This window comes from Nyctereutes procyonoides, unplaced genomic scaffold (assembly GCF_905146905.1).
Source record: "Nyctereutes procyonoides isolate TBG_1078 unplaced genomic scaffold, NYPRO_anot_genome, whole genome shotgun sequence".
In the NCBI taxonomy this organism is placed as follows: domain Eukaryota; kingdom Metazoa; phylum Chordata; class Mammalia; order Carnivora; family Canidae; genus Nyctereutes; species Nyctereutes procyonoides.
In genome coordinates, this window is record NW_026575024.1 from 24,130,683 (window position 1) to 24,247,763 (window position 117,081).

The 117,081-nt window shown below is 42.2% G+C and overlaps 2 protein-coding genes across 2 annotated transcripts; one reads left to right on the forward strand and one right to left on the reverse strand.

Moving 5' to 3' along the window:
- Positions 1-18,827: 18,827 nt before the first annotated feature.
- PIGU (phosphatidylinositol glycan anchor biosynthesis class U) lies at positions 18,828-114,779 on the forward strand. The gene is made up of 12 exons (XM_055305292.1): positions 18,828-19,505; positions 34,204-34,268; positions 48,005-48,064; positions 48,925-48,987; positions 54,658-54,767; positions 57,243-57,343; positions 75,035-75,132; positions 88,906-89,060; positions 90,849-90,992; positions 93,349-93,473; positions 102,058-102,200; positions 114,345-114,779. Exons 1-12 carry the CDS (start codon positions 19,376-19,378, stop codon positions 114,456-114,458), a joined length of 1,308 nt encoding a protein of 435 aa, XP_055161267.1. The 5' UTR covers positions 18,828-19,375; the 3' UTR covers positions 114,459-114,779.
- A 197-nt stretch (positions 114,780-114,976) lies between these two features.
- MAP1LC3A (microtubule associated protein 1 light chain 3 alpha) lies at positions 114,977-116,556 on the reverse strand. Its single transcript, XM_055302464.1, has 5 exons — positions 116,372-116,556; positions 116,035-116,090; positions 115,852-115,958; positions 115,407-115,576; positions 114,977-115,135 (listed from the first exon to the last, which is right to left on the reverse strand). Exons 1-4 carry the CDS (start codon positions 116,409-116,411, stop codon positions 115,414-115,416), a joined length of 366 nt encoding a protein of 121 aa, XP_055158439.1. The 5' UTR covers positions 116,412-116,556; the 3' UTR covers positions 114,977-115,135; positions 115,407-115,413.
- Positions 116,557-117,081: the final 525 nt, after the last annotated feature.

Sequence of the window (117,081 nt, forward strand, 5' to 3'; positions counted from 1 at the left end):
CTCCCCCACCCCTACCTAATCTTCCTGTGTCTAGACTCTCTCTAATCTCCAGGATTAATGTAGTTAGCAGCTTATATTTATTGACCTTTACTGTGTGCCTATAACTTTCCAAGATGGACATTGTTGTTATCCTCATTTTCCAGATGAGGAACTTGAGACTCAGACTCCTGAGACCCAAGATAGTGTTTCTGTGTATTCAGTTCTGTCTAGAAATATTGCATGTGCCTCTGTGTACACACAATAGTAAATAGCATAAAAAATTATAAAGCCTCTGTGGGGAAAATGTACAGCATTTTTCTTACCTAACATGAAAACATTTTCTTGAGTAACAAACACTACCATCAACATGGGAGCAAACCGCCATGTTGTGGAGATGGTCACATGACAAGGACCCAGGAGGGGCCTCTAGAAGCTGAGAATGGCTCCCAGATAACAGATAGCAAGAAAATAAGGATCTCATTAATATGGGCTGCAAGAAGAAGAATTGTTCCACCAAATTGAGGGAGTCAAGAAGCCAAGGTTTGCCTGTTTCAGTCTTCAGATGAGGACACAGCAGGTCAACACCTTGATTTTCCCTTGTAGGTCCCTGAGCAGAGAACCCAGATGAGTTGTGCCTGGACTTATGACATATAGAACTGTAGCTAATAAATGGGTGTTGTCTCGGGCTCCTACATTTATGGAAGTTTGTAACACAACTAATAGAAGACTTCTACACATGCGCTGTAAAGTTTTTTGCATGAAAATTAAGAGGCAGCTTGAGTTACTAATCTTACTCTAGTACATTTTATCTTAGTTTAAGCATTTTTGTGAAGCTTGTAATAGTGTTATAAATGGGAAGAAATCATTTTTCTCAATATTTTTTGTTTTGCCAAAGTCGTAGAGTTGAAGAGTTGAAATTGAGTAACTTGATTATATAGGATGCAACTCCAGGGTATATATCAATTCAGGATATATATATATATCAATAGCACTTCTTCCATGAAGCTTTCCAAGATCTCTTTGGGAAGAAGTAACCTCTCCTAGCTCAGAGCTCTCAAAACACATTGTCTGTCTCTTAGAGCATTACACAGTTTCAACTAATTCACCACACTCAGGAATACCTAGCTACTCTCTGGGAGACAGACACCTTTTCTATACTTGAGAATCTTCTTCAGTGTAAACAGAAACATAATTAGAAACATTATAATACAGGGAGAGGGCAGCCCCAGTGGTGCAGCGGTTTAGCACCGTCTGCAGCCTGGGGTGTGATCCTGGAGGCCTGGGATCGAGTCCTGCGTCGGGCTCCCTGCATGGAGCCTGCTTCTCCCTCTGCCTGTGTCTCTGCCTCTCTCTCTCTCTGTGTCTCTCATGAATGAATAGATGGAGTCTTAAAAAAAATTATAATACATGGAGATAAGGGCTATGGCAGTGGGTATGACAAGATACTAGGGGAATAAAAGAGAGAGAGAAAGAGAGAGAGAGATTCAAGGAAGGCTGCCAGGAAGAGAGGACATCTGAGGTAGGCTTTGAAGGATGAGTAGAAGCTTGCCTTGGGGCAAATGGGTTGAATGGCCCAGAATACGGTTTCAAATTAGGAGCCCTGCACCCTTGTCTTGACTCTGCTTCTGACTTTGGGTAACTCTGTCCCTCTGTGGACCTCTGTTTGTACAGTGAGGGTATTAATGGGGAATTCCTTTGCCTGCTCACCTGTTTTCTGCCCATGGCTTTTTAAGGAGAGTTTTATCTTGTCTGACTGCTCTCTTTTGAGATACAAAACTGGGAATAACAAGGATGACAGAGACTGGATGGAAAGGCGGGAAGGAAAAAAGAAAAGCAAGGGTGTGGGTAAGGGCCTATGGGGGACAGTTTTGGATGGAAGTGACAAGTTTGGTGAGAGAGTGAGAGGCAGCAGTGTGGCATGAGAGGATTAGTAAGAACACAGGAAATTCTAAAGATGTTCACATAGAGACCCCTTGATGTCTTTCAAGAATTCTAAGTAAATAAATAAATAAATAAATAAATAAATAAATAAATAATTTTTTAAAAAAAGAATAAGTAAATGTTAGAGTCATTTTTAAATTACTTTTGGGAGTTAGATGATTGTCCTGGGACTTAATACATTTTAATTAATTTCTGAATCGGTTAGAATGCATACAATTCAAAATCCCAGAGAATAAAAAGATAAAGGTTTCCTTCCCATTTCTGCCCCCAGCACCCTTCGATCAACTTCTGCTCCCCCAGGGGTAACTGCTATCATGAGCTTCTTGTGTGACTGTCAGTAATATTCTTTGCACACACATATGTATATGTATGCACATATGTATATGTATATATGACCTCCCCATTTTGAGCACAAATGATAGCGTACTGTGAATACTGTTCTGAAATGTGTTTTAAAAACTTGTTGATAGGGCAGCCCCAGTGGTGCAGCGGTTTAATGCCACCTGTGGCCTGGGGTGTGATCCTGGAGACCCTGGATCGAGTCCCACATCAGGCTCCCTGCATGGAGCCTGCTTCTTCCTCTGCCTGTGACTCTGCCTCTCTCTCCTCTGTGTCTTTAATGAATAAATAAATAAAATATTTAAAAAAAACTTGTTGATATAACATGGAGATGAGTCCCTAATAGTACTTACAGAGATGCTTCTTGTTAATATTAAACTACGTAGTATTACATTATATCAAAGTAAGGGTAGATTGAAGTTGTCCATTCAGTACTCTATAGCTGAACATTTACTTTGTTTTCAACCGTTTGTCCTTTATACTGCAGTTCTTGAATGTGACATTGGAGGCTAAGCCTAAACCATGTAAGGCCCTGGGATTTACTTGGGTTATGTAGATATTTGAGCTAAATGGTATCTTTGAAAGATACTTATTCATTCTCTGGATCAAGCTCTTCCCACCACCCTTTCCCTTGGTTCTATCCACCCTACCTTATGGGCCCAGAGTAGAAGCCTCAGCCCTTCACCATAACCTGCTCTCTGAAGTCCTCAAAACCCCTTCTACTCCATAAAATCTTCTTGGCCTGATTCCCTTGTTTCCAGCCAAGCGTCTGCCACAAGGAGCTTTGGGCAGAAAAGCCAGGAATAGAGACTCTGATTAGACTGGAAATATTTATTAATCAATTCCTGGACTTGCCTGGGGTCTCCCTGCTTATTTTCCATCTGCTTGTCTGGTTTTCTATGGATTTTGTTCTCTGTTTCTGCCAAAGGTTGTCTGGGTCTCTGTCAGAGGGCAGGACCTTACTTGTGAGCCTTAAAAAAAATGTGCCATCTAGGGATCCCTGGGTGGCACAGCGGTTGAGTGCCTGCCTTCGGGCCCAGGGCATGATCCAGTTTGGGGATCAAGTCCCATGTCAGGCTCCCTGCATGGAGCCTGCTTCTCCCTCTGCCTGTGTCTCTGCCTTTCTCTGTCTCTCATGAATGAATTAATAAATAAAATCTTTTAAAAAAAAAGTGCCATCTTGTAGAAGAAACTGTTCCACCTTTAATGTAATTGCATGGAATAGTTATTTAGAGATCATCTAGTGCAGTAAGTTACAGATGAGGAAACAAGCAGGGATGAGGGAGAAGTGCTAGCCCAGGACAATCAAATGAGCAAGTAAAAGGGACAGAACAGAAGTTTGAGGTTTCTACTTCCAGTTATTACCTCTTCACCCTCTTCTTCAAGAGTTCAAACTCCGTCAACTTTTATTCTTTCAAAACCTAGTATATAAAGGTAACAGAGTTGCAGTATATTCGAACAATGGACTACTACTTGGCAATAAAAAGGAAAAGCCATAAAACCTGCAAAAAATATGGATGAGCTTCAAAATATGATACTGAACAGAAGAAACCACATGCCAAAGAGTACACATCATATAAGTCCATTAGTGTGAACTTCTAGAACAGGCAAAAGTAGTATATATACTGACAGAAGCAGATCAGTAGCTGCCTATGGATGGGTGGAAGAACTGATACAAAGGGGAGCAAAGGAACTTTCTGGAGTGGCAGAAGAGCTCTATATTTTGACTGTGGGAGTGGTTCCATGGTGTCAAAATTCAGTACACCTCAACAAAGTTGTTTTTTTTTTAATCTTTTTTTTAAGATTTTATTTATTCATGATAGACACACGAGAGAGAGGCAGAGGCAGAGACACAGGCAGAGGGAGAAGCAGACTCCATGCAGGGAGCCTGACGTGGTACTCGATCCCGGGTCTCCAGGATCACGCCCTGGGCTGAAGGCGGCGCTAAACCGCTGAGCCACCCGGGCTGCCCAACAAAGTTGTTTTAAAAAGAAAAAAAGGGGGGATCCCTGGGTGGCGCAGTGGTTTGGCGCCTGTCTTTGGCCCTGGGCGCGATCCTGGAGTCCCGGGATCGAGTCCCACGTCAGGCTCCCTGCATGGAGTCTGCTTCTCCCTCTGCCTGTGTCTCTGCCTCTGCCTCTCTGTCATGAATAAATAAATAAAAATCTTAAAAAAAAAAAAAGAAACATTAAAAAAAAAAAGGAAGAGGGGGGTCCCTGGGTGGCGCAGCGGTTTGGCGCCTGCCTTCGGCCCGGGGCAGCGATCCTGGAGTCCCGGGATCGAGTCCCACATCAGGCTCCCTGCATGGAGCCTGCTCCCTCTGCCTGTGTCTCTGCCTCTCTCTCTCATGAATAGATAAATAAAATCTTTAAAAAAAAAAAAAAGGAAGAAAGAAACATTAAAATAGACTTACTCAATTTAAGAAAATACAAATGTGGGGCACCTGGGTGGCTCAGTGGTTGAGTGTGTCTGCCTTTGGCTCAAGGTGTGATCCCAGGATCCGGGGATCAATCCCACATTGGGGTCCCCTCAAAGAGCCTGTTTCTCCCTCTGCCTACGTCTCTACCTCTCTTTCTGTATCTCTCATGAATAAATAAATAAAATCCTAAAAAAAAAAATACAAATGTGACCACTGACACAAAATGCACAAAATCAACATTGACCAATTCATTCGAGAAGGACAAGTTTAGCAGTTCATAACCCTCAAGCCAGATGTTTTCCATCTCTGAAATGATGTTGTCACACATTTTGGTCAGAACACCATTTACTTTAGACTTGTGTTCAAGAACTTCCTCTGTTTCACGACAATCATTCCTGATTTGGATTGGACTTTAAAAAGCTAGTGACTAGGGGCTGCCTTCAGCTTGGGTCATGATCTCAGAGTCCTGGGATCGAGTCCCTTGTTGGACTCTCTGCTCAGTCAGGAGTCTGCTTCTCCCTCTTCTGCTGCCCCTCTCTCCCATTCATGCTTGCTCACTCACTCTCTCCCTCTCAAATAAATAAATAAAGTCTTTTTTTTTTTAAAGGAAAGACTAGTGACTAATACCTCTTTCCTCTATATCTGGGTGATTTATTGGCTCAACAGATTAATTTTTCTTCTGCAAGGGCCTTCACAGCTTTTCCATTCTGTGTTCAAGAAAGAAAAATTATTTGTATAAATAGTAACAATCATGGCTAATGTTTATTGATTGCTTTTTATGTTCTAGGAGGTATTTGAAAGGTTTTTCATGTAATATTTCTTTTTTTAAAGGAAGGTCTGTATTTTTTTTTAAGATTTTATTTATTTGAGACAGAGAGAGAGCATAAGCAAGGAGGAGGGTCAGAGGGGGAAGGAGAAGCAGATTCTCTGCTGAGCAGGGAGCCCCATGCAGGGCTCAATCCCAGGACTCTGAGATCACGACCTGAACTGAAATCAAAAGTTGGATGCTTAACCAACTGAGCCACCCAGGTGCCCCTATTTTTATTTATTTTATGTTTTTTAGAGAGAGAGGTTGGGAGAGAGGTGGAGAGAAAGGGAGACAGAGAATCTCAAGCAGACTCTCCACCAGTGCTGAGCTGGATGCAAGCCTGACATGGGCCCAGTCCCAGGACTCTGAGATCGTGACCTGAGCAGAAATCAAGAGCCCACCAACCAACTGACTGAGCCACTCAGGTACCCCACGCTCATCTGGTTCTGAAGTATGATATGGCATTGACAATCAACATGACTCAAGAGTGATAGTGAAGCCCTTTTGCCTCAGGATCCCTTCCTCACTGGTACCAGAAATTCTACCATTATTGCTTCTTCCCTCACAACATTGCCATCTTTAGATGCCTCATACAATACAACTAGTTGGGGCACCTGGGTGGCTCAGTCAGTTAGGTGTCCAACTCGATCTCACCTCAGGTCTTGAACTCAGGGTCATGAGTTCAAGCCCCACATTGGGCTCCACACTGGACATGGAGCCTACTTAAAAAAAAAAAAGAAAACTAAAATAAAACTAAAATACAACTAGTTGAGAGAGCAGGACACTAAATCCCTACACATCTGGTTGAATGGATTTTTCTTTTTTTTTAAAGATTTTTCTTAAAATCTTATTTATTCACGAGAAACAGAGAGGTAGAGACATAGGCAGAGGGAGAAGCAGACTTCCTGTGGGGAGCCTGATGTGGGACTCAATCCTAGGACCCGGGGATCATGACCTGAGTCAAAGGCAGATGCTCAACCATTGAGCCACCCAGGTACCCCAGAATAGGTTTTTCACTGCACTCTCCACTGAGTGGACTAAAAGAGAAATACAGATTGGGAGGTAGGAAATGGCAGGGCAGGGCGTTGAAGGAGATGAACAGAGAAGAAAAAAGGTTGGAGCCAGATGTCCCGGTTTTCCTGGGATGGCCCTGCTCAACCTCAAATTGATGGGGCCCTCTGGAAATACAACCCTATCGCCAACTGGCTCTGGTTCTTAGCCCAGAACTCTGGGGACAGAGAGCCAAGTGGGTGAGAGGTGACAGGAGGGGCTCTTTTGAATAATGCTGGGAGTAGCTCAGGTACCTCCTTCTGAGCCAAGGTATCCTTAGGGAAAGGCAAGTTGGGACAAAGTATGAAATGCATCCTTCTCTGAGAAGGAGAGCAGCCTTACTCTTTTGCCTTGGGGTGGTTGTATTCTATCCAACTGAAGTCTATTTTTAAAAATTAAAATGTATTGGGATCCCTAGGTGGCGCAGTGGTTTAGCGCCTGCCTTTGGCCCGGGGCGCGATCCTGGAGACCCGGGATCGAATCCCACGTCGGGCTCCTGGTGCATGGAGCCTGCTTCTCCCTCTGCCTGTGTCTCTGCCCCCCCCCTCTCTCTGTGACTATCATAAATTAAAATTAAATAAGTAAATAAATTAAAATGTATTTTAAGGGATCCCTGGGTGGCGCAGCGGTTTAGCGCCTGCCTTTGGCCCAGGGCACGATCCTGGAGACCCGGGATCGAATCCCACGTCGGGCTCCCAGTGCATGGAGCCTGCTTCTCCCTCTGCCTGTGTGTCTCTGCCTCTCTCTCTCTCTGTGTGTGACTATCATAAATAAATAAAAATTAAAAAAATAAAATAAAATGTATTTTAAATGATGCAACAATTTATATAAATATTGTATAAAATCCAAACAAATGTTATAATTTAAAAAATTATAAAATTCAAACAAGATAAAGTTAAGGTCCTTTGACCATCCCTCCAATTCAAAAGACCTTCCATCACTGCCCTAATTTGGAGTATATCCTTTCCTTTTTCTACACAACACGCATATATATATATTTACATATAGGAAGCATTCTGTTTCATTGGGTTTATTTTACTTCTAGTTTTAGAATTATGCTTTATATTTTTTACTTACTTAATTACAGGGCCATAGTTCAAAATTCCAAAGGTTCAATAGGGAATACAGTAAAAAGCAGATGTCCTTCCTTCCCCTTTTTACAACCATCAAGTCTCTTCCCTAGAAGCAACCACCAATTCTAGTTTCCTGTTATTCCTTCCAGAGGTATTCTATGCAGTTAAAATCTAACATATATATACGTATACACACACATATGTATATATACTACATTGAATATATATTATACATTGAATATATTGAGTATATATTCAATACATATATATGTATATTTCACACAAATAGGGACACTGTTCTGCACCTTGTTTTTTTCACTTTACAATATATCTTGTAGACCTTTCCTTATCAGTATGGAGAGCAGCCTTATTCTTTCTTATACATGCATAGTATTCCATTGTATGATTTCTCTTTTCCCCTATGGAAAGAAAGGTCATTCTCAATATTTTATTTTTACAAACAATGCTGCAAGTAATATTTTTATCCATTACTTTGCATATTTATTTGTAAGATGGATACCTTTTTTTTTGCGTGCGTGCATGGACACACACGAGAGAGAGAGGGAGAGAAAGAGAGAGAGAGAGAGAGAGAGAAAGAAAAGAGCATGTGCTCATGCATACACAGTGAAGAAGGAGTGGAGGGAGAGAGGAAAAGGGAGGGACTCCCAAGCTGACTCCCCGCCAAGCACAGAGCCTGACTTGGGGCTATATCTCATGACTCTGAGATCATGACCACAGCCAAAATGAAGAGTCAGACACCCAACTATCTGAGCCACCCAGGCACCCCAAGATGAATATCTGCTACTGGGGATTAGTAAGGTGAGATTATTTTAAAAGTTTCAATAGTATTTTAAGTGTTTATTGATATTACCAAATAGCTTCCAGGATGTATTGATTTTTTTTTTTAAGATTTTATTTATTTATTCATGAGAGACACACAGAGAGAGAGGCAGAGACACAGGCAGAGGGATAAGCAGGCTCCATTCCATGCAGGGAGCCTGATGTGGGACTCGATCCCAGGTCTCCAAGACCACACCCTGGGCTGAAGGCAGCACTAAACTGCTGAGCCACCCGGGCTGCCAGGATGTATCAATTTTTACTGCTTATAAATTGTTTGCTCATTTCTAAATAAATATGTCATATTATATACTCTGTCCTGAACACTCATTTTTCACTCAGCAATATGGAGTTCTACCTATGTCAATACACATAGACACATAGATCTACCTCACTAAAAAAATACTGTTTTACAGTTTCCTGTGGTATGGCTATAGGTAGCTTATTTAACTGTAGATAGCTTTTTTTTTTAAAGATTTTATGTATTTATTCATGAGACACACAGAGAGACAGGCAGAGACATAGACAGAGGGAGAGGCAGGCTCCCCCCAGGGAGCCTGATGTGGGACTCAGCTGGGACCAGGATCACGCCCTGAACCAGAGGCAGATGCTCAACCACTGAGCCACCCAGGCATCACTGTCGATAGCTTACTGATGGACATTTTGGTGATTTTCAATTTTTTGCTGCCACAAACAATGCTACAATGACTATTCTTGTATGAATAGAACAGATTCAGAGAAATGATTTATAAGACTGATAGGTATACATATTTCAAATATCAACAAATGCTGTCAAATTGTTCTCCCCAAATGTGCCAGTTTAGATTTCCACCAATGGTGTATGAGAATTTTAGATTTACAAATGGAAGTGGCCTATGAGCTTCCTTCTGATCACAGCTTAAAGTTTCAGTTATCTCTGGGATCATCCAGGCCCTGAGCTCCCTTCCACAGAATGTGAGTGGACAAGCTGAGTGTTGGGAAGAATGAACACAGACTAGGGACACTCTGTCTCTCATTAGCCAGGTGGTCACCTAGGTAATACAACTTCTCCAAAGAAAAGGCTTTGGGAGAGAGTGAGCTCCTCGTCACTGGAAGTGTCTGAGTGAAGGTTTGGTATCAACAAACACTCTGAGCATTTATTCTGTGCCAGATTTTGGGCTGGGTGACTTGACTCAGAGATGTGTCAGACCCATTTCCTGCCCTCCATGATAATCACTGAGAAAATAGACAAGTAAATGGTGATAATTCTGTCTACTAAGTATTGAGTTGGACTTCCTTTTCTGACAATATCTGGTACTTCCTGTTATAGAACACATGGAAATACCAGAAACAAAAACAACAAACATCCTTTTAAATTCACAACTGAACCTGCAATAGTTCAGGTTTTATTTTATTTTATTTTTTAAACAATTAGTTTTTAATTCATTTTATTTTATTTATTTATGATAGTCACACACACACAGAGAGAGAGAGGCAGAGACACAGGCAGAGGGAGAAGCAGGCTCCATGCACCGGGAGCCCGACGTGGGATTTGATCCCGGGTCTCCAGGACCGCGCCCTGGGCCAAAGGCAGGCGCTAAACTGCTGCGCCACCCAGGGATCCCAGTAGTTCAGGTTTTAACAGTCTTTTAGGGAGATGAAAACTTGGGCTTACAAAAAGTTTGGGGTTGGAACTGAGACCCTAGAAGGGCTACCCCCACAGTGAAAGATTAGAGTAGAAGAAGACAAACTTCTGGCTACTAGCAAAGGAGACAAAAAGAATATGTGTCCATCTTGACCTTGTCTTTAAAGGTTGGAGGAAAGAAAATATCTCCCAAGAATTTAAAACCACATGCCTGCCCTTGAGGAGTCTGGGGTTCATATTCATATCACCTGCATGTCTGGGAATCCCCAATGCTGAGAAATTAACATAAAAGGAGACCTACTCTAAAACCATCTCTCAGATGCCTAGCAGAAACAAATGCAAATCCTCTTTGAATCTCCCCCACACCCAAGTGCAAGGTACACAGAATTCCTGTATATAAAGTTGTTCCATAATTAGCTAATAATCCACAAGCAAACAATCCACCATAAGTAAGATTCAGTAGACACAACAAATCAGACTGCCAAAAACTTCAGACACCAGAATTATCAGACAGTAATTATTAAGTGCAGCTTAGAGGCAGCTGTTAAGTGCTTTGAGAGTATAGAGAAATAACTGACTCCTAGATGGAACCAAAGTCTTCAGAGAGATGGAAACTTGAAGAATGGGTCTTGAAAGATAAGTAGGACTTTGCCAAATGAGGACAGGTGCTATTTGGGGTAGCCAGTGGGATGTACAAAGTAGAATGTACAAAGGAAATGACTATTGATCCTTTAGTTTCTCAAGTGTAAATAGGGCAGAAAAATGGGATGAGACAAGGGAGGTAGGTAGAGGAAGAGATCATACTGGCTGTCCTAAGGAAAGCCAGTGAAGGTGTTTTTTGTTTTGTTTTGTTTTTTTAGTTTTTTAATGTATTTATTCATGAGAGACACACAGAGAGAGGCAGAGGAAGAAGCAGGATCCACACAGGGAGCTTGATGCAGGACTCAATCCCAGGACCCTGAGATCATGACCTGAGCCAAAGGCAGACACTCAACCACTGAGCCACCCAGGTGGTGTGCCAGTGAAGGGTTTTAAGTGAAGAGTTAGTGATATTCATTTGTTCATTCATTCATTCATTCAACAGTGGCCATCAGACATAAAGAGTGGGTTGTAAAATGGAGAGTAAATGCAGCAAGAGATCAATTAGGAGAGTATATTAGACCTCTAGGTGAGATATGCTGGTGGCTTAGATCAGGGTGGTGGCAGTGAAGATGGAGAAGAGTAGGTTGATTTGACCAATGTTTAGGTCAAGGCTTGAAGGTAGATTGTGTATAAGGGATGGAGAAGTAGGAGGTGTCAAGGCTGATTCCCAGGTTTTTGGCTGAGCAACTGAAAGATGGGTGGTGCCATTCACAGAGATAAGGAATTAAGGAGGAAGAATGAGTTGTTAAAGGAAGATCATGAGCTCAGTTTTAGATATTTGGAGTTTAGAGTGGCAATATCTAGTTTGATACAAATGTCTGAGTATCAATAAGTGAAACCTAGGCTAGAAATAAAGATCTGAGAGTCACCAAAATATAAATGGTGATTAAAGCCAGGGATGTATAAAGCCTGTTGTAATGAAGAGGAACTTTTGATTGCAAGGTAACTACGGATCCAACTCAAACTGGATTAAACTAGAAAGGAAATTGGGTTGAAATGTTTAGCAATAATTGCCTTCAGGCAAGGCTTCATCCAGTGTCTCAAATAATGAAACTAAGATTCAGTCTTCTTAATTTTTCTAAAACACTTCCTAGGAGTTGGTTTAATTCTCGACAGGCTCTCTCTTTGTGATCACATGCTAGTGTAGGGAAACGGCTTTGTCTTGGCACCCTGGAGGCCTTGCATATTCACGTAGGCCATACAGGCAAAGGTTTGAAAAGCTTATCTAGACAGACTGCCTCATGACCCTCCCAGAACAGGAGAGGATGTGAGGCTTATAAGACTGAGGCCATCTTCTACTTGTTTCCCTCTCTCCCCTGGGAGGCTGTCATGAGACAGTTTTCTTACTGTTTCCCAGGTTCGAGAGGCTTATGGAACTTTCTGCTGCACCTTATTCAGAATGGACCTGCAGAATATACAACCTGTTAAGCGAAGTCTAGAGCTGGCTCCTCAACCACAGGGCACCCACAACTTTTGCTGCAATTGCTCAGCCCCTTTTGATTCAGTATCATCCTTTTTGGTATGTGGAACAAAGATCCTGGGGAGCTGGCTTATCCTTCTTGCTGTGTTTGTAAATAATAAACTATTTAAATTGAAAAGTGGCTCATTGTATCTTTACCTGTAGAATAAGTTAGGCCTTGGCCTTGGCTTTGCCGTATCTTGTCTTTTTTTTTTTTTTAAGATTTTATTTACTTGAGAGCACAGAGGCAGAGGGAAAGGGTGAAGCCGACTCAGCATTGTGCAGGCAGCCTGATGTGGGGCTCAATCCCAGAATCCAGAGATCATAACTTGAGCCAAAGACAGACGCTCAACCAACCGAGCCACCCAGGTGCCCCTTGTCTTGCACATATAAACTGCCAGCTGCTTCTGGGTCTGGGTGTTTCCACACTCAAACTTGGCAGAAAAGTAAAGACTTATTTCCCCAAATGGCTGAATTCAAACTTCCAGAATTGAAGTTTGTTTGTTTTTTTAGCTCTTATTGACCTGATTTGGGTCATATGCTCATCCCTGAACCAATCACTGGGGCTAGGAATTTGGAATGTATTGGTTAGTTTGAGCCATTTAAAGTTCATTCCTGGAATGGGGTTGAAGTCAATCCCACTCAAACCACATGGCTGAGGATTCAGTGTCCTATTAGGAAAGAGGGGAAAGGAAAGGTGGGATGGAGGCCAGGAAATGGCAAGCAAAGACCATTATCCCTATTTTCTTTGCCAGAGCAAGGAGGTCTGTGCATATTTGGGGGGAAGGCCAGGGGGGGTCTGAATGCATGGTTGTGGAGGGTATGGCTCCTGAGGCAGGAGAGGGATTCAGAGACAGGAGGCTGAACAAGAGGAAGCCAATCTTTAGCCTTTGGGTTGTAGTTCTAGTTTATACCTTGGTCTTGTTTTCCTAACAGGATGGCCTTTGCAAGGGTGTACATTTATGGGTAGGGGACAGGAAGGAAATTGAGAGAGCTGGAGGCACAGTCCCGGAAATCTGTTTTCAGGGCATTATAAAGGCCAGATTTCTGGTTCCTTTTGGGCCCTTACAACACTGGGGTGCAAGGGGTGGGGGTCTCCAGGAACAAGTGACAGCTAGTACAGGAGACAGATGGTGAGAACTCTGGTTTCTGGACCCAGTGCCACCCTGATTTGCTCTGTGATCCTGGGGCAGGAGCTGCTCTTCTCTGAGACTTGGCTTCCCAATCTGTACAATGATCTAGATCAGGCCTTTACTATTTTTTCAATCTTAAGGACGCCTTCAATTATTTTTCCTACATGCCACTGCCTTCCACTTACCCTATTTACTGAGTTCTTATTGCTCATTTTTAAGTTTTTATGTAGTTTGTTTTATGGTGAAAATTTTATACAAATATAGATCGAGCCAATGCTGTATCTTTACTTTTTCCTTTTGTTTTTATAGCAACCTTTCTTTTTTTCTTTTTTTTCTTTTTTTTACTCTGTTCTTATGTGTCTTATGCTGATTTTCTTGAGTTCTTTACTTCTCATCCAGGCCATATCTTGCAAATTTATGTTTGGGTTCATTTCTCTTTGCATGATCCAAGAAATTATAAATTTTATCTGTTTTGCTATCACCAAGGTGGGTTCAAGTCTGAGGACAAAGATAATTGTCTGGTGTGTTTCTGTACATTTTGGTTAGTTTTTCTCAAATTTCTGGCTTAGGTACTATTGCCTTCCCAGGGTAAAGGACCTCTGTGACCATTTGTTTCTGCAGGAAGACTAGGTGTGTCATAAATGTCCATGCTTGGTTGGTTACTTGTGTCATATATAATATGGCTGCTCGTCAGGCCACCAGGAAGGAAAAAAAATCCTCAATCATGTTTAAATATTTTATATACTAGTCAATCTGTGATTTTTGCTGTGTGTTTCTGTCTCTCAAATTTGTGTTAATGAAAGTCTCACAGAACTGTCCTTCAGACTTTTGCAGGAGCCAAGAACAAGCTATGGAAGGATTTGGGAAAGAATTGATCATGCTTCGTCCAAAATACGTCTTGAATCCAACTACTTCTCTCTCCCACTCTAGTCCAAGCCACCATCTTCTTTCCCCTGTTTGACTGCAGCATCTTCTCACTGGTCTTCCTGCTATCAGCCTCGCTTCCTCCAATCCATTCTCTACTCAGTGGTCAGAAGAATATTTTTGAAATCTTAATTATGGTCATGTTCCAGCTCTTCTTGAAACCCCATGGTGGACTTCCTATTGCTTTTAGAATAAAAATCCAACCTAGCATCAATGGTTCACAAAGGCCATTTGTCCTTTGCCTACTTTTCCAGTCTCACCTTTTATTCATTTCACTCCACATTGGCCTCCCACATTGCAAACTCAATCCCCTCCTCGCCATATACACCATTTACTATTGCCAGTTCTTTATATCAGTGGTTCCTTCTCATTTTTTAGGTCTCAGCTTAAATACTACTTCCTCAAACAGGCTTTCCTTGACTACCCAATCTAGTCAATAGTAGGTCCTCTGTCGTTCACTGTCATTGCTCTTTGTTGCCCTCATAGGTCTAACATAATCTCTAATTATTTTGCCTGACTACTTCTATTTTGTATGACTCCTTGCTAGACTATAAACCCCAATATGGGAGCAACTGTGTCTATCTTTCTTACCACCATTATTAGTGGACGTTTGCCTTTTTCTTCCCATCCAGCATCCAATCACCTTTGCCTTCACTCATATGATTTCACCTAGCTACCTTCAGGGTGCTGTCCTAAGACATACTTAGTAAATTCATTATCTGACTTCTCACAGATCTTTTTCTCCTGCTGTCCCCTACACACAGCCAAGAGGCAGGCATGGGGCCTAATCTCAATCAATCAATCACATGCTCTTTCCAAGAACATTAAATCTGGGCAGCTCCGCTGGCTCAGCGGTTTAGCGCCGCCTTCAGCCCAGGGCATGATCCTGGAGACCTGGGATCAAGTCCCACATCAGGCTCCCTGCATGGAGCCTGCTTCTTCCTCTGCCTGTGTCTCTGCCTCTCTCTCTGTGTCTATCATGAATAAATAAATAAAATCTTTAAAAAAATAAAATTAAAAAAGAACATTAAATCTTAAATGACACAATGCAAGGCCATTAAAAACTTAATGTTCACTCATTCCATTGGTGGTACCTAGTTGACCTGACAGGTGGCTCCTGCTTCCCAGACCCTGTGTTGTTTACCTGGGTCCTAACCATTCCAAGTCTGGTTCCCCAGTCTTGTCTTTGGCTCTGTGACCTCCCTCAAAGCCTCCTAGTTAACTTCTTAAAGATGGCCAGAATCAGGGGCACCTGGGTGGCTCAGTGGTTGAGTGTAGGCCTTTGGCTCAGCTCATGATCCCAGGGTTCTGTGAATGAGTCCTGCATCAGGCTCCTCATGGGAAGCCTGTTTCTCCCTCTGCCTATGTCTCTCTCTCTCTCTCTCTCTCTCTCTCTCTCTCTCTCCATGTCTCTCATGAATAAATAAATAAAATCTTGAAAAAAAAAAAAAAGATGGCCAGAATCAGTTTGCTGTTTGGAATAAAAGAAATATACTTAATAGACTGTATCTTCACAGACTAGCATAGGACCTGGCAAAGGCAGGTGTTCAATAAATGTACCCAGTTTGTGTGACTTAAAGCTGGTTGCTTAATATCACAGAGTCTCAATTTCTTCCTCCTGGGTAACCCACATATCACCTGGCACCTCTGGCTTCTCAAGACAGAAATCATCTTGCTTGTTCCTTTATTATCTCCCTTTCAATTCTCTACCCCTCCCTCTCAGCTACAACAACCAAACAACTCAACACAACTCAACCCAAATTCCTCTCCTGCTTAATCACAATGTCTAGACCTAACATTCAGATTCTGGTTATGCTGTTTACTAGCTAAGTTTCTTTGGCTTCAGTTTCCTCATGTGCATGTGGTAATGGGGAAGTTATAGTAGCTGTAATAGTATCTGTAGATAATGAGATAAAACATGTAAAGTACTTAAAATGATGCTTGGCACATAGTAAGCATGCAAATACTTGCTAGCTATTATTACTATTTTAATCTTTTTGTTGCATAAACTACTAGATACTTATGCCTTCAGGATAACGTTCTTTGTTCTTCAAAGTACAGTTTCTAACCACCAGCATCAGAATAGATGAAGAGTAGGGGTTCCTGGGCTCCTTCCCAGACCTAGCAAATCACAGTTTCAGGGGCAGAGCTAGGAAATTTACATTTGAAAAATATATCTCCCAAATGATTACTCATTTTTTAAAAGATATTGAGACATAACAGACATACAATAAAATTCACCCATTTAAAGTATATAGCTCAGTGGTTGTGGTATGTTTACAGAATTGTATAATCTGATTTTAGAACATTTTCATCATCCTGAAAAGAAATCCTGTACTCCTTAGCAGTCATTTCCTATTCCCACCCCCTCAACCACCCCAGCGTTAGACAACCACTAAGTTGGCTTTTTGTCACTATAGATTTGCCTATTATAAATGGAATTATATAATATGTGGCCTTTTGTGTTTGGCTTATTTTATTTAGCATAAAGTTCATCTATGTTGTAGCATGTATCAATACTTTTTTTTTTTTACCCAATTATAGTCCATTAATAGACCACATTTTATTTATCCATTCATAACAAACAAAATGGGTATTTGTTTTGTTTCCACTTTTTAGGTATCATAACTAATAACTATGAACAAGCTATGGGCAGTCAAGTATAAGTTTTTGTGTGGATATATGTTTCTCTCTTGGATTCTCTTTTTTTCTCTTGTATTTCTCTTGGATTTTAGCTAGGAGTTGAATTGTTGGGTCATATGGCAACTCTATGTTTAACATTTTGAGTAACTACCAAACTGTTTTCCAAAGTGGCTATAGCATTTTACAGGCCCACCATGAGGGTTCCAATTTCCCCACTTCCTTACCAATATTTGTTATTATTTAATTTTGATGAGACCCAATTTATTTATTTCTTCTTTTGTTGTCTGTGCTTTTGGTATTGTACCTAAAAAAAACCTTCTAATTCAAGGTCATGGAGATTACTCCCAGGTTTCTTGTAGGTGTCTTATAGTTTTAGCTCTAATATTTAGGTCTATGATCCATTGAACCTCATGTTTAAGAACCAACAGATTGGGTCTATCTATAATGGTTCTTCCCAAAGACAATTTTCACCCTATGAAGAATGTTTACGTCATCTATTAGGATAATGTAAACAATAATGAAACAGCTAAATAATGCATATCAAGCACTTGGTATGTACTAACCATTTTACATTACATAATCTTATTCAATCTTCATTATGGGGTGTTATAATAACCTCCACTTTTCATGATATAATACACTTTACTCTATGATGATGTAATACATATATCTCCTCCTTTAATGTGAAAGAGGATAGCAACACTTATACGGTTAGAAAGGAAGGTTATCAGACTAAATATGCTCATGTGTGTTAAAAGTATGGCACAGTGCTTGGCAGAACAGGGCTCAAAGGATGAGGGTGCCTTTTCTATTGCTTCATGATTACCTCTTCCACTGAAAACCCACCCCTCCCATTGGTCAAGAAATCAATCAGCTCCAAGGCTGATTTTTGTATTCTCCTAGCATCTTGCTCCCCCTTTTCCTTCTTTCATTATGATTTGTGACTTTACTTTTATTTGTGTTATTCTTAAGACTATCACATCTCCAAGTTCCATAAAGGCACTGGGTGCAATTTTGTCACTGCAAGATTCCCCAACACTCAGTATAGGGCTGGAGGATATAGTGATCTTTTATTTTTATTTATTTTTTTATTTTTTTAGTGATCTTTTAAAAGTGCACACTTAACTACATCACGTTTTGGTTTCAAATCCTCCAGTGGCATATGGATTACACTATGAATAAAGTCCAAATTCTCAACCATGGCAAACAGGTCCCTGATTGGTCACTACCACTCTCCACTTGGAACACACTTGTTTTCTTTCCCAAACACATTTTGCTGTTTCCTGAATCAGAGTCTGTTTCCTTCACATGTCAGCTCTGATTAGTTTCTCATCTTTTGGGTCTCAGCTCAAATGTCATGTCTTCCCAGAGCCTTCCCTAACCACCCTGTCCAGTGTTACCAACACACTTCCACTAAGTTATTCTTGATCATACAACCTGTTTCATATTACTCACAGACCTGAACTTTCCTTATATATTAATTTAATATTATTATAGCTAACAGTTAAGCACTCACCATAAGTACTTTTCATACATTAATTAATGATGTGCCACTTAATGCTTTTCAACGAGCTCTCCGAAGTCCAAAATTGATTTGTAGTGCTTGTAGTGTAAACACTCTCATCCAGAGAGATTTCAAGCTACCAACGTGACATCACTGAACGCCAATTTGGGAGCTGATGGGCAGCAGCAACCATTATACAGTATTTGCCATAGTAATACAGCAGTAGTAAATAACCTCAAGAGCACAGATAAAACAAAAATGTAGTAAAATAATTAGGAAATAATGAGTTTTGAGTATTTATTACCTTGTTTTAATATAATTTATTTAACTGTAAGTTTATATAATTTAATTTTTGATAATGGCTTATAAGGGACCTGCAAAATTTCTTAGGCATTCCTCAATCGTTTCTAGCGAGCCCATACGGATGGGCAGCTAACAACTAGCATATTTTCCAGATGAGGGACCTGAGGCACAGCAAGGTTAACTTGTTTAAGGCTGCAGAGCAAATAAATCTATACTCCAAAATGTATCTTCAGAACCCAATAAAATGCTTGGCATAGCGGCGTTGTTCAACAAACAGTTGTAGAATACATAAATGAATACATATTTAATTTTCTTTAAAAGCATAAAAGGAAACATCCTAACTTTGAAAACATACACACAAGAATGAAATTAACAACTCTTCAATACTTGCTCACTAACCTAGGAAGATATACCTTCCCGTGTCTACTTTCGGCAGCACAGAGGGCTTTTACGATACACCTGCTGTCTTAGGAGACGTCGCGCAATCCTTTGCTACGAGCTTGAGACGCCCGGCTCTACGTCGCCCCGCCCCGTCTCGCCGCAAGGCATCCTGGGAGCGGTAGTCCTCAGTCTGGGCGCTCCGGCGGCAGCAGCGAGGCGCGCTTGACCGCGGAACTACAGAGGGTGGCGCGCAGGTCGCTCGCTTGGCTTTTCCGCCTCGCGTTTCCCTCCCGCCTGCGCGCCCGCCCCAGCTATCATGGCGGCTCCCTTGGCTCTGGTGGTGGTTGTGGCCGTGACCGTGCGGGCGGCCTTGTTCCGCTCCAGTCTGGCCGAGTTCATTTCTGAACGGGTGGAGGTGGTGTCCCCACTGAGCTCTTGGAAGAGAGGTGAGGCCACTGGCTGGAGTAGGTGGCCAGGCCCCGCCTGTGCTCTCCTGGCCTCAGTGAATGGGAGGCGGGGGCAGTGGCCTCAAGCTCAAGATTCTGAAGGAACTGACCGGCTCTGGCGTCCTCAGAGGGCGAGAGGGCGGGGCTGCCAAAGGGAGGGGGCGTGGGACTGTGGGGCTAGGTTTGGGCCCTAGGGGCCGGCTCACCTGAGCTGTCGGGAGTTGAGGGGGTGTGTCCCACTCGTGTCCAGAGCAGAGGGGCGTGGTCTGAGGAAGAAGAGGTGTAAGAAAAGGGAGTGCTGGGTGGAGTGGGATTTGCAGAAGGGATTGGGATATGATGAAGGATCGCACATGGTTCTCCCGGGGTATGGTCCAGTGTGTGAGGGGACTCACCAAAGAGGGGACCAATTTTGCCTAAGCGAGTAGAGTGTGTGAGTGTGCTTAGACGCCTGTTCTCAGTCTGGGGCTTGCCGTGCAGCATTTCCTACTGGTTGTTCTTAAGTTCTTCATCAGGCACTGTTTTCTACCAGCGCCTACAATGAGAGTTTGTGCTGAAGGATCCACAGGCTAGTGGGAGAGGCAGGTAGTTATAATCCTTTTTGAAAAATGTTCAGTGTACATCCCGTTCCTTCCTTGGAGTTTCGAGAAAGTGTTCTCTCCTTTTCCAGTTGTTTTTTTTTTTAAGATTTTATTTATTTATTCATGAGAAACAGAGAGAGAGACAGAGACACAGAGAGAGAAGCAGGCTCCGTGCAGGGAGCCCGATGTGGGACTCGGTCTTGGGCCTCCGGGATCACACCCTGAGTCAAAGGCAGACGCTGATTGGGCAGCCCGGGTGGCTCAGCGGTTTAGCACCGCCTTCATCCCAGGGCGTGACCCTGGAGACCTGGGATCGAGACCCACGTCCAGCTCCCTGCATGGAGCCTGCTTCTCCCTCTGCCTGTGTCTATCTCCTCTCTCTCTTTCTGTCTCTAATAAATAAATAAAATCTTAAAAAAAAAAAAAAGGCAGACGTTCAACCGCTGAGCCACCCAGGCGTCCCTCCTTTTCCAGTTTCCTAAGGATGTGGGCTCTATTGAAGGATGTAGAATTTGGAAAGGGGTAGAGAAAGGAGATTTCCAGGTGGCAGAAGATAAAATGTTGAAGGATGCAAAATGTACAAAGTGGGGGCATAATGGAAAAGGGGTTAGGTTAGGGCTAGAATTTAAAGATCTTTTAAAAAAACTTTTTTTTTCTGAAGTACAATATACACACAATGCACATATAGAAAGTGTAGAGCGCAGTGAATTTTTACAAATTGTATATTCATGTGGTGCACCCAGATCAAAAAGTAGAACATTACAGAAGTAGCAACACCCCAGAAGTCCTTTTTGTGTCCTAGAACTTTATTTTTTTTTAAAGATTTTATTTATTTATTCATGATAGATACACAGAGAGAGAGAGAGAAAGGCAGAGACACAGGCAGAGGGAGAAGCAGGCTCCATGCAGGGAGCCCGACGTGGGACTCGATCCCGGGACTCCAGGATCATGGCCTCTGCCCAAGGCAGGCGCTTAAATCGCTGAGCCACCCAGGCTGCCCTGTCCTAGAACTTTAAATGCTAGAGTTTTGATGTTACTCTATAGATGTTTTGGAATGGGGAATGATGTAATGAATGGTTGTTTTATGAATAATTTGAGCTTTGGTTTCTAAAAATGCTTATTACATATTAAAGACTATGGTAAGCTTTTATCCTCTAGTTATTCTATGTGTTAGATGGTGTTATTTCCATTTTATAGATGAGGAAACTAAAATTTAGAGAAGTTAAGTAATGTGTCCAGGTTTTCCAGTTGACAAATGGTTAACAAAGGTAGTAGTAATTCTTCTGTGTGATGGGGAGAATTTATTTTTTTTAATTTTTATTTATTTATGATAGAGAGAGAGAGAGAGGCAGAGACACAGGCAGAGGGAGAAGCGGGCTCCATGCACTGGGAGCCCGATGTGGGACTTGATCCCCGGTCTCCAGGATCGCGCCCTGGGCCAAAGGCAGGCGCCAAACCGCTGCGCCACCCAGGGATCCCGATGGGGAGAATTTAGACTTGATAATCCTTGAATATAATATTTGCATATAATTATTTGTTGAACAAACTGACATGTTTGGGTTGAAGCCACTTGATTCCTGCTGCTTCTGGATACCACAAGCCTCAGGGCAATATTAGGCCCTCCTTTCTTTGTTCTCTTAGAGCTTTATACATACCTCTATTGAGAGCATTTCTCACTTCTTATCATAATTATTTGTTTATCTCTGGTTTCTCCACTGTACTATGAGTTCCTTATCCATTCCTAAATCCTTTGTGACTGGCATAGAGTAGTTGCATCATTACCATTGAATAAATACTGAAGAAAAGAAAACATAAGGTCTGGCTACATATAGGATGGACAAGGTGAAGGATCCAAAGATGAAGCAATGTAGTATGGTGATTAAGAGTACAGGGTCTGGGACCTTTTTTTTTTTTTAAGTTAAATCCCAACACAGCATTTGAACTCACCACCCTGAGATCAAGACCTGAGCTAAGATCAAGAGTTGGACACTCAACTAACTGAGCTACCCAGGTGCCCCAGGTCTGAGATCTTTAAAAGGTTTTGAGTCTTTTTTTCCTCGGCCACTTATATTTGTGTGATCTCCAACATCAGTTTTCTCATGTGTAAAATAGGGGGTTATAATATGTACCCCATTAAATGAGATAATCCATGTTGAAGCTCTTAGCACAATAATGAAAGCCAAAATAGCTCATTTTAAGATTTTGAATTTAAAATAACAGGGAGAACAGTGGTGATACTGAAATATGTGAGTCAGAAAGGATAGCAGTAAGTGTTAATGTGTGTATAAGGTAATAGTATGATATTCAAAGGTTTAGATCTGGAGCTTGGGGTCAGTGTCAGAGCTAGAGAGAGAGATTTGGTGTCACCCATCTAAATCTGATTGGGTCAGGATAATTATTTGTCCTGTTTCAAGCAGGGATACTGGGTGGAGGGAGGGTACAACATCTGTATCACTTGTCTTCAGAGTATACTTTGAGATGGGATATTTTAAAAAGCAAATGATTGTGTTTAACCCTAAAAGGCAGGCATTTTAAAAGTATTTAAGTAGGAGCCCTTCTGGTTTCACATGACATTCATTATTCATCCATTTCACATGAGTTTTTTGAGTGGCCAGTTGTTTGGGTGAAGGGCTGTGGATCCAAATAGATTTTGATGAATGGACTGATTTTATTTTTTTATTTTTTTTTAATTTTTTTTTTTTTATTTATGGTAGTCACACAGAGAGAGAGAGAGAGAGAGAGAGAGGCAGAGACACAGGCAGAGGGAGAAGCAGGCTCCATGCACCGGGAGCCCGACGTGGGATTCGATCCTGGGTCTCCAGGATCACGCCCTGGGCCAAAGGCAGGCGCTAAACCGCTGCGCGACCCAGGGATCCCGATTTTTTTTTTTTTTAAAGAGAGAGAGTGTGTGTGCATGTGCACGTGCTAGCACAGTGGTGGGGAGGGGCAGAGGCGGAGAGAGAATCTTAAATAGGCTCCGTGTCCAGTGCAGAGCCCAACTTGAGGCTTGCTCTCAGGATCCTGAAATAATGACCTGAGCCAAAAACAAGAGTTGGACACTTAACCAACTGAGCCACCCAGGTGCCCCTCACTCACTGATTTTTAATAGGAATAAATGAGAGGCTGTATACTTAGGAGATGATTCTTGTCTTCAAATGTCTAAAGGGTTTTAAATTAGCGTGTTGTCAATTCTTTCATGTGCAGATGACAGAATCCCGACTCAGACTGCCCAAATTATTATTATTTTTTAATAATAAATTTATTTTTTATTGGTGTTCAATTTACCAACATACAGAATAACACCCAGTGCTTATCCCATCAAGTGCCCCCCTCAGTGCCCGTCACCCATTCACCCCCACCCCCCGCCCTCCTCCCCTTCCATCACTCCTAGTTCGTTTCCCAGAGTTAGGAGTCTTTATGTTCTGTCTCCCTTTCTGATATCTCCCACACATTTCTTCTCCCTTCCCTTATATTCCCTTTCACTATTATTTATATTCCCCAAATGAATGAGAACATACAATGTTTGTCCTTCTCCGATTGACTTACTTCACTCAGCATAATACCCTCCAGGTCCATCCACGTTGAAGCAAATGGTGGGTATTTGTCATTTCTAATGGCTGAGTAATATTCCATTGTATACATAAACCACATCTTCTTTATCCATTCATCTTTCGTTGGACACCGAGGCTCCTTCCGCAGTTTGGCTATTGTGGACATGGCTGCTAGAAACATCGGGGTGCAGTTGTCCCGGCGTTTCATTGCATCTTTATCTTTGGGGTAAATCCCCAACAGTGCAATTGCTGGGTCGTAGGGCAGATCTATTTTTAACTCTTTGAGGAACCTCCACACAGGTTTCCAGAGTGGCTGCACCAGTTCACATTCCCACCAACAGTGTAAGAGGGTTCCCTTTTCTCCGCATCCTCTCCAACATTTGTTGTCTCCTGCCTTGTTAATTTTCCCCATTCTCACTGGTGTGAGGTGGTATCTCATTGTGGTTTTGATTTGTATTTCCCTGATGGCAAGTGATGCAGAGCATTTTCTCATGTGCATGTTGGCCATGTCTATGTCTTTCTCTGTGAGATTTCTCTTCATGTCTTTTGCCCATTTCATGATTGGATTGTTTCTTTGGTGTTGAGTTTAATAAGTTCTTTTTTTTTTTTTAAGATTTATTTATTTATTCATTCAGAGACAGAGAGAGAGAAGCAGGCTCCATGCCGGGAGCCCGACTTGGGACTCGATCCCGGGTCTCCAGGATCACACCCCGGGCCGCAGGAGGCGCTAAACTGCTGTGCCACCGGGGCTGCCTGAGTTTAATAAGTTCTTTATAGATCTTGGAAACTAGCCCTTTATCTGATAGGTGTTTTGCAAATATCTTCTCCCATTCTGTAGGTTGTCTTTTAGTTTTGTTGACTGTATCCTTTGCTGTGCAAAAGCTTCTTATCTTGATGAAGTCCCAATAGTTCATTTTTGCTTTTGTTTCTTTTGCCTTCGTGGATGTATCTTGCAAGAAGTTACTGTGGCTGAGTTCAAAAAGGGTGTTGCCTGTGTTCTCCTCTAGGATTTTGATGGACTCTTGTCTCACATTTAGATCTTTCATCCATTTTGAGTTTATCTTTGTGTATGGTGAAAGAGAGTGGTCTAGTTTCATTCTTCTACATGTGGATGTCCAATTTTCCCAGCACCATTTATTGAAGAGACTGTCTTTCTTCCAGTGGACAGTCTTTCCTCCTTTATCGAATATTAGTTGACCATAAAGTTCAGGGTCCACTTCTGGGTTCTCTATTCTGTTCCATTGATCTATGTGTCTGTTTTTGTGCCAGTACCACACTGTCTTGATGACCACAGCTTTGTAGTACAACCTGAAATCTGGCATTGTGATGTCCCCAGATATGGTTTTCTTTTTTAAAATTCCCCTGGCTATTCGGGGTCTTTTCTGATTCCACACAAATCTTAAAATAATTTGTTCTAACTCTCTGAAGAAAGTCCATGGTATTTTGATAGGGATTGCATTAAACGTGTAAATTGCCCTGGGTAACATTGACATTTTCACAATATTAATTCTGCCAATCCATGAGCATGGAATATTTTTCCATCTCTTTGTGTCTTTCTCAATTTCTTTCAGAAGTGTTCTATAGTTTTTAGGGTATAGATCCTTTACCTCTTTGGTTAGGTTTATTCCTAGGTATCTTATGCTTTTGGGTGCAATTGTAAATGGGATTGACTCCTTAATTTCTCTTTCTTCAGTCTCATTGTTAGTGTATAGAAATGCCATTCATTTCTGGGCATTGATTTTGTATCCTGCCACGCTGCCAAATTGCTGTATGAGTTCTAGCAATCTTGGTTTGGAGGCTTTTGGGTTTTCTATGTAGAGTATCATGTCATCGGCGAAGAGGGAGAGTTTGACTTCTTCTTTGCAGACTGCCCAAATTATAATAAAAAGTGAACCTCCTGGCCTTTGTAACAGAACAATCCAAAGTAGATCCTGACTTCAGGCCTAACTGGATCCAGAGACTCTGTGATCTCATCAGGACTAATTCTTTCTCCATCTTGGCATGGACTGCGTTCAGGAGGGCTCTTCTTGAATATTAGGGGCAAGATTGGCCCCTAATAGCCTCTGATTTTTATACCCTCAAAGTATCAGGTCCCTTGGAGAGGGTGACTGTTCTTCAATAAGCATAACAAAAACCTTGGAACCAAGTCACATTGAACTTATTTGGATAATATGCCAATTTGTAAGCCAATTACTGTGGTCAGCCTAAGTCATGTATCTGTTTCTACTTCTGGAGCTCCTGATTGGCTCAGTGGTGGAGCGTGTGACTCTGTATCTTGATGTTGTGGGTTCATGCCCCATGTTGGATGTAGATATCACTTAAAATAAAATCTTTAAAAATATATAGGTTGGGTGGCTCAGTGGTTGGGTGTCTGCCTTTGGCTCAGGGCGTGGCCCCAGGGTCCCAGGATCAGGTCCCACATCGGGCTCCCTGCATGGAGCTTGCTTCTCCCTCTGCCTGTCTCTGACTTTCTTTCTCAGTCTGTGTCTCTTATGAATAAATAAATCTTTAAAAAAAAAAAAAAGGGAAAACCACAGTGCTGCTAGTGGGAAAGGGGGAAATTGATGCTGGGTGGCAAAAATAACAGATAGCCATAATAGGAAAGACCTCTTTCCTATGTCACTCATTTCTACAGACTATTGGTTTATTTGATAGTCCAACTAAAATTTATAGAGATTTCTTGCTTGACAAAATGCAAGCATGTGTTTCTTAGTTCAGTGAAAATAATAACTAACACTGATGTAATTAATGCTTTCTATGTAACAGGCCCTGTTCGAAGCATTTTAGATATGTATAAGAACTAATTTAATCACCAACATGGCTCTAAGATGTAAATGGCCCTACATGTTAATTTTTTTTTTAAGATTTTATTTATTCATAAGACACACACAGAGAGGCAGAGACACAGGCAGAGGGAGAAGCAGGCTCCATGTAGGGAGCCCGATGTGGGACTCGATCCTGGGACTCCAGGACCATGCCCTGGGCCAAAGGCAGGCACCAAACTGCTGAGGCACCCAGGCGTCCCAAGCCCTATATGTTAATACCCCATTTTATTTTATTTATTTATTTATTTTTAAATTTTTATTTATTTATGATAGTCAGAGAGAGAGGGAGAGAGAGAGAGAGAGGCAGAGGCAGAGACATAGGCAGAGGGAGAAGCAGGCTCCATGCACCGGGAGCCCGATGTGGGATTCGATCCCGGGTCTCCAGGATCGCGCCTTGGGCCAAAGGCAGGCGCCAAACCTCTGCGCTGCCCAGGGATCCCAATACCCCATTTAATAGATGAGAAAATGGAAGCACAGAGAGATTAAGGCACATAGGTAGTGTTTTATGTGAATAGCTGGCAGTCTTTAGGCATTTCTGTTCCGCCAGAGTTCACTCTATATCATCTTGTATAGAAACTTGTTGGATGGGCAGCCCCGGTGGCTCAGCGGTTTAGCATTGCCTTCAGCCCAGGACAGGATCTTGGAGACCTGGGATCGAGTCCCACGTTGGGCTCCCTGCATGGAGCCTGCTTCTCCCTCTCCCTGTGTCTCTGCCTCTCTCTCTCTCTCTCTCTCTCTCATGAATAAAAAAATAAAATAAAAAACTTGTTGGAGATACTTTTGGAACATTCTTTTTTTTAAAAGATTTTATTTATTCTTGAGAGACACAGAGAGAAAGAGAGGCAGAGACACAGGCAGAGGGAGAAGCAGGCTCCATGCAGGGAGCCCAACGTGGGACTGGATCCCAGGAGATCACACCCTGGGCTTAAGGCAGGCGCTAAACCGCTGAGCCACCCAGGGATCCCCACTTTTGTAACTTTATAAAATCATATTTGGTCTTTTCCTCAGCCTTGACCTAGTGATTAGGAATCAGTATAGGCTTAGCTTCTTGGGTTCAGGGTAGAGCCCAGGCTATTAGCGCTTATTTAGAAACCTACCTCCAATGCAGCCATGAGGGTCAGGGTTAGGAAGAACACTTCTGACAGCATTACTTTAAAAAAAATCAGGGCAGCCCAGGTAGCTCAGTGGTTTAGCGCTGCCGTCAGCCCAGGGCCTGATCCTGGAGACCCGGGATCGAGTCCCACATCGGACTTCCTGTGTGGAGCCTGCTTCTCCCTCTGCCTGTGTCTCTGCCTCTCTCTCTCTCTCTCTCTCTCTCTCTCTCTCTCTGTGTGTCTCTCATGAATAAATAAATAAAATCTTAAAAAAAATCAAAACCTTTATTGTTAAAAGGGAGAATTAGTAAGCCACACACAACAGTGTATTGTTCAGTGAATTATGATAAGGTGAACACTTTTGTAGTCGTCATCCAAATCAAGAATCAGAACTTTGCCACTTAATCCAAAAGCCTTTCTGTATCCCCATCTCAGCCACAGCCCCCTAACCCCCTTCATTAAGTAACTATTATCCAGACTTTTATATTATAGTCATGACATCTTTGCATTCTTTTTGTTTTATTGCTCAAGTGAGTGTCCCTAGTCACTACAGCTTAGTCTTGCCCCTAAACAAAAGTTGTTGTTTTTTTTTGTTTGTTTTTAAGATTTTATTCATTTATTCATGAGAGACACACAGAGAGGCAGAGACAGGCAGAGAGAGAAGCATGCTCCATGCAGGGAGCCTGATGTGGGACTCGATCCTGGGACTCCAGGATCATGCACTGGGTCAAAGGCAGATGCTCAACCGCTGAGCCACCCAGGCGTCCCTAAACAAAAGTTTTTATATGTGTTTTAGGTCTCCCTTAATCTTTAAGGTCTCCGTCCATCCCATCTTTTTCTTATTGTTGAAGAACCCAGACTGACCTGCAGAGTTTCCTATAGTTTGGATTTTACTGATTGTAGATTCATGGTACAGTTAACATGTTGTTGCATCCTCTATATTTCCTGCAAGTTGGCACTGGATCCAGACGCTGGATAATACTACCTTTTTTTTTTTTAGCTTTTTACTTGAAATAATTTTAGAATTACAAAACATTTGCAAAGAGAGTACAGAGAGATTCATATACTGTTCACCTGGCTTCCTTTAATGTTTACATCTTACATAATCAAGGTACAGTCTTGGAGATTAAGAGAATAACATTGTTATAATACTGTTGAACAAACTGTAGTTGTTCAGAGTTTACCTTTTATCCCATTGTTCCTTTTTGTTCTAGCATCTGATTCAGGATGCCATATTGCATTTAGTTGTATGTTTCATCGTTCTTCTCCCATGGTTGAGAGTTTTTCAGCTCTTCATTGTCTTTTATGACCTTGACACTTTTGAAACATACTGGTCAGGTATTTTGTATAATGTTCCCCAGTTTGAGTTTGTCTAATGTTTTCTCATAGTTAGATTGAGCTTATGGATTTTGGAGAAGAATCCCACTGAAGTGAAGTGATCCTCAATGTATTGGATTGGGTATATATCTTATTGAAAGATCTTATTACTGGTAATGTTATGCTTAATCCTTTGGTTATGATAGTACCTGTCTTGTTTCTCTATTGTAAAGTTGCTATCCCTTTTTAATTCATAAATATTTGGGGGATATATGTAGGGACTCTGTAAATATCTTGTTTCTCATTAAGTTTTTGCCCACTACTTTTTGCACTTATGGGTTGATTTGCCTGCATCAATTATTACAATGGTGTTCTAATGGTGACTCTTCTATTTCCCTCATTCCCTCTTCATTTAGAATTGGGATTCTTCTGTAAGGAAGAGTCTTCTTCCTTATTTATTCCGTCATTTATTTTATATCTGTATGGATTCATAGGTATTTATTTTATTCTCTGGATTATTATCTATGTTATCTTTATTTTGGTAACAAATAAATTTGCTCAAATTGTTCCATCTTTGGCCATTGGGACACTTTCCAGAACCACAAGATGCTTTCTTTAGGCTTATCCAGTCCTGAAATCAACCACTCCTCCAAGAAGCCCTGCTTTCTTTTATTGGATGTTATTTAGAAAGCAAGATCTGGATGCTAGGTGTGTTCATTGCTATGGGAATGACACTATCTTGGGCCTTCTGGACTAGAAATATAAGGATACTACTTCTTTTGAACAATCTGAATGCATATCCTTCTTGATATGAGAAGCTTAAAGACACTGTTTGTCTTATGCTAAATGATATGTTTTTATGATCAACCATCGGAAAAATATATCAAGATAACTAAATAAGAATTTTTGCTTCATTCAATTTATCAGTTAAGAGTTTAGACACTTTATTAGGGTGCCTGGCTGGCTCAGTCAGTAGAGCATGTGACTCTTGATCTTGGGGTTGTAAGTTCAAGCCCCATGTTGGGTATAGAGATTACTTAAAAATAAAATCGTAAGAAGTTGAGACACTTAGGACGTGTTGGTGGCTCAGTGGTTGAGCGTCTGCCTTCGGCTCAGGGTGTGATCCCAGGGTCCTAGGATCGAGTCCCACATCGGGCTCCCCATAGGGAGCCTGCTTCTCCCTCTGCCTATGTCTCTGCCTCTCTCTGGGTGTCTCTCATGAATAAATTACTTAAATCTTAAAAAAAAAAAAGTTGAGATACTTTAGCTGAAAAAAAACTTATATTTTAGAATAATTGGCAATAATTAATTAGTTTTTATAGTTAACTATTCTGAAAATTTAGTTGTTGGATAAGAATTCCATGAATCAGAAATTTTATTTAATTTCTCTGGTGTACTTTTCACAGATGTTATTTTGGGGTGTACTCTAGGAAGAAGAATGGCTTAAAGTTATGGGTTCTTTGTGTTGTTGGGTTTTTTTTTTTTTAAATGAGTATTTTGTTTTTTCCCCCATACAGGCATTTTATGAAACGTATTTTAAAATGTTCCCAGCAAAACATTATTGGGACCTTGTTATATATGTTAGAATTTGGGGCCCCTGATTATTCTTTTATACATGGAGTAGATTCACTTTTATATTCTAGAGGGTTTTGTTACTCTATAACTTAGATGTTCCCAAATGTACTGTAGACCATTCCAAAGTTTTCAATCTTGTGCACCAAAATATGGACATTATAAAAAGTTTACCATAAAGATCAATTTATTCCAGTGAAAATATTTTGAGTTTATGCTCTTCCTATACTTTTTAATGCTATAGATGGTGGTAGTAAATGGTAGTTTTTTTTTTTTTTTTAATGTTTTTTACATGAGGTTGACTCTTCCCTCAGGTCAATTATCTATTAAGTAATATGAGATCATATTTAATCATGAAGATAGCAGAGCCGTATTCCAGGTACTTGCCAGAGAACACATTAACAAATTCATAGGTGTACAATATCTAGCAAAGGCATATCTGAGAGAAATTACGTTTTGGACAACTGCCTGAAAGTATACAATTTGTTCTTCTGGCTACATACTGAAGAATCTCCCTCTGAATTAAACCAGTGAAGAATGATGACCCTGGACAGCATCTTTTTGGTCCTTTGTTGAGTTGCTTTTACTGCTCTGTGGTCAGATGCTATTGGCTAAGTGGGGAGTTACCCTGTGAAGTGGCCTGATGAATCATGTCCTTGGGTCTACAGTAAAGCTATTAGTGAAGGGTTTAATAATTGTGTTACACAGCAACCTCTTTATGTGGCTCCTTGGGGGAAGTTTCTTTTTGGTCCTTCTATAAGGATGGGTTATAGCTGTCTTGAGCAATAGCATTTGTTTTATTTTACAGCCAGTATGTGTAACTGTGTAACTGATTGCGTTTCTTTCTAGGGTGGGTCCATGAAGTTTAAAGCCATATTTAAGACCCACTCATTATAAATATATAGTTTTTTTTTTTCTTCAAATAGGCTTTGTAGCTTTGGTTTTGTTTTGTGTATCTTTGAATTGGTAATTCAGTCACAGGTTTCAAAAATCAAAGGTACAGAAGACTATATGATTAAAAGGCACCTTTCCACACTTTCCCTTAACCACCCATTTGTGTTCCCTGGAGGGACCAGTTTCTTACATGTACTTCTGAGACATTGTAGGCATATATAAGCTCATACATTTTGTAGTTTCTGTGTGTCCCTTTCATATTTCTTCTTACCCTTCACTCAGTGTCTTAAATTTTTCCTGTTTCTTTCTAGTAATTTTGAGTTAATGCTCATTGCTAATGATTCAGAAAATGAAGAAAAGGTAAAAGAAACCAAATATTTTCTATAATCTTATCAGCAGAGATGGTTGCTATATTTTAAATTTTTTTTAAAGACTTTATTTATTTATTCATGAGAGACACAGAGAGAGGCAGAGACACAAGCAGAGGAAGAAGCAGGCTCCACGCCGGGAGCCCAATGTGGGACTCGATCCCGGGTCTCTAGGATTACACCCTGGGCTAAAGGCAGCACTAAACCGCTGGGCCACAGGGGCTGCCCTATTTTTAAAAAAAAAATTTTTTTTAAGATTTTATTTATTTATTCATGAGAGACAAACAGAGAGAGGCAAAGACAGAGGCAGAGGGAGAAGGAGACTCCATGCAGGGAGCCCAACGTGGGACTCGATCCCGGGTCTCCAGGATCATACCCTGGGCTGAAGGCAGTGCTAAACCGCTGAGCCACCCGGGCTGCCCTATATTAAAAATTTTAATATCTAAGTTTTATGCTTATTTTGAGATATTCTCATTGAATACATATATTCATTTTCTCTCAGTTAAATGGATTAAGGCTTATAAATATTTAAATAAAATTCGATCATATTGACATGCTGTGTTATGTCCTGCTTTTCATTGAAGAATATTTCACGGACATCTTTCATTCAGTAAATGATTATCTGTAATATAACTTTTAATTTTAACTCTTAACTTTGAAATAATTTTAGATTTTCAAAAGTTTGCAAAAATAGTACAAAGAATTCCTGTTTACCCTTCACTCAGCGTCTTCTAATGTTAACATCCCACATACTACACTGACCTAAACCAGAAGATTAACATTCATACAATATTAACATCTATTATTAGAATTTTATCAGTTGTACCACTAATGTGATCCAAGATTTTTGTGGCCCAAGATTCAGTCCAAGATCCCACATTACATTCAGTTATTATGTATCCTTAGTATCTTCCAATCTGGGAAGCTTCCTCAGACTTAATATTTTCTTTCTTTTCTCTTCCTTTCTTTTAGAGAGCATAAGTAAATTGAGGGGAGGGAAAGAGGATCTCAAGCAGATTCCCTGCTGAGCACAGAGCCGGACCTGGGGCTCCATCCCACGACCCTGAGATCATGACCTGAGCCAAAATCAAGAGTCAGACTCAACCAGTTGAGCCACTCAGGCGCCCCTTAATACTTTTAAAGAGCACTATCCGGTTATTTTGTCTCTTGATTTGGGTTTGCCTAGTGTTTTCTCATGATTAGATTGAAGTTATGCTTTTTTGTCAAGGATACACATTTTTGGCATAAGAACCACAGAAGTGTTTTTTTCCCTACTCAGTGAATCATTTCAGGAAGTACTTGATGTTGATAGTGTGAACTGTTCAACGTATTGCTGGTGATGTTAACTGTGGTCACATAATTAAAGTAGTGAATGCCAAGTTTGTCCACGTAAAATTATTTTCCCCTTGCAAATATGGTTTCTCATATTTTTACTCACTGATTTTAGGATCCTTGACAATCTTGTCTTTCAATATTATTACTGTGGGGTCTGCCAACTGGTGATTTTCTATTTCCATCTTTCCTTCTACATTTGATATTTATCATTCTCTGTAAGAAAGAGCTTTCTTTTCTCTTCCACTTATCTATTTATTCAGTTATTTATATCACAGTATGATTTTTAACTATAAAGTGTTTCTATCTAGGTATCTATACATACACATGTATACATATCATAATTCATTTAGGTAAATCTCTATTAATGGAAATTGGTATTATTTTTTATTTTTCAGTCCTCTGAGCACTGTAATAAACATACAGTTATTTCCCTAGGATAAATTGTTGTAAGAACAATCATTTCAGTGTCAAAAGACATATACTTTAAAAGTACATATTTCCATGTAGAAAAGTTAATACACAACAGTCAAATATGCAGCACATAGAAGTGACTGCCCATTTCCCCACAATAGGAACAGCATTTCTCACCAGCTTCTAATTTGTTGTCATATTTTGGGGAATAGAGCAAAGTATACATAAAGGAAACACTTTTTATTTTTTTATTTATTTTTTAAAAAGTTTTTTTTAATATATTTTTTAAATTTTTATTTATTTATGATAGTCACACAGATAGAGAAGCAGAGACACAGGCAGAGGGAGAAGCAGGCTCCATGCACCGGGAGCCCGACGTGGGATTCGATCCCGGGTCTCCAGGATCATGCCCTGGGCCAAAGGCAGGCGCTAAACCGCTGCGCCACCCAGGGATCCCAAGGAAACACTTTTTAGAGTGGGTACAAATTACAAGGAAATCAGAGAAAGGTCATAGTTTAACGTAAAACTTTCTCCTGAGAGTTGCCCCACAGTGGAAAGGAATGCTCTTTATGGAAAAAAGTTCCACATCATCTGAAGTGTTCAAGGTTTACAGCCACTTGCTGGGAATGAAGTAAAGGGGGTTGGACATACCGCGAGGCCCTTCTTGTTCCTGGGAGTATCTAACTCTTTGGTCTTTGGCCATCTGCATATGTCTCTGAAGTAAGAGTGAACTTGGATGTTTTTACTTTTCAGTGGTTGAAGGCCTCTCACTGTTGGACTTGGGAGTATCTCCGTATTCTGGAGCAGTATTTCATGAAGTAAGTGTTCTTGTTTTCTTTTCTGAGTATTAAGAGTAGTTTATAGTCACAAATACCAAAGTCTAACCTCTGTTTTGTACAAATATTTGAAAAGATCTATTTTTGAAAATCATGTTTAGAAACAGACCTTTTTTAGATGTCCTCTGCATAGGAAGGAGATTTCACAATTGCAGTGGAACTGATCCAGATTAAGATTGTAATTTGGGAAAGCAGATGAGACTTCTGTAGAAGTTACCATTTTTATTGGCAAATAAATTGTAAAAAGTTCCCAGTTCACAAATACGTTGTACGCTAATTGTCATGTAATTGGTTTTTTGGAACATGCTTTCTCATGAAAACTGTGTCAGCAATGCTGGTTTTTTTTCTTTTATTTTTTTAAAGATTTTATTTATTCATGAGACACAGAGAGACAGAGAGGGGCAGAGACACAGGCAGAGGGAAAAGCAGGCTCTATGCAGAGAGCCTGACTCGGGACTCGATCCCAGGTCTCCGGGATCACACCCTGGGCTGAAGGCGGTGCTAAACCACTGAGCCACCCAGGCTGCCCAACAATGCTGGTTTCTTAGAAAGCCCACAAGAACCTATTTAACCCATAACATTAGTTCTTAAAACAGTAAAATCATTCTTAGGTCACCATCATCTCTTGCTTGGGTTCCTGCAACAGCTTCCTGACAAGGCTTTCTCCATTCAGTCTTGCTCCTTTACTTTTTATTCTGCAGCCAGAGTCATCTTTCTGAAATGTGAATCTGAATGTTGTTAGTGTCCTGCTTAGTACCTTTGCTCACCACTGAATCCAAGATAAAAACCAGACAGTGGCATACAAAGCCCTGTGGGTCCTGCTTACATTAACCACATTTCTTTTTTTTTTTTTTTAAGATTTTATTTATTTATTCATGACAGACACAGAGAAAGAGAGAGAAAGAGGCAGAGACACAGGCAGAGGGAGAAGGAGGCTCCATGCAGGGAGGCCCGTGGGACTCGATCCCAGGTCTCCAGGATCACACCTTGGGCTCAAGGCGGCACTAAACTGCTGGGCCATCGGGGCTGCCCTAACCACATTTCTTTCCACTCTCCCTTCCCCATTATTTTTTTTTTAAATTTTTTCCCCGCCCCATTACTATTGGCTATATCGTTTTAAAGTAGAAGTCTTCTAATTTGAATTCTTAGCCCCTCATTATTTATTTATTTATTTTTTAACCCCTCATTTTTACAATTGTCTCCTTCACACCTACTTTGAGAACAACTTTTTTTCTTTCTTTTCCTTTTTTTTTTTTTTTTTTGTTCTTCTGTCTAGTTTTCTGAAAGCATTCAGCCTGGTTCTCATGGAGATAACAACTAGCTTTTGCATTCTTTTTTTTTTTTTAATTTTTTTAATTAATTAATTAATTTATTTATGATAGTCACAGCGAGAGAGAGAGAGGCAGAGGCACAGGCAGAGGGAGAAGCAGGCTCCATGCACCGGGAGCCCGATGTGGGATTCGATCCCGGGTCGCCAGGATCGCGCCCTGGGCCAAAGGCAGGCGCTAAACCGCTGCGCCACCCAGGGATCCCAGCTTTTGCATTCTTATTTCATTAGTTTTGTATTAGTATCTAATTGAACCACAATAATAAGAACTAGCAGAAACAGGGACAATTTAAGACTCTTAATAAGCACACAATTCAGTTATTGGGAGCAGATGTGTGTGGGCATATGAAAGCATAGTCCACTAGCCAAGAGGGCTTGGTGTGCGGTAGTCGTTGGGCAGTATGTTTTCTAGACAGAATAGGAACCCCTTGAGAGAGTTCTAACATATTTCCATTATGCCCCAATACTATAATCTCTCTTACCTATGTGCTTTTGCTCATTTTGTTGTCCCTTTATGGAGGGCTATTTTTCCCTCTGTCTGTGATTGGCTCTATTATTTAGATATTAACTTAGATTTTACCTCCTTCTAGAAGCCATTCCTCATCACCTAGACTGATTAGTTGTTCTTCCTGAACATCTTCCAAAGCATCTTGTGCTTATACTTTTAGTGGTTCATATATTACTCTTGAAATTGCCTCAAAACTTGTTTTACATATCATGACATATATTCCTCAGAACAAGTACTGGCAACTTTTCACTCAGTATTCCTAGTGCCTGACTCTAAACCCATATATGTATTCCAATCCCTCCCTTTCTTCTTTTCTCTTAATAAAGTTTTGTTAACTACATACCCAATGCCAGCTACCCTGCTAGATGCTAGGGATACAAAACAAGATGCAGTCCTTGGCCTCATGGTATTTATTTCTGAGAGCAACAAATAGTAAATAGTAAAAAGGAAACAGATTTCAGAGCAAAGAATATCACCATAAAGATGGTTATTTCATAATATTATTCAATTCATCAAGAGAACATAACAATCCTAATGTTTATGTACCTGATATCAGAGTTTCAGAATACATAAAGAGTGACAGAACCGCTGGAGAAATAGATGAATCCACAATTATAGTCAGAGATTTCAGTATCCCTCTCTAAAGGATTAATATGATAAACAGACAGAAAATCAACAAGAATGTGGAAGCCTTGAATAGGATGTCAACCAACTTGACCTCATTGACATTTATAGAATATTCTATTCAACAATAGCAAAATACATAATCTTTTCAAGTGTACATGGAACATGTACAAGATAGACCATATTCTGGGTCGTAAAACAAGGCCCAATGAATTTAAAAATCATACAAAGTATATTCTCTGACCTCAATGGAATTAAATAAAAAATTAATATCAGGAAGATGTCTGAAAAATCCCCAATTATTTGGAAACTAAGTAACATGCTCCTCAATAACCCATGGATCAAAGAAGAAATCAGAAGGGAAATTAGTATATTGAACTGAATGAAAATGAAAGGACAACCAATCAAAATATGTGGGATGTCACTAAGCAGTACTTGGGGGAAATATATAGTGCTATATGCTTCTATTGGAAAAGAAGAAAGGTCTCAAATTGATGACCCCCGTTTCTACCTTGAGAAACTAGAAAAAGAAGATAAATTTACCTCAAACTAAGCAGAATAAAAGAAATGAGATCTGAGTGGAAACAAACAAAATGAACACAATAGCAAAAAACACTAAAACACAATTAGTTCTTTGAGATGAACAATAAAATTGATAAACATTTGGGAACAAGGATATATATTCAGTATCTTGGTTGACTTTTCATGAGTGTATACATAGGTCAAAACTTATCAAATTATGTACTTTAAATATGTGCAGTTTATTTTATACTCATTATACTTCTATAAGGCTGAAGTTAAGAAAAAGTGGGGGCAGCCCGGGTGGCTCAGGGATTTAGTGCCGCCTTCAGCCCGGGGCCCGATCCTGGAGACCTGGGATCGAGTCCCATATCGGGCTCCCTGCGTGGAGCCTGCTTCTCTCTCTCTCTCTCTCTCTCTCTGTCTCTCATGACTAAGTAAATAAAATCCAAAAAAAGAAAAAAAAAGAAAAAGTGGGATTTCAGTTAAATCATAAATAAGTACATGTAGAAAAATAAAACTGAGTACAGGGATAAAGAGTGATGGTCATGTATGTGTCCGTATTTTATAGTGTGTTCAAGGAAGACACTCCAAGGAAGTGAAATTTGAATAAGTGATCTAAATGAAGTTAACAAGCCATATATGATGACTTCCCTGATTTGGGAATGTGGTTGGCATTTGTGAGAAGAAGGCAAGTGTTGCTAAGGCAGAATGAGCAAAGAGGAAAATATTAAAGACAAGTTGTGAGAAGTTAGGAGTCAGATTATGTAGCAGTTTTTATAGACATGGTAGTTCAGATTATCTATTTTTAATATAATTATTTTTAATGTCTAGAATTTATAATATGAAGGTAAGAGCTTCTTCCCAGACTCAAGTTTATAAATTCTCAATTGGCTGGTGAGCCCAGTTAGGATACGTCTTGTCTGATTTAGTTTCTAGGAAGACTTCGTTCAAATCCTCAATGGTCATTTGATCAAATGGAATTATGTTCTTCATCTTCTCCAGCTCTATCATATTCCTCATTCCTGGAGAGAGACCAAAACTCAGCACAACTTTTTACATCTTTTTTCGTCAGCATCCTGGAATAGGAAGATCATTTAACTTCTCAAAGTCATTTGCCAAGCCAGCCTTTACCACACTGGCCATGTGTAAGTCTAATTGATAGCAGGTAGATTCTTAGGTAGAGTAGCCAGCTTGGTGGTAAGGGTCTCATTCCAGGACTTTAGGAAGTTAACAGTGGTCTTTTGGTCTTCGGTTATGATCTCCCTAAGGATTACTCAGTAAATGCCTTTCATTTTTATTTTTATTGATTGATTGATTGATTGATTTAAAAGATTTTAAGTAGTCTCTGCATCCATACATCCAGCATGGGACTTGAGCTCATAACCTCAAGATCAGGAGTCGCATGTTTTACCAGGTGCCCCTAAATGCCTGTTAGAACAAGTTTTTGCTCAGCCATCTTGGGATCCTTTACCAGCCCTGGTGGCCCACAGTAGCAACTGGATTTTGTTTTTACTATGCTGAGAAAATGGAGACTTTTAAACCAGGAGAGAAGTGATTATATTTATTTTACATTTAAGAAACACTGCTGTGGATACTGTGAGGGGAATTGACTGTAGGGGCAAGAGGTAAAGCAGGGAAAAAGATTAGGATGGATGCTTAGGCAGTAATCTAAGCAAGATGATGGTGGCTTATAATAGTGTGGTAACAACAAAGATGGTGAAAAGTGATTAGATTCTTTAAAAAAGTACTTAGGGTAGCTGGGGTGGCTCAGCAGTTTAGCACCGCCTTTGGCCCAGGGCGTGACCTCAGGGTCCTGGGATCGAGTCCCACATTGGGCTCCCTGCAGGGAGCCTGCTTCTCCCTCTGCCTGTGTCTCTTCCTCTCTCTCTGTCTCTCATGAATAAATAAATAAACTTATAGTTATAAAAACAATTAAAAATAAAATTAAGAAGTAATTAGAGGGACGCCTGGGTGGCTCAGTGATTGGGTGTCTGCCTTCGGCTCGGGGTGTGATCCTGGAGTCCTGGGATCAAGTCCCATATCAGGCTCCCTGCATGGAGCCTGCTTCTCCCTCTGCCTATGTCTCTGCCTCTCTCTGTGGGTGTCTCTAATGAATAAATAAAAAAAATACTTTTTAAAAAGTAATTAGATTTTAGTCATATTTTTAGAATTAGACCTATTAATAGATTTTATATGAGATATGAAAGCAAGAGAGAATTCAAAGATATGATTCAAAGATAGTACGTTCTTGTCCTGAACAACTGAGTGAATGGTGATATTATTTAGTGAGATAAGGCATACTGAGGGAAGAGCAGGTTTTAATGGGGTGGGAAATAAGAGTTCAGATTTCACCATATTAAGTATAAAGACATCCAAATGTTAAGCCAATTGTTATATTGGCTTATACTTATATTAAGTATAAAGACATCCAAATGTTAAGCCAATTGGCTGTACAAATGTGAAACTTGAGAGGTTCAGGCTGGAGATATAAAATTGGGATCTGTCAATCTATAGATGATACTTGAAAATGGGCTTATTGTGATCACCTGGTGTGATAGCCAGCTTCCATGATGGCTCCCAAAAATTTCTAACTCCTGGTATTCACACTTGTAGTCCTCTTTTGCATTGTACCAGAGTTGGCTCATGTGACCAGTAAAATATGGCAGAAATGATGGTATGTCATTTCCTAGATTAGGTTATAAAAGACCCTGTGGCTTATATCTTGGACTTTTCTGTTTTGATAAGACAGAGAATAGACAACCTTTATGAGGAGTTTGGCTCTAAAGGAAGATCAAGGAAATGGTATAGAAGCTGAAGGCAGATGTATAGGAAAGACATTTTATTTTTTATTATTTTTTAAAAGATTTTATTTATTTGAGAAAGAGAGCACATGAGCAGTGAGGGGAGGGGCAGAGGGAGAGGAAGAAGCAGACCTTCTCCCAGCAGGAAACCCTACTTGGGGCTGAATCCCAGGGCCCCAAGATCATGACCTGAACCAGAGGCAGACAGCCAACCGACTGAGCCACCTAGGAACCCTGGAAAGACGTTTTAAATATGAGAATCTGCCCTATATTTATCACAGCATAGCCATGATATGGAAGCAACCCAAGTGTCCAGGGATAGTTAAATGGACATGTGCACACTCAAACCTACCCATACATACACACACAGTAGAATATTATTCAGCCATTAAAAAAGAATGAGATCTTGGTATTTGCAACAACATGGATGGACCTAGAGGGCATTGTGCTAAGTGAAATAAGTCAGGCAGAGAAAGGCAAATATCATATGTTTTCACTTATATGTGGAATCCAAAAAAACAAAGCAGGGGGCGCCTAGGTTGCTCATTTGGTTAAGTGTCTGACTCTTGATCGTGAGTTCAAGCTCGAAGTTGGGCTCCATGGTTGGCATGGAGCCTACTTTAAATAAATAAATAGAAAGCCTGCTTTAGATAGATAGATGATAGATAGATAGATAGATAGATAGATAGATAGAAAGAAAGAATAACAAGTGAATAAGCAAACAGAAAGGAGAAACAGACTCATAAATACAGAGAACAAACTGATAGTTACCAGAGTGGAAGGGGGTGTGGAGGTGGACAAAATAGGTGAAAGGGAGTGGGAGATACAGGCTTTCAGTTAAGGAATAAAAGGTACAGCATAGGAAATATAGTCAGTGGTATTGTAGTAGCATTGTATGGTGACATGATAGCCACACTTGGGGGAAACATAGCATAATGTATAAACTTGTTGAATCACTGTGTTGTACACCTGAAACTATTGTAACACTGTGTCAACTACACTTTAATGAAAAAAACTTATGTGGGAGAACCTGGCTAGCTCAGTCAGTAGGCTCTGTTTTTTAGAGCCTACTTAAAAAACAGGAAGAAAAATAAAAACAGAGGGGGACAAATCATAAGAGACTCAAGTATAGGAAACAAACTGAGGGTTCCTGAAAGGGTGGTGGTTAGAGAGATGGAGTAATTGGGTGATGGGCATTAAGGAGGGCACTTGATGTAATGAGCACTGCAACTTGTGGATCACTAAATTCTATCCCTGAAACTAATAATACACGATGTATTAGCTAAGTTTAATTTAAATACAATATTAAAAAAAATAACATGTAAAAACTATCAAAATTTAAGAAAATAAAATACCAAAAAACCAAGAGAATCTGCATATTTAGTTGCTGATGGGAATAATCCTGTGGATAGAGAATTGATGTTGTAAGAAAGGATAATTGAATGAGCAGTATCTTTGAGGAGGCAAGAAGAAAAGGGATACAGTTCATAAGGGGAGGATTTTACTTCAGCTAAGAGGAAAGGAAGTTTGTTCATTGTTAATGGGTGATAGGGAATATAGGTATAGATACAGGAAGTTGGTTAACTGGATAGTGGGAAAATAAGGTGGTTCTCATTTAATTGCTTTTCTCAGTAAAATAAATGAGGTTGTCATTTGGAAGTGACAAGTGGGGAGCAAAGCTGAAGGTTGAGGATAGGGCAAGATGTGAAATAGTCCTTTTCAGAAAAAAATATGTCAAACAAATGAATGGAAGAGCCATATCTAGTCATATAACCATTATTTAAAATGTTTCTGTGATAAAATGCATTCTTACTCTTCACCAGTATATGGTTGGGTGTTTTTAAGTGTAAATAAAAGGGGATAATGGTATGAGATAGTAATTTCTAACTACAAGAAGCCTTGTTAACTCTATACTTGTGTAAAATAACCCCTTTACCACTGAACAATTGCTTACACCAAACATAGTGGGGATGACCTCAAAGTCAGAGTCCCTTGCTTCTTTCCTGATTATGAGTTAATTTGCCTGTAAGCTCAGTGTTCATAAATATAGAGATATCTATATTTCAATACAGTTTCTTTAAGTAATAAAACATAAATAAATAAAATTATGTCAAACCCGGGGATCCCTGGGTGGCGCAGCGGTTTGGCGCCTGCCTTTGGCCCAGGGCACGATCCTGGAGACCCGGGATCGAATCCCACGTCAGGCTCCCGGTGCATGGAGCCTGCTTCTCCCTCTGCCTGTGTCTCTGCCTCTCTCTCTGTCTCTCTCTGTCTCTGTTGACTATCGTAAATTAAAAAAATAAAAAAAAAAATTATGTCAAACCCAAGTGAAAAGAACACTTTGGAAGATAAAGTTCATCGTTGCTTTGCTTTTTTTTTCTTTTCTAGTCTACAGGCAGTTTTATTATCTAGTTCTTAGGGAAATGTAAAAGTGGAGAAGAAAAATCTGCACAGAGAAAAAGAGAATTTGGCAACCATGTTAGATTCTATGACTATCTTCGGCAGATGTTTCTATTTTCTGTGGTTAGCCAAGTACTGATTGTAAAATTGTGAGTTCATTCATATTTACTCTACCCTGATTGGGAATGGTCACCGACAAGGAAACAGCATGAAGACAAATTATATTGACTGTATACTTCTCTATAATAATATATATAATTAAACTAACTACTATGTACCTGTTAGCTCATTATGGAAACCAGCCCATTTGCTGATAGGCTTTTTGAGAACTATTTTTTTTGTAATTTCGGAGACCTACTTCATCCCATTCTAAACTATCTAAAGCATCAAAACACTTTGAAAGCATGTTATTGGTAATCTAAATATCAAGTTACTACTTCTTACTAACAAAGATAAATGCAAAAAGAATCCATTAGTAGATAGTTGTAAAAAGTTTAATTCTTTTAGAACTTTGAAAGGCAAAGTTGATGCCTTTGTTTTTGTTTTTGTTTTTTGTTTTTTTTTTTAAAACAGGAGGTTGGGGCAGCCTGGGTGGCTCAGTGGTTTAGCGCCGCCTTCAACCCAGGGCCTGATCCTGGAGACCCAGGATCAAGTCCCACATCGGGCTCCCTGCATGGAGCCTACTTCTCCCTCTGCCTGGGTCTCTGCCTCTCTCTCTCTCTCTCTCTCTCTCTCTCTCTCTGTGTGTGTGTCTCTCATGAATAAATAAATTAAATCTTAAAAAAAAAAAGAAAAAACAAGAGGTAACAAGTTGATCTCAGCTAACATACTGACGTTTACTGTATGTGTGTTGGACACTGTGCTAAACACTTTGTGCCCATTACCACTTACTCCTCCCAAGAACTTTGTGAAATAGGTCATATTCTTATTTTATAAATGAGGACTCTAAGGCTTAGAGAGAGAAAAGGTCAACACATGGAACCTTGCTTTAAACCTGAGTTTGATCCCAAATCCTTGTTCTTTCTACCACACTCACTTGCTGTCCCTAAAAAGCCTGTAGTGACCTTTGCAATATTATAGGACACATTTTTGCATGTGGTTGTCAGAGGTGCTCCTGAGTCACCAGCAAGGGCTCACTAAAACCAAGTCATGTACTATTCTTCTGGTTCTGGTAGATTGGTGAACTGGCCTATCTCAGTAGGCCAACTCTCCTGCTATCTGTTTTATGGTATTGGAAAGTATCAAGATAGCCAGGATTGAGGGACTGAGATCCTAGAGAGGAAGGTACCAAATGTGAGACTGAGAGTCTGTACTGCTTTCTCCTTAATGCATTTATCAATATGTAAGTGCCACAGGCTGAGAGCAGACAAAGAACGGAAATTGATGGTTAAGAGGCTAAGGAGCTAAGCAGAGCTATTGTCAGTCTCACAGTGCTAGAGAACTACAAATTCAAGTGCGTGGCCAACCAAAGTGGCAGGGCTCTGGTAAAGGTTTGGCAGCGGTGGTGGCTGCTGCTTCTTCTGTTTCTCCTCCTCTTCCTCCTCCTCCCCCTCCTTCTTCTTCCTCCTCCTCCTTCTGCTTCTTCTAAGATTTTATTTCTTTATTCATGAGAGACAGAGAGAGAGGGGCAGAGACATAGGCAGAGGGAGAAGCAGGCTCCCCACGGAAGCAGGCTCCCTGTGGGGAGCCTGATGTGGGACTCGATCCCAGGACCCTGGGATCACGACCTGAGCCAATGGCAGATGCTCAGCCACTGAGCCACCCAGGTGCCCAGGTCTTGGCTTCCAGTTGGGTCCTCTGAAGGACTACACTGAATGGAGGAATAAGGGTAGACCACATATAGACTAGTCTTAACAAAAACTAAATTCAGCTTAATTAGCTAACTCTAATTAGATTAAGGTGATGCAGTTCTGTTTTAATTGCTTGCCAGAAGTTTGAAGAAATCCTTTCTGGAGGAAAACACCTCATATAGGACCTCTACAATGTCCATCATTCATTCAAAAGTTACCAAGCATAGGGACAGAAAAAAATAGGCACTAAAGATTCACAGGTAATTCAAATACTGGAGTTATCAAACTTGGACTCTAAAATAACAATGGCCAATGATTAATGTGCACAAAAAATAAGTCCAAGGTAGAGAATTTATTTCTGGGAACTGGAATATATAATAATGAATCAAATGGAAATTCTAGAACTGAGAAGCATAATAGCAAATTAAGAATGCAGTAGGCAAATTTAACAGCAGATTAAACAAAGCTAAAGGAGGATTTGTGATCTGGAAGATAGATCTATATAAAATACCTAGACTAAAGCTTGGAGAGAAAAGGATAGAAAACAGAAAAAAAAAGAGATCTATGAGATATAGTAAAAAGGTTTAACATACATATAAATGGAGCTCCATGGGAGAAGAGACAAAATGAGGCAGAAACAATATTGGAAGAGATTAGTAGTGGAAAAGTTTTTCAAAATTTATGAAATATTTCAATTCAAGAAGCTCTATAAACCCAAGCAGGATAAATTCAAAGAAAAACATACATTTTAACAAAACTGCTCAAAATCAAGGACAAATTTCAAGCAGCCAAAGGAGACATTATCTCTCAGAGATGAAGGTAAAGACATTTGCAAGCAAATAAAAACTGACAGAATTTGTTTCTAGCATTTAAAAAATTATAAAAAGGCAGGATTATGGTCTTCAACAGCATCATGGAATATAAGAAGGAATAAGTAACAGTGAAAAAGGTAGATATGTGGGTAAATCTAAATAAATATTGGCTGTATAAAACAATAATAATGCTTTATGGGTTTAAAATACATGTAGAATTAAAGCTTTAGCACCAGTAGCAGAAAAGGTTGAGAGTAGCTATATGGATTTAAGGTATTCAAAGATCCTTATATGATCTATAAGGTAGTAAAAGTAGTCATTTATATTACATACTAATTAAAGTCGAAGACCTATTCCATAATTTGTGGGTTAATCACTGAAAGAATGGTAGCTAAGTGTATAATCAATAAGCTAGTAGAGGAGAAAATGGAATAATAAAAAATAATGCAGAAGCAAGCAAGAAAGAGAAAATGGGACAAATGGAAAATAGTAAGATGGTAAATACAAATACATCAGTAATTATATTAAATGTAAATAGACTAAAAAAACTAAAAGATAACAGTTGTCAGATTAAAGAAAATAATTTGCTGCTTTTAAGAAACATGAGGACATACAAAAAAGTAGAGTGTTAAAAAAAAAAAAGTAGAGTGTAAATATATAGGAAAAGATATATCGAGCAAACATTAACCCAAAGAAGCTGATGTAGATATACAGACATCGGAAAAAGAAGACTTTAAGGCAGTAAACATTATGAGAGGTAAAGAGGATTATTTTATAATGATAAATATAAGAGTTTACCCAGAAGATACAGTAATTCTACATGTAAATATATCTAACTACATAGCTCCAAAATATATAAGGCAGAAATGACATAACTAAAAAGAGAAGTAGATAAATCCAGTCATGGAGGTTTTTATTTATTTATTTATTTTTATTTTATTATTATTTTTTAAAAACGCTTTGATTCGATCTTCATCTTTTTTTAATTTTTATTTTTATTTTAATTTATGATAGTCACAGAGACAGAGAGGCAGAGACACAGGCAGAGGGAGAAGCAGGCTCCATGTATCGGGAGCCCGACGTGGGATTCGATCCCGGGTTTCCAGGATTGTGCCCTGGGCCAAAGGCAGGCACCAAACCGCTGCGCCACCCAGGGATCCCCGGAGGTTTTTAATATACTTCTGTCAATCACCTGATACAACTAACAGACAAAAGAAATCAGTAAGGATATAGAAGATTTGAACAAATTATTAACATACTTAACCTAAGTGTTATGTATAGAATGCTGCACCCAGAAGTATTAGTATGTACATTCTTTTCTTTTCCAGTGTACATGGAATATTTACCAAAATTGACCATATAGTGGACCATAAAGCAAGTCACAACACATTTTAAATTATTGAAATGATAGAGTATTTCCTAAGACCACAGTAGAATTAAGCTAGAAATAAATTATAAAAATATAAAAAGAAAACTTAAAATAATTGGAAATTATACAGTATACATTTCTCAAAGAAGAAATCTCAGTGAAAATCAGAGGTTTTTAAAAAAATATTTCATTTATTTATTTATGAGAGAGAGAGAGGCAGACACAGGCAGAGAGAGAAGCAGGCTCCATGCAGGGAGCCCAATGTTGGACTCGATCCTGGGATTCCAGGATCACGCCCTGGGCTGAAGGCAGATGCTCAACCACTGAGCCACCCAGGCATCCCGAAAATCAGAGTATTTTGAAATGAATAATATTGAAAAGCCAACATTTCAAAACCTGTGTGATGCAGCTAAAGCCATAGTTAGTGGAACATTTATCACTTTAAATGACTACATTAGGAAAGAAGAAAGCCTAAATATCAGTGATCTATGTATCATTAGAAAAAGAAAAAGTAGTTGTACCCAGAAGAGATTGAAGGAAGGATTATATATTGTATTATAAAGTTAGGAAATTAATGAAATAGAAAACAAAAGTATATTATTCAGAAAAGCCCAAAGTTTGTTCCTTGAAAGACTGATTAAATTGAGAAATCTTTGACAAAATTGTCTAGATAAAAGAGAGAAGGTACAAATTACCAATATTGGGGATGAAAAAGGGAAAATCACTTAAAATAAAAATTATATATTATTAATTAAATATGGCAGTAAATTTGAAAATTTAGATGAAATGGACAAAATCTATAACTTACCTAAACTGGCAAGAAAAAATAGCAAATCTGAATAGTGTTTTATTTGTGATAGAAATTGAATCTGTAATTAAAATCTTTTAAAGAGGGCAGCCCGGGTGGCTTAGCAGTTTAGCGTCACCATCGGCCCAGAGCCTGATCCTGGAGATCCGGTATTGAGTCCCACGTCAGGCTCCCTGCATAGAGCCTGCTTCTCCCTCTGCCTGTGTCTCTGCCTCTCTCTCTCTCTCTCTTTCTGTCTCTCATGAATAAATAAATGAAATCTTTTAAAAAAATCTCTTAATGAAAACTCATGCCAGGATGACTTCACAGTGAGCAAATTTCCCCCAGTATATGAGGAGGCAATAACACTAATGATATAAAACATCTCAGAGGACAAGAGGCAGTAAAAGATTTCCCAATTTATTTTATGATTTCAGTAATCTTGGTCCACTATGGAGTTTCCCTTGGTTATTCTGTATGGCTTAGATCTAAAACTTACCTCGTACCTTTAATATGTTTACAGTTCCTCAACAGATATTTAACACATGTTGTATTTTGTCCTCTTTACTCAGTTCAGCAGATAGTCCCCATGGCAAAAAATGATCCAGTGACCCTAAATTATTCTCCCTTGTATGGACACTGGCCAACTACTACAGAACAGTATTCTTGGAAAGAGAGATTTTTGCTGAGAGAATAGCTTCTTTCCCATTCCCTACTCTGGAAACTGATAATAATAAGATTTAAATTAATTTATTTGTTATTTGTTTTTCTCCTACAGACTCCATTAATAATATACCTCTTTCATTTCCTGATTGACTATGCTGAATTGGTATTTATGGTAAGTAACCTTCCATGTAAAATCCATATGTATATATCTTTAGAGTCTTTTATCTTGTCGTTTTTGAGAAAAATTATCTTTGGGGAGCTGAGGAGTTTCTGAGAGTATAAAAGCAAAAACCTATCCTTAATTTGAATTCAAGGAACTATGATAGTATTATGGAAGTACGGGGAGTAGTCTGACATCTGACCACTTCCAATTCCTTATACTTGCTTTCTGGACTATGTAGTCTCAAACTTTGTAGCACCAAGATTCTATGATTGGTTTTAATTGTGGTGCCAGTATAGAGGCACCTGAATTTCCTAAGCATTCTGCCAAGAGATTCCATGCAGTGGACATAGGCCTGATGAGACTCTCAGGGGCAATAACCTTCAAAGCTGAGATGACAAGGCTGTTTTGAGAGATAGTAATTTGGAACACTTGCCTTATTATGTAGTGTTGAAAATCTGGGTCAGGTAGGAGGTGTTCTGAAGTCTTCCTTAATCATTATAATGGCTGCTGTTTATTGAGGACTTACTTCGTGCTAGGCACTTGACACATCAGGCCTGCAGAGCACTGGATGTTATTCCTGTTTTACAGAATACTTAAGTAACTTGCAGTGAAAGAACAAATGGATACACCAAGCTAACATAAACCTTGATGGGAGACAGTCCTCAAGTTTTCTAGTCACATCTCCCTCAAGGCTTTATCTTTGGGTAGTCAAAGCGAGAGTTGAGGTTCTGCCTGACTGTAAGACTTCATTACCGAAAAAAAAAAAAAAAAAAAAAGACTTCATTACCGAATAGGCCACCACCATCCAAAAGCTCTAGGTCCTGGCAGCATTCCATCACTCCTACGCTATCATTTCTTTCTCTTGACAGATAACTGATGCACTCACTGCCATTGCCCTGTATTTTGCAATCCAAGACTTCAATAAAGTTGTGGTAAGTAGTCTGTGGTTGAGACAAAACTAGAGTTTTTGGTAGTCTTCTGGCCTTTGTGATTACAAAGAATCAAAGGTCATGTACTGAAGGATCCACTGTTTAAAAATACTAAGAAGTGGAAGAGAGGCTTCTGGCCTGAAAGCCAGCCCTGGAATGGCCAAAACAAAGCAATGAAATAGCTTTATTAACAGATACAGAAAGGTCAGTTTAATTTATGTAGCTTAATATCCATTTACCTGTGCAAGTTCAATTCGGGAGCAGTATTGAACTACAATTCTATTAATGAGGACCCTTAAAAATCTTCCTTTCATGAATGCAGCTTTTATCTGACAGCGTTATGCCTCTGAGGTAAAATTAGATTCCCAATGTAGTTTTTTTTCCCTGCAAAGAGCAATCTTATTTGGAAAATTTGGCATGTAGTAAATGCTTGTAGAAAGTATTGATGTAAACTTTAGTCTTAATCCATTTTTGGTAGCCAAGGGAAATGGCATATTGTGACCATTTTCGTTTTCCTGGGTTCTAAGAGAGTTAACAGGTTAACCATATGTACTATCCATGTAGTTATTTTTAAAATTGGCTGCAGTCCTCTTTGATTAGCTAGGAGCCACTGAGAGGATTTAGACTGGAGTAAGAAAAGGCTGCATCACATTGGTGTTGTCTGTTTATTGTTCATTTTCACTTCTGTTACCAAGTCATTGAACCAGAAGTAGCAGTCTGCATTTCTGTGGCACTGGTCATTAGTAACAAAGCTGGTGAATTCTAGAATTGCGGACTTCGAAAAGATTTATAAGATATCCAGATTAGCAATTCTTAACTCGGCGTCCATTTAAGATTTAATAGGTCTATAAACCCTTGAAGTAGGGGCACCTGGCTGGCTCAGTCAGTAGAGCTTGTGACTATTCATATAAGGGTTGTGAGTTCAGGCCCTGCAGTGGGTGTAGAAAAATAGTTTAAAAAAACCCAAAACACTACATTTTAGAGACTTATCACTAAGACCCAGGGAGTGTACATCTTAAACCAGTGGAGCATTTGGGACAACATAGATAAACCTGAGGGCATTATGCAAACTGAAATAAATTAGACAAAGACAAAAACTGTATGACCTTATTTACATGTGGAATCTTAAAAGGTCAGCCTTGGGAGGGGGGGGGTTACCTGGGGGTTGCAGTCGATTAGGGATCTGGTTCCCAGTATTGGCTCAGGTCCTGATCTCAAGGTCGTGAGATCAAGCCCTGTGTCGGCCCACTCTCAGCACAGAGTCTGCTAAAGACTCTCTCCTCTGTCCCCTACCTCACTTTTTAAAATAAATCTTTTTTTTTTTTTTAAGTCAAATTGGGGAGCCTGACTGGCTTGGTTATTAGAGCATGCAACTCTTGATCTTGGGGTCATGAATTCAAGTCCCACATTGAGTGTACAGTTTATGAGTCAAACTCATAGAAACAGAGTAGATTGGTGGTTGCCAGAGAGTGGTTTTGGGGGTGGGGGAATTGAGAAGATGTCAGTCAAAAGGTACAAACTTCCAGCTGTAAGAAGAGTAAGTTCTAGAGATCTAATGTATAGCATGATGACTATAGTTAATATTGTATACTTGAAAGTTGCTATAAGAGTATATCTTAAGGGTGCCTGGGTGGCTTGGTTAAGCTTCTGCTTTCGGCTCTGGTCATGGTCTCCTCATAAGCTAAGACATGCAGAAATAAATTAGCTCCACCTTGGCGATTTTTTTTTAATTCAAAAATTTCTATTGAAATATGCATATGGAAGAGCACACAAGCATCTGTATATAAGGTGATTAATGATTACAGAGACAGTGCACCCAAGTAATACACCTTTTATTTTTAATTTTATTTTATTTTTTTAAGATTTTATTTATTTATTCATGAGAGACACAGAGGCAGAGACATAGGCAGAGGGAGGAGAAGCAGGCTCTATGCAGGAGCCCAATGCGCGACTCGATCCTGGAACTCCAGGACCATGTCCTGAGCCAAAGGCAGGCAGACACTCAACCACTGAGCCACCCAGGCGTCCTGGTACTATACCTTTTAGGCCACTTTTAACCTCTCCTGTGATAGCTTTAAATCTCATCATTGTCAGGGCACCTGGGTGGCTCAGTCAGTTAAGCATCTGCCTTTGGTTCAGGTCATGATCCCAGGGGTCCTGGGATAAAGTCCTGCATTGGGCTCCCAACTCAGTGGGGGAGTATGCTTCTCCCTCTATCCCCTGTTCATGCTCTCTCACACTCTCTCTCTTAAATAAAATCTTAAAAAAAAAAATCTCATCATTGTCAAGGCTGCTGAATATATCTGGAAATATTTATCTTTGAATTTTAAATGGTACTTCTTAAACTCACATATTTTTATACTTTTAATATTTTATTGGTATGCGTGTGTGTGCTCATTTTTCCTTAGACTTTTAGTCATTTTTCTGTCTCTGACTGATACAGTGGGGATTTTTAAAAAGGATTTTTGCTGTTCTTTGTGGAGCTGAGTCAATATTGGGCCTGTGAGGCCAGGCATGATGGGGGCTTTGCTGGTGAGATTGGGGCAGACAAAAAGAGACATAGAAAATCTGGGAAATGCTGACTTGACTGCCCTTCTCTCCTGCAGACTCTCCTTTCATAAAATCTGTTTCAAAGTATTTTTGGAAGATTGGAGTTACAAGGAAGTACTTTTCTTTAGTTGTTGGCACAGTGTCACTTCTGCCTTGGATCTGCACGTGCCTGTTGAGCTGCCCCCATCTCCTCCTGTAGTCGTGCTGGCTGGCTTCCAGCCTGCGGAATGGGTCTGCTTTCCCACCTGTCTGGCTGCTCCTGGACGAACTCCCTGTTTCCTTCCAACAGCCTTCTCTGTGGGTCTGACTCCGTCCAGGTGGCCTTCGTTCTGCAGGAACTCCAGAACCCTTAACTAGCAGGGACTCCTTTCTCTACCACTGCTGCAGCTGTCTCACTAAGTGCTTTGTCTACCCAGCCAGCCCCCTCCTCTCTGATAAAAGCACTTTCGTTTATGTATTATTTTTTTAATTAAACAACCTCGCCTGTGAATGGTAGCATAACTCTTAATGATGATAATTCACTGTTTAACCTGAACTCTCAGAGATGATCAAAGGGAAGTTTTTGGAGTTTGTTCGGGTGTTTTGATTAAGTTTCTATTTAAATCTGTGCAAGAAGTCTGGGCTTACCTGTATTCCTGAGATAACGCCTCAATTTTCTTTTGAACTGAAAGATGAATCTTTAAAATTTTATTTAAAAATTTCCATTGGGGATCCCTGGGTGGCGCAGCGGTTTAGCACCTGCCTTTGGCCCAGGGCGCAATCCTGGAGACCTGGGATCGAATCCCACGTCGGGCTCCCCGTGCATGGAGCCTGCTTCTCCCTCTGCCTGTGTCTCTGCCTCTCTCTCTCTCTCTCTCTCTCTCTCTGACTATCATAAATAAATAAAAATTTAAAAATAAATAAAAATAAATAAAAATTTCCATGGAAAAATTCTGAAATACCAAAGACATGCAAAAATATGGAAAGAATAATACATACTGTGAACTTATTTCAGCCTAAAAATAAAACATTACATAGGGCAGCTGGGTGGTTCAGTTGGTTGAGTGTCCAGCTCTTATTTCAGCTTAGGTCATGATCTTGGGGTCATGGGATCAAGCCCTGTGTTGAGCTCTGAGCTCAGCAGGGAGTCTGCTGGAGATTCTCTCCCTCTCCCTCTGCCTCTCTCCTCAATTGTGCTCTCTCTCTCTCTCTCTAAAATAAATAAATAAAATAAAAAATAAATAAAACAGTACACATATACTTACATCTGAGACTTTCATCTCCTTGTTCTCCCTCTCACCAGTTACCACTGTTGTGGATTTAGTGTTTATCATTCCCCCACACAGCCTTAACTCTTGCTACTTTTGTATATACAAAAGTATATATATATATCCTTAAATAACATGTAGTATTTTGCATGCTTTTAACTTTGTGTAAGTGATACAAATGCAGTATGTATTTGCAGTATGTATGCAGTCCATATGTGCCTTTTTCATCATTAAATCTTTAATCATGCACAGATAGTTAAGCACCTGCTACTCTGGCTCCTCTGCAGTACTCTGTTTTATAATTGGTTGCAGCATTGATTTTATACTCTTGAAATAAGATTCTCTCACCATTAATTCAGCAAAACTACCCATTCTGGGTTCAGAGGCTTTTTCTGTCCATAGTTTGACCCATGTTTGCTTATAGGGTTGCTTATAGGTAACTTTTTTTCATTCTGGAGCACACCCATGAACTTGTTGGGACACACCAGGGGAAGGCAAGAGCTTTCCACCCCCATCTCACTCCCTCTAGACTATCCAGCTGCCGAGCCACGCCCAGCCCTCCTCCTCCTTCTCTTCATCATGGCTATTCCCCCACTTCCTCTGTGGAAGTGAAAAATTTGAAACAGGAGAGCTTGGAAGAAACCCCCGGATACTGTGACATTCAGGGGATCATTTCACACTGTATGAAAATATTTCACTTTACTGATGGAACTTTGGAGTTCTTAGGCCACTCATGATAACTTTATTTTTTTTATTTTTTTTTTTATTTGAGGGAGGCCTGGGTGGCTCAGTGGTTGAGTGCCTGTCTTTGGCTCAGGTTGTGATCCTGGAGTCCTGGGATTGAGTCCCACATTGGGCTCCCTGCATGGAGCTTGCTTCTCCTTCTGCCTGTGTCTCTGCCCTTCTCCCTCTCTGTGTCTCTCATGAATAAATGAATAAAATCTTAAAAAAAGAAATAAGATTTTATTTAAGAGAGATAGCATGAGCAGGGAGAGGGTGGGGGGAGGAAGAAGCAGATTCCTCACTGAGTAATGAGCCTGAGGCTGGGCTCTGTGATGTGGGGCTCGATCCTGGTACCCTGGGATCATGACCTGAGCCAAAGGCGGATGCTTAACGGACTGAGCCACCCAGTTGCCCTAAAGATAACTCTTCAGAATGGCTGAGAACATTGCTTTGCCACTCATTCATCCAGCCATTCAATAGATATTTGTTGCTTGCTCGCTGTGCCAGGTACTGGCAAATATAAACATTGTTGTGCTCTCATGGAACTCATAGTCAGTGAGGGAGACAGATATTAGATAAATAAGAAAGTTGTAACCATGAACAATACTATGGAAGAATGTGTAATAGGGAGATTTTACCTACTTGAGTGAGGGTGAGGGTGCCTTCCTGAGGAAGAAATGATTTAACTGAGATCTAAAGATGATGTGGGGGATCCCTGGGTGGCGCAGTGGTTTGGCGCCTGCCTTTGGCCCAGGGCGCGATCCTGGAGACCCGGGATCGAATCCCACGTCGGGCTCCCGGTGCATGGAGCCTGCTTCTCCCTCTGCCTGTGTCTCTGCCCCTCTCTCTCTGTGTGTGACTATCATAAATAAATAAAAATTAAAAAAAAAAAACAAATAAAGATGATGTGGGACATAACTAGGGAAAGAGAGGTGGTTGTTCCAGGTCAAATGCAAAGGCCTGGGAACATGAGGGTTATGGCATGTTCATGGTGCCTGAACCCAGAAAGTGAGAGGTGAGGGGAGAGGTGGTTATGAGATGAGCCTGGGGAGGTAGGGCCAGACCAGGTGGGGCCATTCAGGCCATGGAAGGGCTACTGTCTTCATTCTAAAAGCAATGGGAAGTAATGTGTTTTGTCATTTTTTTTTTCCAGTTTAAAAAGCAGAAACTCCTCCTAGAACTAGACCAGTATGCCCCAGATGTGGCCGAACTCATCCGAACCCCTATGGAAATGCGTTACATCCCTCTGAAAGTGGCCCTGTTGTAAGTATTCTTTGACAAAACAGGGCTCAGTGCCAACAAATGCAAGGAAAAATCTGATGAGACTTTCTCATGTTGTTTGTTGTATTTTTGGAAATTTGCAGTCTTAGTCATCAAGTATTTGCTGTGGTTCTGTTGCACAACTGGGGTGCTGGCCAACAAAAGAGACAGAGCCATTCTGTCTCTGTTGGGACAAAGCCTCACACAGGGACATGCACAATCAACCCCTCACAAATGCCTTTTCACTGTATGCTGATCTAGGCTCCAGCCTACTTGTAACCAGTGTTTCTTTTAAAAAAAAATAAAAATAAAATAAAATAAAATAAAAATAAAAATAAATAAATAAATAAATAAATAAATAAATAAATAAATAAATAAATAAAAGAGTTCTTTAATTGTATACATGGACTGAATAAAATTCTGATCTTTATGTGGCCATTATATTGAGCAGCTCCTATATTTCATGTACAATTGGTTCTCCATTTGTAGTGTAGAAAAACATAGCCAAACAGAGCTATCCCAGCTGGGTGACCAGTATGGGAGAGTGAAACTTATTGAAGCTCTGTAAAAGAATTCTTTGGGAGTGCTCAGTGCTTCCAGTAAATTTAGTTCTTTCAGGTTATTACCATTTGTATTCTGGAGATAGGCAAATATGAATAATTATTCAGTAAGCTAATAGTCACTGAATATTAATACTATGCTTGCTTCTAGAGATATACCGTAAACAAGACAGACAAGTTTCCTTATGAAAAAACCTGACTTTAGACCTTCAGAATTAAAAGGGGCCTTGTGAGGACAGTTTATTCAACCCTCTGCTTTGTGTTGAATCTCCTATTCAGTATTCCAAATAGGTGGCTGTGCAGCTGCTTCTTGAACATCACCTGCTATTTAGAAATGGCTTTTTTCCCCCTCTCCCAACCAAACAACTTTCATACCTATGTATTTCAGAAATATTGGCAAGAACTATCTAAGAGAACTAGAGGTTTAGTAACTTTATGAATCCTTTATGGACTCATATATCTCCTGGGGATACTTTTATAATAGCAGCCATTTCTTTAAAGGTTGTGTAACAAGCCTATCTGTAATTGTTGAAAAGAAAACAGTTTCTGGGCTTTTGGCTTTAGAACTGCTAATCTTACAGCACTGGGAGGTATTGGATTTAAGGTCTTTATTGGTGAATAAGAATTATAATCTCCCCGTGAGACATTGGTATGTTTCTTCCTATCTAATAATCAGAATTATGTCTCCCTTTCACTCTGCCAGGAAACTCAGAGCCAGATTTGAAGCTGATTATTCAGTGCTGTAGAAGACACATCTGGTCTTTTTTACCCTGGCCCTTATTTTATTTTTTTTTTCTATTGACATTTTTTCTTGGTCTCGGTTTTTTATTTCTGTTTCTACTTTGTTTTTATTATCTGTCTTCATTTGAGCTGCCTCAAATCTTTTGTGGAAACAGGATAGAAATAAATAAAATAATCCATTATAACTATATAACATTTCCCTAATCAGCATTTTAAATTCATTTCTAAATCCATTCCTTTCCACCTCAGGAAAAGACTGGATTTTTCAGCATAATTCCTTCTCAGCGGAAGTTCAAGATGTCCTGTGAAGTTCTGTGGCAACCAGCTTATTGAATTCAGCAGATACTTACCCTGTCCTTGGGGTCTGGCTTGGTGGATACAGCTTGATTACCAAGAGGACTAACCCCAACCTGCTTTGACCTCTTGGAGAAAGGGTTGGGTGGGTAGCCTGCATCAGAGCTTAGGATCCTGATTGAGGAAAAATTACTTTCCTGGTTTTTAAAGACCAGTAACCATTCCTAAAATACAAGACTCTTTGGGAATCAGTAAAATTTTACCATTTATGAGCTCTTCTTTTTTCTTTTTTTTTTAATTTTTTTTTTTATTTATGATAGTAACACACACACACACACACACAGAGAGAGAGAGAGAGAGAGAGAGAGAGAGAGAGAGAGGCAGAGAGAGAAGCAGGCTCCATGCACTGGGAGCCCGACGTGGGATTCGATCCCGGGTCTCCAGGATCGCGCCCTGGGCCAAAGGCAGGCGCCAAACTGCTGCGCCACCCAGGGATCCCCTTATGAGCTTTTAAGTAATAGAAAAAAACATAGGCTTTAGAGCCAGAAAGTCCTGATTTTTTTAATGTATTTATTAGCTTGTGAAACCTTGGGCAAGTTCCTTAACCACCAAGTCTCAGTTTTTCCATTAGAGGAATGGTGCTGCTAGTTTACTGGATCTCTGTGATGATATACCACAGAGTACAGAATAGGCAGTGAATATTCAGCGTCTTGTACTCATTGGTCCCAACTCCATTTCATTCTTTTAAGAGAACTCATTTCTAAAAAGTTGCCTTCCCTCGAGTATGGTTTTAGTAAATTTCTTGAATTGCCTGCTGGTGGTGGCCAGGACTCCCTGGTCCTTTGATTTGGATTACTAATGCCAACATTTATGTTTTTCCCAGCTATCTCTTAAATCCCTACACGGTCTTGTCTTGTGTTGCCAAGTCCACCTGCGCCATCAACAACACTCTCATTGCTTTCTTCATTTTGACCACAATAAAAGGTAAGGTCCCAAAGGAAAGTGCAAAGGTCAGTCCCTGATTTGTGCAAGGTTTTATAATACTTCTTCTGTGGATTTTTTTTAAAAAAAACAATCTGACATTTAAGAATTTTTTTAATTATGCAAGTAATACAAGATTATTATAGAAAATCTAGATAAGCTAAGAGAAAAAATTAAAAGATTCTGAAATTCTACTACTCAGAGTTATTGTTAACACAGTTGTAAAGAAACAATGGGGTGCCTATCTGGCTTGGTTGGAAGAATATACAACTCTTGATCTTGGGGTCGTGAGTTCAAGCCCCACATTGGGTGTAGAGATTATTTTAAATAAATAAGTAAATAATTAACTAAGTTTAAAAAATAAACAAAAAACTGGGAAAAGGCTTATAATGAGAATAACAGTCTCTGCCTCTCTTCCCATCCCTAGTTCAACTTCGAAAGAACTCCTTTCTGGCTTTGCTGGTATTTGCTTCCATATTTTTTTTTAAAGATTTTATTTATTTATTTGAGAGAGAAAGATAGAGCACAAGCAGTGGGGAGGGGAAGAGGGAGGAGAAGCAGGCTCCCGCTGAGCAGGGAGCCCCATGAGAGGCTTGATCATAGGATCATGATCTGAGCTGAAGACAGACACTTAACTGACTAAGCCATTCAGCCGCCCATATTTCTGAGTGAGATCTCATATTGCTATTTCATGAATTATAAATTTTAGATATTATCTATTGCATTCCCCTTATGGGAGATAAAGATTCAGCTCTTTTGTATCATCACTTCCCCTTTGCCTTATTTTCTTAGAGAAGTTATATCACAGTTTTGATTAAATCAGTAGTCAGTACCTGTATATTATGACTGTATTATTTACTGCTGGGCAAAGTAGTAACATGATTACTTTTTCTTTATTTTTTTTGTTTGTTTTTACTTACTCCTTTTGTAACAATCCTTATTTTTCCCCTAGTTCTGATAGACCTATCAAGTGCCAAATAGTTTTTTAAAAAATGTTTAAATACATCAATAGTCTACTAGTTCCATTATTTTTCTGAAGACCTCTCACACATCCTCCATCCTGTCCCAGTCTGTCCTCACTGTTTTCTGCGTCTGCTGCAAAGCTATCATACTGGGACTTTCCTTTATAATTATTCCGTGTTATTATCCTTCTTTCCTGTATTCCTTCTCTCCTTCATTTATTTTTCCCCCTCTGTTTTGCTAAAGTATATCCTCTAGTAGTTTCCTAAGAAAGGGTGTATGAAGGGCACCTGAGTGGCTTCATCAGTGGAGTGTGTGACTTTTGATCTTGGGGTTGTAAGTTTGAGCCCCATATTAGGTATAGAGATTACTTAAAAATAAAAATCATTCAAAAAGGGTGTATGAGATATATATTTTGAGTCATTTTCGTCTGAAAATGTCTTTATTTTAGTTTGGCAGCAAATTAATAGTTGGGGCAAGTATAGAATTTTAGACTGGAAAAACTTTTCCTTCAGAATTTTGAAGACATTACTTCACTGTCTTCTAGCATCCTGGTTGCTATTAAGCAGCTTGATGCCATTAAATGTAATCTAATATTTTCTAAAAGATTTGGGATCTTCTTTTTATCCTCAGTGTTTTGAAATTTTATGATGCCATGTCTTTTATTTTTTTATGATTTTATTTATTTCTTCATGAGAGATACAGAGAGAGAGGTAGAAACGTGAGCAGCGGGAGAAGTAGGCTCCCTGTGGGGAGCCTGATGCAGGACTCCATCCCAGGACCCTGGAATCACGACCTGACAAAGGTAGACACTCAACCACTGAGCCACCCAGGTGCCCCTATGATGCCATGTCTTAACATGAGGCTTTTTCCATTTATTATGCTAGAGACTTGGTAGGCCCTTTCAGTTTAGACACCAGTGTCCTTTAGTTCTTGAAGGTATTCTTCTACTATTTTTCAAATTCTCTCCTGTTTTCTCTGTCCTCTTGTTTAAGGACATCTATTGGATATTGGCCTTTCTTGACTGGTCTAATCTGCATATTTTATTTTCGTGGGATTTTTCCGTCTTTTTCACTGACTTCCTCTTACTTTTGCTGGGACACGTCTATGTTTTTATCTTTCAACTCTTCTACTGAATTTAAAAATTTAAAAATATTTATATATCTATATTTTAAGTGTTTTTATTTTTTTATATTTGTTTTTAAATTAAATTCTACACCCAGTGTGGGATTCGAACTCACAACCCTGAGATCAAGAGTTGCATGCACTACTGACTGAGCCAGCCAGGTGCCCCTAATTTTCTAATCATATTTTAAAGTTCTTTTTTCATCTCCAGTTGTTTCTTTGAAGTGTCCTGTTATTATTTTTAATTAAAAGATTGTATTTATTTATTCATAAGAGACACACAGAAAGAGAGGCAGAGACACAAGCAGAGGAAGAGGCAGGCTCCTCATGGGGAGCCTGATGTGGGATTCAATCCTGGGACTGAAGGCAGATACTCAACCGCTGAGCCACCCAGGCGTCTCATGTCCTGTTATTATTTTACCACCACAGTATCCTCTCTTATCTTTCTGAATTTTTGTTGTTGTTTTTAGTTTCCATTAGTTCTATACATAGTCCCTTTGTCTTCCTGGACCCCCCTCCCCCAACCTTTTTCTTTTCCTGTTTGATTTGGGCTCTATCTTTCACATGGGAGGATTTTCTCTTATTTATGATGATCCCTGGCTGGCTGGCTGTTATTTAAAACTGGCACTAATGTGTTCATTTTAGACCCTGTGAATGGGCAGAATCAGTCTCACTGTAAGGATTTCAGGCTGTGCGCTGGCCTTTTTTTTCTTGTAGGTATCCCTAAATGTCATCATTTGTAGGTTTTCTTTTTCTCTGAAATGATTTTTTTCCAAAGAGGAATCCTCCAATGTCGTGCCTAAGAGTAACCAAGATGGAGTTTTGGTGGGATGGGGGGGTTCATGTGACCAACTGCTAGAGTTGAGAGAGCAGGAATGGGGGATGGATGTGGTAGATTGCAATAGAGAGTTTATGTAATCTCATTACTTTTCAGCCCACACTTTCCCTCAGCTCATTACTATGCATAGTATCCTCTAGACCTGTGCCTCTTTAGTGAGTGTTCTCTAGAACTCTAGTCTTGAGGGGTAGAGAAGGAGGAAAGATGGTGTATGTAGGGGTAGTCACCTGGCTGCACATAGAGGAGATGTGACCCGGGGTTCTTACTGGTGTGTATATAAACTTTCAGCTTGATTTCCATCTCTGTACTCCCACTTTCTGTAGTACCTGATGCCTTCAAGGTGCTGAGTTTCTTAGAAACTAGCACTGTAGGGGGTGAGTTGCCCCAAAATTTATTGCTGCTCCTCTCTGCAGGCCATTAAACTGTAATTTCTTCCATGTTGCTCAGTCACTTTTCCCTCTTCCATCTGCTTTATGTTTCCTCTATTGTATTAAACTTTATTTTGCTATAATCTCCTCTCCTTTGTTGTTTAAGACAAATTTTATTCCTTTATTGTCATTTTAGTGAGGTTTTTGGAGGGAGAGAGGATATGCATGTGATCAATTATCTATGGTTTTTAACTGGGAGTCTAGTAGCATTTGGGGTATATATTTTCCAGACTTTTTTCCTCATTTTTCTTTCAGACTTTTAAATATTGTTCTCAATCAACTATTGCCACAAAAATGTCATTTAACAAACTATGCCAAAATTCAGTAGCTTAAAACAACTATAAACTTTTACCTGATTCATGTATCTGTAAGTCAGCTAAGGATCAGCTGATCTCGGTTAGACTTGGCTAGGCAGTTTGTTGGTTTCATTTGGGCTCATTCATGCATCGGTAGCTGGCTATAACTGGCTAATCTAGCCTGGGCTCTTCTCTACATTTCTGTTATCCTCCTGGACCCAGGGACTAAATTAGACATGGTCTTCTCATAATGATAGCAAAGGCACAACTGTGAGCAAGCCCAATCGGGCATGCACTTTTAAGTTTCTTGTTGCATCACATGTGCTAACATCCCATGGATCAAAACAACACATGACTGAGCTCAGGGTGGAGACTTCATCCTGTTCACAATGGGAAGACACTGCAAAGTTATATGACAGAGTCTGGACATAAGGAGGGATGGAGAATTGGGGTCAATAATATAATCTACATATATATCAATAAACATCTAGCCATGTTTAATGGCTGCATCCTATTTCATTGTGTAGAAATGAAATGTGTAGAAATTCTTTAACCAACTTCTGTTAAATACTTAACTAATTTTTCAGTTATTTAAATAATACTACAATTAATTTTCTATTGTATAGTAATTTCCATACCCACATATAGTTATTTTCTTACAGTGAAATCCTGGAAATAGAATTATTGTATCACTGGATGTGTACCCTCGTTAGGATTTCTGAAATTTGTTGCTAAATTGCCTTCAAGAATTTTACCAATTTATACTCCCATAAGAAGTATACGAGAGTCTTTATTTTGCTACCTTGTTGCGAATAGTTTGCATACTCAGGAAATAAAGAATCAAAAGTTGTATGCAGAACCTTTTACAGGAGTTTACATTTTCTTTCTAGGGCAGCATGGGAATGACTTAGGTCTTCATAGACATTGGTTCTCTTGCAGTGGTTGTAGGTGGCCTTTCTGTAGGCCCTTTAATTTAACTTCTCATCCATGAGGAGATATTGCATAACCTGAATTTTCTTGTTCTGAGAATGGTGGTCATTTTGTTAGAAACAACTTTGAAATAGTGAAGACTCTTTACTTCTGTGAATACTGCCTGCCTCAGTCCCAGTTTCCAGAGAGTCAGGCTCAGATAGACCCATTTATCAAGGTGCCTGGCTTTCATTAAAATAATGACTCTAGGGCAGCCCCAGTGGTTCAGCGGTTTAGCGCTGCCTTCAGCCGGGGGTGTGATCCTGGAGGCCGGGGATCAAATCCCGTGTCAGGCTCCCTGCATGGAGCCTGCTTCTCCCTCTGACTGTGTCTCTGCCTCTCTCTCTCTCTCTCTCTCTCTCTCTCTCTCTCTCTCTGTGTCTGTCATGAATAAATAAAATAAAATAAAATAAATAAATATAATATAATAATAATAAATAAAATAAAATAATAAAATAAATAAAATAAAATAATAAAATAAAATAAATAATAAAATAAATAAAATAAAATAAAATATAAAATAAAATAAATAAAATATGACTGTATGCTGCAGCCTGGCAGAAAGGACTGAGCACCAGCCTTTGGAAATGCTGCCTTTATAATAGCCAAGTGCAGGGGCACCTGGGTGGCTTAGTCAGTTAAGAGTTCAACATTTGAGTTTGGATCAGGTCATGATCTCTGGGTCCTGGGATCGAGCCCCATCTTGGGCTCCCTGCTCATAGGTAAGCCTGCTTGAGGATTCTCTTTCTCTTTCTCCCTCTGCCTCCCCCCCCATGGTCGTGCGTTTTCTCTCTCTCTGTCTCAAATAAATAAATAAATCTTAAAAAAAAAAAATAGCTGAATGCAAGGACACCTGGCTGGCGCAGTCAGTAGAGCCTGCAACTCTTGATCTCAGGGTCATGAGTTTGAGCCCCACATTGGGTATAGAGATTACTAAAAAAAATAAATAAACTTAACTAATTCATTAATTAATTTTAAAAAATAGCCAAGTGGAAAGACAAAAGACATAAGCTCTGAAGGTATATGCATTAGGAGTCTCACACAAAAATGTGAAATTTGCCATTTTAAGAAAACATCTTTTGTATGTATCTTTTTTTTTTTTTAACATTTTATTTATTTATTCATAGAGACAGAAACACAGGCAGAGGGAGAAGCAGGCATCATACAGAGAGCCCGACATGGGACTCGATCTGGGGTCCCCAGGATCACTCCTGGGCTGCAGGCGGCGCTAAAACCGCTGCGCCACCGGGGCTGCCCTGTATGTATCTTTAAATCAACGGAAAGGTTTTGTTTTAGGGGAAAAACATGTAAAAAAGTTGTATGTATCTCTTTTGTGGCCACATTGTTTCTGGTTCCACAGAACAAAAATCTTTTTATTATATTGATCCAGATTTCTGTTGGATGAATACAGACATTTTTTAATGTTATATGCACAGTTTTGTTTTACTTTTTTTTTTCTAAGATTTTGTGTATTTATTAAAGAGAGAGAGAGAGGACAAACAAGGGGAGTGGCAGGCAGAGGGAGAGGGAGAGGCAGATTCCTCGCTGAGCAGGGAGCCTATCGCAGGGGTCAATCCAGGACCCTGGGATCATGACCGGAACCAAAGGCAGACGTTTAATTGACTGAACCAAGCAGGTGCTCCGATTTTGTTTTACTTTATCACTTACTTCATGTGAATTGTGTGACATTGATCACTTGTTTGTCAGTTTCTTTAAATCTAAATTTAGGTGTTTTTGTTTGTTTACTTTTAGGAGCAGTTCATGTAAGTAATTGAAATACTTGGTAAGAATAAAAGAAACACAAATGTATAAAATACAAAATGAAAGTCTTTCATCACCCTGTTCTACCTCCACTTCCATTCCTTGGTGTATTTGTTGTAGGGTCCCAGACATTCCCTTTTCTTGGACATTCAAGTTTTTTTCCATTGTTAGCAGCTGTAAACAGAGACCATCACAAATAATAGTCTATTAAAATCTGTTAAAATATTTGAAGAATTCTATTTTAATTGGGTCTCTGAACCACTCTAACTCTTTGGGTATATTAATAATCTCTACCAACAGAGTATACAATAAAGTTGGGTCACTTATAAAATCTGCAAGTCAGGGATGCCTGGGTAGCTCAGTGGTTGAGCATCTGCCTTTGGCTCAGGGCATGATCCCGAGGTCCTGGGATTGAGTCCCACATTGGACTCCCTGCAGGGAGTCTGCTTCTCCCTCTGCCTTTGTCTGTCTCTCTCCCTGTGTCTCTCATGAATAAAATCTTTAAAAAAATAAAATAAATTAATAAAATCTGCAAGTCATTTTTCTATATTTCACATTTGTACCACATAATTAAATTTTAACAAAATTTGTGGGCAGCCCGGGTGGCTCAGCAGTTTAGCACCACCTTCAGCCCAGAGTGTGATCCTGGAGACCTGGGGTCAGGTCCCACATTGGGCTCCCTGCATGGAGTCTCCTGCTCCCTCTGTCTGTGTCTCTGCCACTCTCTCTCTCTGTCTCTCATGAATAAATAAAATCTTTTAAAAAAATAAAATAATATTTGTAAAGGAATAATTCACTCTTAAAGAAGAAAACAGGTGGGGGTGCACTTAGGTGGCTCACTCAGTTAAGTATCTGCTTTCAGCTCAGGTCATGATCCCAGGGTCCTGGGATCCAGTGTGGGAAAGGGCTCCCTGCACAGTAGGGAATCTGCTTCTCCCTCTCTCTCTCTGCCCCTCCCCCCGCTCTGCTCACTCTCTCAAATAAATAAGTAAAATCTTTTTAAAAAATTAAAATATTGGGCTCCCTGTGAGGAGCCCACTTCTCCCTCTGCCTTTTCTCTGCCCCTCTCTCTGTGTCTCTCATGAATAAAATAAATTTTTAAAAAAATTTTTTAAAAAGGGATGCCTGGGTGGCTCAGTGATTGAGTACTTGCCTTAACCTCAGGTCATGATCTCAGGTCTGGGGATTGAGTCCCATATCAGGCTCTCTACAAGGAGCCCACTTCTCCCTCTGCCTATGTCTCTGCCCCTCTCTCTGTCTCTCATGAATAAATAAATTTAAAAAAAATTTTTTTAATTAAAAAGAAGAAAACAGTTTGGAGACTTCACAAAGAAGGAATATAAATGACTAAAAAAATATGGAAAAATATTCAACTCCATAGATAATTAATAAAAATAACAGGAATGGCTTGTTTTCCCTTTCAAATTGGCAAAGATTTTAGAAGATAATTCTCAGTGCTGACAAAGTTGCTGTCAAATAGGCATTCTCCCACATAGTGAGTTGATTTAGAAATTAGTGAAGGCCTCTTGGGAAGCAGTTTGGCAGTAGTCTTAAAATGTTTGTACTTTTGATTTATTCTACTTTGGAGAACCGATCCAAAAGCAGTGCAGAAATACAGACAAAGCTTTATAATACAAAGGCATTAACTGCAGGATTATTTATCACTAGAAAAAATGGGTAGTACTTCAAAACAGAGAGAGGCCCTCCTGACCCTCGCCCCTACTTGCATATGCCTACGCTTGAATGCCTTGAATGCCCGTGCACATGCACATGTGCTCCGTCTATCTCTCTCTCTCTTTCTCTCTCTGGAAAAAAATAAAATCTCGAAATAGAGGAATGGGTATATAAGCCATGATTTGCCCACGTGCTTAAAAGTAATTGTAGGGGTGCTTGGGTAGCTCAGTCCATTAAATGGCTGGCTCTCAATTTTGGCTCAGGTCTCTGTCTCAGGGTCCTGGGAGCAAGCTCTGAGCTCAGCGGGAATCTGCTTAAGGATTCACTACCCCCTCTCCCTTTGTCCTTCCTTCACTCACACTCTTTCTCTTTCAAATAAATCTTTTTTATTTTTTTAAGATTTTGTTTATTTATTCATGAGAGACACACACAGAGAGAGAGAGAGAGGCAGACACAAGCAGAGAGAGAAGCAGGCTCCATGCAAGGAGCCCGATGCAGGACTCGATCCTGGGATTCCAGGATCACACCCGAGCCAAAGGCAGGTGCTCAACTGCTGAGCCACCCAGGCGTCCCATAAATAAATCTTAAAAAAAAAAAAATTGCAAATTATGTGAGAATACATATTTTTAAGGCAGAGTACAAGATTGTATATTTTAATAAAATATAATCTCAAAAAAAATAAAATATAATCTCAGCTATGTTAAAACAACAAAAAATAGAAAATAGATTCCAAAAGCATAATACTTGTGTTTTTAGAGTAAGCTCATGTTTCTGTTTCTTTTTATATCTATTTTTTCCCAAATTTTCTCAGTGAATACATAATTAAAAACAAATTTACTTGATTGATAAGAAGATAGGGACAGTAAAAGTAAACTTGGCAACTCTCTCCTTAGACTTCCACGGAGCTAGTGTCCTGCAGAACAGGGTGGCCTCTTTGGCTCTGTCCCCTTCTCCTGTTTGCTCTCCCTTGGCCTCCTTTGTGGCAGTCCAGGGTTGCCTGGGACACATCAAGAGCTACAGGCCAGGACAAGGCCCAAGCCATTGTATTGTGATGTCCTTTTTGTGGAGTTGGGCAGCAAACAGGTCTAAGGGCAGGATTGATGTTATTTTAGTGGAGCAGTTCGTGTTTCACTTCAAAGTTGGAGCTTTTGGTCAAGGGGAAGTCTGCCTTTGAGTGGCTTATTAAAATATTCCATCCCTGTGAAATCTTCATTAGGCTGTAAAAAGGAAAACAAACATGTTAATAGATAGTCCTGCTTGTTCCTGTTGATGTTTGTCAAGGAGGTGTTCCAACCTAGGAATTCTTGAGGTTTGCCACCTAAGGACCCTTCCAACTCTCCTTGTCCCACCAAAAGAGATGTGTGTGACAGGACTTGCTTCTTAAGGAAGAAGAACGACTCTCAGGCAGTCAAGGGTGATTAAGAGCTCAGTCAGGCTACTCTAAAGTCAGACAGATCTGGTAGCTAATCCCAGCTCTTCCATTTCCTGAATGTATCACCTTAACCAAGTAATTTAACTGTTCTGGTCCTCGGGTTTCTTATCTGTAACATGGGGATTGAAACGGCTCCTAGTGCACAGAGAAAATACAAAGAACGAATGAGATGGTACATGTAACACACAGCATGGTGTGAGGGACGTACTAAGAACTCAGTAAATAGTGATGCTGGTTGTTACTTTTAATAATGTCCTCTTTTTTAAAAGATTCCTCAGGATTGGTAGAGGCTCAGTGAGCCTTCTAGGGAGGACTTGGAGGTAAAAATGAGTCTCTTCCTGGAGCTCAGCCCTGGAAGAACAATGGCAGACCAATGGTCCTTAGGCCTGAACCTATCACTGCCACATGGGGTTCCTCTAGAGTAAAGCTCTACTCATGAAGAAAGTCATAGAGGACCCTAGGATAAAGCAGCCTGCGGTTTTATCAGATCAACCTAGCTTCAAAACCTGCTAGTTTCTAGTTACCAGCTCTGTAGCCTTGGGCAAATCACAAAGCCTCAGGAGCTTCAGTATGATCACAGAGATAATGTCTGCTATATAGATTAGTAGAAGAATAAATAAGAAATATAAAATACTTAGCATGCTTCCTTAACAGAACCCATTCAACAAATAGTTGCTCAGTTTATTGTGATTTTTATGGATTGGGATTAGGAAGGTAGTGTAGTAATGTAGTTAAAGAGTGTGGGGTTTGGGGCAGCTCTGGTGGTTTAGTGGTTTAGCACCACCTTCAGCCCAGGGCGTGATCCTGGAGACCCGGGATCGAGTCCCATGTCGGGCTCCCTGCATGGAGCCTGCTTCTCCCTCTGCCTGTGTCTCTGCCTCTCTCTCTCTGTGTGTGTGTGTCTCATGAATAAATAAATAAAATTAAAAAAAAAAAAGAGTGTGGGGTTTGGAATGAAACACTCTGGTTTCAAATCCTATTATTATTAACTAGTTTTGTAACCCTGAACAAACAACCTTTCTGTCCTCCAGTTTTCTTTTCTGTAAAATGGGAATCGTAATTATGCCTACCCACTTCATGGAGTTATTGGAAGGACTTAATACATGTAAAGTGCTTACAGCTGTGGCTGGAACAGAGTATGTGCTCAATAAATTATTATCATCTCTGATGTGGATGGACTACTCCAAGAGAGCCTTCCCTGTTAAAAGAGCACTTGGTGGGGATCCCTGGGTGGCGCAGTGGTTTGGCGCCGGTCTTTGGCCCAGGGCGCGATCCTGGAGACCCGGGATCGAATCCCACGTCGGGCTCCCGGTGCATGGGGCCTGCTTCTCCCTCTGCCTGTGTCTCTGCCTCTCTCTCTCTCTCTCTCTCTCTCTCTGTGACTGTCATAAATAAATAAAAAAAAAAGAGCACTTGGTGAAGAAGAATAGTGGCCCAGCCCCCAGCATCAACTCCTCCTTCCCATCAATCTTGCATGTTATTCAGCTTCCTCTTCTGAGTATCCTGTGGAACTCAGCCCTTTTCACTATGTTCCAGTCTGTCCCACCGCCTGTCCTGGTACAGGTTGCTCTATGTGACCCCTCTCTGCTCATTCCACTCACAGTCAATATCTTGAACCATCCCCTAGAGCCCTACCTCATCTACAGTCCTGCTCTGTTTTATAGTTCTGCCACCTGCCCAGGCCCAGATTGCTTCAAAGTGTGGTTCCCAGAGGCATTGTTACCCCAGGCCTTGCCAAGGTTTGTTTCGGCCCCCACCTGGACACAAAACTCTCTCTTCCTAGAGAGTTGGAAAACATATTTGAAGCTAGATGGGTAGATATTGAAATTTCCTGATATTATACCCAGGGCACATACACATGTGACTTTAATATTCCCATCATAAGGCCAAAGACTATGGTCTTGGACAGAAAACCTGGTACCTGAGTATCTGGGCCATACTAGCAGATAAATAGTAGATTATCTTATTTTGGTAAAATGCACAGTCCTCTTGGCATAGTTCATCCCAGTCAGATGAGCAGGATGCCCTAGCTCTTGTCCAGTTGAGGCTGCCATTTCAGAGATTATTTGAGATGTCACGTTTAGGCCTGTTGGTCAATGCTTTGGGATGACTGTGCAAGCTATGTCCTCTATCATCTGACCCCCATCTACCTGCTTGATGAGACTTTGTATATTATACCTTTTTATTGGAGTATGTATAACATATCTACAGAAAGCACACAGATTGTTAGCGTACAATTCCATGAATTTTCACTAAATGATGAGAAATCAGTACTCAGACTGAGAAACAGAATGTTACCAACATCCACAAGAGCCTCTTTTGTGCCCTCTTCCAGTCATTGCTTCCAACTCTTGCCCTGTTTTTATCCGTCAAGCTAATTATAACCCCCTTTACCTGCAGTGCATGGGACTGTCCCTTGCCCTCCTGTATGTGTACTCTCTGTTCCCTTAGACTGTCAGGCCTCGCCTAATCATTGTTCAAAACTTAGGTATCAGCTTCCCCTGATGGGCTAGCTTTGTACTCTCCTCCCTCCGTATTTTGCCACTGGTTCCTGGGAGCTTCCTGAGGAGGGAAGCTGTCTCAGTTACCAGTCTTCTTGGCACCTGGCACAGGCTTAGCATAGAGCAGGCACTCCAGAAATGTTTGCATATCGTATAGTTTACCTAAAATATTTGAAGTCACTTTTTACTTTTCTCTCTCTTTTTTTCTTTAAGTAGGCTCCACGCCCAGGGTGGGGCTTGAATTCACCATCCCAAGATTGAGGGGTTGTATGCTGTACCAGCTGAGCCAGCTGGATGCCCCACCTTTTACCTTTCTTTCATGACCTTGCCCCAAGCACCTATCTATCATCATCCCTCTACCTTCCTAACCCATTCATCTTGCTCCTTCTAGCTTTTTTCAAAACGTATCAGCCCTAAGTCCTTGTGTGTCTCCATACTCCCCCTCTCTTGTGCTCAGTGGTGCATGTGCCCTATCCACTCCATACCTGGCCTGGCATCCCACACACCAGTGTCCTGACTGTTGTTGTACTATGTTTCTGCCACTAGACTACAGACCTCTGCCATCCAGTAGTTTACTCCACAGAGCATTCTCTGTGCCCAGCCCCCTGCCACAAGCCCTCAACTTCTATTCAGCAGCTTCACTGTATTCAAGAATCCATTTCTTTTATGCTTTGCCTGCATTTTATTACTTGTGTTTTACACTTCCTAAGATTTCCTTCCTCAAGAACTTGGTTTCAACTAGACTTATCGTGGTACTCATTAAGCAATATACACAAATATCAAATCATTATACTATACACCTGAAACTAATACAATGTTGTATGTCAGTTATATTTCAAGAAAACGGAAACATTGGTTTTCTTTAATGTGCTTGGATTTGTCTAAGGGATTCATATGTGTCACTGAATGACACTCATTTATTCATTCACTCACTCATTTAAGCTGGAGGCTCAAAGTGAAGAGAGATTTATTGCCCTTGAGAAACTCACGGACAAATGGGGAGAGAAAGCAACATTAACAAATTAATTAAAGGACAATATCAGTATTGAATGAGGTATTGAATGAATGAAGAGAATGGGCACTACAATCATCTGATTGACTCCATTACTTAAAATGATGTATTACTTAACCTTTTGTTTCTGTACCTTAATTTCTTTACCTATAAAATGGGTAAATAAATAAATAAATAAATAAATAAAATGGGTAGAATAAAAATGGGTAGAAAAATAGAGCTTTCGGGATGCCTGGGTGGCTCAGTGGTTGAGCATCTGCCTTTGGCTCAGGGCATGATCCTATAGTCCTGGGATCAAGTCCCACATCAGGCTTCCTGCATGGAGCCTGCTTCTCCCTCTGCCTGTGTCTCCTCCTCTGTGTGTGTGTGTCTCTCATGAATAATTAAATAAAATCTTTAATTAAAAAATTAAAAAAAAAGAAAAATAGAGCTTTCACAAGGTGCTTATGATGTATACTGAGGGCTTTTTCTTTTCTCTTTCTTTTCTTTTCTTTTCTTTTCTTTTCTTTTCTTTTCTTTTCTTTTCTTTCTTTTTTCTTTCTTTTTTAATGAGTCCAGCACAGTTCTGGATACAGAGGATAGGCACCTGGCACCTAGTAAGTGACCACCATTAGCTTTAATCACTATTGTTATCCTGTCTGCTTAGGCTTCATAGAGAAAGTGACATTTCAATTGGCCAGTGAAGGGATGCCTGGGTGGCTCAGTGGTTGAGCACCTCCGTTTGGCCCAGGGCGTGATCCTAGAGTCCTGAGATCGAGTCCCACATTGGGCTCCCTGCATGGAGCCTGCTTCTCTCTCTGCCTGTGTCTCTGCCTCTCTCTCTCTGTCTCTCAGTAATAAATAAATAAAATCTTTTTTTAAAAAAATCAATTGGTCAGTGGAGAATGGGCAGGGAAAGATAGCTTGGGCAGAAGTAATGGGCTGAGAACAGACACAGGAATGAAAGCACATGGTGTTTTCAGAACCTAGGGAATGGTCCAGAGTAGCTGGGGGACAGAGTATGTGTAGGAGAACACTGACAAGTGAAGCTGGATAAATAAGACCCATTAGCAAAGGGCCCTGTTTGCTGCTGGAGTTTGGACTAAACCTGCTGAATGAAATAGAACCATCAGAAGCATTTAAAGAGGGGCTTATCATAGTGTAATTGTTTTAGAAGGATCCTTCTGGTACTTCTCTAGAGAACTAGATGGGAGGAGACTAGAGAGACCATTGAGGAGGAGAAGCAACTGATGAGAGCAGGAACTGCAGTGGTGGATGTTCCATAGGTCCATCAACAGGCTGTGATGACTGCTAGAGGAAGTGTGGAGTGGGAGAGGTGAAGGATCACTACAGTAGCCTGGGAGATGTTGACGCCACTTACTGGTAGAGAACAGCAGAAGGAACAGATTTTTCCTTCCAAATGATTTCATCTGAGGAAGGAAGATTGCTTTTTTCCTGATATTGGGAGGAGGTGTTCTGAAACTCACAAGTCCGTTCTATGACCCTATGGGCCGTTTCTTCCCTCTTGGGCCTTATAGATAGCTGCTCCAGACAAGTAATTACTGATCTCAGGCAATTAAGGCAGGAGGTGGCTGTGTTTATTTCACTCCCTGGTGTCTCCCGGGAAAGAGAGGGGTGAAAGTCATGTATTTGTTTTGACCACATTAGTAAGAATGGATGGAGTTGGAACATTAGCCTCCTTTCCCTGCTAAAGGGCCTCTTCTTTCTCCAACCCCAGTCTCTGCAGAAAGTCATGCTAAATTTAAAAGTTCTTTACAGTTTTTTCCCTCCCTTAACTGGTTTCCCACAAAATGTCATTCAGATTTTTGGCTAAGTCAGGAAACCTTGAACCCACCCTAGATGCTAGACTCCAAAACAGTTCTTTTCCCACCACTGCCATCTCCCTGTCTCAGAATTGACCTGGTTTTGGTTCTAGGTGTCTACGGCTCAACGGGTATGTGGAGGCCTCTGCTGGTGGCACAACTTGGCTGGCCATGATTCTGTCCCTGCTCAGTCATGTTTACAAGTATCCTGGATATAGGACATCATGCCTGGCAGTAATGAGCATGATGAAACAGCTCACCCCATAGAATTCTGTCCCAGTTTTTCCTCCTTTTCCTGCCTTCCTTCTTCTTTCCTTCAACCAGGAATTGTTCCTAGCTAATAAGTTTCCTTAATTTGAGGGATGGAGCCCTCAAAATTCTCTTCTCTCCACTCACTCTCCTATAAAGTAGTCATATCATAACTCTCCTCTTCCAAGGTAGGTCTTCGGTGTTTCAAGTATAGAGACTGCTTTGGTGGGCAAAAAAGTCCTATGGATCATCTTCTTCTGTTTATTTCTGGAGCTGAGTTGGGAGAGGGTAAAACCCCTCAGACTTAGTGGAGTAACTAGTTCCTCCCTTAGTGAAATACCATTGAGAGGATATCTGTTATTTCCAGTAAACAGTTGTGTCAGGTTTGATCCGTTTGTAGTGAAATGAAATAGGGTGGGCAAAAGTTGGTTGAGGCAGGCTTTTTTAATTTTTATTTATGATAGAGAGAGAGAGAGAGAGAGGCAGAGACACTGGCAGAGGGAGAAGCATGCACCGGGAGCCCGATGTGGGATTCGATTCCTGGTCTCCAGGATCGCACCCTGGGCCAAAGGCAGGCGCCAAACCGCTGCGCCACCCAGGGATCCCCAGGCTTTTTTTTTTTTTTAAGATATTATTTATTTACTCCTGAGAGACAGAGAGAGAGAAAGAGAGAGAGAGGCAAAGCTAAAGGCAGTGGGAGAAGCAGGCTCCGTGGGACTCGATCCCAGGTCTCCAGGATTGCGCCCTGGGCTGAAGGCGGTGCTAAACCGCTGAGCCACCCAGGCTGCCCCAAGGCAGGCTTTTAATGGACGCACTCTTGGTCGAGGTCGAGGTTCCATGCCCCCCCCCCCCCCCCCCCGCAAGGGAGTGAGACTGGTTAAGTCGCGGGCTGGGGAAGTCCAGCCAAAAGGGAATACATGCAAGCTTTTTAAGGGAGGAGGTGTAAGGGGTTGTGTCTGTATGGGGTGATAGGTATTAGGGCATATTACTGGTGGAATCGGTATGGGGCGATAACTGCTTAGGCCCTTATATAGGGTTTGGATAAGGTGCGGTTCAGGTTTCCCCGCATAGGTCTTGTCTCCCCATGATGACGTGTCTTTGGGCGGTCTGCTGGTGGTAGAAAAGTCCCAAGGCGAAGGTGACAAGCTGGAGGGTCCACCGCCATTTGGTTGGTACCTCCCAATCCCCCTTGATTCCGCAGGCCCAACAAGTTGACCCCACGCTAATGAGAGTGATCATGAGTTCTGTCATTTTATGAAACATTACAAGATACCAGCCTTGAACCATCAATTACACTCTCCTGATTTCTGGACCACTTTGAAACCTCTGTTGCAAATTTGGGTTCTCTAGCTTTAGTTTTAGGGTACTCTTATCTGAAAGAAAATAGCTATTTGTTTGTTTTAAGCATTTTATTTATGAGAGACACAGAACGGCAGAGACATAGGCAGAGGGAAAAGCAGACTCCCTTCAGGGAGCCCTCTGCGGGACTCAATCCGAGGACCCCAGGATCATGACCAGAGCCCCAGGCAGACGCTCAACCACTGAGCCACCCGGGTGCCCCAGCTATTTGGTATTTTTAAAAAGAAATCAGTTTTGGGGCACCCGGTGGCTCAGTCAGTTGAGTGTCTGACTCTTGGTTTCTGCTCAGGTGTGGTCTCAGAATCATGAGATGGAGCCCTGCTTCACCCAGGCTCCAGGCTCAGTGCTGAGTGGGAAGTCTGCTTGAGATTTTCTCTCTCCTCCCTCTGCCCATCCTCCCTTCCCCTCTCCCTAGCTCACGAGCACATATGCACCTACTCTCTCTCATTCTCTCTAAATAAATAAACTTTTAAAAAAGAAGAAATCAGTTTTTTTATGACAAAAACAAAGCACGATCATTACAGAAAGTTTGGAAAATACAGAGAAGCCAGAAAAAAACAAAAACAAAAAATCCATAACCCAACCACCAAGAGAAAAATCACTGTGAACTTTGGGCCTAGTCTTGTAGTCTTTTTTAAAAATTTACTTATACATTCTTTTTAAAGAGATCATAGTGTGTATATATATATATACATCTTTTTTTATAACTTTCAGTTAATAGGATGTTATAAATATCTTTCAATGTCATTGCAAATTTATTATTAACATTTTTAATAATTCTGTAGTGGTCCATTTTATGTAGGGAATAGGGGCATTATTAATAAAAGTTAATATATTTTAATAATAAATACATGACCTGAAGATAGTACATAAGGAAAAGATATTATAAAATAGGGATGGGTTTCCTACCTCTGAATTGCTTAAGCAATAATTATGGGTTTCATTGATAAGTTAAATAGGACACAGATGTTAATAGACTTGATCCCTTTGTTCATCTTTAGATCAAAGTTTTGTGAAATCTTTCTTGCTCTGAAAATTTAAAGGAAGCATAATTGAAGTGTCTCAGGTTGCTTAAGGTAAATGGTTTTGACTTCCTAGGTTTCCTTTCATGGGAAATCAAGCCAAGAAGCTCTCATTCTGTATGAGTTTTGCATAGTACCTGTACACCAGGAGACATTTGGCAAAAGCTTATTTGACCAGTTATGGAAAGTTTCTTGTTTTGGGATTTGCTCAGTCTAATCCTGATTAATAAGACTGGATTATTGCATATATTTATTTCTTTTTACAGGTAGTGCCTTCCTCAGTGCTATTTTTCTAGCCTTAGCAACATACCAGTCTCTGTACCCACTCACCTTGTTTGTTCCAGGACTCCTCTATCTCCTTCAGGTAAGCACTTGCTGGTCAGAAGCCAGCACTCCAGTGACATTTAATACATGGCCTGGTCACTGCCTGGGGAAAGGAAGGCATGGCTCAATAAAAGCAATGGGAGGGCTCCTTATCTCATATTTACTTGCTTCTACTCAAAAACACAAACAAAGACACTTGACTAACTTCAAACAAAATGGACCTAGTGAACATTAAGTTCCAATTATGCATATCATTACAAATGTATAAGTGTATTTCATTTTGCATGTTTGTGGTTGGAACCTACCAACTATCTTGCATTCTCCTTCTGTCATCTACTATTACATAGACCCCTCTCCGAGCTCATTTTTAAAAAACTTCTATAGGGCAGCCCGGGTGGCTCAGCAGTTCAGCGCTGTCTTCCGCCTGGGCCTGGTCCTGGAGACCTGGGATCGAGTCCCACGTCGGGTTCCTTGCATGGAGCCTGCTTCTCCCTCCGCCTGTGTCTCTGCCGTTCTCTCTCTCTTTTTCTCATGAATAAATAAAACCTTAAAAAATAAATAAAATAAATAAAAATTAAAAACTTCTATATAACAATACTCAAAAAAAAAAAAGTTCAATACTCATAAGGTTCTTGTAGGGATTAAATGTAGTGGGTGTCCCTAATGCAATGCTGGGACAATGGTGGGTGATCAATAAGTATTACTTAAAGAATACAGATTGCTGACATTTACTGAGAACCTACTATGTCCAGGACTATACTGAACACTCTACAGGCATCATTTCATTTTCAACCTCATAAGAACGTTATGGGATAGGTCATTTTATTAGCCATGTTTTAGTCTAATATTAGCCATATTAGACACGTGAATTGCAACTGGAATGTTGGGTAGTGTAGTCACTTGGCTAAGGTGAGACAGCTGGCAGGTGACAGTGCCAAGACATGAACTCAGGCAGCTTGATGCAAGAGCCTGCCCTCTAACATGTCTCTCTTTTCCACCTCAGTAAGAATACACACATCTCCTCAAGAGCAGGTAACTACTTGCAGGTCTTTCGTGGTCCAAATCGATTCTTAGAAAACAAGCATTTCTTGAAAGTATGCAGGGGACAGTGCCACAATTTAAACCAAGAAATGTCTGATTTCAGAGCCTTTTTCTTAATTATAAACACTCTTGCTAAAACTGAGTGTATACCTCCACTTATTGAAATACTTATTGAAATAGTCTGCATAGTTGTCATTTTAAGTGACTTCATAATATGTCTTCATATTTATGTACATAGTGATACATGATTATCTTGGTCTTTGCCCTTTTGGGGGAATTTGAGATGTGCTCTAGTTGTCACTGGTATAAATAGTACAGTAATATGATTTTCTTTAAGTTATTTCCTTAAGGCATATTCCTCTAGCTGAATCATTGGACCGAAAGGTGTGAGAAGTTTCAAGGTCCTTATTATGTAATACTGGAGTGTTCACCAGAAAGCTTCAGCCAACTTGTAGTGCCACCACCAGTGTCTAGGATGCAGTGAACCAGGGGTGCCCAACTGGCTTCGCTAGTAGAGCATGTGACTCTTGATCTTGGGATTGTAAGTTCAAGCCCCATATTGGGTGTAAATATTACTTAAAAATAAGATCTTAAAAATAAAGTGCTGTGAACCATTTCCTCTCAGGCTGCCAGCACTGGCTTCTCAAATTTGACTTATGATTGCTAGTCTGATACATCATTGCACTGTGAAATTTTCTTTGATTCTCTTTCCGGATTCTTGCTGAATCCAAGAATTTTTCCACATAACAATATGCTGTTTACATTTCCTTTATTACTTCATATTTATAATTCATTTTTTTAAAGATTTTATTTATTTATTCATGAGAGACACAGAGAGAGAAGCAGACACAGACAGAAGGAGAAGCAGCCTCCCCGCAGGTTGCCAAATGCAGGACTTGATCCCAGGACCCCAGGATCACGACCTGAGCCGAAGGCAGACGCTCAACCACTGAGCCACCCAGGCGTTGCTACAGTTCATTCTTTTTTAAAAAATATTATTTATTTATTTATTTATTTATTTATTTATTTATTTATTTATTTATTTATTTATGAGAGAGAGAAAGAGCATGAATAGGGTGAGGGGCAGAGGGAGAAGCACACTACTTACTGAGCAGGGAGTCTGATGTGGGGTTCAATCCTGGGACCCCAGGATCACAACCTGAGCTGAAGGCAGATGCTTAACCGACTGAGCCACTCAGGCGCCCCTTACAGTTCATTCTTTAGAAAGCCTGATCACAAAAAAAAAAAAAAAAAAAAACAAACAAACGAAGTCTGATCACTAAGAGGAACCAGAATTTTTGTGCAACTATGTCAAGTAAATACTATTATAAATATATTTATTTGTACATATGAACTGACAAAAAATTTTTAAATGGTTTGTTAAACCAATTTGTAAACACTGCCTTTTGTAAAATCACTTTTGTTTAAAACTCAAATTTATTTCTGACATCATTGGACAGTTCCACTGAGTCATGGAATCAAGCAGCTCAGCCAGTCACCTTATTCAGTCCCTTCTCCGTGCCTCAGAATGGGGATAATATTAGTTACTGCAAAGGGTTAACACATCAGTGTGCAATCAGGCAGGTTTCTAGTTCCCTCTTTCCTTTTGCTTGGGATTCCTAAATCTTGGACCTCCTTAGATGGCTTGAGGTTCTCATTTTCTTTGAAAGAAAGTAACAGAAACCAAGGGGGAAATACCTCATAAGTGTGCTTATGGATTTTTGCTTTAATGCAGCCTGACCTTCTGTCTTGTCTTTGAACTGTAAAGGTTAATCCTGTGATTTCTATACTTTCTGGAGCCTGGAGCAGCTCCAGATAATGTCCAGTAATATCATATGGTATTAGCTCTCATCAAAGGAGCCAAACCCAACCAGGTCTTTATTTCTTTTCCCTTTTCTTTTAAGATTGTTTATTTATTTACTTAAGAGAGAGTACACACTTGCTCACAAGCAGGCGGGGAGGGAAGGGCAGAAGGAGAGGGACAAAGAGGATACCATGCAAACTCCACACTGCGCAGAGTCCAGTGCAGAGCCCCATCTCATGATCCTGAGATCACGACCTGAGCCTAAATCAAGAACCTGATCCCCAACCAACTGAGCCACCCAGGTGCCCCCCAACCAGGTCTTTCTTAATAAGTAGGTCTTTCCCCAGCCTTCTTTGGAATATTATATGGAATTTTTACATTTTACTCTCTTTCCCCAGTAACATTCTGTTGTCTCTGTTGACTCTAGGAGGGGGCCAACTCAGAGGTGGCAATGCTGTTAGCTTACCTTTTCTTTAGAACAGCTGAAAGAAAATGAGGGGCGCCTGGGCGGCTCAGTCAGTTAAGCATCTGCCTTCGGCTCAGGTCATGATCCAGGGTCCCAGGACCCAGCCCTGCATTGGGCTCCCTGCTCTGGCAGGAGTCTGCTTCTTCCTCTGCCCTTCCCCTTGCTCGTGCTCTCCCTCTCTCTCAAATAAATAAATCTTTAAAAAAATAATAAAAAAGAACAGGTGAAAATGAGTGTGAGCACTTAATCATGCAATTGCAATTAACTTTTCTACCAGCTTTGTTGCCTCTAATATACCTATCATGTAAAATATATTTCCTGGGTCTTATCCTGATAGTCTAAGAACTTAAGTATAAAAACTTATTAGATTTCAACTTCCTTGGGCAGCCTGGGTGGCTCAGCAGTTTAGCGCTGCCTTCAGCCCAGGGCCTGATCCTGGACACCCAGGATCGAGTTCCATATCGGGCTCCCTGCATGGAGCCTGCTTCTGCCTCTCTCTCTCTCTCTCTCTCTCTCTCTCTATCTATCTATCTATCTATCTATCTATCTATCTCTCATGAATAAATAAATAAAATCTTAAAAAAAAAAAAAAGATTTCAACTTCCTTAAGAGTTTTGGGTTTTTTTCCTGGTACTGACTTTTTGCCTTTTTCACCGTAATATGAGAAAGAAATGATTTCTGTACAGAAAATGCTTTCTTTTTTTTTTTAAAGATTTAATATTTATTTGTGGGAGGCGGGGGGGGAGGGTGGGGGACACAAGCGGGAGGGGCAGAGGGAGATAGGAAAATAACCTGAAACAGACTCTGCACTGATCATACCGACATAGGGCTGAATCTCATGACCCATGAGATGATGACCTGAGCTGAAACCAAGTTTGAACATTCAACCAACTGTACCACTCAAGTGCCACTAGAAAATGCTTTTCTCCCTAGTGCTTTAGAAAATTGGGGGGGAAGGAGATAATTACACATTTTTCCCCTTTCCTATTATAGTTAGGCTTTTCTTGACCAGTCTGAGAATTCTTTTACTTCCTGAAATTTTTGTGTACATTAGCAACCATATAACCTCGGGGATGTAACTACAGGTTGCTTTTTTCAGGTTGAGAGTATATAGCCCATGGACCACATCTGGCCCACAGAGGTATTTTATTTGACTATGCTGTTTAATTATTTTAATTAGTTGTCAACATTTTAAAAACTCATTTAAAATTTTATCTTTCTGGCTTCTTTTGAAAAATTGGGAGATCTGTCTCCTTTAGACAAGGCATACCCTTTTCACAGTTAAGCATAGTCTCTGTGCTTCATTTCTTTATTTTTTTAAAGATTTTATTTATTTATTCATGAGAGAGGCAGAGAGAGAGAAGCAGAGACACAGGCAAAGGGAGAAGCAGGCTCCACACAGGGAACCTGATGCGGGACTCGATCCTGGGTCTCTAGGATCACACCCTGGGCCAAAGGCAGTGCTAAACTGCTGAGCCACTCGCTGTACTTCATTGCTATTACCTAACTTCATTCATTTGTTACCTGCCTGGCCTCTGGAGAAGTTTGAATATGTGTGTATATTTATGTTTATGTCCTCCAGAAGGTCTAGAAACAGTCACTGACCCAGTATCAGTAAGTATCCTTAGGGCTCAGATTGTGATCTTACAATACCATTTTTACGCACTAAAAGAAATGAGTTTCTCAGAGAAATGGCTAATTCTACGTTTAGGGCAGGAAATGTACAGGATAATCCTAGACTACTGTGATACCAGATAACAGGGAAGCTATGAAAGACTGCTGGGGTCATCTCAAAAGGACTCAGGATCCAACTTGAAGAGGCTCTCACTGACCAAAGAGGGACAGTTTGAGTTTCATTAGGATTAGAACTGAAATGAATTAAAACTCATATTTAAATTCAGGCATTCATAATGATATTAGAAAGGTCAATTGGTAATTGATCCAATTAGAATTGAGAGAGAACCAATTCATTACCTTGAGTACTGGAAATAAAAGGAAAAAAATAAGCACTTATCTTGTCTTTCCTATACCATTAGGTAACCATATAGTAGGTGAGCTACTATATATTTTTGAGCTTGCAAATGAAGACAAATTGATGGGATAGCATCGTTTTGTAGTACCAGTTATCTAGGCATTGAGTATTAATAGCTACTAATGTGAAAAACAAACAAATCATGCCTCCTGAGAAAAGAACACACCACCACCAGAGTTTTGCCAAGGGGATCAAATCTGAAATTGATTAAGCTTCAGGATCCAGCTGCCAATTTGCAAAAAATACTGAATACCAAGTATATAATTAGCAAAAAAAAAACAGACTGTGGGAAGTTCTACAGGTTAAATGCCCATATTCTTCAACCCATGAATCGTAGGGGGCACAAGTGGGATGGGTTGTAGGACCTGTAGATTAAGAGACTTAAAAGTTTTATTAAATTTTGAAAAAATGGGCAAGCTAAACTGTAGTGTAAAGGAATACACAGTTTGATAGAAAGCCATTTAGAAATGCAAGGAAGTGGGACGCCTAGGTGGCTCAGGGGTTGAGCGTCTGCCTTTGGCTCAGGTTGTGATTGCAAGGTCCTGGAATCAAGTCCCACATCAGGCTCCCTGCGAAGTCTCCCTCTCCTGTGTCTCTGCCTCTCTCTCTCTCTCTAGGTCTCTCATGAATAAATAAATAAAATCTTTTAAGAAAGGAAGGAAGGAAGGAAGGAAGGAAGGAAGGAAGGAAGGAAGGAAGGAAGGAAGGAAGGAAGGAAGAAAGAGAAAGAAAAAAGAAAGGAAGAAATAGAAGGAAAGAAAGAAAGGAAGGAAGGAAGGAAGGAAGGAAGGAAGGAAGGAAGGAAGGAAGGAAGGAAGGAAAGAAGGAAGGAAGGAAGGAAATGCAAGGAAGTGAGTACTCTATAAGCCAGGATCAGTGATGACTTTGGAGGGAGGAAGAGACTGGCTGGCACAGGGCTCAGAGAGAGACTTGGGGGAGTGGTGGGACATTTCTTCCTCCTGACCTTACAGATGTTTGTCTCATAATCATTCACTAGGTTATATATTTGTTTTATGTGGTTTTCTGTATTTTGTGTTTTATTTTACAATGAAAAGATTTTTTAAAAAATTGATCCAAAAGTTTAGGGCACCATTCTCCCAACCCTTCAACTCACATACATTTCATTTTAAGTTGGCATTTACTATTGAAGAAAAAGAGGTAGGTAAAATGAATGCTTATCTGTTCCCTGGGAAATGTGCAATGTGGACCTCTTGATTAAATCTCGCTCTAGGGCTTATAAATAACAAGCCATCAAAGAAAGGATCACTTGAGTTTCTTTTTTAAGCATTTCAGGCGTGCTGCACTTGATGTAATGGGAGTGGTCCTGAAAGATTATTTAATCTTTAATCAGACCCAGGTTTTATAAATAGATTCAGTAAACATTCTACATGACATTATATTCTCAGGGCTCTGTTTCCTAAAGCAAATCTACTCCCAGACCAAGTTTTGTTTTGTTTTGTTTTTTTAGACCAAGTTTTAAGAACAAAATTATACCTAAAATTTAATGTCCATTTGACATCACAGATTTGCCAAGAAAAAAATCATTTTCCCACTCAAGCATCGACAGTGACATCTTAGGTCCAATGAAGCACGGAGAACGTGGCAGCAAACCAAAATTTGGGGGCTGCTAACAGATTTGTGAAAAGTGAAACCTCATCTCCTGGATCTGTGCTTAGGACTCTCTTCCAAGAGTGGCCTTGAACAGTCTACCTGATTCAGTTCTTCATGGCTGCCTTTTTCACTTCCTACTTCCCTTCTTTAAATCCCATTAAGTAGGGAGGAAGGGAAAAACAAACCAAAAGAATATTTTAACTTTTGAGGGTTTTTTCCATCCATCCCTGGACTGTGGTTTTCTCCCTCCCCCCCCCCCCACCCTCCTTGCCTCCTTTCCTTCTATGCCAGATGGCAGTATTTTTCAGGAAGAGGGATCAGGATGATCAACTCTACAGGGAACTCAGAACCTTACGTGCCTTCCTCTTTGAATTTATCTGTGGAGGCCTCCTCTTTGTGGAATCATTTTCTATCCCCAAAAATATAATGTTCTCTTGAAACTTGTTCTTTTAGAGCAGCATTGTCAATAGAACTTTTTGTGATGGTGGAAATGTTCTGTTTTTGTATATTGTCAATTGTCAAAATATAAATAAACATAAGAGAAGTAGTAGGTGCAATCGAAGTATTCAAAAGAAGTAGAATTGGTTTAAGTATTTAGAGATGCTTATTATATTTTCGTGAAAAGGAATTAAGAATCTAGGAAGGCCTGTAACTTCTTCCTTTGGAGATGGTGCCAAAGGCTTCATTCCTAATCCATCCCCCACCTAACCTTCTTTTTTTTTTTTTTTTAAGATTTTATTTATTTATTCATGAGAGACACAGATAGAGGCAGAGACACAGGCAGAGAGAGAAGCAGGCTGCATGCAGGGAGCCCGATGTGGGACTCCATACCCGGTCTCCAAGGTAACACCCTGGGCTGAAGATGGCGCTAAACCGCTAAGCCACCCAGCTGCCCCCCACCCACCTCTAACCTTTTTAGGAGGATTTCTGGTTGCCTGATGTGACTCCAAGGACAACAGACCCCTGCCTCTGGGATAGTAATAATATCCTTCTGCCTTGAGTGAACCTTTTTTTTTTTTTTTTTAGTTTATTTATTTATTATTTTTAGTAATCTCCACACCCAGTATGGGGCTCAAACTCACAATCTCCAGATCAAGAGTCATGTGTTCATCCAACTGAGCCAGCCAGGTGCCCCAAGTGAATCTTTTTTACAATAGGTAATTGGAACAACTAAAAGGGGAGAGAGCTGGGACTTCATGGATTTTCTAGAATGATTTGTGTGAAATGCTTTGTGCCTGCTTGCTAATGAATATTTGTTTGACAAATGTATTTGCTTGACAAATATTTGTTTGACAAATGAAACTTGCTTTCTTTGCAGCATGAGTGTAGAGTGGGAGCTAACCTTCATCCACCTCAAACTTTTCATGACAACTGTTAAAAGAACCTGAATTGCATACTTTAAAGTAGTTAAATATATGTTGTATGGATTTCATCTAAAAAAATCCAATATTAATATTAGCCTATTGCTCAAATTTTTCTAGCTTTGACCTAGAAAAGGGGGCTCCTTTAAATCCTTAAATCCTTTTGTGGGGCAGCCCGGGTGGCTCAGAGGTTTAGCACCGCCTTCAGCCCAGGGTGTGACCCTGGAGACCGGGGATCGAGTCCCACATCGGGCTCCTTGCACAGAGCCTGCTTCTCCCTCTGCCTGTGTCTCTGCCTCTCTCTCTCTCTCTCTCTCTGTGTGTGTGTGTGTGTGTGTGTCTCTCACAAATAAATAGTTTTTTAAAAATCAGCTTTTGTGTTCTTTTGACAACCCTCATCTTTTTGAGGCTTTCTTTCCTTTCTTTATGGTACCGTAAGATGTTCCAAGCTCATCTTGTATTTTCCCAGCCCCAGCCCTGGAATCAACTACTTCTTCAGGGATTCCTGGTTTTCTTTTATTGGTGAATGCTATTTAGAAACCAGTTGTGGGGTACCTGCGTGGTTCAGTGGTTAAGCATCTGCCTTCAGCTCAGGTCGTAATCCTGGGTTTCTGGGATTGAGTCCTGCATCAGGCTTCAGGCTCCCCATAGGGAGCCTGCTTCTCCCTTTGCTTATGTCTTTGCCTCTCTCTGTGTGTCTCTCATGAATAAATAAATACTTAAAAAAAAAAAAGGAAAGAAAGAAACCAGGCATTATAGGTATGCTTCTAGCAGACAGAGCTACGAAATATATGTATGTATCTACACTACCCACCCCCGCCACTAGCATGTCTATAATTCTGTATCTGTCTCTTTGTACTAATACCTCTGATCCCGATATTTGTTTATACTGATACCTGTGATTCTAGTCCAACACCACAGGAATCACTTTAGTGTCCCCTTTTTCCTTGTGTAGAATTTCTTTCTCTAATGATTGGAAGCCCAACTTTCATTATCTACAGTTTATTTGCTAATAATGTTCAGTTCTAGAATACACACAAAGTTGTTCTAGAATTGCTGTGAGAGGGCAGCCTGGGTGGCACAGTGGTTTAGTGCCACCTGCAGCCCAGGGTGTGATCCTGGAGACCCCGGATCGAGTCCCATGTCAGGCTCCCTGCGTGGAGCCTGCTTCTCCCTCTGCCTGTGTCTCTGCCTCTCTCTCTCTCTCTCTCTCTCTCTCTCTCTCGCGCGCGCGCGCGCTCTGTCTCTCTGTCGCTCATGAATAAATAAAATCTTAAAAAAAATAGAATTGCTAATTGCTGTGAGAAATACCCATGTCAGAAATATATCTCCTGACCTGATTACAACACGTACACATAATTCTTTTTGTCTTGAGCATTACAGTATTCTGTCAAGTTACTGTTTCTCGAAATCACTCAGGTTGGTTCTTTCCTTCTCCCATGTGGCCCTTCAGCATAGTCCTCTTATTCATGATACAGTTAGGCTCACTTATTACTGTTCATAGGATTTTAGATTTCCTCTACACCTTGGTAGGTTTTAAATTTTTGTTTATTTGAGGGTATGTGAAGAGACTAAGAAATATTGCTATAGTTCTAAGAAATCAGCTATACAAAAAACTTTCAGAGAAGTACCACCCTATCTTCATCTCTACTATTGTGTTCTTTTTCATTCTTTCTCTGTCACCCTAAGTAACTATTTTTAGTTTCTGGTTTATTTTTCCTGTGTTTCTTTTGCACAAGTGAGCAGATTACATGTGTATTTTCTTCTTTCTTATATGAAGGATAGTATGCTCTAGGTACCCTTATGTGCTTTACTTTTTTTACTGTTCTTTCCTGGAAGTCACTGCAGATTGATACATAGAGATCTTTATTCTTTTTTACAGCAGTGTAGTACTCCATTGTATGGCTGTACCAGAGTTCAACCCTCCCCTTTGTATGGGGATTTAGATGGTTTCTAATATTTTGTAATCACAACTAATGCTTTAATAAGTAACCTTGTATATGTATGTATTTTCATATTGTCAGAGGGGTATCTTCAAGGTAGATTTCTAGAAGTAGGATTACTGGAGCCAAAAGTTAAGTATTTACGTATTTTTTTTAGGTCTTTTCAAATTTCCCTCCATAGGGATTGTACAAAATTTTTATTCCCACCAGTAATGTAGGATAGTGCCTGTTTTTCCACAGCTTTGCTAACAGAATGTGTTGTCACATTTCAAAATTTTTGCCAGTCTGATTATGAGAAATGGTATCTCAGTGTTGTTTTCATTTGCATTTCTCTAAATACGAGTTAAATACCTCGTCATGTTTCTGGAGTATCTGTTCATTTTTCCTCCTCATTCTTCTGTTGTATTTAGGTATGTTTTTCCTCAATTTTTAGGAATCCTTTATATATTAGGAATATTAACCTGCAAATATTTCCTTCCAGTTTCTTACTTTTTTTTTTTACTTTTTTTTTTTACTTAATTTTTTTTACTTAATTTTGGTGTTTTTCTTTAACAGCTTTTATTTTATTATTATTTTTTAATAAATTAATTTTTATTGGTGTTCAATTTACCAATTTTTTTTACTTAATTTTTTTTTACTTAATTATGGTGTTTTTCTTTAACAGCTTTTATTTTATTATTATTTTTAATAAATTAATTTTTATTGGTGTTCAATTTACCAACATACAGAATAACACCCAGTGCTCATCCCGTCAAGTGTCCCCCTCAGTGCCCGTCACCCATTCACCCCCACACCCCGCCCTCCTCCCCTTCCACCACCCCTAGTTCGTTTCCCAGAGTTAGGAGTCTTTATGTTCTGTGTCCCTTTCTGATATTTCCCACACATTTCTTCTCCTTTCCCTTATATTCCCTTTCACTATTATTCATATTCCCCAAATGAATGAGAACATACACTGTTTGTCCTTCTCCGATTGACTTACTTCACTCAGCATAATACCCTCCAGTTCCATCCACGTTGAAGCAAATGGTGGGTATTTGTCGTTTCTAATGGCTGAGTAATATTCCATTGTATACATAGACCACATCTTCTTTATCCATTCATCTTTCGATGGACACCGAGGCTCCTTCCACAGTTTGGCTATTGTGGACATGGCTGCTAGAAACATCGGGGTGCAGGTGTCCCGGCGTTTCATTGCGTCTGAATCTTTGGGTAAATCCCTAACAGTGCAATTGCTGGGTCGTAGGGCAGGTCTATTTTTAATTCTTTGAGGAACCTCCACACAGTTTTCCAGAGTGGCTGCACCAGTTCACAGTCCCACCAACAGTGTAAGAGGGTTCCCTTTTCTCCGCATCCTCTCCAACATTTAACAGCTTTTATTTTTATCAAGATATAAGTTTACTTAAAGTATACAATTCAATGATTTTTGGATATTCAGAGTTGTGCAGCCATGACCGCAATCAGTTCTAGAACATTTTTATCACCCAAAAGGAAATCCCATGCCCATTAGCCTTCACTCTCTGTTTTGCTCCTTTCCCCTCTAGCCCTAAGTGACTAGTATTCTAAGCAACTAGTATTCTGGTTTTTTTTGTCTTTATATATTTTCCTATATTAGACATTTCATACAAATGGAATCATACAATATGTGGTCTTGTGACTGATTTCTTTCACTTAGCATGATGTTTTCAAGGTTCATCCCTGTTGTAGTGTTTATTAGTATTTCATTACTTGCATGTTTGTATTTCCATATGAAAGGTTGAAATTCCATACGAATTTAATCTTCTATAATTCCATAAAATAGCTTGTTGACATTTTTGTTGGGATTGCATTATTGCATTGAATTTATAAATTAAATTAGGAAGAACTGAACTCTTTATAATTTGGAATCATCCTAAGCAAGGACAGGGGATATTTGTCCATCTGTTCAAGTCCACTTTAGTGTCTTTCAGGAGTATTTAAAAATTTTCCATGAATAGGTTTTACACATTTCTTGTTAGACTTAATTCTAAGTTTCCTTTTCCTTGGTGTTATTGTAAATGTGGTTTTCTCTACCATTGTGTCCTCTAATTGTTTATTATTAGTGCATATGAAGGATATTTGTATGTTAATTTTATATTCTGCCACCTCACTGAATTCTTTTATTGCTTGTTATTTTTATCATAAGTAGTTGTTGCATATATCTGACACTAATATGATTTCTTGTTTTTAAGCTGTTTGTGTTACATGTATTAATAGCTTTTCTTATGTTGGAATAACCTTGAGTTTTTGGAATAGATCCATTCTGGTCATAACCTACCTTTATCACGTATTATTGAATTACGTTAGATAATATTTCATTTAGCATCTTTGCATTTGTGTTGGTAAGTGGTTTCGGTATCAAACTTATATTTGCTGTGAAAAAGTTAATGTAAGATTAGAATAAATACCTGCTTCTTGAATGTTGGTAGAGCTTTCCTGTAAAACAGACTGGGCCTGCTCTTTTCTTTATGGGAAAATTTTTCATTACTAATTCAATTTCTTAAATGTTTATAGGACCATTCAAATGTTCTGTTTCTTGTTGTCCCCTAATCTTTTATATTACGCTTTAGAAAAGTTGAAAGACTAGTAGAAGTACCTTTTATTTAGATGACCCAGTTAACCATTGTGCCACATTTTCTATGTCTGTATCTATGTAGATATATAGATTTTGTTTTCCTAACTCATTCTCAAGGAAGTTACAAATTTATTAGAGTGTGCTATTTAGGGTTGCCTGGGTGGCTCAGTCGGTTGGGTGTCACTGTCAGTTCAGGTTGTGATCCAGGGTCCTGGAATCGAACCCAGTGTTGGGCTCCCTGCTCAGCGGGGTGTCTGCTTCTCCCTCTCCCTCTGCCCCTCTGCCAGTTTGTGTGTACTCTTGATCTCTCAAATATTTAAAGAAAAAAAAAATGTGCTATTTGTATTTCCTACTTGTTTACTGATTTTTTTGTCTGTTTGATCTGTCAGCTACCTACTGATGATTGTTATGTCTGTTTTTCCTTTATAGTCCTGTCCATGTTTGTTTTATATATGTTTATTTTTATTTTTTTAAGATTTTATTTATTTATTCATGATAGACATAGAGAGGGAGAGAGAGGCAGAGACACAGGCAGAGGGAGAAGCAGGCTCCATGCCAGGAGCCTGACGCGGAACTCGATCCCGGGACTCCAGGATCGCGCCCTGGGCCAAAGGCAGGCGCCAAACCACTGAGCCACCCAGGGATCCCGTTTTATATATTTTTAGACTGTTAACTAGATACATACAAGTTTAGAGCTGTTACATCTTTCTAATGAACCTTTTATCAGTATGGAAGACCTTTATTTCTGCAATACTTTATACATTAAAGTTTATTTTATCTGTTAACAGTATAACTAAACTAGTTTTCTTTTGGTTAGTGTTTACCTAGCATAAGTAAATCCTTTTAAGTCCTTTGATTTTCAGTTTTTTTGTGTCCTGTTCTTTGCGGAAGAGATCTTGAAGTTTAAGCTGGTAATTTCTTTCTGTCCTTGACATCCTAAATATACCATTTTCCTTCTCTCCTAGCGGCAGTACATACCTGTGAAAGTGAAGAGCAAAGCCTTCTGGATCTTCTCTTGGGAATATGCCATGATGTACGTGGGAAGTCTAGTGGTAATCATTTGCCTCTCCTTCTTCCTCCTCAGCTCCTGGGATTTCATCCCTGCAGTCTATGGCTTCATGTAAGTAATGACTTCATTAGAAAACTCTGGAATCTAATTTGGTTTTCCCAGCTCCAGCTGGAATCAGAGGGTGAGCAACCACAGGGAGCATCTAGACACAGTAGTCCTCAAACTTCAGTGTGCACCAGAATCACCTACAAGGCTTGTTAACACCCAGATTCTGAGCCCCACTTCTAGAGGTTTTGATTAAGTAAGTTTGGGGTAGGAACCAAGAATTTACATTTCTAACTAGTTTTCAGGTGATGCTAAACATCCAAGAACATATGTTGAGAACCACAGGTCTAGCAAGTACCTTCAATCTATTAAGATTAAAGAGTACTCTCTAAGAACATCTGAAACAACTACCAGCTTCTGCCTAGAAGGGTTTGGTTCAGTCCCCAACAGAAATGGATATATTCCTCTGCTGCAAGAGGGTCTCTGACAGTTTTAAAATAAAGCCACCTCCCATGTGTCACACATATAGAGTAAATCAAAACAGAGTATGAATTCTGCAGACATTTTCCAATCATCTCGGGGCTGAGGAGGATGGTCACTGCTCAGACCTCAAGGAACTCACAGCCCAGTGAGGTGGTAGAGAGTTAAGCCTGTAAGGGCTATGGAGCCTATGGAGTGGCAGGCTCCCCTTTGGGATTCTGGACTGCTAATTTGTGTTAAGTCCTGGCTGAGCATAATCTATAGCAATTCATGCTGTTCCTTAGATAGGAGTTTGTATTGCTGGTGAAAAACTTTCCCTGGCTTTTTGCTGACCCACAGATTTTGTTCTTTACCTCACTTCACAGAAAAGGAAATGTAGTCACAGCAGGAGGCAAAGACTTGTCCTGGGTGGAGGCCTTGGTCAGCGAACTCTGACCATGAGCCATTGCATATTTCTCCCTTCTCCATGGTCTATTTATTGCCCTTTTAAAATTGTGAGTTGACATCAGTTTCAACTCTGTTTTTTAAAATAAAACCTATAATGTAAGTTTTCAGAAGAGCCAGAATAACAACCAATATAACTAGACAAAAAGCTTTCCAGTGAAACCCTTATTTCTCAAATGAAATCTGGGATCCTAGCTGGAACCTGCTGATGCTTCCTCAAGACCCCAGAAATTATTGTGGTGTCAGGCACTGTCTCTGGTTCTTGCTGTGGGGATGCAGCGACAGAATGGGGAGCAGCAGGATCTTTGAGCTTGCTCCTCTAGGCAAGTCTTTGGAATGCTCCAAATAGATATTGTTGTTGTTTTTTTTTTAAGATTTTATTTATTTATTCATAGAGACAGAGAGAGAGAGAGAGAGAGGCAGAGACACAGGCAGAGGGAGAAGCAGGCTCCATGCAGGGAGCCCAACATGGGACTCGATCCTGGGTCTCCAGGATCCCGCCCTGGACTGAAGGCGGCACTAAACCGCTGAGCCACCAGGGCTGCCCAGATATTGTTTGTTTAAAACCCATTCCTCTTTTGTTACAATCCTGGATATCTCCTACATTTAAACATATGTATTTTAGGCAGTAGAAGAGGGCCACTCTTTTGACTTCTAGCCTGTATCCTGCCTCATTTCAGATCTTTTATGTACCCTGGAGTTTGGTTCAGCTGATGTTATAGGTTATCATTTTTGGTTTCCCTGCCCCTTGTTTTTTATTAGTTACCTTTATACAGGGTGCCTAGAGAGGTCCTCACATCCCAATCTCAGTGGGGACAGTCATCCTTGGCTGCCCAGTAGTGACCAAAATCCTTAGGAGAAAACCAGGTTAAAGCAGACTGTTTAAAATTTGGCTCTCTTTTTTCTCTCCCTTTGTTTTTTTCCTTCCAGACTTTCTGTTCCGGATCTCACTCCAAATATTGGTCTTTTTTGGTATTTCTTTGCGGAGATGTTTGAGCACTTCAGCCTCTTCTTTGTATGTGTGTTTCAGATCAACGTCTTCTTCTACACCATCCCCTTAGCCATAAAGCTAAAGTAAGTGGTTGGACCTGCTGCTTTGTCTACAGAGCCATCTATAGTCTTACAGGTGCCTTTCATACTGAGAGCATTGCTATCAGGTTTATGCCATCTTTGCCTAGGAAACCCTGCCCTTGATGGCCTCCAATTCCAGTAGCCATAACCAGTAATAGAGTCACACCAAGTACAGGTTGCAGGGAGGGTTCTTTGGAGGATATTTCCAGAGGAGCCAGAAGATATTTCCCCTGGCTTCACTCTGAGCCCACAGTGCTACTGAACCCACTCACTATTTTGGATAAGAGGAAGGGTTTAGATTTGGAGGGTATCTTTGGAAAAAGTGGATCTTGTTGGGTGTCCTCCATCAGTATCCCAAAGACAGTGGGGACTCAGGATGTATTATCTGGGAGGTTGGCTACCTGCAGCTCTGTTTCATCTTCTGATCAATTTCTGTCAAAAGGCTTGTTTGTGGAGCTCTCTTCTCTATATAGTGTAAGAAAGCTAACATGTACTGAGCCTGGCTCCATCCCAGCCCTTTTTAGACTTTCTGAAAAGTGTTCTTACCTAACCTTTCCAGCACTTCTTGGAAGTAGGCATCATTTTATTATCATCACTTCCATTTTATAGTTGAGGAATGGACATTCAGAGAAGTGGAACCATTTTCCCAGAGACACACAGCTAGTAAGTAGTGGAGCTGGGATTCAGACCTACGTTTGTCTCCAAAATCTATACTCATCCCCCTGCACCATGCCAAACTCCTGAGAGGGATCACTTGTAGTAGCCCCCAGAAGATGTTCTGTTATCCTGGCTTCAGAGAAGGAAAAACAGGCACTGACATAGATATGCATTAATGGTCCAGAGAATTTGGTTTATGTTTCAAGAGCCTGAGTTCTCTGTTCTAACCTTCCTGCCAGTCTTCATAACCACCAATGTGCATGGTTCCCATTCTATAAAACTCAGAGCTCATGCCTCCTTCCCATAACATAGCCTTGGCCTGGCATCTGACAGAAAATCTTCATTGGCCTGGCAGGCTCCAGAACTCTGGCAGCCTTGCCCAGCATTGCAGGAGGTTCTGGTCTCCATAGTTTTGTGACCATATTTTCACTGGCCTTTTCATAGAAATGTTGCCAACTCTTACCAGCGACCTAAAAAGCCCACAGCCAGTGATTTGGATTGTCTTTAGGAAGACACTGAGCTAGCTAGACCCTTCTAAAGCTTACAGGACTGTGAGACTTTGCCGAGTCTGAAGCATTTGCTGTGTAAAACTGCTTAAGTGTTTGGGGTGTGTACATGTTTGTCTCCACATCTCAGATTTATACCCCACTGAGTCAACTCTGACCTTTGACCTACAAGACAAGAATGCCATTTAATCCCTGAAGAAAAACTTTATGAGTTGGGCATTTAGGTACTACACAGAAATAGGCCACATGCATGTTGTTTAGGTACAGCTGAGGAGGGTATAGATCTGGCCTCTTCCTGTTGGCTTCCTTTTAGCACTTGGTCAGTTCTCAGAAGAACACTGGAAATGGAGCTCTGTTCCCACCCTTCCTGATGAGAGCCGTGATCGTGCTAAGCACTCAGGAGAACAGTACTGGTGATGCTTAAAAGTTTGGAAATAAACAGTCCCACTGCTTACTAACTTACCTACCTTCTCTGAACCTCTCTTTCCTCATCTGCAAAGTGTGGGTGACAATACTGCGTACTGAGGAGTAGCTGAAGTGTAGTAGGGATCACACATTGTAGTGCAAGGAAAGGGCCTAGGACAGAATTTGGCACATAGTGAGGGTTTAGGAAATGGTAGCCGTTATTGTTTGTTTAAGGTAACATGAACTCCAGTTCCAGTGCATAAGAGTTGAAAAGCTGCCTGTAGCAATCAGTTGTATTTCTGGAAAGGAGCTCATCATGGCTAAGGGTCCGTAGATTCCACTGACCAAACTATCAGAGAAGAATGTCAGCCAGGAGGCACTTCTTGCCCTGGGTTTGGTTGTCAGAGGAGCCTCTGGCAAGGGAGGCTACCTGATTACTCTGACAAGCAACCATTAGAGCCCAGTAATGAAGGTGACTTCCTTTGTTTTCTTCCTCAGTGGCTCCTGGGGTAAGGCCCAGAGCTGGGATGGGGGTTGGGGGTGACAAGCTGTTTCTCTGGTGTTTACTGGGCCCTCTTCACCACCACCTCCGGACGTCTCTGGGTCCCTGCAGTTTTCTGCTGTGCTACTTGGTCTAGGCCCCCATGTCTTGTGGGCAACTGAGCCAGCCACTCCCTGAAGTCCCCTAGAGAGTATTTTTGGGTTCAAGGGATGGGGTTAGGAGTCTCTAGGGTGAGCCTGGTCCCTGACTGATCTCTCCCTCTCTGTCTGCCTGCCCCACCCCGCCCCAGGGAGCACCCTATCTTCTTCATGTTCATCCAGATTGCTATCATCTCCATCTTCAAGTCCTACCCAACGGTGGGGGATGTGGCCCTCTACATGGCCTTCTTCCCTGTGTGGAATCATCTCTACAGATGTGAGTACTCCTGCCTCTAAACCTCTGGTGGCAGATTTGTGTCAGCCTGGTCCCTGGATGAAACAGCCAAGGAAAAAGCAATTGATAGGCATTTGCTTGGCATCTGCTCTGCTAGCAGCACTGGGAGAGAGGCAGTGACCTCAGTGTCTCTCTGCTAGGCACTACAGACTAATGATGATAATAAAAATAAGCATTTTGGGGTGCATGGGTAGCTCAGTCTTTTAAGCAGCTGCCATCAGCTCAAGTCATGATCTCAGGGTCCTGGGATTAGGCCAGGTCAGCTCCCTGCTTAGCAGGGAGTCTGCCTTTCCCTCTCCCTCTGCCCTCCCCACTCCCTACCCCTTGCTTGAGCTCATTCACTCTCTCTCAAATAAAAAAATAAAACCTTTAAAAAAAATAAAATAAGCATTTTCTTAAAGATTTATTTATCTGAGAGAGTGAGAGTGGTGGGAGGGGCAGAGAGAGAATCTTAAGCAGACTCCCTGCTGAGTTCAGGGCCCACGACATGGGGCTCTGCCCCATGACTCATGAGATCACAACCTGAGCTGATTCCAAGAGTCTGACATTTAACTGATGGAGCCAACCAGGTGCCACAAAATAACCACCATTTTTTGAGGACTTACTCAGTAATTACCTTGCCACTGTGGTTTTAAGAATGTTCCATGCATTAGGTCATTTTACCTTCACACCAGCCTTGGTAGGAAAATATCACCATTTTGCAGATGAGAAAACTGAGGTACAGAAAGGTAGAGCCACTTGTTCAAGGTCACATGATAGGTAAGTAGAAGGGCTGGCTGTGAGCCTCCAGGTAATGCTGTCCAGTAGGACTTTCTGTGAAGATGGAAATGTCCTATAGCTTCACAGTCCAATACAGTAGTCACTGGTATGACTGAGAAACTCAATTTTTAATGGAAATTTATTTAGATTTAAGAAGTCACACACACTAGACCTTGGGCTTTGAACTATTTCCTAACACTGCACCTAAACGTCTGTAGAAGACAGATGGCAGCACTAGGCATCTGCCTGCTCTGAAGACTGCTTCAGCTCTAACCATCCCCTCCTCAGAAGATGGCATACAGTGAGCTAGTTCTGCTTCCTAGGCCCCCAGTATCTTCCTCAGTTGGGCTCTTAGCCCTCTGTGAGCGTTCTTTTCAGTGTTTGTGGGCTCCCTGAGATAGGCTTACAATTCATGTACCTCTGTGTACCCAGCACCCAGAATCAGACCTGACCCACAGCTCAGCAGGTGTTTCTGGATGGGTTTTTCAGCCTCCCTAATAAAGAGGCAGTGTTAGTGGCCCAGCCCCACTTGACTCTCTAAACTAAAATGGGAAAGGAGCTGTGGAATTTGCCTTGCCTACAGTTGGTGCCCAGCAAGATGTCAAGAATGAACTGGAGGAGGGCAGGCTTCAGAGGAAGTAAATCTTTGTTATTGTTTGGGGCTGTCTGGGTGGCAACCAGGAAGTGAAACTGACCAGATGCTAGAAGGAAACTTACCTGTAAATCGGGGCCTCTGAGCAGAGGTAAACAACAGAGTGGGTGGGCCAAGCCTGGGCTGCCCTTGCAGGTGGTGGCCTGTGGGGCAGTATGCAGTCCAGCCTGACTGGGAGAAGGAAGTGGTATCTTCTGCCTGTGACATTCTCATTGCAGAGTTAAGAATCACCCTGTCTGGGGATCCCTGGGTGGCTCAGCGGTTTAACGTCTGCCTTTGGCCCGGGGCATGATCCTGGAATCCCAGGATCAAGTCCCACGTCGGGCTCCCTGCATGGAGCCTGCGTCTCCCTCCTCCTGTGTCTCTGCCTCTCTCTCTCTCTCTCTCTCTGTCTGCCATGAATAAATGAATAAATCTTTAAAAAAAAAAAAGAATCACCCTGTCCAGCGGGCTGTCAACCTGGTGCCCCTCAGCAGAGTAGAGTGGTCATGAGGTCACCATACAAGTTGACATGCCCCAGACTGTGACTGAGTGGGTCTTGGGTGCATTGATCCTCTTTCCCCAAAAGCAGGGTCATTGTTTTATTAGCTATCTATCCCAAGGGGCACCTTTTGCCCTTGATTAATCTTTCATCCCGTATTACTGAACACAGTCTGGAGCCAGAAAGACTTGAATATGGATCCTGGCTTTCCCATTTCTAGCTATTTTTAGGAAAAATCATCTAACCTTTCTGGGTCTCTTGGTTTTTAATCTGTCAAATGGGGAGAATATCTCCCTTGGGTGTTTTAAGTTTGAGAAAGAAATATATGTAAAGAGCACTGCAGTTATCACCAGTAACAATCATGCAGGAGCACCTCCTGTATAGTTCCATGATCAAAGCTTCAGGCTAAGTAGTCAGAGTCCGTCAGAATCATTAGAATAAACATATTTTTCAAAACTTGAAATAAGCTATTTTTATGTCTTCTAGCATTGAGGCAGAGAAAATAAGGATGGGGTTTCCAGAAACCTAAATGATCTAATAGATACTTTAGCTGGCTGGTTGGGCAAGCAGTTTACAGTACAGCTTAATTGAAGATCCTGCACAGAGCATTGGCTGGCCCCCTCGATCACCAGCTCCTATGGCAGAGAATACTCATGCTCAGGGTATCTGTTTAGGCCATCACAGCTGTGAGTCATTACATTCAGCCAGGAGCATCTCCAGCCTAGTCCTTTGGACCTATGGGTGGAGACTTTGAGAAGTCTCTAAGTCTAGGTTGGATATATTCAGACTTGTAATGTGGTAATTTAAACATTAGTTGCCAGTGGGGACATGCCTGCTCACACATTCACCTTTTTGTTTTCCTGTCCTGGCCAATGGGGAGGAGAGGAGGTATGTGGTTGCTGCGTTGAGTGTAGGTCCCTGACGCTGGGACTCTGTGGGGCTTGGGGCCAGGATGAGTCATACGGACACACAATTGCGATGTTAGGGAGCAGCCTGCTGGTAGAGCCAGTGCTAGCCTGCAGTGGTCCAGCTGAAAGAGCCAGTTACCAGAGGCTGAATGTGTTTGTGTGTGTGTGTGTGTGTGTGTGTGTTGTTTTGTTTTTATTGACTATTGTATAAAGATAAAAGAATACGGATGAAAAAACATACAAATTATAGAGAATAACGATACAGTAAGCACTTTTGAAGCTCCCAGGTCCCCTCTACACTCCTAGTAGGACTGGATTCTTCAAGTGGAATTTTATTTTATTTTTTAAGATTTATTTATTTGAGGAGTGTCGGAGTTACTCTGTTGGTTAAGCAGTTACCTTCAGCTCAGGTCATGATCTCAGGGTCCTAGGATGCAGCCCTGCACAGGGCTCCCCTGCTCACCAGGGAGTCTGCCTCTCCCTCTGCCCCTTCCCACCATCACTCTGCTCTCTCACTCTGCACTCGCTCTCTGAAATAAATAAATAAAATCTTTAAGAGATTAAATAAAATCTTTGAGAAAGGGAGAGAGAGAGTGAGCACTAGCAGTGGGTGTGGGGGCAGAGGGAGAAGCAGACTCCCTGCTGAGCCCAACATGGGGCTCCATCCCAGGACCCCAAGATCATGACCTGAACTGAAGGCAGCCGCTTAACTGGTGGAGCCTCCCAAGCACCCTTAGAATTTTATTTCTGAATGCCTGAGGCTCAGATAGGGAAGGTGACTCTCCTAAAGTTTTGGTTTGTCAGTAACAGAGGCAGAGACTGGATAGGCCACCCGGTGAGCTAGTGGGAAATCTGATTCCCTCTGACCCAGTAAGTCTGATGAAGGGTGAACTTTGGCCTCATTAGTCGCTGGTCATCTCTGACATCTCTGACACCCAGTGCCTGGAACAAGCTGTCCTGTGCCCCAGGTCCCCAGCACTGGGCATTCGGGTGCACAGCTTTAATCCTCTGGCCTGCCAGCCAACGAGGGTGAGTAGCAGCTCCCTGTTCCTGCAAAGGTCACCACAGGCCAGAAGCCAACTGGATGCGAGTGATAGTTCCTCCGGGCACATGGGAATGCATCTTTGCAGCTGTCTGTAATTGCAGCCGGGAGCCACATAGGAGCCTCTCCCAGTCTCTATGCACTGTGTCACCTTCTTGTCACCCTGTCTGAAATCCAGAGTGGCTGGAGGTAAGGAACAGTGACCTACCTGGGCTGTCAGGCCACAGGGGTTTTGTTTAGGAATAACGTATATCTTTTTCAGCAAAATAATTTCCAAGGGATCAGAAAGAACTGCTAAGAGGGACATCTGACTTTTGGTTTTGGCTCAGGTCATTATCTCAGGGTTGTGGGATCGAGCCCAGTGTTGGGCTCTCGGCTCAGCACAAAATCTGCTTAAGAGTCTCTGCCCCTCTACCCCCAGCCCTAAAATAAATAAATAAATCTTAAAAGAAAGCAGCACAGAAATGTAAACAGTGATGTGGGAGTAGAGGAATGGCAAATAGGATTGTTCTCTCTTGAGGTTGTAACATTTTTTAATAATAGTAACTATCAATGTATATAGCCCTTTTCCCAGACTTGTGCTGGGAGGAGGGAGGTTTCCCTACAAAGTCTCAGGAATGCTTGAGTCAGGGGTTTTCCTTCCCAGCTTTGAAAACCCAGAATTGTGGAAATTTCAGTTTAGAAAAGAAGACCCTACAAGCCCTCCAGGCCAGTGTTTCCAAATTGTGGGAGTTCACAGACCACTAACTTTTTAAAAAACTGGTGACAGAGTTGCTAACTTCTTATTTTGCTGAAGACATTAAAAAAGTCCATTGCAGGGCTCCTGGGTGGCTCAGTCGGTGAAGCGTCTGCCTTCTGCTCCGTGAAGCGTCTGCCTTCAGCTCACATCATGATCCCAGGGTCCTGGGGTTGAGCCCCATGTCGGGTGCCCTGCTCCTCCGTGAGGAGCCCACTTCTCCCTCTGCCTGCCACTCTCCCTGCTGTGCTCTCTCTCTGTCAAATAAAATCTTTTTTAAAAGTCAATTGCCAGCCATTCATCTTCATTTCATAAAAGAAAGGGCTTTTTAACAACAACAACAACCAGCAACAAAGAGACACCAGTCAGGCAGCCCGGGTGGCTCAGCGGTTTAGCGCCGTGCCTTGGCCCAGGGTGTGATCCTGGAGACCACGCCAGGCTCCCTGAATGGAGCCTGCTTCTCTCTCTGCCTGTGTCTCTGCCTCTGTGTATGTGTGTGTGTGTGTCTCTCATGAATGAATAAATGAAATCTTTATTTTTTTTAAGATTTATTTATTTTTATTTATGAGAGACACAGAGAGAGAAAGAAAGAGGCAGAGACACAGTCGGAGGGAGAAGCAGGCTCCATGCCGGGAGCCCGACGCGGGACTCGATCCCGGGACTCCAGGATCGTGCCCTGGGCCAAAGACAGGCACCAAACCGCTGAGCCACCCAGGGATCCCCAAGAAATGAAATCTTTAAAAAGAAAACACACCTGTCATTTCTAATGAACCTTAAGTTCAAAGCATTCACCTTTATTTTATTTTTTTTTTAAGATTTCATTTATTTATTTACAAGAGACAGAGAGAGAGAGGCAGAGACACAGGCAGAGGGAGAAGCAGGCTCCACGCAGGGAGCCTGATGCAGGACTTGATCCCCGGACCCCAGGACCATACCCTGGGCCAAAGGTGGCACTAAACCACTGAGCCACCCGGGCTGCCCAAAAGCATTCACCTTTAACAAGAACTCTGAACCACCTTGTTCTGACTATCATCATCATGACCTAGAACAGTGAAATGTCTGTAGCAGACTGGTCTGAACCTTATATTTTCCCTGGGTCTGCAACTGTAATCCTGTGGTTTGAAGCCTTGGTTGCATATTAGAATCACCAGGGAAGCAGTTCCAAACATGGATGCCTAGCCTGCATCTCTTGAGACTCTGATTTACTTAGACCAGGTGGGGCTCCCCAGGTGATGTTATTTTGCAGCCAGAATTGAGAATTGCATGTGTAATCCAGTCCCCCTTCCGATGATGAATTCCTGGTGTAGCAGTTCTGCCAATTCTACCAAGTTTGCGTACAATCAAGACAAACAACCTTAATGTTCAGGAGGTTCCCCATTTTCCGAAATCTCCTCAAACTCTGATTTGGAAAAAGGGATTTCCCGAAGGTCAGAATCAGAAAGAGGAAGGGAGCTTCTGTCATTAAGTGCCTGCTGGGACCTAGATCCATTGGTAAGTTTTTTTTTTTTTTTTAAGGCATTCTTTTCATTAGTTTATTTTATTTTATTTTTTATTTTTTTATTTTTATTTTTTATTTATTTATTTTTTATTTATGATAGTCACACAGAGAGAGAGAGAGAGAGAGAGGCAGAGACACAGGCAGAGGGACAAGCAGGCTCCATGCACCGGGAGCCCGACATGGGATTCGATTCCGGGTCTCCAGGATCGCGCCCTGGGCCAAAGGCAGGCGCCAAACCACTGTGCCACCCAGGGATCCCCATTAGTTTATTTTAAATAATACTTATTAGTTTCTTTTAAAATACAATAAAATGGGCAGCCCAGGTGGCTCAGCGGTTTAGCGCTGCCTTCAGCCCAGGGCATGGTCCTGGAGACCTAGGATCAGGTCCCACGTCGGGCTCCCTGCATGGAGCCTGCTTCTCCCTCTTGCCTGTGTCTCTGCCTCTCTCTGCGTGTCTCTCATGAATAAATAAATAAAATCTTTAATAAAATAAAAATAAAATACAATAAAGTATAAAGAAAAATAAGAATAGCATATAATCCTACTGTCAGATACCCCTTGAGTTTAAGGGGTGGGTGGGAAAGCACAGTGTGATAGGCAGAATAATGCTCCCCTTCCCACCAAGACGTCCACATCATCTCCAGAACATGTGAATATATTACCTTATGTGGCAAAAGGATCTATTTTATTTTATTTTTATCTGAGAGAGAGACTGAGAGCAAAAGCAGAGAGGAGGGAGAAGCAGGCTCTCAATGGGAAGCCCAATGCAGGGCTCCATCCCAGGACTCTGGGACAATGACCTGAGCATTAGGCAGAAGCTTAACCAACTGCCTGGGTGGCACCCTGATGTGGCAAAAGGATTTAAAGTTAAAAATGTTCAGATGGGGAGATTAGCCTGGATGCTGCAGGTGGGCCTTTAAAAAGTAGAAGGGCTTGGAGGCAGGGTACATGTGGGAGATCTCTTCTACAGTTTTGCTGTGAACCTAAAACTGCTCTAAAAACTAAAGTCTGTTTTCTAAAAAAAAGTGGAAGGGAGAGCAAAGGGGAGGTCAGCATGCTGCGGCGAGGGAAAGACTTAGCCTGGTGTTGCTGGGGGGAGTCTAGAGGCAAGAACCCAGGCGGCCCCTCCTCCCAGCAAAGGCAAGCAGACACCTCCCCTAGAGCCCAAAGAGCACACGGCCCTGCAGTACCTTGATTTTAGCCTCGAGACCCATCTTGGGCTTCTGACCTCCAAAACTATTAAATAAACCATATGCTGTTTAAGGCACTACGTTAGTGATTTGTTACAGCAGACATAGAAAATACTCAGTAATATATCTGTGCTGGGTTTTTTTTTTTTAAAAGATTTATTTATTTATTCTTGAGAGACACACAGAGAGAGGCAGAGTCACAGGCTCCTCACAGAAGGAAGCAGGAGAAGCAGACTCCCTACAGGGAGCCCAATGCAGGACTCCATCCAGATACTGAGATCATGCCCTGAGCCCAAACCAGACACTCAATGGCTGAGCCACCCAGGTGCCCCAGCCTGTCATTTCTTTTTTGTTTGTTTTTTTTTTTTTAAGATTTTATTTATTTATTCATGAGAGAGAGAGAGGCAGAGACACAGGCAGAGGGAGAAGCAGGCTCCATGCAGGGGAGCCCGATATGGAACTCGATCCTGGGACTCTGGGATCATGTCCTGAGCCGCAGGCAAACACTCAACCGCTGAGCCACCCCGCGCATCCCAGCCTCTGTCTTTTAAGGCCAAGTTTGGGCCACACTGTCCTGCTCCTTCCCCCTCCAGCTGCACTCCACCTGCCTGCCAGTACCACTCTGTGTGTCAGGTCCTCTCTGGGACTTCTGGGAGAGCTTCCCACCTGGTGAGATTCTATAATCCCTCTAGGAGTGTGGGGTATGATGTTAGGGAGCATGTCAAAAGAGATTTTCAAATCATCTAAGGAAAAATGAAGGACATTTGAAGAGAAAGGCGGGGAACCTAAGACATGAATTTTAAAAATTGGAAAACATTTTTCTAAGACCCAGGGCTATGACACCATAGACTCTGGGGCACGAGGAGGAGGTGCTCTAACCTCCATGGGTTTATCCTGCTGTTCCTGTCTGTGATCCCATGTGGACCAACAGCACTCTGCTTGAGGAGTGTGGGGGAATTACCTTTGGACACTCTGAGATTGGGGAATAGAGGGCATTGTCGTGCTGAAATGCTCCCCTTGCAGAGCCCAGAGGCCTTCACAGTGTTGCCAGACCCACAATGGGAGGTGCAGAGTCCAAACCTAGGACTTCCCATCAGTTTTGGCCATGGGAAGCCTTTGACTCAAGGATCTGAGGCTTGCCTCTTGGCACCCCCAGAGCCTCTGAATCTGGGAGGAGGATTTCTGCCTCTGAGCTACTCCAGGCTCTTCCTGGACCTCTTCATCCTGTGGGGCCATCCTCACAAGAAAAGGTACCAAGGAGAATCAGCATTTGGCTAACTGTGACCATCTGTCTTTGCAGTCCTGAGAAACATCTTTGTCCTCACCTGTATCATCATCGTCTGCTCCCTGCTCTTCCCTGTCCTGTGGCACCTCTGGATTTATGCAGGAAGTGCCAACTCTAATTTCTTTTATGCCATCACGCTGACCTTCAACGTTGGGCAGGTAAGAGTCAAGGGCTGCATGGGGACAGGGATTCATTTTGTAGCTTCAGACATTGAGGTTCTGTAAACTGGGCATTTGGACATGAGTGAGGGGACCATTCTTTCCCTGAAATAGCTCCTAGTCCAGTAGAGAAGATTAAAGAAGAGAGCAGTAGAAAGGCTGAATTTGGTCAGCATTTATTAGGCACTGTGTGGAGCCCTTGTCACACTGAATTCTCCCAGCAAGCCTGTGAGATAGTGCTATCGCTACTTGACAAACAGCAACCAAGGCTCACCTCACACAGGTTGTCTTCTTGTCCAAGGTCGTTGGAGGAGCCAAGAACCAAATTCAGGGAAAGGCTTCATTTCTGAGCTACCCTCTTTCTATAACAGCACCTGGGCTGCATGGCACTACAGTGGGTGCAGTAGGTGGTGGGTGGAGGGTAGGAGGAGGGAGAGGAGAGACTTTCCAAACTGGGACAGCAGAAGCAGACGCAGGGAGATGAGAAATAGTTCAGTCTAGCTGTTGGATAAGTCAGGGCACATATCTCGGGGTTTGGATTAGCGGATGAGAAAGCTGTAGGGGTCAGAGGATGAGAGGTACCAGCTAGGAGCTCTAATCTTCCCTTGACCCAGGAAAAGCCCCTCCCTTGGTGCCACAGAGCAGTGGTTCTCAGAATCAAGGTGAAGGGGAAGTTGTTAACGTAGATTCTCTATTTGGTTTTAAATCCTGTAGTTGTGACTGTCACAATTACGTGGCTTTGATTGTCCAAGAAAACAAACAGAAAACCAGATTCCTGATCCCACTCCCAAGACTGTTGAGCCAATAGACAGGAAAACAGAGTCAGGAGTTTGTGTTTTAAAGTTTTCCCGGAGATTCTGCTGCAGGTGGTCTAGCAAACTTTCCTGAAGTTCCCTTAGGTCAGCTCCATCTTCCTTGTGTGAGGTCTTATGAGAATCAGTTGTACCATTTACCATTTCACTTGCCATTGGCACAGTCAGGCATTTCCTGTGCTTGATGGGAAGCCAGGCGAGCTGGAGAGACTAATGATGCCAGTGATAGTCCCCAGGGAGAGCCTTGCCTCCAAGGTTAGCTGCTAGGAAAGAAGAAGGGAGGAGTTTGGACTTTTGCAATGAGTGATGGGTCTGGTATTTCCTGCACGGACATTTCTGGACAATTAATGTCCAGCCTGGCTATTTTTCTTGGTTTGTGAACAGCAGGAAGAGAGACGGAGGGCCCTGTAGCCTGGGTGGGACCATCCTGGAGTCTCTGTTCTGTCATGTTCAGGTTATTCATGGTGGATACTCAGCCCCTCCCGTGTCCTCCGTAAACAGAAATGTGCAGGATTCAGCTAAATATTTGAGGAACTCCAAAAGGTTGTTCTGGCCGCCTCTGGGGAGCTTGGCAGGCTCCACTGCAATAGTCCACAGCTTGTCGTCAGCTCATGAGTGTCAGGTGTGGATCAGGAATACAGTTGCAGTGATTATGAAGTATTCATGGAACTTGCCAGAGGACAGCTTTTTTCCCTGTGGCTGTCTTTAGGAGGGAAGGGTCTCTGTAAATGGTAGGGGAGATGTTTTTAAGAGCTCAGGGGCCACGGACGGCAGAAGAGACAGAACTGTTGGAACACGGGGATGCAGGTGGGAACAAAAGGCCAGGGGGAGGGAGTGTCCTAGGTAGTGGCTGAGCTGCATAGAAAAACCAGACTGAGCCCATGGCATTGTCTTTTGCCTTTTTCTTTTAACCTCTTTTTAAAATATACTTTTAATCAGATGAGTATTCATAATACATGAATTCATTAATAGTGCTGGGAAAAGAAATAAAACGAAATAGAAGCATTTGGAATGGTAAGGTCCACCAGGGTCCTCATCTCTTCTCACCCCAAGGCAGATGTCATGATTGGGATCGGTTTGGGGTGTCTTTGCAGATGCTCTCTATGCATTTACGACAGCTCTCAGTACATGTGCACACATACAGAACTTTTTTACTTATATAAAGGAACGGCCTCCTACTCTAGGTACTGTTCTTTGTCTTGATGATCTCCTCTTCATAATGGCTCCAAGAGCCTGTGGGCAGGAGGAACTTGATTTATTTGACTAGATAGGCCCATGCTGATGGACATTGAGGTTGCTCCTGGTTATTCTGCTATAAATGGAAGAGCCTTGGGCATCCCTCCACATAATCTCATACACACATGCCAGTGTTTTCTTAGGATAGACTCCAGGTGGTGAGATTTACTGGATCAGAGGACATGTGCATTATGCATTTAGGCAGATATTGCCACGTTGCCCTTCAGATAGATGATACCAACCTCCAGGCCTCCCAGATGTGGTACAAGTACCTATAAGCTGGCAGTTTATGCAGACATCACACACTTGTGTCATCAGCCACCTTGGGTCTGGGCTCTTGAGTCAGACAACTTTGTCGGGTCAAATGTTTTCTGGAAAAAAAAATGTTTTCTGGGACTGCTGGCTTTGTTTGGGCTTTGTGGCTGCTGCTGCCAGGTCATTAGAGGGACATGTCACATGGGGGCACTTACCAAGGCAATCACTCAAGTCCTATCACTGTCCTGGAGCACTGACTGAGGTAGGAAGAGTGCTCTTCCTAGAGGTTATACACCCCTGCCTTCAGGCTGTTGGGAGCCACAGAGTGCAAATATGAGACATTTAGAATTTTAGTGACTCTTAAGTGCCCCCTCCTTAAAAAGGCCTTCCATGAAGTTCCCCTGCTCCACTGTTTCCTTCTTAACCTGTTTCCTTCCTAGCACTTACCCAATTTGTAATGTTATATTATTTACTTGTTTCTCTCTCCGCCTCCCCCACTAGCCTGTGCGCCTCATGCAAGCAGAGATCTGCCCGTCCTTCCCACTTTAGGGTCCCCAGCTACCAGCTTTGTGCTTGGCATAGAGCAGTTGTTTAGCAAACGGTTGCTGAATGAATGAACCAAAGATAGCCAGGGAGAACATGACGTGATTAATGGCCAAGTATGCAGAGTAACCACTGGAGGAATCTAGTGGGAACAAGATCACCTTTCGTGTTGTGGGTGGTCTGGGAAAGCCCTGGGGAGGAAGGAGTAGCAGCTGGGCCTGGAGAGCGAGAGATCTAGGAGGTGGGCAGGTTGGGGGCCAAGTCACTCCCACCAGCCAAGGTTAGTAAGCAGCTCTGTCCCAGCCCTTCTCCCACTTCTGTCAGAACCTGGTCTCTCTGGCTGTTGAAGCCCCTACCTGTCCTCCACAGATCAAGCCAGCCCCTGCTTCTATCTGACCTACAATCAGTGCTTCCATTGAGATGTGTGGCCTTTGGGGACATGTCTTCAATCCTACAGCTGGCATTTCTCAGCTCTTCTAGCTGGGATGATGCCTTAAAATCCCCTGGTCTTCCCTATCCCCTCCCTGAGCAAGACAGACCAGAGCTGTCCTGGGAACCAGAGAAGTATGGATTTTCAGCAGGCGTCCAGAATGTGGTCTGGTGTTGGTGAGTGCTGAATGTGGTGAACATCTTGACCCACAGATTTGAAGTCCTGCTCTGTTTGAGTTGGTCAGTGCCACTTTGTTATATGACAAGCTATTGGTAAATTCTTAGTTACACTGGCAGGTAAACCAGTGACTTAGGCTTCATCCTTTCCCCTAGGGCCATTAAGTAGTTTTCAGCATGTGGCATGGATCATTTGTTAATTATAATTGGGCCTCAGAGTCAGTAACCGGGAAATGACCACAGTAAAACATCCATAGGGCTGGGGGGGGGGGGGGGGCAGGGGAATGGGCAAGAAAGGCTAGGGAAGAGAATTTTTTTTTTTAAGATTTTATTTATTTATTCATTCATGAAAGACACACAGAGAGAAAGAGGCAGAGATACAGGCAGAGGGAGAAACAGGCCCCATGCAGGGAGCCCAATGTGGGACTCCATCCCTGGTCTCCAGGATCACGCCCTGGTCCAAAGGTGGCGCTAAACCGCTGAACCACCGGGTCTGCTGCCTAGAAGGAGGAATTGAGATAGATTGGTTGGTTTTACTTCCTCACTGTGTGACCTTCAGCAAGTGACTTCTCTGGGTTGTAGTTTTCTTTTTTTTTTGGGGGGGGGGGGTTGTAGTTTTCTTGAAACCAGGATACCCCAGCCTCCCTGGGTGTTGAGAGGACTGCGCCTGTGTGGGTCCTGTTACCATTATTCATATGTTGGTGTGACAAGTAGCACCAGTGATCTGCTCTTCAGATAGCTAGAGCAAATCCCCAGGGAAACATTTAGACCAATAAACTGATGGAAGAAGAACAAACGTCTTCTTCTTTTTTTTTTTTTTTTAAACTCTTTTTCTCCCGCAGGTCAGTGACCACCAGCAGAAGAAAATTAGTTGTCAAAGATTTTACATATAAACCAAAAGTAATATGTTTAGGGACACCTTGGTGGCTCAGTCAGTTAAGTGTCTGACTCTCAATCTCAGCTCAGGTTTTGATCTCAGGGTTATGAGTTCAAGCCCCACATTGGGCTCCATGCTGGGTGTGGAGCCTATTTAACAACAACAACAACAACAAAAAAGTGTTTAAATTTAGTTTTTTTTAATTTAGTTTTTTTAAAAGAGTAAAATTAAACATTACCCTCACCCCAATTCATCTTACAAACAGGGAACATGAGGAAATCTCTCCCTAAAATTATAATTAATAGCGACTCATGTTTAAAGAGTGCCTACTAGGGCCCAGGCGCATATGATCCCTTTAATCTTCTGGATCATGTGCTTGTGTGGCATTCTGAACCTTTCCCTGTATATTCATGTATACCTGTGTGCTCTTAGAGAAGAATTTTATTTGTGTGTGTGTTTTATTGTTGGCATCATGATGAAACATCATGATGATTGGAACATCATGATTTACTAAAACATCTTGGTGATTTTTCCTTGTTTGTGTAAGAAGGAAGCTCCTCATCAGTTGACACAGTTGCTTCCCTCCTGACAGCCCTATAAGCTGTTTTCCCTTGTTTTTTATAATAAGGAATTCACTTAGTCTTTGTACAGCCCTTTGAAGTAGGCACTAGGATGCTGCTCTCCTGGTACCAATGAAGAAGCAGAGATTTGGAAGTCCCCAAATCTAAGGGGTATGTTTATTCATGCTCTTGTTTCTCATGTCCTCTCGCTAGACCCAAGGTTCCATGAGGGCAGCCCCAGGTCTGTCTTGCTCAGGACCATATCCCCAGCACCAAGAATATTCAGTGACTGTTCATTGAAGAATAAACAGAATAAGCTGGAATCCAAAACCACGTTTTATGACCTGTGATCCCATATAATCCTGTATACCCTAACCTCCCAGTTCTAGCATCTGTTTAGGACAGAGCTGGGCCTGTGGCAGGTTCTGCTGGATTCCTAGGGAGCCAGAGCCCACTTCCGTTTTCCTCTGTGGCTGACTCTGAGAGCCCCACTCCTATTCTATGTCCGTGTCCAAAACAGATTACCCACTGTCCAAAACAGTGTCCCAGCTGGTCTGTAAATACTCCATGAGCTGCTGCCTCATCACTGTGAGGTGCTGAGTCCAAACCCTTCTCCTTGTAGTGTAGACCCTGTAGCTGGCCTTGATTTGGCCTTTCTGCTCTCTGTCTCCAGGGAGATCTGGAGCCCTGGGGTCTAGACACTAGCCCTCTTGTGTTGAGTCCTGCTCAGGACTTATGTATTTACTCCACAAATGAAAGCACAATCCTACCTCCTGGAATTACCTCTCAGCTGGTCTGGCGTATCATTCTGGGGAATGGGACCACGAGGAAATAAGTTTTGGGGGACATGTTAGGCTGATCATCAGTGGTTGAATGGTAACCCCCATTTTTGGACAGCCGGGGCCCATTTCAAATTGAATTCCATGGGTTTGTGTGGTCCTGATGGCAAGTTCCCAGGTCTGTGTGTTCGTAGAAGTGTTCCTCCTGACAAGAGGGGCCTGTGGCCCAGGCTGGAGCCCTTGCCCTCGTCCAGTGGGGTGTGTTTTGCTTTCCTTACTGGTGACATTTTCCTTTGTCCTCAAACTTTTAGCTTAGTACTCAGCATCCCAAGCGTGGCTCTCACAGGCCCTTCCCTATCTACAATAAGAGTGACAGGAAAAGCCTGAGCTAAATATAGGGGGGCAAGGCCAGCAGAAAGCCTGGGCTTTGGAGGCCTGGCCTTTGCAGTGACTCTGAGCTCCATCTGTCCTGGCTTACTGGCCTTAGGCAAGTCCTTGGGCCTAATTAATTTATTTGCATATATTGGGTGCCTGCTATGTGCCAGGCACTCTGCTAGCAGAATGTGAATGAGACACAGCGCTGCTTCCTAGGAGTCCCAAGGTCTGAGGGAAAGAAAGAAAAGAAACCAGGCAGGGCCAGGGCAGCCTGGTGGTGCTATGAATGGAGTAAAAAGGCTGGGGTGTATAAGGAAGCTTCTGTGGGAAGCAGCCCATACATGGGGCAGGGGTGGGTAGCAGCTAACCAGGCTCTCTGTGGTGGGACCTGTGGGGAAGAGAGTGTGAGTGAGCGAGTGCAGAAGGCCATCCTGCAATAGCATGAGCCTTGTCAGGCTGAGGACCAGGCTGGGCCTGTGGGTTTTGGCTGAAGATAACTGTGATCCCACTCCTGCTTGGAAAACCTCACCATGCAAGGAGGGTAAGAGGTGAGGGGTGTGAGCCAGAATCTGGAGCATGGGGAGGCTGTTGAAACCTGGCGAGTGGTGATAGCAGCCTCCGTTTCTTCCGCCTAGAATGGCTGTGAGGACTCAGGCGTTGGGGGGGGGGGGGGGAGCTTTTGTGAATTGAAAAGTGCCACATAGATGACAATTACCATCATACTGACTTTAATCTTGTGACCTTCCAGGGGTCCAGTGATTTTTTTCCATTATTTTGTATCTTTAGAGCTAGAGGGTAGAGCTCTGTTTCTCCACCATCACCTTCCGCGTGTGTCCATTCAGGCCTGAGTAGGGTCCATGCCAAAGGCCATCCAGCCCCCTCCTGCTCCCACATTCTGAGATCTGAGGCAGCCTGGGCAGAGGGAGCTGTGCTTTGATTGCCCATGGTGACAACCACATAAGCTCCCCAAGTGCGGGTTGGCTGTCAAGTGTCAGCATCTCCAGCCCAATCAAGAGACCTGGGGAACTGGGACATGCCTATGGTGACAGCACCTGCTTCTCTGGGAAGCTGTAGCCAAGGGGCCTTGCTGGTTGAGACTGCTGTTCTGAGCCCCCGGCTTCTAGACCCACTGAATTAACAGCCTTCACTGGCTCAGATGTCTTTGATACTTATTTTGCCTTTTACCCAAAAATCTCTGTCTTCTTGGCCAAGTGACAGGGCTGGGACTTGGGAGCACAGCCTCAACAGGGGTGTTAGTGTAGACCACGGTTACTGTGAGCTCATAACAGGACCCACATGTATGGGTGCAGTCCTTTCACCCCTCCCAGAATCTTTAACTGGGAGGGGATGTGGGGGCAATGGAGAAGAACTAGGGTTTGGGCTTCAGGCAGCACTAGCATTGCAGCCTAAAGTTTCCCTAACCCCCGTGTGACCCTGGGGAAGACCCTTGACCTTGGAGTTTGCTCATTTGTAAGTGGGGCTTATAAGCCCTACCCCAGAATGTTGTGAAGATTCAATGACAATGATAATGGTGTGGTTTTTTTTTTTTTATTTGAGGCATAGCTGACAACACAGTGTGACATTGGTTTCAGGTATACAACTTACTGATTCCACAACTCTGTTATGCTGTGCTCACCACAAGTGTAGCTGCCCTCTGTCCCCTGCAACACTGTTACAGTACCATTGCCTGTATTCTCTGCACTGTACCTTCCATCCCCCTTGTTCATAACGGGAAGCCTGTACTTCCCACTCTCCTTTACCCATTTTGCCCACCCTAATGATGCTCTTTTGGTAAAGGGCCTGGCCCAGGGCAGCTACCTGGGAGTTGTTGGTTTCCCCCTCTCTCCACTCTCCTCTCCTGTAGTGGAGCATGTTCTGTCCATTTTACTCCACATGTGAAGCACCGCTCCTGTCCCTGGCCATCCTTTTATCAACTGCCTCATTAAATCTTCATTGTGGCTCAGAAGGTAGTCCTGCAACCCTCCTGGCTACTAGTAGGAGAAATGTGGTCTTGACTGAGCCCTCACTGTGGTAACACTGAGAGGGTGGGGACCAGCAGACCTCTCCCAGAGCACCAGCCCTTTCCTGGGCCTGGGGTCACAGAGCTGGAGCAGATGCCACCCCTTTTGGTTGTGACTTCATCCCAGGGGTGACATAACTAAGCATGAGGTTAGGGAAGACTCTAGGGCAGGAGATGCAGATGATGCCTCTCTAGGGCTAAGTAGGAGCCCTTTGTGGGAAGGGCCATTCCAGCTACCGAGCTGAGCTGAGCATGAGCAGAGGCGGTGGGGTGTGGCCACATGCTGTTTGCAGGAACAGGCTGTGTTCAGGGCTCCTGGGGTGTGTGGATGTGGTGCAGGGCAGAGTGGGGCACTAGACACTTCTGAGCAGGCAAGTGAAGGATTCATGTGTGTTTGTGTGTGTGAGAGAGAGACTGAGAGAGAGAGAGACCCTGAGAGACTGCCAGAGAGACAGACAGACACCGAGAGATTAAGAGGGGCCAGGAGGGGGACACCTGGGTGGCTCAGTGGTTGAGTGTCTGCCTTCAGGTTGTGATCCTAGGGTCCTGGACCAAGTCCTGCATTGCGCTCCCCACAGGCAGCCTGCTTCTCCCTCTGCCTATGTCTCTGCCTCTCTCTTTGTGTCTCTTATGAATAAATAAATAAAATCTTAAAAAAAAATAGGAGCCAGGATGATACAGGAGGCCTTCCATCAAGGGGTGGCAACGGGAGGAGACAAGGAGACTGTGTTGGAAGTCTGAAGAAGGAGATTAGCAGAACGTGGTGGTTGATTGCAGGAGAGATGAGGAGTCCAGCCATTGTCCTGAGGGCAGCTCTAAAAAATGGGCTGCTCTTCAGGTCTCTGAAAACACAGAGGAACTGAGCAAGGGCTAGGGGAACCACCATTGTGAGTAAACTGGTTTATAACTCACTTTTCAAATAAGGAAAATGCAGCTTAGGGTAGGGAAAGTGACTTACATAGGGCCACACAGCCACTAACTCACCCATGCTCTTTCTACTGTTCCTTGCCTAACTTCTACTGCCCAGACTGGGCAGAAGGGCTCTTGGTCTGCAGCTGTTGTGTGGCCTGAATCCCATGGCCTCTGGGAAATCCCTTCTCCTCAGCCCAAATGGAAAGCTTCAAGGTCAGAAGAGGTTGCCTCGGCCAGCCTACTACCATCTGGGGGCATCTCTCTGAAAAAGCCAACCCTCCAGGCCAGCCTGGTGTCCACAAGATGCCTTCTCTGTGAGGCAGGGGCAGGACACACAATCAGGACTAGTGACCTTTGGTTCCAGATAGACCAAGCCAGCACACAGGGCTCTTTCCCTCCATGCCACCCTCTCCTGACACTTTATCGTGAAAATTTTCACAGACACAGCAAAGTTGAAAAATTTAATATTGAACACCCAGGACCCAAGCCAGCAGACCACATTACATTTAAGTGTCCTGTCTCCCCGATGTTCTGTGCCCCCTTTCTCACTCTGTCCTAATTTCTCATGACCTGGACAGTCTTGAGGAGCACTGGCCAGGTATCCTGTAGAGTGTCCCTCCTTTGGGTTTGTCCCATACTTTTCTATAAGACTGGGGTTTGGAAAAAAATTAAAAAAAAAAAAAAAAAGACTGGGGTTTGGATTGTTTTGAATGCTCAGCCAGTACATGGTAGCCACCTGATTTCATGCTGTTACCCTTCATCATTTGTTCAAGACCGTGTTTGTGGGACTTCAGTAGAGAACTACTATTTTCTCCTTCCCTGCTCTGTTCTTTGGAAATGAGTTACCAAGTCTGGCCCACTCAGGCAGGGGTAGGGGGCAGACAAGAATTAGGTTAAAAAAAAAAAAAAAAAGAATTAGGTTCCATCTCCTGGAGGAGGGCATGTCTGCATAAGTTATTTGGAATTCCTCTGTAAGGATTCCAAAAGGAATCCTCTCATTTATTTATTTATTCAGCCATTTATTGGCTGGTTGCTTTTACTTGATTTTTTAGTCAATGATATATGCATACATAATTTGCAATATTAAGGATTATAAGGAAAAAGAATAGCTCTCTAAGGCCTTAGATATTTGTTTTGGTTCTTCTAAATAACGTGTGCTGAAAAAAAAAGTGTGTTCTACTGTTTGTATCTCTTCATTTTTTTTTCCATTTTATATTGGATTGAACTATATGAACTTTCCAATACTCAACCATTTTTGATCTGCAAAAATGGCCATTTTATATGGTTCAACCTAATCCCTAGTATTTTGATTTTCTAATCCTTGTGCAGCTGATTGTGTATGACACTGAAGTCGGTTCGTTTTGTTTTATTGTGAATTGTGACTTTGCATTTCACCCTCACCAGACCTGGCTTGGGGGTTAGCCCCCACCAGCTCAGCCACAGCTTCAGGCTCCCCATCCCCAGACCGGACAGCTTGGGTCTGGGTGAAAAGGGGGCTACAGGCTATGAGGTCAGCCTTTGCTGTGGTAACTGACCCCGCAGGCAGCTGTGAAGAAAGGCCTCGGGCTCCCTGGGCTATCTGCTCCACTGATAGCCTCTGCTGCAAGTTCTCTGCCCTGTGGCAGACTGGACTCCAGGTGCCTCACTTTGCAGGGTCCTGGCCACTAGGCCAGCTCTTCTGGCATAGTCTTAGGCCAACTACTGGACGCTCTGTGCCTCAGTTTCCTCATCTATTAAAGACCATCAGCTTGCCAGATGGGCTCCTCTGGTGATAAAATGGCAGGACCTGGTCCTGAGGCCAGCCCTGGTGTTTGTCCTTAGCTCGTTTCAAGCCCCTCCATGTTCTTTTTGCCCACAGCATGAGGCTTCCCAGGACAGGGGTTTCTGAGGATCAGAGGCCAAGATCCCAGACTCAGCTCAACCTCTGACCTGCTCTGTAGGCTCTAGCCAGGTGCTCCCCACCACTGCTCTGGGCTTCCATCTTCTCATCTGTGCAACAGGTGGTTGGTGCTGATGGTCTAAGAGGCCTCTAAGTGGCTGAGACCTGGGGTTGTGAGCCCCTCCTGCCCCAGGCACTGGAGGTTTTAGCATGTGATGGGATTATAAAATGGCGCAAGTCCTTGTTCAGCTCTGGGCCTCTGTGATAGGGATGGTAGCCTAAGCTTCTAGGGCCTTTTTGATTCTGTGGCCCATATAGGAAAGGCAGACTGAGCTGGGCATGAATACCAGAGTGTCAGAACCCCTTGGGGACCCTTCCCAGTACAGGGGAGGAGCCACAGTTATCAGGCACTCATGCAGATGAAAGAAAAACTAATTTGAGATTAATGGGGCCAAGACCCAACCTGGGGGGGTATGGGAGGGCTTCTCTAAGGAAATGATCCTTCCTGAGACCTAAAGGGTAAGCAGATGGTGACTGGATGAAAGGGAAAAGAACATTCCAGGCAGAAGGAACAGCAGAGATCCTGCAGCAGGAGGAAAGAGGCCAGTGTGACTGGAGCTGAGTGAGGTGGAGCAGGAGAGAGGGTGAGGCATGCACATGGATAGGGACCAGGCCCAAGGCCTCAGAGCCTCAAAGGAGTTTGATCTTCACCCTAAGAGCCTTAGGAAGCCTTTAGAGGACCTTTCAGGTAGGAACATGACCAGATTTGTTCTGAAAAGCAATCTCTGGCTGCTAAGGAGAATGGACTGGGGGTGGGAGGCTTGGGACCAGGGAACACAGAGAAGAGACTGCTGCTGTTTAGATGGCAGTGATTTTGTTCAGGGTGGTAGCTGTAAGGACAAGTAGAAATGGGTGAATTTGAGAGCATTTGGGAGATAGAACTGGCAGGTGAAGTATCAGGTGATTCTGTGGCCTCAGCACCTGGAAGGAAGATGGGGGGGGGGGTATGGGTTCACAGTGGGAGAAGAAACTTTGACAGGGACTCAGCTGTACTGTGGAGGGGCCTCTAGTTGCAGAGGTCACATTCTGGAGTTCAGAGGCCAGACCTAGGGATGGTGGCATAAACCCACAGGGGTGGGATGGATTGGGGCGACTTCTGAAGTGCAAGACCTTGCAGTGTGGGTAAGGGGTGCCTGAGCAGGGTCTCCCCCACAGCTGCCCAGCCCCTCAGTGACCCAAGGTTCAGGGGGAGGTTCCTTAGAGCTTCTGACACCTTCTCTCTCCCCCCAGATCCTGCTCATCTCTGATTACTTCTATGCCTTCCTGCGGCGGGAGTACTACCTCACACATGGTCTCTACTTGACTGCCAAGGACGGCACAGAGGCCATGCTTGTGCTCAAATAGGCCTTGCTGGGCACAGGGCTGCATGGACTTCAGGGGGTCAAAGGGCCAGAGGCTGGGCCCAGCCCTCTAGCCAGAGTTCCCAGCAGAGGAGTCCTCAGGCAAATGAGGTTCGAGTCCAGGGTTACAAATCTCTGGCACCAGAGGGGAGCCATGGCTGGCAGCAAGGCCTGTGGGGAATAGCCAGGAGCAACTCCACTTGGACCCCCACTTTTTGGCTCTGCATACCAGGGAACCCCCTCCATGCTGGAAAGGGGAAGAAGCAGGTGAGCAGGATTTGTTAGGTTGTGGCTACTTAATAAATCTTTTTTGTTATGAAATCTATCCTGGGCCCACACTGAACTCCTGGAAAGGGTGGGCTTGGCCCCTTACATCACCACGGTATACCACACACTGGTGCGAGTTTCCAGAATGAGCCCCAAGTCCACAGCACACAAAGCTGTTCCTAGTGAGCTGAAACTGGTATGAGACAGTGCCACCCGAAGCCCTACCCATTCCCCAAGTAGCTGGAAGCAAAGGGCCAGGCAGGCCTGAGCAATCTTTATTCTGCAGAGGAACAATGACCACAGATCCATACACCATGTCAAGATCAGGTGAGCCAGGGGCCAGTCCTTCAGGGGTGGGCAGGTCCAGGCAGGGGGGCAGCGCCTCAGGTGAGGGAGGGGCAGATGGGCAGGGGCCTAAAAAAAAGATAAATCACACGAGCAAGAGTGCTGGGGGCTGTTCCCCACCCTCCCCCATCCCAGCCAGCACCCAGGAGGGCATCCCTAACAATGACTGGCCCAGGATCCACCCAGGGGCAGAGTAGGTGCAGTCGGTGCCCCCTGGCTAGGGGGCCAGCATCCCTGCCCAGCCCAACCCGGGCAGAGCAGTTCAGTTCAGGAGCCAGGAGTTCCCTGGGCAGAGCCTGACAGGGCACCCACCCACTCCCAGGCCAACCACCCCCCCTACTGCTGGCTCAGAAGCCGAAGGTTTCCTGGGAGGCGTAGACCATGTAGAGGAAGCCATCATCATCCTTCTCCTGCTCATAGATGTCCGCGATGGGTGTGGACACGCTCACCATGCTGTGCTGGTTCACCAGCAGGAAGAAGGCCTGCGTGGGGTTCAGCTGCAGGCGGCGCCTGGGGTGGGCAGAAGAGCAAGCCAGTATGAGGGGGCCTGGCTCCTGGGTGGGTGGAGCCCTACACCACCACCACCCCCCAAACGATTGAGGTGGCTTCACACCCATCCCAGCCCCTTCTAGGAGCCCTCACCTCTGACCTGACACTGATCCAAGCCCTGACCTTGACTATCCCAACCTCTCCAGAACAGAGATTTAAGGCCAGGCCTGGCCTGATGGGGCCTCGCCCTCCCCCAGAAGGACCCAAGCCCCTTCTGACTGCTGCTGCCCACACACCGGATAATCTTGACCAACTCGCTCATGTTGACGTGGTCTGGGACCAGGAACTTGGTCTTGTCCAGGACAGGCAGCTGCTTCTCACCCTTGTAGCGCTCGATGATCACCTAGGGGTGGGGCGGGGGATGCGTGAGCCAGGCGGGGCCTGGGGCCGCGGGGCTGGGAGGGGGTGGCGGGACTCACCGGGATCTTGCTGGGGTGCTGGTCGCGGATCTGCTGCACCTCCTTACAGCGGTCGGCTGCGGACAGCGGGCGGGCAGTAAGGCCGAGAGGTCCCCCTCGCCCTTCGCCCCGCCTGTCCCCGGCCCCGCCCCCCCAACCCCCGCCCCCAGGGCCATCAGGCCCCAGGGCCTGGCACCCGCCGGCTGGGAGGCGAGGTCCCGGCCCAGGCCTGAACCTGCCTCACGGCCCAGGGGTCCAGCCCGAGTCTGACGTCACGGGGCTGACGTCGCCTGCGGCAGTCAGGGTCAGTCTCGCGGCGCCCCCTCCCCGCGCCCGCTGACCGCCCGCCGGGCCTCACCGAAGGTCCGCCGCTGCTTGAAAGGCCGGTCCGAGGGCATCGCGCGGGCCCGGCGGGGCGCGCAGGCCGGGGCTCCGGGGCGCGCGGTTGGGGCTTTGGCGGAGGTTCGGGGGCTCCGCGCCTCGCGCTCAAGGGCTCCGGGGCTCGAGCTGAGCCTGGCGGCGGTGGCTCGGGGAGGTAACTCGCCCGGGTGACGTCAGGTCACAACATTCCTTAAAGGGGAGGCCGGCGCGCCACTCCCATTGGGCCGACGCAAAACCCTCCCGCCGGACCCGTGACGTCACGGGACAGAGAGCTGGATTCCCGGTCTGGGCCGCGAAGGGGCGGGGCTTCCTGGTCACGTCACAGTCCGGTGATGTCATGGGCTGCCGCCCCCTCTCCCCGAAGCTGGGGTTGAGCGACCTCTCGGCTCCCGCAGCCCGGTTCCCGCGGCCCGAGAGCGAGCGGGAGCCAGAGCCAGTCCCCAGATCGGCATCTTTCTTCCCTTCCCACTGGTGCCAAGTCATCCCATAGGACACTCGGAGTCTGTTCTGTTCCAGCAACGGTGCGAGGCACCGGGGGTGACAACAGTGAACCCAAAGACCTTCTCGCCTTCGTGGAGCTCATGATTAGAGAAAAAAAAGCTAGGGTGAGGGGATTAAAACATGAAAGAGAAGACACTAAAAAGGAACACAGGTTTTAGAAGGAATTTCTAGAATTAGAAAAACTAT

Coding starts and splice junctions, on each gene's coding strand:
- PIGU (XM_055305292.1), top strand. CDS start 19,376: ATGGCGGCTCCCTTGGCTCTGGTGGTGGTTGTGGCCGTGACCGTGCGG. Junction 19,506..34,203: donor ACTGAGCTCTTGGAAGAGAG/GTGAGGCCACTG, acceptor TTTACTTTTCAG/TGGTTGAAGGCCTCTCACTG. Junction 89,061..90,848: donor CCTGCAGTCTATGGCTTCAT/GTAAGTAATGAC, acceptor TTTTCCTTCCAG/ACTTTCTGTTCCGGATCTCA.
- MAP1LC3A (XM_055302464.1), bottom strand. CDS start 116,411: ATGCCCTCGGACCGGCCTTTCAAGCAGCGGCGGACCTTCG. Junction 116,091..116,371: donor CAAGCAGCGGCGGACCTTCG/GTGAGGCCCGGC, acceptor CGCTGTCCGCAG/CCGACCGCTGTAAGGAGGTG. Junction 115,577..115,851: donor GAGTTGGTCAAGATTATCCG/GTGTGTGGGCAG, acceptor TGCCCACCCCAG/GCGCCGCCTGCAGCTGAACC.